At 40.0% G+C, this 121,896-nt stretch overlaps 1 protein-coding gene across 1 annotated transcript; it reads left to right on the top strand.

The window, feature by feature from the left end:
• Positions 1-5,512: 5,512 nt before the first annotated feature.
• Positions 5,513-111,231, top strand: LOC126236422 (adenosine deaminase-like). The gene is made up of 9 exons (XM_049945725.1): positions 5,513-5,666; positions 48,484-48,545; positions 57,912-58,037; positions 82,704-82,840; positions 93,570-93,773; positions 94,030-94,142; positions 98,649-98,818; positions 107,489-107,615; positions 109,954-111,231. The coding sequence occupies exons 1-9, from the start codon at positions 5,622-5,624 to the stop codon at positions 110,044-110,046; spliced, it is 1,077 nt and encodes a 358-aa protein (XP_049801682.1). The 5' UTR covers positions 5,513-5,621; the 3' UTR covers positions 110,047-111,231.
• The last annotated feature ends 10,665 nt before the right edge of the window (positions 111,232-121,896 follow it).

Below are 121,896 nucleotides of genomic sequence, written 5' to 3'. Positions count from 1 at the left end.
TAGAAACTCACGCAAGCGCTATCCGCCAGCAAGACTGAAACACCAGCTGTATGGTAACAGTGACGTTACCTGCAGGGCTGGTTTGAGAACATTTTCCCCCACAAGCGACGTATCACTTGGTCTCCACTTGGCAAAGATCAAAAGTTACGAAAAACTGTTTCAGTCTGATTTCCTGTAGTAGAACATCAAGTGTAGAAATGATGATGGAAAAATCAGTGTCTCTGCTGCAGCCGGATTCTCAAGCAGTAATCCGTATGAGTGGATTAATCTAAGGAAAGAGTACATGTAGCGGAATAGAGCTTTAGCAGCACAGAAAACAGCCCAGACCCGCAACAGGGGTGCAACCAAGTACTATAGCTCGCGCAGCACAGGGTGGCCGATGCGCAGTGGCCAAAGCGTCCGAAGTGCTGCGCGAGTTCATTCGTTTGTTCGGAAGGGGAGGCCGATTAGTGTTTTCCACCTTTCGCCCGTCAGCTACGACAGAATCGAGGCGCACGCCCTAGTCTTTCTCAAATGATATTACAGAAACTATTCGGTGAAAAATTTTTATTTTTCCTTTACTTATAGCTGTATATATCAGGTTCACGATGATGTGCGCATCATTTCGTTGATGGTCGTAGTTTTTGTCATATTTGTGTGGAAGTAAGAAGCTGCACGAAATTCGGAAAAGCTTGTAACGAAAAATAGAGGTCGCTATGATTTGCATTTGGTGCATATTACATAATACGTTGTTGCATATAAAATTCAGCTAACATATTGAATTTTTCTTTAGGCTTGGGTAGAGGTATCTATCTGTCACCAGTCTCGAGAAAATTGATCTGACATAGCACACTCATTTGCGATCGTGCCGGGTCAGCAGTGAAATATCCACAACATTCCTCATATTTCATAACTGGTTTGTGATATCGAAAGCCGGCCGCGGTGGTCTCGCGGTTCTAGGCGCGCAGTCCGGAACCGTGCGACTGCTACGGTCGCAGGTTCGAATCCTGCCTCGGGCATGAATGTGTGTGATGTCCTTAGGTTAGTTAGGTTTAAGTAGTTCTAAGTTCTAGGGGACTGATAACCACAGCAGTTGAGTCCCATAGTGCTCAGAGCCATTTTTTTTGTGATATCGAAAAGAGATTTTGCCAAATGATAGCACGCAAGGAGGAGAGTATTTTGCCATATCACTATTAGGTAAAACTTCATTGTCTAAAATGTTATTCCGCTAACTACAAACTTTTTGATGGAACAATGTAATTTTTAAGGGCCATCGATAGCTGATGAAACGAGAAGTGTTATGGGCTTTGCAACATAAGTGAAGACATTAGACTTTTTTTTGTACCGAAAACGTGCTTTTTTTATAAACTGCTGATGTTACTTTTCCTCAGTTCCTCATTCACTAAACTTAATGGCCTGCCGATGTGGCCGAGCGGTTCTAGGCGACCCTTACGGTCGCGGGTTCGAATCCTGCTGCGGGCTTGGATGTGTGTGATGTCCTTAGGTTAGTTAGGTTTAAGTAGTGTGTAAGCTTAGGGACTGATGACGTTAGCAGTGAAGTCCCATAAGATTTCACACACATTTGAACATTTTTTTCCGAGCAACCCCCTAGCATTGCCGCGCTCCCCAAGCTACCCTAGCCGACAGCGCATCTAGCGGCCACGGCATTTTGGACGCACTATATCCGTCGGACATTGTCCCTGCAACTCAGCAGATGCCGTCATTTCCGTACTGTCCCGTTTGACCAACTGATGCAAAACAACAGCAGGACACTGATCTTCCGCTCCCGCTCCAGAAGTTTCCCTAGGACACAAAAACACGGTGGTTGGTGGTGGTTAGTGTTTAACGTCCCGTCGACAACAAGTCATTAGAGACGGAGCTCATGCTCGGGTTAGGGAAGGAAATCGGCCATGCCCTTTCAAAGGAACCATCCCGGCATTTGCCTGAAGCGATTTAGGGAAATCACGGAAAACCTAAATCAGGATGGCTGGAGACGGGATTGAACCGTCGTCCTCCCGAATGCGAGTCCAGTGTGCTAACCACTGCGCCACATCGCTCGGTCACAAAAACACGACTCTTCCGCAAACTCAGCGCTAAAGTTTGGCCCTTCTGTGACGTACAGCTCGTGCCAGTCGTCTCCTTACTTATTACGACATCTCCGGGCCACGAAGCAACGACCGAAGCCTCTGCCGCCTAAGCCTGGCGCTGCCGGCACCTGGCGCCACCTCCAGGCTCCAGGCCGAGCCGCGACTTCCGGCCAAACGAGCAACGGCCGCCGCCCGCTGCCGCTCACTAGCCGGCAGTCCCGTATTCGTCGCCCGGATAGTCCTTCTGGGCTCGCCTGCCCAGCTGTGGCTAATACCTGGCTCGTCGCCCCCTGTGATCTACTGTCTGCCTGCTGCGTTCATGTATGATCGTTAATGAAGAGTTCTGACAAACGACTGACTGACTACATCGTCGGCACCTCCAACAAGGAACCGCTCGTCCGTACCTTCCGTCAACAACAGGTGGTTACAATACTGTTAAAGAACTGGAGCAGCGAATTACACAGTGTTGTCAAGATTTACCTGATGGTCTTGACAGGGGAGGGGGGCTCGGAGGTGGTAAAATAATTTGTAACTCGCTGCAGAGATAAGTGCAGTATAGCATCCAAATGTGAAGATGACTCGTGGAACACTTTCACTAACAGGTAAGAGTGTACAGTAAATTATAGCATGGTCACATGCTGAAGCGATATTGTACTTCTTGTTAAGGCAGGCCCCAGGTGGTATTTGAGCCCAGTTACATGGGGACTTGAACGAGTTGTTAATATTTCAAATACATTTGTTCTAACGGGAGAATATTTCTCAGTGAAGTCTGTGTCGTTTCGTAACCACACATACACAATTCTACATCTACATTATTACTCTGCAGTTCACAGTTTCGTGTCTGAGAGAGGGTTCATAGAACCACCTTCAAGTTTCTAGAACGAAATTTTCACTCTACAGCGGAGTGTGGGCTGATATGAATCTTCCTGGCCAATTAAAACTGTGTGCCAGACCGAGACTCGAACTCGGGACCTTTGCCTTTCGCGAGCAACTGCTCTACCACCTGAACTACCCAAGCACGACTCACGCCCCGTCCTGACAGCTTTAATTCCTACTTTCCAAAGTTGTGAGGACGGGGCGTGAGTCGTGCTTGGGTAGTTCAGGTGGTAGGGCAGTTGCCCGCGAAAGGCAAAGGTCCCGAGTTCGAGTCTCGGTCTGGCACACAGTTTTAATCTGCCAGGAAGATTCATATCAGCGCACACTCCGCTGTAGAGTGAAAATTTCATTCTAGAAACATCCCCCAGGCTGTGGCTAAGCCATGTCTCCGCAATATCTTTTCTTCCTGGAGTGCTAGTTCTGCAAGGTTCGCAGGAGAGCTTCTGTGAAGTTTGGAAGGTAGGAGACGAGGTACATCTACATCTACATCTACATTTATACTCCGCAAGCCACCCAACGGTGTGTGGCGGAGGGCACTTTACGTACCACTGTCATTACCTCCCTTTCCTGTTCCAGTCGCGTATGGTTCGCGGGAAGAACGACTGTCTGAAAGCCTCCGTACGCGCTCTAATCTCTCTAATTTAACATTCGTGATCTCCTCGGCAGGTATAAGTAGGGGGAAGCAATATATTCGATACCTCATCCAGAAACGCACCCTCTCGAAACCTGACGAGCAAGCTACACCGCGATGCAGAGCGCCTCTCTTGCAGAGTCTGCCACTTGAGTTTATTAAACATCTCCGTAACGCTATCACGGTTACCAAATAACCCTGGTACTGGCGGAATTAAAGCTGTGAGGACGGGGCGTGAGTCGTGCTTGGGTAGCTCAGGTGGTAGAGCACTTGCCCGCGAAAGGCAAAGGTCCCAAGTTCAAGTCTCGGTCCGGTACACAGTTTTAATCTGCCAGGAAGTTTCACCTTCAAGTTGTTTCTCTACCGCTCCATTCTCGAACGTCGCAAGGGAAAAAGGAGAACTTAATTATTTCTGTAAACGTTCTGATTTCTCTTATTTTATCATGACGATCGTTTCTCCCTACCTAAGTGGGTGCCAACAGAATATTTTCGCAATCCAGGAGAAGTTGGTGATTGAAGTTGCACGAGAAGATGCTACCGCAACGAAAAACCCCCTTTTTTTAATGACTGTCACCCTATTTCAAGTATTATGTCCGTGGCACTCTCTCCCCTATTTCGCGATAATGCAAAACGAGCTGCCCTTCTTTGAACTTGTTCGATATCCTCCGTCAGTTCCATCTGATGAGGATCCCACACTGCACAGCAATACTCCTGAAGTCGAGACAGACAAGCGTAGTTCACAGAAAGCAGTCTCTTTAGTAGAGTTCTTCCACTTTATAAATATTCTGCCAATAAATCGCAGTTTTTGTTTTTCTTTACTCAGAACGTAATCTATGTCACCATTCCAGTTTAATTTATTCGTAATTCTAATACCTAAGTAGTTAGCTGAATTTACAGCCTTTAGATTTGCGTGTTTTATCGTGTAACCGCAGTTTAGCGCATTTCTTTTATTTCTACTGCGGATGACTTCACACTTTTCGATATTTGGAGTCAGCTGTCACTTCTCACACCATACCGACATATTGTCTAAAACGTTTTGCAGTTGGTTTTGATCATGTGATGACTTTACAAGACGGCTAATTACAGCAGCATCTACAAACAGTTTGAGAGGGCTGCTTAGACTGTTTCCTACGTCGTTAATGAAGATCGGGAACAGCAGGGGGTGTACAACAATTCCTTGGGGAACGGCAGATATTGCTTCTGTTTCACTCGATGACTTTCCGTCAGTTACTACGAACTTGACCTTTCTGATAGGAACTCACGAAACCTGTCACACAACTGAGGCGATACCCATAGACACGCAATTTTGTTAGAAGACGCTAATAAACGGCACATTTGCGGTTCTATGTTTGCTGGAAATTTTTTGATTCTTTTATCGTATGTAGTTCCACCGGTGTCAATCTTCGCTACTAGTTACGATACCCCTGTAGACCAGTGTTGCAGGACGAAAGTAATTTATGTGGCCCTCGACGCTCAGCCATATTTTACAATAATACGCATCTAGCAACCAACATCTGAATCAAGGAAGGACAACTAACGTTAAGAGATTCTTAAGGGTGTAATGTTCCTAATCAGTCATAAACAAAAACACTCACAGAGACAGTAACAATCTATGACGTGCTTAATTTTAACCGTATTCTATCCGTACACTTCCCACTCTTCGGTTGGTTATGAAAATTCAGACATAAGCCCATCGTGTAAATTATAGGGAACCCTAGAATAAAATCGGTACACATGCGGCTCTACCTTCTGTCCTAGTCTCGGTACTGGCTCTTGAAGAAGAAGCTTGGCCACCACTGCTGTACGGGCTCACGCGTCCTTCTGTCGCCCCTCTCAGTTTGGCGCCCCAAGCGGCATTTGTGTAGCATGCGCCCATAAAACGGCCCTGGTTACCTGCCAGCAATTGGTGGCAGCATTATCTAGAGGAGCGGTGACGTTTAAAAGCGCGCTACGAGAGCGGCCGGCCCACGATACAATCTGCTCACAGTCGGCGTCTGCATATCAGCGCTTTCGCACCTCCTCCATCGTGCACGTTTTCGCTTACGGAAATGAATCCATCTCAGAATGCTCTCAAAAACCTGCCCAAAACCAGGGTAAGTGGCTTTCTCAAATTCTTGGTGTAGTACCGTACTTAATTTCCTTCGAACCTTTAATTCGCAAAGTCTATCTACATTGTCATTTCTAAACAATCCGGATAAAAAGTATTGTTGTTTATAACACAAAACACTATTTCATTTATCCACAAGCTGTGACGGACTCAATCGGACAGTAAATGTGACAACTAATATTTTTCTAAAGATGAAGACACAGTCTACTGAAAAAAAAGGAACAAAATTAAATAAACATTATAGGTACCTGACACAATTAACTTCGAATAAGGAGACTGTTCGTCGTTCAACATAGCAAATTAAATGTACTAAGAGTGATTGCCAGATGGTCTAGCGTATTTAAGCAGTTAAGCAATCGAATCTGTTCTCTTTTGTGGGAATCTTGTGCCTTGTATCTAGTATGTAAGGTGTACTGAGCTGTCTCAGAGCCTGAAGCTTTTTTTCTCTAACAACGACATCAAATTATATAAAATGCAATAGTCAGCAAACAGGTTGCACACAATTAAAAAAACACATTAACCAGGTTTCGACAGTTCTAAGACTGTCTTCATCAGAGTGGTAAAAGTTACATGAAATCACGTAACAACTTTAAAATTTCAGCAACAGTGCCCTCGTCAAATGACATGTTTGTGTTCCATGAGTCAACAATAAACTTGTTATGTGATTTCACGTAACTTTTACCATTCTGATGAACATAGTCTTAGAACTATTGAAACCTGGTTAACGCGTTTAAAACAAATTGTGTGCAGCCGTTTGGCTGACTATTACATTTTATATAATTGTATACACGGTTGCTGAGCTCACAGCCACAAAATGTTTAAAATATGACGACATCAAACATATTTTTCGGAAAGCGTAAATCGATGAATCAACTATGTAGTTACTGCCGGCCACAAATAGTGCCGAGAGGTTCTGACCTATAATGAAACCGAACAGAAGACTGGAGATCATGTCTATACTACAGTCACGTGTATGTTCTTCACGCTGTAAATAATGCCATGGAAAATTTGCCACTCTATCAGCAACGGATATCTTCCGCAACAGTCGAGAGGCTAGTCAGCACGTGTGTGATAATCCCTTACAAGTTACAGATATTCCTACCACTCCAGCAGAACAACTGAAGGGTGTCCGCAAACATCAGAGGTCGCCCTTCGCAGATAAATGTTTGATGAGTATACTACTATCGGTGTTCGCAATTTAAGTTTCCTTGGTACTGATGTAATCAAAAATAATTTCAAAGCGTAGCCACAAAACAAGTGGGCCTGTGGAACATTATTTGGAGTAACTGAAACAGCTGTGAGGAAACCAGCTCAATTATTTTTTCGAATATGTGATACCGATTAAACAAAAACATTGCAGTCACATGATATGGTTACTACAGAAGTTGTTTCAAAATACGGAAAAACGGCGCTAGATAAGTTAGTGTTCGGAGCTTCTTGTTATCTGTCAGAAAAAAGGAGGGTAGGTGGAAAACTACATGTTACGAGAGTTGAGATAAAGGAAGGCTATTGATTTGATGGTCGGTAGTCTTATACGGACAGAGAGAGAAATCTTAGGAAAACACTGAATGTAGGCCTACCGACGTTAATTGAACACTAATTTCAGTATTGGAATGTGTCGTTACTGTCTGTTCGCAGTCGATATAATGAAACATGAATATGTAACGCGAAATAAGACATTAATACACTACTGGCCATTAAAATTGCTACACCACGAAGATGACGTGCTACAGACGCGAAATTTAACCGACAGGAAGAAGATGCTGTGATATGCAAATGATTAGCTTTTCAGAGCATTCACACAAAGTTGGCGCCGGGGGCGACGCCTACAACGTGCTGACGTGAGGAAAGTTTCCAACCGATTTCTCAGACACAAACAGCAGTTGACCGGCGTTGCTTGGTGAAACGTTGTTGTGATGCCTCGTGTGAGGAGGAGAAATGCGTACCATCACGTTTCCAACTTTGAAAAAGGTCGGATTGTAGCCTATTGCGATTGCGATTTATCGTATCGCGACATTGCTGCTCGCGTTGGTCGAGATCCAATGACTGTTAGAAGAATATGGAATCGGTGGGTTCAGGAATGCCGTGCTGGATCCCAACGGCCTCGCATCACTAGCAGTCGAGATGAGAGGCATCTTATCCACATAGCTGTAACGGATCTTGCAGCCACGTCTCAACCCCTGAGTCAACAGATGGGGATGTTTGCAAGACAACAACCATATGCACGAACAGTTCGAGAACGTTTTCAGCAGCATGGACTATCAGCTCGGAGACCATGGCTGCGGTTACCCTTGACGCTGCATCACAGACAGGAGCGCCTGCGATGGTGTACTCAGCGACGAACCTGGGTGCAGGGATGGCAAAACGTCATTTTTTCGGATGAATCCAGTTTCTGTTTACAGCATCATGATGGTCGCATCCGTGTTTGGCGACATCGCGGTGAACGCACATTGGAAGCGTGTATTCGTCATCGCCATACTAGCGTATCACCCGACGTGATGGTATGGGGTGCCATTGGTTACACGTCTCGGCCACCTCTTGTTCGCATTGACGGCACTTTGAACAGTGGACGTTACATTTCAGATGTGTTACGACCCGTGGCTCTACACTTCATTCGATCCCTGCGAAACCCTACAGTTCAGCAGGATAATGTACGACCGCATGTTGCAGGTCCTGTACGGGCCTTTCTGGATTCAGAAAATGTTCGACTGCTGCCCTGACCAGCACATTCTCCAGATCTCTCACCAATTCAAAACGCCTGGTCAATGGTGGCCGAGCAACTGGCTCGTCACAATACGCCAGTCACTACTCTTGATGAACTGTGGTATCGTGTTGAAGTTGCATGGTCTGCTGTACCTGTACACGCCATCCAAGCTCTGTTTGACCCAATGCCCAGGCGTATCAAGACCGTTATTACGGCCAGAGGTGGTTGTTCTGGGTACTGATTTCTCAGGATCTATGCACCCAAATTGCGTGAAAATGTAATCACATGTAAGTTCTAGTATAATATATTTGTCCAATGAATACCCATTTATCATCTGCATTTCTTCTTTTGTAGCAATTTTAATGGCCAGTAGTGTAGTAATATGAGTAACCATATTAACAAGTGACTGAAACTTCAGAAAGGTATATGGCGAAGATGCAAAAGCCAGCTCAACGAAAAAAGAACACAGAAGTACACGTTTCAGTGAGACGATGAGCAGAGCCAAAAGCGAACAGACTTTTGCCGGTCTCTATCTAACATTTTACACCTAAATCTGCATACATACCCTCTAAAATGACCGTAAGCTAGGTGGCAGGGGCTATATGTGAGAAACAGATCTTTCAGATCAAAAATGGAGCAAGGGAAGACTGCCTCGTACACAGCCGTACGAACACACAGTTGGAATTTTGTGGGTAATCTATGGTAGTATTTTTATGTCTATATGTGGCTTTCACGTGAATCAAACAAATCTTCGTTCATCTGGACTGCTCTTCTTTATACACACTAGATGTTCACGGATTCATGGCCATTCGAGCACCATTCCAATATTCACTAGTGTTCAAAAGTTCGAATTACTTGGAAAAGTGAAAGCTGGCAACAGAGGAGGTTAGTAGTCATTGTGAATGTCCATAAGATTTCCTTGCAGCCTTCGTCGGAGTAGTTGGTTCCAAACTTTGAATAGATACATGATTCAAAGATAATGAAAAGCAATTCTTTGCACCCATAATTTCTCATTAGTATTTTCACTTTTGTTGTGAGCAAATTGAAGTTTTTAGCTTAACAATTCAAAAAGTAAAAACGTGTTCTGGGCCCTGTACTTGCACAAGAGAATCCTCCAACACTTCGCCGGCCGCGGTGGTCTCGCGGTTCTAGGCGCGCAGTCCGGAACCGTGCGACTGCTACGGTCGCAGGTTCGAATTCTGCCTCGGGCATGGATGTGTGTGATATCCTTAGGTTAGTTAGGTTTAAGTAGTTCTAAGTTCTAGGGGACTAATGACCACAGCAGTTGAGTCCCATAGTGCTCAGAGCCATTTTAGCCTCCAACACTTCGAAGCTTGTCAGAGACAGACGGCAGTCTGTTGGATGTGCCACCAAGGCTTTGGCGATGGTTGTAAGACACAGTAGATGTCCGTAGGCCAGTAAACGTCGAGAAAAAGTTAAGTATCTCACAACATCTGGCCTTAACTGCAAGACGACCCCAACGATGACTGCAAGCTTATCTACAATTGTCCCGGAGGACACAGCTTCTCGACGAACTCTACGAATACATCAGAGGCTCAGAGTGGTTGGTCCGTACGCCAGATATCCGGCGGTGTGCGTTCATTGACATTTTTACTGCGGAGTCGGCAACAATGAGACTGGATCAGGGCGAATGAACGATTGCGCGCTCTACCGCCTTAGTCCGCTTCTGCTTGCAGGTTGTCTAGTATTTCATATTTGTTTAGAGGGAAGGCTGTAGCTGGCACAATGGCAAGAACATGCTAAAAACGTGCAGTGCACTCATGAAGGAAATCTCACACACAAGATGTCAGTGCGAGCAGTTGTACAACGTGGTTCCAGCATTTAGAGTCTTTCTCAAGAAGCCATGACAACTGAGGTAGAGCAATTCAGGGATGTACTATTTGGATCTCAACAGGTTGGTGTAGCCAATATGGAAGTGTGGTGTAACAGAGAAGCTCGAAGAACTTAAATGTGAATCATTGGAAGAAATACGACATAGTACTTGTGCAACACTGCTGGGAAAATTTAGAGCACCTTAATGCGATGGAATTCTGCGATCATTCTGCCGTCACCGTCTTATTTCTCGCATAGGGGTCATGAGAATAAGACAAGAGAGATTTAGATCCGTACAGGACACCTAGACGGTCAATCATTTGTTCATTTTTCCATTGCCCATTACGCGAATGGCGTAGGACAGAAAAAGAAAACTGCTAATATTGATGCAAAGTACACTCTCACCATATACTTTACTGTGGTTGCGGAGTATGCATGCGGATAAGGAAGGAAAAAGAGCCGGCCGGTGTGGCCGTGCGGTTCTAGGCGCTTCAGTCTGGGACCGCGTGACCGCTACGGTCGCAGGTTCGAATCCTGCCTCGGGCATGGATGTGTGTGATGTCCTTAGGTTAGTTAGGTTTAAGTAGTTCTAAGTTCTAGGCGATTGATGATCACAGATGTTAAGTCCCATAGTGCTCAGAGCCATTTGAACCATTTGAAGGAAAAAGGAAGATTGGGTTTAACGTCCCATCGACATCGAGGTCATTAGAGATGGAGCACAAGCTCGGATTGTGTCAAGGATGGGGGAGGAACTCGGCTGTGCCCTTTTCAAGGAAACCATCCCGGCATTTACCTGGAGTGATTTAGGAAAATCACGGAAAACCTAAATCCGGATGGCCGGACGCGGGTCTGTACCGTCGTCCTCCCGAATGCAAGTCCAGTGTGCTAACCGCTGTACACACACATGCAGATGTACATATAGACGTGGGGAGGCATCATGCTGGATGGGTGTACAGACCCTCAAATATTCAGAGATGGGCAGAGATACAGATATGAGAAACACTGCCTGATCAAATGTATTCGAACAACTATTAGTCAACATTAATATGGGGCGCACCCATCCTTTGCCTTCATGTTTGTTTGAACCCAGTTAGTTGTCTGAATGTCTGTGGGGGAATGGAAGCTCATTCTTCCTCAAGAGCCGAAACTAGAAATGACAGTGCTCTCAGACGCTGTGTTCTGGGCTGAAGTAGATGGTCTAAGTCGTTACGAGGGTGTTACACTGGATTCAAGTCGGGACTCTGGGCACACAAGTTCCATTTCAGGAGTGTTGTTGTTCATAAACCATTGCCTCACAGATGATGCTTTATGACAGGGTGCATTGTCATGCTGATTCAAACAATCATCACCTCTGAACTGTTACTTTGCTGTATACAGTACACATTGCTGATAGTGTTTTCATATCCTTCTGAACGTTGCACTTTCTTACTTGCAAAAAGGTAGCCACACTGTAACCATGAAAAACTCCCTCATACCGTAACACCACTTACTCTCCGCTTCACTGTTGGTACTACACATGATGGCTGGTAAAGTTCTCCAGGCATTCGCCAAACGCAAACCCTTCTGTTTGATTGCCACAGGAGGTAGCCTGATTAATTACACCAAATCAGTCGTTTCCAGTCATCCACTGTCCAATGGCGACGCTTTTTATACCACCTCAAATGTTACCTACCATTGGCTACCCAAATGCGTGGCCTGTGGAGAGCTGATCGATCATTGTACCCCATTCCTTTTAATTCCCTACTCGCAGTCATAGTGCTAGCTAGACTGCTGATAGCACTTCGGACCTCACGAGTGATTCATCCTGCCGATCTCATGCGATTTTTGACAACCACTGTTCGCAATGATGGACAATCTCTGTCCGTCAGTACATCAGGTCTTCCTGGTCTTGATTTAGTTGTGGCCCTTCCTTCAAGTTTCAGCCCCACAATCGTCAAGAGTCGACTTGGACAGCTTTAGAAGGGTTGAAGTCAGGTGACATCCAATGACTTGTCCACGTTCAAAGTCACTTAGTTACTGCTTTTCCCTCACAACGCAATACTTCCCGCCGCATTTATACCGGCGTGCCTCTCGTGACATTTAGTAGTCAGTTCCTTTCATGAACGAGAATGTTCGTCCTCAACTAACTTCCGCAGTGGAATCCTTCTCAGAATGCCGTGGAGGTTTCCGGAGGTCAATCCTATGCAGCACATCATGGGGATATTCGGAATACGAATTTCAGCCAATCGGTTTTGTTGCATCCTATAGATTAGGAGGTCAATTGGAGTTGTACTCTCTACCGCAAACTCACTTTCAAATGTCGTGCTAAGGAAGATTAATATTGTAGAATGACACTGATACACTTCTGTTTCAGCCCGCATCTCGTGGTCGTGCGGTAGCGTTCTCGCTTCCCACGCCCGGGTTCCCGGGTTCGATTCCCGGCGGGGTCAGGGATTTTCTCTGCCTCGTGATGGCTGGGTGTTGTGTGCTGTCCTTAGGTTAGTTAGGTTTAAGTAGTTCTAAGTTCTAGGGGACTTATGACCACAGCAGTTGAGTCCCATAGTGCTCAGAGTCATTTGAACCATTTTGAACTTCTGTTTCAACTGGGATTGCCTGGAGACACGCTTTTTGAATTACGAATGCCATCTTTGTTAAGACGAATGTCAGGTGAGTCAGAAAATGTGAAAACATTACCGATGATAAATATGATGAGTGAAAACTATTAATGCTGGTGTGGGCTACATCAGTGATATCGTGAGATTTAAATAGTTGCAGTGTAATAGAAGAGAAAGTGGTCAAATAAAAGTAGCCGACTAATCGATAGCTTAACTGACAGCTATCAGGTGAATTAATTGGTTTTTATTGGAGTTGAAAGAAGGGGAAGAACATAAATTTAAACTACTTCATTTTCTGTGCGCTCTATGCCTTGTCCATCCTCTCCCACTGATGATTTACTCTCTAGGATCTTTCACTGTCTTCATCTTAGTCGCTCCTTTATCCTCACATTTCAGAGCAGAGACCGATGAGGAATCATTCTACCAACAATAAGGGCCGCAAATGGGGAAATCTACTGACATAAGGGACTTTGACAAAGGACAGACTGCTAAGTCTAGACGCCTGGGAACGACCATCTTGGAAAGAGTGAAGCTGGTCAGCTGTTCGCATGCTACTGTCGTGAGTGTCTATGGAAAATGGTTGAAGGATGGTGAAACCATGAGTAGGCAGCAAGGTGTTGGACGTCGACCCACATCACAGAATGTAGAGCTCAGAGGTTTCCCACTTTATAACACAGGATAGGCTGTGAACTGTGGTAGATCTGACAACAGAGTACAATGATGTTGTTGGCACAAGTGTTTTAGGGCACACCATTCAGTCACATTGTTGAACATGTGGGTCCACAATAGATGACACCTATATGTCCTCACGTCGACACAACACGTCGTCAGTTGCGACTGCAGTCGGTATGCGATCATCGAGATTGGGCCGTGGATCAATGGAAACGTGTAGCCTGGTCGGATGGATTACATTTCTTGGTATACCAGGTCGATGGTCGTGTCCAGATACACCATTATCAGTGCAAACGGCTGTTCAAAACACACAACGTACCAGGTACACAGACTAGTGGGTGCAGTACTATACTGTAGGGGAACATACGCCTAGTATTCCATGGAACTTGTGGCATTAATCTAAGGCCCCATGACAGCTGTTGCGCACCACCTGTGTCCATTCATGTTTGATGTCTTCCCCTATGCTAATGACATCTTTTAATAAGATAACTGTCCATGTCACAAGGCGAGAATCGTGCTACAGTGGCTTCAGGAGAGTAATAGCGAACTCGCGTTGATGGTCTGTTCGCCAAATTCGCCTGATCTGAACCCGATGGAACACATCAGGGACATCACAGGACGGGAGCTTCTCGCCCACAAAGCACTGGCCCGCATTTTACAGAAATTGCGCGACCTGTGTGTAGACATCTGGAGTTGCATAGCTTCGGATACCTGCCAAGGACTTGTAGATGCCACGCAGAACCACTGCTGTATTGCGTTCCTAACGTGGTCTGACATGCTCTTATTTAGGTGATCATAGGGTTTTGGCTGAAGAATGTACATCATGCCCATTATTTTGATTTTCATTGGGTATGTTTCCAAGAATGACCCTTTTTCATGTTGACTTGCATGATAATAGGATGGGCTGAAAAATAACGCCTCCGAATTTTTATGTGAGAACTTTTAAAGATTTTTAAAATAAAACAAACGTCATTAACATTCTACATTTTTATTCTTCATGTCTCTATATTAGCAGCCCTCTGCCGCTAGAGGGCTCCGAATCATAGGATGTAACATGGCGGTGTGTTATGTAACTATGTTGGTGCGTGAGAAACAGCTTGCTGTAATCAATTTTTAAATTTGGAAAGTTCGTCCTCACATGGGGCAACCTCTCTTTCAGCACGACAATGCCAGACCACACACGAGTGCTGGGCCATCTGCAGCAATCCGGCGCCTTGGTTTCACTGTCATCGATTATTTTCCATACAGTCCCGACTTGCCGCCATCCGATTTTCATGTGTTTCCACAACTTAAAGAACACCTTGAAGGACCTCACTTTTATAGTGATGACGTGGTGCAAGCAGAGGTGAAGTTGTCGCTTCGTCAACACAGTCAAACATTCTACAGTGAAACAATCAACAAACTGGTCTCTTGTTGGGAGAAATATATTCGTCGAAAGGGTTACTATGCTGAGAAATGAATATGTAGACATGAAGAACGAAGATGCAGAATGTTAGTAACATTTATTTCACTTAAAAACCTTTAAGAGTTTCTACATAAAAAAAATCTTAGGCTTTGCTTTTCAGCACGCCCTCGTAGTTGATAAAGAAAAAAACTTTCTTTCAGGTCCTACGAACGAGACTTAAACGTGTTTCTGCTTCTTTTTCTCGTGCCTTTGTTTGGTATCGGAGCAGGGTCGCCATGGGTATCAACGGATTTTCCCTTTTAGTTTCCGGAGTGGCCGGATGCCCTTCCTGGTGCCACAGACTTAATTATATTTCAAAGAATGTGTCTCAGAATTTTAAAATTTTGAACACGGCTGGAGCACGAACTGTAGAATGAAATCTTCTTGAAGAAATAATAAATAGCCAATCAGTTGCATACTGTAAGATTTATTTAAACTCATTGACCATAGTTCCAACGGTTATAAAAACGACTTCTTCAGAAGGAAGTAGTGACAACTTAAACAGGTTAACAGTGAAAACATATTAAGATTAAAACTGCTTGACATGATGTGGATTGTGAGCAAAGTTGCCATGCGAATATTTGTCTGCAAAGAGACAGATTTGACTTCCTACAGTTATCTATATATGAGTAATGAAAAACAAATAACTACTTATTTAACATCCGTTTATTTTTGTGGTCATTATCTACAGTACGTCAGTGATATTATCTAACGGTAGATTGCAAAGGTGTTTGTCAGTAATCTGTGTGTTAATAACAGTACACACTTAAACGGGTGTTATCTCCGTGCAATCATTCTTCGCTTATCATGTCTGTGATTTGACAAAACAGCTTACATACATGTCGACAGACGAATGTTGCGGGTAATGATAGCCATGTGCGAGGCCGTTGATAAGCTGCACATGGCTTGTGGGTATTTCCAGCTGGATAGCGCGTCAAGAAGCTCGGTAACGAATCCCCGAGTTCATGTTTGGCGAACCTGGGACTCCAGAGCTGGAGACTGGTCTACAATGCGTATCCTTCATTGCCCTAGCTTCTTGGTGCAACTGCAGACCGTCTTGTGTTTCAGATAGTGGCGACCGTGGCTTAATCATCCTAGTCGCGACGACAGTACATATACTTACACGAGAGTAAGCACCCGCTCTTCTACAGCGGTATCACGATTCCTCGAGCACACAATTTTGTGTTTTATTTGATCACTAATTCCCTAATTGATCAATTGAGCTTCTAGAAATAGGAGTGATCCACTGAATGTCTCTGACATTCATTCTGAAAAAGGAACACAAACAAGCTGTCCCAAAATGTCTGTTACGGAAATGGTTAAACCCAGTAGGACTACACTGACGGAAAAAGATTTGCAACACCAAGAAGGGGTTATGCGACGTAAACGAAAGTTGGTAGGCGTGTTCCTACACCTGAAAGATGAGGTCCATTCATTTCCCGCTAGCCGCATAAGAGTGGTGCTGGTAGCGCCACTATAAGGATGCAAATCAGGTTTCTGTGCAGTAAAGGTTGTGAGCGTTAGATACCTTTGAGATTCCACGTTGTGAGCGGATGGTGGTCGAAAATGCCTTTACACCTATAAAGACGCCATTATCGATACGTCATTGAGTTTGAACGAGATTGTGTAATAGGGCTACGAGAAGCTGGATGTTCCTTCTGCGGTACTGCAGAAAGACTTGGCTAGAATGACAACCTGATTACAAACGACTTGCAGGTCCTGGATGTGCGTGAAGAAAACTACTCACTGTACCTACGACTTGAGTCACTTACACAGAAGCACAACACGGCCCGCACTACAATCGATACATTAAAATACCAACACACATGCCGATCTATGGGACCCACAGCCACCTTGTTGGCTGCACCAGACCCACGCCCACAGCCAATCTGGGCGGATAAGTTGACGCAAGTGCGTACTTTGTGCTTTGCCTCACCTGCTTCCCCAGCCGATGCCAGTGTCTCCCCAACTGTGTATCCATGAACAATATAGAATGGGATGCTCCATAGGATCATCAATACACTGGGACCCACAAAGCACGTAGACTAGATCCTCAAATACTCAACACTGTAAAAGCCAGTCAAATGATGTCATGTGGTGTACTTCAGCAATCTGACAGTCCGTGGGCCTCACAAATAAAAGTGGTCCCGAAGAAAGATGGATCAGTCTGTGTGTGCAGTAATTACCATACATTGAATGCTCGAATTGTACATGATTTCTAACCAGTGCCAAACATTCAAGACTTTACCCGCAAACTAGCAGGGTACTGTGTTTTCTGTCAGTGACTGCAAGAAAGCTTACTACCAGATTCCAATGCATCCGGATAATATTCAAAAAACTGCCACCGTCACGCCTTTTGGTTTGTTCGAGTTCTTTGTCATACCATACAGACTCAAAAATGCGGCCCAGACATGGCCTAGTTTCATTGACAGTGTACTTTTTAATGTCCCCAATTGCTAGACGATACATTAGTGTTATCCAAAGACGATACATTAGTGTTAGCCAAAGACGCTGAAGAGCGTGACAGACACCTCAGACAAGTTCTTGGTGCCTTAGACAGAGTGTGGTTCGAAATCAACAGGGACAAAATACGGCTTCGCCAAAAACAAGTCGCATTTCAGGGATACACTGTCGCTGTTTCAGGACGACCAGTTGGCGCTCGTTCGAAATCTTCCACGACCACAAACATTCCATAACCTACAGCGGTATCTCAGCATCTTGAATTTTTATTGGACAGTCAGGCTCCCCTCACTGATGCATTAAAAGAACCAAAAACCCACGGACATTGCCAGCTCACGTGGATCGAAGACGTACAAGTGGCTTTCCCACGTTCAGTCGACAGTTTGGTTTCAGGCAGTGGCTTTAGCCCACCTTGTGCCAGTTGCGCCTCTTACAACCACTACCGACGCCAGCAAGATAGAAGTATGGGTGGTACTCCAACAAATCACAGACAAGCAAGTGCAACTGCTGTGGTTTTTCTCCAAAAAGCTCTCAAAATCCCAAACGCAATATTTTGCATTTGACCAAGAACTTGTAGCAATCTACAAAGCTGTCCACTATTTCAATGAAGATATCGATGGGCGAGCAGTTGTGATTTATACAGACCATAAGCTGGTCACAGACACAATTTAACATCTGTTGACACGAGTTATTCCTAGACAATTGAGATACTTGGACTATATTTCTCAGTTTACTATGGATGTCTGCTATTTAGGAGGAGTTGATAACATTGTGGTGCACTGCCTTTAATGGGTCAGTACCATATAACTTCAACTGGACTATCTCCAAATGTCAAAAAATGGTTCAAATGGCTCTGAGCACTATGGAACTTAACAGCTATGGTCATCAGTCCCCTAGAACTTAGAAATACTTAAACCTAACTAACCTAAGGACAACACACAACACCCAGTCATAACGAGGCAGAGAAAATCCCTGACCCCGCCGGGAATCGAACCCGGGACCCCGTGCTCGGGAAGCGAGAACGCTACCGCGAGACCACGAGCTGCGGACATCTCCAAATGTCCCGCGGACAGATGTCAGATCTATTGATTATGGCGCTCACTTCTGACGCAGCGACCAGTCTGGAGATTGAACAATGTCAATTATCAGAGATAGAAGCAGTTCTACTCTGTGATACTTCACTTGGAAAACGACAGCCACTGGTCCAAGTGCCTTTTGTGAAGCCATTTTTCAGTCGTCGCACAATCTCTCCCATCCAGGAATACAGACCACAATGAAGCTTGTCCCTGACTGCCAAATGTTAAGAAATACTGCAAAGTGTGGACACTCGCGTGCACTGCCTGTCAACAAAGCAGAGTCAGCCATCACTTGCAACCACCACTAGGTTACTTCACAATTCTGTGTGGACAATTTTGTCACATTAATGTGGACACTGTCAGCCCTTTACCAGAATTGTTGGACAAAAATATATGCTCTCGATGACTGATCATCTCACACAATGGGTTGAGGTGACACTGACAACTGACATGATGGTGGAAGCCACAGCTATAGCGTTTGTGCATACATAGGTTGCCTCGTTCAGCTGCTCACTCATGTTTATAACGGACCAAGGACAACAGTTTTGAGGCCCCATTGTTTGAAGCATTATGCATCATGTGTGGCATCAACCACTGGCGTATGACAGCATACCACCTGCAGAGTAAAGGTCTTGTCGGGAGGTGGCACAGAAGAACGAAAGCAGTGCTGATGTGTCGTGGCTGTGAATGAGCAGAGGCGCTCCCTTTGGTCTTGCTAGGAGTGCACACTGCCAAGAGAGAGGATCTACAGGCATCACTTGCTGAATTGCTCTATGGAGAGACATTGCAACTACTGGCACACCTTTACATACCACCCACAGATGATGACCCACAACAAAATGGCTCTGAGCACTATGCGACTTAACTTCTGAGATCATCAGTCGCCTAGAACTTAGAACTAATTAAACCTAACAAACCTAAGGACATCACACACATCCATGCCCGAGGCAGGATTCGAACCTGCAACCGTAGCGGTCGCTCGGTTCCAGACTGTAGCGCCTAGAACCGCACGGCCACTCCATCCGGTGACCCACAACCATTACAGGAAATACTACAAGTGGTATGGAGAACAATTCAGTACACCGCTATCCCATCGAATTGGCCCCACATAGCACTGTCTACCTTCATACACAAGACACTGGCCACAATGCGGTTCATTATGCTGTCTCACGACACAGTCCAACCTGCATTCACACATCCCTACAAGGGCCTATGCCGAGTTATCAGCCACAGTGACAACACCTTCCGAATTGAGGTCAACGGCAAACTGACAATGGTGGCCATCAGATGTTTCACATGGGCGTGGACCCTGGAAGGTCTCTCCACCGACTGCACACAAATTTCGTCGTTGCTGCCCAACTCAATGGAATGTTAACGACTGGCATCACTCAGGCAGTGGCTGACAACAGTGGATAACGAATCACCACCTTCCATCTCAGTGATCAGCTGACCGCGAAGCCTCCCACAACACCTCAGGTATTACGAACTCACATAAGCGATGGCAGTCATTCATCACAGTGACAGCACCTCCACCTGTGCTCTGCACTCCAGGGGGCTCTGCGAGGACTCTGTGCCTTCATATAAACCGGTTAGTACAGAATGCACTTCAGTTGGGATTTTCCCCTATCGTATCACCTATACCATGTGAATGCACCACAAATCCAATCACTTGGGTTAGGAGTCTCTTGATTACCAATAAGGAAGTAATTAATGGATAACATATTTATTTCTGTATGTCTGTTATTACAAATGTTCATTCGTTCTACAGTGTATTTACCTTTCTTACAGTTCTTTTGATATGAGCCGTCTGATGTGAAACTTGCGTTCTTGTTGGCTGAACATTGTTGTATAACGTGTTGTAGTTTCACGTTTGCTGTGTTTCTTCTGTGTCGTTTCTTTGCCGATCACTGCGGACTACTGGTAACAGGATACAATATTACTGTTAAACGACAGTAGAAAATATTAAGAGAGTTAAATACGGAATCATTTTATTTAGTGATTGCGAAATTTGCCAACAGGGTAACGAGAAACACAGAAGAAGGTGGTAAACTTATTTGTTTTATTTATATACGCTACCAGCTAAGAAAACCAAATAGGTTATATGTTTAACGTACATAAAATGTAGGTACCAGTTACTGATGTTCAACATGATAATAAAATCTTATTGTTTTAATTCATTTACTTCCGAATACAGTAAAGATTTACTTGCCACTGAGACACTAAGAGTGGGACAGATCTTTTGACACCAATCCTGCAGTGGTGCAGGTTTTGGTGCCAGATTTCACACCGTGCGAGCATCCACCCTGGTGGACATTCGTTTGTGAAAATGTGACGAAAATAATTTCCTGTGAGGCACTAAACCATTAGAAAACATGACTTTATCCAGTAGCTCCATAATGTAGTTGCTAAGGCTCTAGGCTTGAAACTAAAGTTTGAAAGACACCACTGGGCTACAGCTAAACGTAAACAGTGCCTTAGATCTGAATCGAATGAACACGTTTGATATGCTCATCGTCCCTCTACAACTCAGATGTATTTAATAATTTTCACACATTGGAAACGGAAAGAGGTGGTCCTGACGAGTGAGTCACGGGTGTGGTTCTTGTCAAGGGCGCTCATACCTTTGGGCAAGTGGACGGGGGAGGGAGGGTGCTCCCCTCCCCTCAGCCCCTCTAGCTCTCGGTGAAAGGAACCAGTACAGTGCAAAGTGTTTTTCTTTCAGGGAATCGATTTATGGTCGATATTACGCAAGTTTTTTTTTAACAGGATCGTAACAGGAACATTTTTATGGCTACTTACATTTGTCTTCCAAAATATCAAAAATACTCCATACCACAGGTGCTGTCCAGCCACAAACTATTGTATGGGCGCCCGTTGTTCTCGTTGAAGTTATTAGTCGATAATGTGGATCGAGGGGATCATCTCTAAATACTAATGTAAAAGAACAGTAACTTAGACAGTCGTTTATTATAAAATATTTCGCAGGAGCAACATTACATTATAAACAGACCTAATAGTTAACGCTCTCACATCCTAGATATGAGTAGAAATCGTAAAATGAAAATTGTGTAGTTAAAAAGTTGCCAGAAACTGAAAAGTTAAGTCCACAAGGAGGAGAATAAAATGGTCCCGTAACTAAATCACTAGAACATTCAAATAAATTAAGAACACAGTTTCGTGACAGATATGACGATTGTGTCGTTCGGGTGATACACCCAGGAAGGTACACCCAGGAACCCAAATAACAGAATCATAGTTGAGCCATCGGCAGCCAGAGCATGATTTGAAACGAGATCCCTTCCATGCCTTAACTGAAAACGAGACTATTCCTGTCTCATTACTAACCTCCAGCCTCACTTTGCTATCAGAACTTACCAAATTGAGGCGAAAAGACAAACTGCGACTTCAGGAAAAGCATCTGTGCTGCACACGCTGCCCATGGCCTGCCCAGAGCATGACTTCATCTCCTCGGCCACTGTCCACCTAAAGAAAATTGCTGTAGCTCAGCCTTGACCAACAGTACTGCTTTGCTTCGCATCCAGACTGAGAATCCGTTCATCTTCGCTCCCCAGCCGAAAGTAAAGCTAAAACGATGCTGCTGTGAGTCCACAGCAGAGAGACCGCCAAATATTACATATTTTCCAATCATACAGAATGTTAGGAATACTGCCAATGAGAGGCAACATAGAAAACATTGTCCTCTCTTGTCCACATAGTTTGTTCTTATTTGGGCGAATCGCAAATTTTTTCAGTTTCAACAATTTTACAACATTTAGGTCAAGACCTCCTGGAAACTGTTTTACAATATGCTGGCTAAACCCTAACAGTTACATCAAAATGATATAATACTAAAATGTAGCTCTCATAAATCCATACATATTTTAAAAATGGACATATGTATATACATGGTCCAGCCATATATATTTGTTTGCCTATGTTTCACGTCAATGTGCAGTAACCTCTCACAGACTGTAGGTGGGAGCATTAGCAATGGAGGGTATATAAAGAGTATCGGGGGACGCAGAAACAGTGAATCAATGTCGTAATGTCAATAAGAAGCAATTTATCTGACATCTACAAGGATATGATCATTGTTTTTCGGGCTAAAGATGGAAGAATTTCCAAAATGGCTAGGTCTGTAAACTGTTTGCGTGCTGCCGTGGTTGAAGTATACCACGGATACCAAAATGGCACTATTCAAAATTGGCGCTGAGGCAACTGTGGAGCACAACGTGCCATAGATGACAGGGGTGAATGACGGCTGCAGAGATGTGTATGGGCGAATAGATGTGCAGCTGTAGAGCAGCTGACCATTCAGGCGAATCAAGGGACTACCAACAAAGACTGTTCAGCGAATGTTGCTGCATATGGCCTTCCGCAGCAGGTTCCTGCTTCAAGCATTCATGATGACTGTTGTTCATTGGCAACGTAGGTTGGACTTTACACAGCAATACTGGAACAGGACATCCACTGAGTGGCGGCAGGTGGCCTTTTCAGATAATCATGTGAAAAGTCTGAAAGAAGAGTCTAGGCAGGTGATGGTAGTGTTGTGGTCTGGGGAATGTTTTCGTGGCCTTCCCTGGATGATCTCATCATTATGGAAGGCACAGTGGATCAACATAACTACGCATCTGTTCTTTGGGACCATGTCCACCCCTACAAGCAGTTTGTTTATTCTTGGCAGGATGTAATCTACCACCAGGACAATGCAACATTTCATACATCTCACAGTATAGATGCATGTTCTATGTATATGCTAGGTGCATACCCAGTATTGCCTGGGTGTGTATCTATTTCAATTTTCTATTAGCCTATATCCTTCCTCCCCCTCTCTCCATCCATTTCCTCCACCCCTTCTCTCTGTCCACTTCTTCCACCCCACCCACTCTTTGTCCATCTTCTCCTGTCGCTCTCTCTGTCCATTTGCTCATCCATCTCTGCTCGTACTGAGTTTACCATATTCCCCTGGCTTACGAATTCCCCAAATTTAAACCCATTTCAGAATCTGTGGGACCACCTCGATCAGGCTGTTCAAGCCATGGATGCTCAGCTCAGAAACCTAGCACAGCTACTAGCTGTGTCCTGGAGTCGGCAAGGCTCCACATCCCTGTCGGTATCTCCAAGAACCGTACTGACTCTTTTCCTGCATGCCTCACAGTGTTACGTGCTGCAAAAGGTGGTTATTCCAGCTTTTGTCAGATGGTCATATTAATGTGACTGAGCATGTAATGTATGTTCCACATCTCCTCCTGTACCACTGGACGATTTGAACCCAAACTTGGTACACATATCGCTCGCTGTCTGGGAAGAATCGCTGTGGAAAAAAATTGCTGTGGTAGTGAGAACCATCTATTTATCAAAGAGGTTGGGGTGAAGAAGCAGTGTAACCCATGGCGTGCAAATACCTACAATTGATTCATCCAGTATCTGAGAATAATAGCACTTAGTGACTTGCAACAAACTTTACACATAATTTCAAACCTTATGAAACTTTTTTTCGCTCCCACAAAATGATAAAAAAAAGTTTATTGCTTAATACATTTTCGCTGTCCATGCAGATAAACTGCCACATGAAGAATGCCATTTTAATTTAATACTTCCTTACTACTAACTTTATTCATGATACATTGTACAGACGATATTCAGATACAACACTGAACCTACCAGCAACATTATATCATTATACAACTCATAGTTCAGGAGATATGACGTCGAATACTGTGATGCATGAAAAACTGTCGCATCATGCATGACGTTTTGATTTATTACTTCTTTACTATTAATTTTATTCGCAATATATGTCATAGACAGTATGCTCATAAGCCATTAAATGTACCTAGAAAAATATATTACTATGCGACACACAGTTGAGGACATACATTGAAATAGATGAAAAACTTCTGCATCATGCATGAAGTTTTAATTTATTACTTCTTCACTACTAACTCTATTCACAACACATTTCGCATATAGTAGCCACATATACCACTGGATGTACCTGCAAAACTATATCACAATACGCCATGTAGCTCAGGAGATACGTCATAAACAATGAGCTGGATGAAAGTGAAACTGCAAGGTGAAATTCACTAGAGATACAGGTGTAACGTGTGAACAAGTACATGTGAAATATATATTTGATATGAGCGTTCATGGACAAATCCACAGGCGAAAAGCTCATCCTATACCCTTGGAATGATTTGACCAAATTTGGTACACGTTTTAGTTACAATCTGGAAAACCATACTGTGGGAGTATAACAACATGTCTCTTATTGGGGTGAGGTGATGACGTGGAGAGAGAAGGGGGAGGAGCTTATGACAGACAGAGAGGGGAAGAGGGAGATGGACACAGATAGGCAGGCAGAAGTGGGGAGGGGGAAATGAACAGAGAGGGAGGGAAGGGGCAATAACAGAAGATGGGGAGAGGAAGAGCTGGACAGTGAAAGGAAAGAGGAGGAAATGGAAAGAGGCAGGGGAGAAAGAGGTGGGTAGAGAGAAGGGTGCAGAGGATGGAGAGAATACAGGGAGGAGGAAATGGGCAGAGAAAGGGAGAGGAGTAAACAGACAGAAAGAGAAGAGAAGAGGAAATGGACAAAGAGAGGGGAGAGGAGGAGATGGACAGAGAAAGGAAAGAGGAGGAGATGAACTGAGAGAAGAAGGAGGAGGAGATGAACAGTGAGAGGGTGAGGAGATGGACAGGGGGAGGGAGGAAGAGGAGATGGACAGGGGGAGGGAGGAGGAGGAGATGGACAAAGAGAGCAGAGAGGAGATATTGGAATTAGAGGCAGGGTGGAGGATATTGACACAGGGGGAAGGAACATATGGACAAAGGAGAGATGGATGAGCCAGATGTTAAATGTCTGTGAATTCCTAAGGGACCAAACTGCTGACATCATCGGTACCTAAACTTACACACTACTTAAACTAACTTAAGGTAACTTATGCTAAGAACAACACACACACACCCATGCCCGAGGGAGGACTTGAACCTCCGGCGGGAGGGTGCCACACAACCTGTGACGTGGCTCCTCTAACCATGCAGCCACTCAGAGATGGATGAGCAAATGGACAGAGAGAGGGACAGGAGAAGATGGGAAAAGAGTGGGTGGGGTGGAAGAGGTGGACAGAGAGAAGGGGTGGAGGAAATGGATGGAGAGAGGGGGAGGAAGGATATGGACTAATAGAAAATTGAATGCTGGGTATGCACCTATTTTGTACATAGAACACCGTGTGTGCACTTGTTTGTCTTACACGGTTCATCCATAATTGCCATTTAGTATATTGTACTCACTGCACACAGCAACATCAGATGATGAAAATGGTGATTGTGGGTAAACTGTAAAATACAAACAGATGTTATCTCAGTGTTTTATGTACAGTACATGTTTTTGGGTACATGTTGACACAGACATCACTCTACTAGAACATTTCAAAGAGTGAGTTACTTTTATTTTCACAGGTAAAAGAAAGTAAATAAACAAATCAATTTTTGAAATGTTTCCTTTCTGATTTTTTAAAAATGACTGGCATTTGTTCTCATAACTTCAAGTGCTTTCTTCTCTTGTTGAGAACTTTTTTTTAGTGACTGGGCATATCTGCTTTCTTTGAAAGGACATTGTTCAATGAATCTAATTTTTGGTTAGTTTTCCTGCAGTAGATTGTCATTTTGGAATGAATGAGTGCAGGTGTCTACACGTATGTCACTGCGTCCAAGTTTGAGTCTGGCGTTTGCCTTCTTCTGCTGTCAGCGCAGTCAAATTGTGCTGTAATGTTACTGCTTGTGAATGGTGGGACTACAGCAGTATCTATGCAATTAATGATATTTTCAAGGCTCTACTAATTACTTTTTGGAAATTTTTCAGTAAAAATGGGCCACCAGGGTGACAGCTGTAGGCCACTGTGTAGGTGGTTTTGGAAACTACTTTTCACCTATTCAGTCCTCCCCTGTGAGAATTTATTTGCTCTTACACCTGGCACAGCCAGCTAGCACTGGATTCGGTATGAAATAGATGAAAATTATAGTACCAGTGTGTAACATTATCTGAATAAATAGTAGAGTTCTATTTTATTTTGTAATTTATTTTCCCTTCTATGCAGACTGAAGTAGCCAACATGATAAGGCCTAGCGATATGGGCTCACAGTATGCATCTATTATTGTTCAAAATGCTGTTGTCGAATCTAAAGAAACTGAAGCAGAAAATATGGAAGTTGCATCTCCTTGTACAGATGATGACAATAAAATATTTATTAGGCTCTGCAAATCTTTCTGATGTTGTTGTTGTTGTGGTCTTAAGTCCTGAGACTGGTTTGATGCAGCTCTCCATGCTACTCTATCCTGTGCAAGCTTCTTCATCTCCCGGTACCTACTGCAACCTACATCCTTCTGAATCTGCTTAGTGTATTCATCTCTTTGTCTCCCTCTATGATTTTTACTCTCCACGCTGCCCTCCAATACTAAATTGGTGATCCCTTGATGTCTCAGAATATGTCCTACCAACCGATCCCTACTTCTAGTCAAGTTGTGCCACAAACTTCTCTTCTCCCCCATTCTATTCAATACCTCCTCATTAGTTATGTGATCTACCCATCTAATCATTCTTCTGTAGCACCACATTTCGAAAGCTTCTATTCTCTTCTCGTCCAAACTATTTATCGTCCATGTTTCACTTCCATACATGGCTACTCTCCATACAAATACTTTCAGAAACGACTTCCTGACACTTAAATCTATACTCGATGTTAACAAATTTCTCTTCTTTAGAAACGCTTTCCTTGCCATTGCCAGTCTACATTTTATATCCTCTGTACTTTGACCATCATCAGTTATTTTGCTAACCCAAATAGCAAAACTCCTTTACTACTTTAAGTGTCTCATTTCCTAATCTAATTCCCTCAGCATCACCAAACTTAATTTGACTACATTCTGTTATCCATGTTTTGCTTTTGTTGATGTTCATCTTATATCCTCCATTCAAGACACTATCCATTCTGTTCAATTGCTCTTCCAAGTCCCTTGCTGTCTCTGACAGAATTACAATGTCATCGGCAAACCTCAAAGTTTTTATTTCTTCTCCATGGATTTTAATACGTACTCCGAATTTTTCTTTTGTTTCCTTTACTGCTTGCTCAATATACAAATTGAATAATACCGGGGAGAGGCTACAACCCTGTCTCACTCCCTTCCCAACCACTGCTTCCCTTTGATGTCCCTCGACTCATATAACTGCCATCTGGTTTCTGTACAAATTGTAAATAGCCTTTCGCTCCCTGTATTTTACCCCTGCCACCTTCAGAATTTGAAAGAGAGTATTCCAGTCAACATTGTCAAAAGCTTTCTCTAAGTCTACAAATGCTAGAAATGTAAGTTTGCCTTTCCTTAATCTAGTATCTAAAATAAGTTGTAGGGTCAGTATTGCCTCACGTGTTCCATTATTGCTACGGAATCCAAACTGATCTTCCCTGAGGTCGGCTTCTACTAGTTTTTCCATTCGTCTGTAAAGAATTCGCGTTAGTATTTTGCAGCCGTGACTTATTAAACTGATACTTCGGTAATTTTCACATCTGTCAACACCTGCTTTCTTTGGGATTGGAATTATTATATTCTTCTTGAAGTCTGAGGGTATTTCACCTGTCTCATACATCTCACTCACCAGATGGTAGAGTTTTGTCAGGACTGGCTCTCCCAAGGCTGTCAATAGTTGTAATAGAATGTTGTCTACTCCTGGGGCCTTGTTTTGACTTAGATCTTTCAGTGCTCTGTCAAACTCTTCACGCAGTACCGTATCTCCCATTTCATCTTCATCCACATCCTCTTCCGTTTCCATAATATTGTCCTCAAGTACATCACCCTTGTATAGACCCTCTACATACTCCATCCAGTTTTCTGCTTTCCCTTTTTTGCTTAGAAGTGGGTTTCCATCTGAGCTCTTGATATTCATACAAGTGGTTCTCTTTTCTCCAAAGGTCTCTTTAATTTTCCTGTAGGCAGTATCTATCTTACCCCTAGTGAGATAAGCCTCCACACATTTGTCCTCTAGCCATCCCTGCTTAGCCATTTTGCACTTCCTGTCGATCTCATTTTTGAGAAGTTTGTATTCCTTTTTGCCTGCTTCATTTACTGCATTTTTATATTTTCTCCTTTCACCAATTAAATTCAATATTTCTTCTGTTACCCAAGGATTTCTACTAGTCCTCATCTTTATACCTACTTGATCCTCTGCTGCCTTCACTACTTCATCCCTCAAAGCTACCCATTCTTCTTCTACTGTATTTCTTTCCCCCATTCCTGTCAATTGTTCCCTTATGCTCTCCCTGAAACTCTGTACAACCTCTGGTTTAGTCAGTTTATCCAGGTCCCATCTTCTTAAATTCCCACTTTTTTGCAGTTTCTTCAGTTTTAATCTACAGTTCATAACCAATAGATTGTGTGGTCAGAGTAGACATCTGCCCCTGGAAATGTCTTACAATTTAAAACCTGGTTCCTAAATCTCTGTCTTACCATTATATAATCTATCTGATACCTTTTAGTATCTCCAGGCTTCTTCCATGTATACAACCTTCTTTTATGATTCTTGAACCAAGTGTTAGCTATGATTAAGTTGTGCTCTGTGCAAAATTCTACCAGGCAGCTTCCTCTTTCATTTCTTACCCCCAATACATATTCACCTACTACATCTTTCTGATGTAGCTGCAGTTTCTACAAGTGATACTGTAGTTGAACGGACAGCAAGTCCTCCAATTCAGCTGCCCTGTCTTCCAACCAAAGAGAAGTCAAAAGCATGGCAATCCCTCTCATTCCTGAGAAGTCTTCTTCAAACCAAAATAGAGATGGAAGGTATAGGGTGATTCTAAAAGGACTTTACAACTTCACTTACATAAAGAATTGCATTGAGAATGCTTATACAGATAGTAGATTGTGTCATCTTGTCACAAAGAGATGAGAGAGAACCTAATCATTTAAATGGCTCCTGTCTTTCAGTGAAAAGTCAAAGGATATGGAGAACATGCAGAGGAATGAAATCTGTTAATGGAAGGAGATGAACTTTAAAACAGCTAATCAAGAATTTTACACAACAATGTGATTATTTTTATTTGTTAATTTCTGCAAAAAATTTTTATTTATTATTCAGCACTTTGTTATTTTTGGATTTATTATAAATTACAGTTACTTAATATAGTTTTTTGTTATGGTACAAGTTATATACATGTTCCTCAAGTTTTTCTTCTGAGTTTATTCATCAAACTATTTCTTTGGATGTGTGTATTATCATTGGACTTTGTGGCATTGTTTATTAAAGTCATTCTTCCAATTTAAACATATATTGCCTACAGGATTTCTAATTTACACACACATTTTCCACACACTGCTTTGTAACACATTCCACAGAGGTCACTGGTCAAGTTGGTGTATTTCCTCATCTTTATTAGTGTTTAAGCTATAGTTTCAGCTTCTGTATACTGTGTTCCATGATGCTTTCAGCATTGAACTTTTTCTCTCTCCAGTTTCCTTTCTACAGTTCATCTGCTAACTGCAGAATGAACATCTTACTTTTTGTGCGATACTTTGTTACTGTGTATGTTGTAGGTTACCCATGCTTCCAGAGAAGTTCTCCAAAATTTCAGGCAGAAGAACTAAGTTATCATCAGGTAGCTATGGCAGATTTTTCATGGAAACAGAGGAATCTGAGAAGTTCCTGAATTCTTCATAAATGAAGGCCCAAGTGTTTGACCAATGACCATCCTCTCATGTACTTTTTGTGCAAATAATGTTTTCAGGGACAGAGTCTGACAGTTTTATTTAGTAAGTTCTGACCATTTGAAACACACATTCTTTTCAAAAGTGAAAGCTTCAACTCACTGCAAAGAATTTGAAAATCAGTGAGAAAAGAGTAAGTGGCTCATTAGCAGGTGAAAGTGGTCAGTCCTGAAAGTGGTAAGTCTTCCTTGCTATTTCAGAATATTCAGTTCTTTTACATAACAGTAACAATGATTTGGAAACTTCCCATATTATTCCGACTCTACCTGAACTTGATTTAACCTGCTCAGGTAACTGAGGAGTGTTCTGGATTAGATCAGCAACTGCATTCTCATATAACACCACTGGCTTATTCACAATGTGACCTTCATCTTCACTAGTGTCTGGCACAAAATCACCATCATTATAAGAGCAATCAATATCACATACACCATCTTCATCAGAAATTTTCAGAAATTTTATGCTGGCAATATATCATTGAGGAGTTACTACCTAGAATGACACTCTCAGTTTAAGCCAGTGTCTATAAAGTAGACATGCCTCTCAGGGAACTGGTGACTGTTTCAAGGGCTCACCATGTTGCGGGGCAAACATTCAGAGTCACATTGTAGCGCTCATAGGGATATGACAGAGTGATGGTCCTTGGTCATGCTAATATGACTGGACTAGGCAGACAGTCCATAGCTCTCTGCCAAGCAGGAGCTCTGCTCAACTGTTCCCAGTGGACATGTAGGTACTCAGAGATATTGCTAGTGTGTTCTCTGTGGGTGTTGACTGGACCTGTCTTCATTTTTTCCCTGACAGTTCAAGCCATCCAATCTGTCTGTTGATTATATTGTCTGTAGAAGGGAGCAGTAAGGTGCAGGATATCATGTTGTTCACGAGACACTGTCACAGAGGCCGATGTGAACTGGGGACTGTTGTTTGCTACTACTTCTCTTGGCACACCTCCCATTGTAAAGATTCAAATAAGATTACCTCGCATATGGGAATTATAAAAATGAGTTCAGTGTTGATTGCCATACTGAACTTAGAAAGGGGTCCCAAAATCAAAGCAAAAAGTAAATAAATAAATAAAACACCTTATTGCAGAGGGTACACTGAACAATTATCCGGTCAGACTCATTTCTGTGCCAAATAGTGGCACACCATCTTGCGTAGTTAAGCAACACCTCAAGTAAAATTAGCTTTCTTCTTGGATCAAGCAGGTAGGTGGTCAGGCCAGCCTAACTGCACTCATTTCAAGACTTGTAGAAGCGTGGCATCCTTCTTTAACTCTGCCACAACTGAGGCATGACACTGCCATAACTTAGGCATGGCAGTGTGTCAGCCTTAAAATGTTTGGCTTCTTGGTGGTCAGATTCAGGGTCTTGACCAGCTGGAAGCCTAGACAGTGCATATGCATTGATATGATGGCTAGGAGGCTTGTACAGAGTGTACACAGAGTTATATGATAATATGAACAGATACCACCATAGTTATATGATAATAAGAACAGATCCCACCATTGTAAGTGTTGAGTTGTCTTACCTGGCAAAGAAGATTGTGGGCTGAACAACGCCAACAGAAATTTATGGTTTGTCACAAGCTGAAACTTCACACTTTAGAAATATGTATTAAATTTGTGTGCAGCAAGAACAATTGTGATTACTCATTCTTTATTTGTGCATAACTCTGCTGAGCTTTTAGAGTCCTGGACATGTATGTAGTAGGGTGCTCACAGCTATCATTTTTACTGTGTGACGAAACTGCCCCTATGCATGTTGAGGTGTACTATATCACCAATAAACTTACCATAATAGTTTACTTTTGTCATGAATAATAGTAGCTCCTTCAAACTGTGAAGAAGACACATGCTGTCAATGGCTTTTATAGACTGTTAGTTAGGAAGAATACCCTTTTTACTGAAGAAACCCTTTTTGCTGATTATAAAACCTAAATACTCCATTGCACGTTGGAAAACATGACATTTCTTTAGACCGAATTTCAGGCCTGCATTCTGCAATGTAATGAACAACATGCAAAGATTCTGTAGATGTTTGTGTGTATTAAGCCCCAAGACAATTGTGAAGATGACTGCAACACACAGAAATAATGTGGATCAGCTGTTCTAGGTAGCAATGAAAGTCATATGAGTCACTAGATGTGTTTAAAATTAAAACATGTATGCAATGGAAGTTATAAATATGCTTTGGACACTTCAGCTTTGTTGAAGCATTTGCACCCTTTTAGACTTGAAAATAAAGTGAACAGAAATGTGTCTACAACAACTTGAGACATTACTATTTGAAATCTTCACAGAATCTAAGGAAGTCATTTTCTGTCTGAACAACTACTAACAGAGAATTTAGGAACTAGATGAGACAGACATAATATCATTTTGTTCCTGAAGGCGGTCAGGTTCAACCTCAACTCTGTCACATAGGATATGAGATTTGGTCAGGCTTGGGCAAAATGGAAACTGCAGTTGATTTGACATGAACCACAGTCTGTACATCTTTTACGCAACCTAACCACATAGGAAAAAATGTCTGAGAATTTTGTACATAATTAATAAACTGTTTGGAATGGAGTCTCAGTGGGCACTATGTGGATTTTAACATTAACTGAGAATCCAAAATGACTGAAATCACCTAGGCCCAAAATATTGTCTGTGTCCAGTAGACTGCAGGCAAAAAGAAAGTCACCTACAGGAAACTTCAATCAGCAATCTCCCTCATATTTGTAATTCAGGTCCACTGCATCTCATAACTTTATTGGCAAATAATTGTAATGAAGGTGACCCAAGAGCTATGTAAGTATTACTTAGTGGTGCAAAAGCTCACATGTCAATTTTTAATGCTACCGTTTTGTCCAAGATTTGTAAATTATTAACTATTTTGTGGATTGCCCTTTTCAGGGTTTATTAACATCTGAATTTTATTCACTGAATCATTATTGTGTGGCTTGTTTGCTTTTGTGAAAAGCGCAAGTATTACAAAAACTACAAATGTGATCACGTTTCTCGTAACAGAAACTGATTTTAAACTGTTAGGTTTATTCAAACGAAACTTGGTTAGTACATCTACCTTTGCCTTACACATAAAGTGGCATCATGTAGCTGCAGGTATTGTGGTGCGATCTATTGGTAGAGAGACTGACGCGTGTGCACAGTTTGATGTTGCATAGCACCAGTGCAGTTTCACGCCAAAGAGAAGGTGGTCACACAAGTTATCAACCACTACTGAACATGCAGGTGAGTAAGCAGGAACAGTGAGGAGTGATTTTATTTTTGGCAGCAGAAGGAGTTGGAGGCCATGAAATGTATCAACGGATGAAGGCTGTGTACAGTGAGTACAGTCTGAGTCGTTCATATGTTGTGGAATGGCGCAAACAATTCCTTGAGGGACGCAAATCACTGGAAGACGATGCTCATCCTGGACAGGCTCATCATGTCATCACACCAGAAATGGTTGCAGAAGTGAATGCTTTAGTCTTGGACAACTGCAGAACCACAGTGGTCGATATCCGTCGGTTACTGGGTATTAGTGTGGGCACTGCCCACACCATAATGCAACAACATTTGAAGTTTTGAAAAAAACTGTACACAGTGAGTTCCCCACCAACTGACCACTGAACAGTGCAATATTCGTATTGCGCTGTCTTTGAGACATCTGCAATGTTATCGTGAGGAAGACTATCTGTCACAGGTGACGAAACATGGTGTCACCATTTTGAACCTGAAAGCAAGTGTCAGAGCAAGCAGTGCAAACATGTGACTTCACAACCTCCAAAGAAATCAAAGGCCGTGCATACCAGTTCTGGTAAGGTCATGATGTCCTTCTTTTTTGACCGCAAGGGCCCACTGCTTATCTAGTTCCTGGACTGGGCAACCACCATCAATGCCCGGTTTTATGAAGCCACTTTACAGAACCTTAGATGAGTCATCAAGTCGTAATGCCAAGGCATGTTGTTCAAAGGCGTTATCCTTCTGCATAATAATGCCTGCCCACACACAGCCAATGCGGTGAAGACAACACAGCAGCAGTTTCGGTGGGATATGCTGGAACATCCACCATACAGTCCTGACCTTTCACCATGTGACTTTCATGTGTTTGGACCTCTAAAACAAGCTATTTGCAGACATAGATTTGCAATGGATGACAAAGTGTGTGATTGGGTCCAGGCCTGGATCTGACAGCGGCCTACTAGCTTCTTCAAGGATGGAACTGACAGGCCAGTGTCGCAATGGGATAAATGTGCCCACAGTTTTGGTGACTATTTTTGAGTATGTGTACTGTGTATAACTGCATTTCTGAGTTAATAAAATTGTTACCATTACTTTACACTAGTGACTGGCTTTCATCTGAATGCCCCTTATACTTAGGAAACTGATGATGCAAGCATCATATAAAACACTCATGACAGATTGGTGGCAAAACTCAGTGAGCCATGATGCAAATAGCAAGAGGAATATTCTACATACTAAAATGCAGTAAGGAACTTGTTTTTCTACCCAACCAGTCAAAAAAATTTGAAGATTAGATTGATAAAAAATAGAGAAAAGTGAATGATTTTGACGTTCTACATAGTTTTCACTCACTTCAGAACAAAATGTTTATAGAACCATGAGAAACTGTCAGGAAAGTCCTTCTCGTGGATGTTGTTCAATTCACACATCACATTGGCTAGAATGTCTATTATGTTGTCAAAGAGTTGGCCCTTGATGTAAATTTATGTACTTTGTCATTTGTGGTATGTTCATATTCATAACACCAAGTCATCCATAATGACTTTTCCAGAAGAGACTTTTCTTCATTTTGCATTTTAGTCAAGTTGCATCAGGTGCTACACGTCATTGTTTATGTTCAGGAGTTAGGATGTACATAACAAACTTTGCACACACTTTGCTCTCCTTTAAAACATTCTGTAGACTGTCTTGAACACTTGATTGAGAGATGTTGCTTCATCACAATCTGTGACACAACAACACTGACACACTATGGCCACATGTCCACTGCTTAACACTGCCTGCTCACAACTGGTTGGTCAAATGCATATCTGTTGTTTATAGTTGTTTGTTCAAGCTGCCACTGTAGCTACTGCACTGATGTTGAATGTATACCAGAAATGAAATCAGTCTCAGAAACTTTTGGATGGATAATGTATGTTGTTCCACAATTGAATACTTCATTGGGAACTGTAATTTATGACTGATGTTCCAAATGTAGCCTGCTTCCTCACTGGCTTATCTGGTTGTTTGTCTGTTGTAGTTGCGCTCAATGTGGAAACTTCGGAGTATGTTTGCCAATGCTTTTCAATCTGTTGTGAGAATCTGAGACTGCATAATTCTGAGAAATTTTCCCATGGTTGAATCTGAAAACTGCATCTGAGTATGCATTTCTTTGTCATATGCATAAAGAATAACCTAGTCCCTGATTAGGGATCAGCATACAATTGTTTGTGTTGTTTATTTGCACACACAAAGTGCAATGATGACTCTGTAATTTTAGATCTAATAGCTAGGTGTAGTGTGATTCATATTTCAATTTCTGACTGTGGTGGAATTCTGATCTGGAAAATATTGTTTGCATTCTGCCACTATAATATTCAGAAAGCTCTTCAGTGATCCTGGAGGTTGTCAGCTTACCAGTATCATCCAAGATGTGTAGTTTTCTAAGAAGACATGCTGTGTTCTGAAGCAATGAAGACATAAAGAATGATTTTTGAAGCTCAGGATTGTTTACCCTGAAAATGGCGAAATAATTTTGTAATCAACACATATACATTCCCCAGTCACCAGTGCCATCTGAAATGACAAAAATGGTGGAACTGCATATGTTCCTGAGAATATAGCTGACAGTATTGATAGCTTCTACTGTTGCTTGGCCATCAGCTGCTGATATCATTATTCTTGAGCTGCAGGCTGTTGATGCCAGAATTTTTCTATACACCTGTATATTTCTGTTGGACTGCCAATAATTTCACAGTTGCCCTGTCCATGAGGTTCTCTCATTGGATTGCATAACTCATTAACACTGTAAAGATGTGGTGCATGTCACTTTTGTTGTACAGAAGACAGAACAGCTCACACAAAGGACAAGTCCAATTCACAGAATGACATCCAATATAATCATACATAAACAGAAAACAAGAATCCAGACAACACAATAACCTGCCACAAGTACATGGAGTAGGCAAGAATCATCACTGCTGATGTGGCTCGAGCATAGAATTGTAACATCCTGTGAACAAACACGAGTCTGCCTATGTTTCATTGTGTGGGTACACTAATGCCACACAATGATCACTGGTGGGTGCCACATCCCCCTATTTGGAGCCACAAGGTGCATCATCTGCCTGGAGCACTGATTTTGGTGTAAGCCAATGGAGCAGAGTACGGCTGGGGGTATTATCTGACAAAACATTGTCATCTCTGCTGCTAGTGCTGTCACTGACAGATACATAATCTATTACATTTTTTTTGATTTTGTGTGGTCAATAATCACTGCTGACTCATTTTTTTTCATTATTCGCTGCAGTTTCAGCACATTGTTGGAACATTTATCACAAAAAATATTCTGTATAATAGGATTCAGTGTAAAAGTGAAGGACAGGTCAGACTGATTACTTCCTTTGTTCAAAAGAAGTTTCTACTGAAACACTAATTTTGTAAATTTTAAGTAGGTGGATCACAGATATTTGCAGACATCAAATAGTACAAGTGAGATATTTGGCCTGAGATGAGCATTAGCCCCAGTGGATCAGCAACATGTTTATTCAGTAGACTTAGAGCACGTATGTTGGCTAAAAACAGAGAACAGCTTCCTAAATACAATATGGGGTATTATAAAGTGAGTATACAGACATGGACATAGGATGTCCTCATTTAAAGTACTGTTTGAAAGAAAATTATGCCTAACACCTTGGGCAAAGATCTAAAGCAATAAACTCCGACAGTGAAAGCCTTCATCTGGATGGTCAGAAACTTAAAATAGAGACTAATTGCAAATTCCCTTCATTTACTGTTTTAGAGGTGTTGATATAGTTAGTTTCAGATTTGTATACTGACGACATCAACTCTCCACAAATTTCTTGCAGCCCTCTTCTTTCTTCTACATATGACTTCCTTTTCTGCCTCCCAGAATCCATCATAGTCCTTGACTCTCTTCTCTCATCTTGCTTCCAACCATATTTTCCTACCTTCATCCTTTTATCTTTCCTCTGTTTCTTCACTCTTGACCTTCACCCCTGTTCCATTAAATCTCCACCCATTCTTTCTCCGTGGTTTAGTTTTCCTGTAGCCACATTCGTATTCTCTTAAACTATTTGTACTCTCTGTCCCTCTCATATCTCTCTGCCCTCAGATTTCATTACCTTTCCCACTCTTGCCAGATATTTCCTTTCCCAATTTATGCACTTATCCTTGCTGATGTCTCTGTCTAGTACATTCTCTCTTTTCTCCACTCCTTTTGTCCTTCCTCCTTATGTTTTCATTCTCATCATGTCCTTCTCTTCATCTGTCATCACAAGACTTCTTCATTTGTTCCCACACTTAAAACCGCACAGTATACTTTTCTGAAATTTTGCTAAGGAACACCAAAATAAGTGTTTCCCAATTTTGGCACCATATGGCTCCTGTCAACATATTAGAGTTGCAGAATATCCATTTACTGTAAAAAATTTAAGTAAAAAAAAAAGAGGTAAATGAGATGACACGGAGTGTGAGAGACAGGGAGTAGAAGGTGCTGCTGGATTTATTGGACAAATTTCAATTCATCATTTATTAATATCAACCAAACCAGAACTTTTCACATCATTGTAAGAGTGATATCACCCTGGCTGACCTCAATGGTTTGATCTTGAAATACATTTGAACTCATCTGACTGTAACACAACAAATCTTTGTGCTTGCAATTCGTAGCAAAATAGATGGCTGTAATGTGTGATGCACATTATAAAAATTTACAATAACTGCAATTTCGCAACCAGTGGTGCCTTTTCCTCGTGAACTGTCAAAGACATTTATGAGAAATCAGCAAATTCTTTGAAATTAATGCTCATGTAAACTGTACACCAAAAGAACGTACATGGCATGCACCTCAATAAAGTTAACACACATAGAAATCTTTACATTACACTGGGTCAGCTGTAACACTAAACAATGCAGAATAAAATGGTAACATCCTGAGATCAACAACATAAAACAAACCATCTGATAAACAACCTCAGCACTACTAGTGCATTAAATGTTTACAGGTAGTGGAGTAGTCAGGAGCATCTCAATGAAACATGACAGTCTTCCAGACCACTTGAAACACATGGTTACAGACATAGATAACTAAATGATAACCCAAACTTAACACTAATTTTAAAAGGGAGAAAATGAGAATGAAGCTTGACATTACATAACAGGCCCCCTCACTTATACGAGGGATCAAAGAAATGACATACACAGTTTATCAGGGACAGTAGCTCATACACAGCAGGCAACACTTACACAACTCAATGAACAACATGAACATGTTGTAACAGACAGGAAAAAAAGACTGCTGTATGAACCATAATGACCAGCAGAACAATGTTGGTCACACACATATGATCAACCACTTGCAGCCTCAACTGAGCACCATGCTAATATTCCCAGGTGCAATGCTTCATATACAGCAATGAGAAAATAGAAAGGCAAGCTGATAGCTTACAGTCAGAGCCAGTGACTCCACAGCATCTGTCCAAGTTTCATATTCAGTACACAGCCCTGAGGTAATGATTGGCCAACAGCCTGCACTCAATGCTTGTTATTCCCCAATGGCCATGTGGACACCGTCCTATGTGCTGCACAACACCAAGAATTGGCTGACATACTAACAGCCTGCACTCAATGTGCACAACTCAGGGCTGCCCTTTTAGCTCAGTGGCCATGGCCACATCTTGACTACACATGCTGGGTGCTACACAAGGCACTCCAGTGCACCATGTGTTCTCTTCCTTGATCATAAGCAGTCTAATATCTGAGAGCCCACACCAGGCTAGTAGTGGACTCATGGCAAGCCTCTCTGATATTGTTTGCCAGAGACCTGATGGTGCAGGTCAGTAAAGTTCTGTGTTCTGACTCCAGGTGGGCTAATTGGGCCTGACTGAACACCAGTCTGCCATTTGGTATGGAGGGGAATGTGATCAGCACACTACTCTCCTAGTTGTTGTTGGGTTTTTAGATCTTAGAACTGTCACTCAATTGGCTTCATGAGGCTGAGTGTGCCCCAAAACAGTCCTTCCACTGAGGAAAAAATCGCTGGAAGTACTGGGAATCGAACCTGGGTCTTCTGCATGGCAGGCAGCCACACTGACCACTCAGTTACAGAGGCATATAAAAATTTAAGTAATTATTTAAATTAAAAATGAAAGCAATTAATTAACCTCTATAAACTAGAATTTAATTTTAACATTTGTATATTTTTTAATTATATTGTGAATTTTGTAAGTGAACATTCCAGAAATGTGATTATATACTGATATCAGTAGTAAGAAATAAGTATTATAAAATCAGTACAGAACAAAAAGACTTGCCAACACAGAAGTAAACAGACTGGTCAAACTGTATGACACAAAAACAGCTTTAGTTACTCATTTATGCTGAGGCACAAAGATTCTTTTTCTATGGGGGCATGTAGTTACCAGTGGCATTTGATATACATCCAAAGAACATTCATTATTTGTTATAAACTATGGATTGAGAATGCAGGCTTTTTCAGTGAATGAATATATAAAGAATGACTATTGTGAGTAATGAACTGAGGAACTCACATAATGACTTCAGATTACAGGAAATGCTTAGCTACTCCTGCATTTATGCCTTGCTGCACATACTTTGCCAGAGTAGATTTGAAAACCAATTACTTCAACTGGCTCCTATGGAAGGATAATAAATTGTAGACCTCTAGAGTCCAAAATCAAGTTAGCACAATTGGAAGACATTACATAAGGTCAACTAAAGTATACTAGGTTTAATACTGTTATAACCTTTAATCACCAATAATTGCGTGTATATTCAAACACACTCACTTAGAAACAACAGCTGGTTACATGATAACAACTTAGTATCTCTCATTCGACTGCCGTGCCGTGACATGCGGCCAGCGCCATTCGTAGCTAGGTGGCGCTCCCGCGCTCAGCCGAGTTGCGGAGTGCCTCTATCGCCGTTTGTGCGTACTGTCATGGCGGCACTGTTACATGTCGTGGCACTGTCACAACACTTTTCCCCCCTTGAAAAAAAAACACTCACTTCCTTGGAGACATGGACAGTACGGAGACATCCATGGCCTCTTGTGAGGCCCCGAGAAGATCCCGCAGAGAGACGCGAGAGTATGGTCAAAAATGTCCAGGATGGAAGCCCGCGCGTGGAACGTGCCTCCTGGACGAGATGATGGGTGAAAATTCCGGAGCAGCATCCATAGGTTTCGTTGACCTGGGGGTGTGCTCCAGCGAGATGGGTCCCGGGGAAGGCGGCGTTGCGACTGGGGCCGGTTCCAGCGTACTCGGAAGCGGTAGCGACGTCGGCTGCATCAACACATACGGTAGGTCGGCAGCAGCGACAGGACTGGCTTCTTGGGCTGGTGGAGGTGAAGGAAGGGGCGGTGGCATCATCGTGGCCACCACTCGGGAGCGCATCTGGTTGTAATGGTGAACAACCATGCCGTCGTCTGTACATATTTCACAAAGCCGGCGGCCGGGAAGAGCCTTGACCACCCCTGGAATCCATTTAGGGCGAGAGCCATACCCTCGTGCCCACACGTTGGCACCCACCGAGTATTTTCCCGCACTAGGGGACACAGCACAAGGCCTGACAGGGTGAAGCAGGTGCAGTGAAATGCGTGGTTGGTGGCCATGCAAGAGTTCAGCAGGGCTGTGATCACCCAGAGGCGTGAAACGATAAGAACTCAGAGAAATTGCAGCAGAGTGTCATCTGTGGAAAAATCACTAAAGAATTTTTTCATCTGGCTTTTGAAAGTGCGGAGAAGGCGCTTGACCTCCCCATTCAATTGCGGATGGAAGGGCGGTGCTGTAACATGATGAATCCCTTGTCCAGTACAAAAAGCATGGAAGGCCTGTGAAGAGAACTGAGGGCCATTGTCCGTGATGATCGTGGATGGAAGACCTTCGAACGCAAAGATTTTGGACAAAGCCAGTGTCGTCACCGCAGTGGTGGGCGACGGACATTGAACAACAAACGGAAACTTCGAGAAGGCGTCAATCAACAGTAGCCAATAAGTACCGAGGAAGGGCCGGCAAAGTCAGCGTGCACCCGTTCCCATGGCAGCGCCGGATCAGGCCACGGAGAGGGCATTGTACGAGGTGCAGCCAGTTGTTGAGCACACTGACCACACGCAGCAACCATGTGGGCGATGTCCGAATCAATACCGGGCCAATAAACGTGCCTGCGGGCCAGGGACTTAGTCCAAGAAATCCCCCAATGGCCTTCATGCAACAGTTTGAGAACATCTTTGCGAAGAGAGGCTGGCACCACGACCCATGGAGATGCGCCATCCGTGCCCAGAAGAACAACACCATCACGAACAGACAGACGAAGGTGCAAGGCATGGTAGTTGTGAAGGGGATCTGATGCCCGGCCCTTGGTCCTGTCTGGCCAACCCCGTTGAACAAAACCGATCACCTGAGGCAGGACCGGGTCACGCGCAGTAGCCGACGCGACCTGCGAACTTGTAAGTGGAAAACCCTCGACCGCACGATGTTCTTCCTCATCAATGTGGAAACAGAGTAGTGCATCACGATCGAAAACTGGGTCGGGGCCCATCGACAATCGCGACAATGCGTCAGCGTTGGCGTGCTGGGCCGTGGGGCGATAGTGAATCTCATACAGAAAATGAGACAAGTATAAGGCCCAATGTTGCAGCTGCCTTATCCGGAAGCGACGCTGATGGGCTGAACAGAGAAACCAGCGGCTTGTGGTCGGTGATGAGGTGAAACTTAGAACCATATAAAAAAAACGCTGAACATTTTTAGAGCATAAATGATAGCAAGCGCCTCCTTTTCGATTTGAGAGTAACGCCGTTGCGCATCGTTGAGGGTCTTGGAAGCATAGGCGATGGGTCGTTCCGACCCATCCTCATACCGATGGGTGAGAACAGCCCCTAGGCCATACTGTGATGCGTCAGTCGCCAGAACCAAGTGCTGACCCGGACGGAATGTGGCAAGACAAGGCGCCGACTGCAAATGACCCTTCAGGCAGACAAAAGCCTGCTCACACTTGTCGGACCAACAGAAAGGGACGTGTTTGTGTAACAGCTGATGCAGAGGATGAGCTACCGCCACCACGGATGGAATGAATTTGTGATAATAAGCAATCTTGCCTAGAAACGCCTGAAGTTCTTTGAGCGTAGACTGCCGGGATAGAGCGGTAATTGCCGCAACATGCTGACGTAGAGGACGTATACCCTCACGGGACAAGTGGAAACCAAGATACACAATGGAGGGTCGGAATAACTGTGACTTGTCCAGATTGCACTTCAACCCAGCCGAATGCAAAACCCGAAACAGTGAACGCAAATTGCGAAGGTGCTCCTCAGTGGAGGCCCCCGTGACAACAATGTCATCCAGATAGTTGATGCAGCCGGGAACGGAAGCCGTGAGCTGTTCCAAAAACTGCTGAAAAATGGCCGGTGCGCTAGCGACGCCAAATGGTAACCGCTGGTACTGATACAACCCACAAGGAGTGTTGATGACAAGAAATTCCTTGGAAGAAGCATCCAACGGCAACTGATGGTACGCCTCCGATAAGTCAAGTTTGGAAAAGAACTGGCCCCCAGCGAGCTTGGTAAATAACTCCTCAGGATGGGGAAGAGGATAAGTGTCAATGAGGCTCTGAGCGTTGACGGTGGCTTTAAAATCACCACACAATCGCAGACTCCCGTTTGGTTTAGAAACCACCACGATTGGCGATGCCCATTCGCTGGAGGTAACAGGAAGGAGAATCCCTGAAGCTGTTAACCTGTCTATCTCAGCCTTGACAGGTGCACGCAACGCCACCGGAATAGGGCATGCCCAGAAAAATTTAGGGCGAGCTGTAGGTTTAAGAGTAATATGGGCTTCAAAATCCTTGGCACGACCCAGACCAGCAGAGAACACGGACGAAAATTCAGAACACAATCCATCCAGCTGTTGATATGGAATATCCTCAGATATGAGGTGCACATCATCATCAATGGAGAACCCGAACAACTGGAAAGCATCATAACCGAACAGGTTTTCAGTGCCCGCATGATCCACCACATAAAATGTGAGGGGCCTAACAACAGACTTGTAGGCAGTGGAAGCATCAAACTGGGCAACAATAGGAATTTCCTGTTTATTATAAGTTCTCAGATTTCGCGTAACTGGAGACAAGGGAAGGGAGCCCAACTACAAATACGTGCGAGAATTAATGAGAGTTACTGCAGGCCAGTGTCCATTTGCATGCGAATGTCTTTATCCAGAACGCGAACAGTAACAAACAACTTATTTGTTTGAGAAAGCACACAGTTAACATCCATGTCCGATGCCTCGTCCTCGTCGACAGGAACTTTAGGTGACTGACACACAGAAGCAACACAGAAGCAATGTGGCCTTTTTTCCTACATGAATTACACGTGGCCCAATGTTTTGGACATGCGGCCCTGTCATGCTGTACGAAACAACGTGGACAAGAAGGAAGAGCGGAACGAACCTGCTTCTGTGGTTGCTGTTTTTGCTGCAAGCGTTGCGGCCCAACGCGATGTTATTTCCGCGAGTGAACCGCCGCCACATCTTTGTTCTCCTGTGAAACAGGCAAATTGTCCGTGTCGAAAGTTGACTGTTCAGCGCCTACATCACACCACGCGTCTATTTGCGCGCCAGCAGTGTGAGACACTTCAAAGGATTGAGCGATGCTTAGAACTTCCGACAACGACGGGTTTGGCAGTTTTAGGGCACGTTGCCGAACTTCTTTATCAGGAGCAAGCCGTAGAATAGCATCCCTAACCATTGAATCAGCATAAGACTCATGATGAGTGTCCGTGACAAACTGACATTTCCTACTCAGACCGTGTAGTTCCGCTGCCCAAGCCCGGTAAGATTGATGGGGCTGTTTACGACACCGGTAGAACGCCACGTGGGCGGCAACAATGTGGGTGTTTTTGCGGTAATAGGTAGACAATAAGTCACACATTTCTTGGAAGGACAGGGAGGCAGGTTCCTGCAGAGGGGCTAACTGAGATAGCAGCTGATAGATCCGTCGGGAAATCCAAGATAGAAATAATGACTTACACATAGGAGCGTCGACAATGCTGAAAGCCAAGAAGTGTTGCCACAAATGCTTCTCATAATCCTCCCAGTCTTCAGCAGCCACGTTGTAAGGAGGGAATGGAGGCGGAGAAGAGGAAGACAGACGATGAGTAAGCGACGTCGACAACGCCTGAATAGCAGCCGTCAGCTGTGTTTGTTGTGCCTGAATAGCAGCCATCAGCTGTGTTTGTTGTTCAATGAGCGCTTGCATCAGCTGTTCCATGTCTGCCCCGTCACGAACACACAAATCCACATCGCAGTGAAAATATCCCGACCTCGTCACCAAAAAGTGTTATAACCTTTAATCACCAATAATTGCGTGGATATTCAAACACACTCACTTAGAAACAATAGCTGGTTACATGATAACAACTCAGTATCTCTCATTCGACTGCCATGCCGTGACATGCGGCCGGCGCCGTTCGTAGGTAGGTGGCGCTCCCGCGCTCAGCCGAGTTGCGGAGCGCCTCTATCGCCGTTTGCGCGTACTGTCGTGGCGGCACTGTTAAATGTTGTGGCACTGTCACAACAAATACCACATTTGTACCATTCATTGTTGTTTCCCTTACACTGCTCAGTTGCTTGTTTATGTATTGCTTCATAGTTAGCATGTATGTAATTTTGTATTTTTGTTAACCCATTGTCCCATCACTCTCTACACAACAGTTTTCCCTTCCTGTAACCACTCTTAATACACACCTAGATGTTATGCCATGCCTCCCTTCTGCATTCCTAGCCAGTAAAGCTGCTGACTCCCTCCATGCTACTAGCTATCCACATTCTACCCCTCTTCCTGCCTACTTTCTGTCTCTCTCTCTATGCAACCCAACCCCATTCCACACCAGTCCACTTGCCTTGCTGAAATTCCAGCATTGTGTATCCATTTGGCACAACTGCATCTCTATCTACACTCTGCAAACCACTGTACAGAGAGTAAATCCCACTGCACAACTTATCAGGATTCATGCCTGTTCCATTCATGTATGGAGTGCAGTAAGAATGATTGTTTGAATACCTCTCTACATGCAGTAATTGTTCTAATCTTATCCTCATGATCCCTATGTGAATGATATGCAGGGGATTTTAGTATGTTCCTAGAGTCATCATTTAAAGCCAGTTCTTGAAACTTTGTTAATAGACTTTCTTAGGATAGTTTATGGCTAGCTTCAAGAGTCTTTCAGTTCAGTTCATTCAGTATTTCTGTGACACTCTCCCATGAATTAAACAGACCTATGACCATTTGTGCTGCCCTTCTCTATATACATTCAATATCCCCTATTAGTACTATCTGGTATGGGTCCCACACACTTGAACAATATTCTAGGATGAGTCACACTGTAAGAGGATAGATGTGTGTGTGTGTGTGTGTGTGTGTGTGTGTGTGTGTGTGTGTGTGTGTGTGTGTGTGTACTCTACCTTGGCAAAGGATTTATTTTGAAAGTTTGCAAGATTTCTTTTTCTTCTGTGTATGTCTGTCAACAATTCAGCATTTCTGCTTTTCAGTGAGTCGTCTCCTTTACTCTTAAATTATTTACATTCTACCAAAACATTCCTTACTATATTTATAATTAGCATATATGTAACTTTAACTTTAAAGATTTCAGTGAACACTATCAGCCACCTGTATTCTGGAAAAATGAAAAATCAGTACAATATGAAAATTTATGTTAACTGTAATCCTTCTTCTTGACTGTGTAAGTCCTTTTGCCACACAGACAACAGAATTGGTCTACAAACATAAAAAGCTTAAAGTTTATATGTGTTTCTGTGCTGCAATCACTACAAGACAGAACTACGGTGTGGCAGAAATGAGTCTCTGGAGGACAAACAGACTATGATGTACATAAGGAAATAAAATTATTACATCAGTAGGTTAGTTTCATGTCCCATTCATCATTTGCTACTAATTTGTACCCACATCCTTTTACACATCACAATAATAAAAATTCTTTTATGTAATAGAGGGAGTTGTCAAGGAGAAACTTTTTCAATTTATTTTCAAATTTTACTTTTCTGACTGTCAGACATTTTGTATCACTGGGTAAGTGATCAAAATGTTTTGATGCAGCATTGTGATTTGCTTTTTGTGGTAACAGCAATATCAATGTGGTATAATGAATCTCATTTTTTTCTTCTGGTAATGTAATTATGTTCATCATTATTCCTTCTGAACTGTAGTGGATTATTTACAACAAACTTCATGAGGGAATAAATGTACTATGAAGTAGTCATCAAAATTCCCAATTCCTTAAATAGAAGTTTTACGTCCATTTATCACTCCTGCTACATGAAATTTAAACTTTTGTGTTCATATGAGTATTTCATCGACTTTCTAACATGTATGGTATATGGAACAATAGATAAATTCACAACACTACATGCAAATGCTTTTACACAGTGCTGTAACTTGGACACACAACATAACCAAGAATGTTAGTACAACTTTATTAGACTGTGGCATGTATGTCAGTCACCATAACATACACTGAACACAGTAAGATAAGGCAAATGTGTGCAAGCAGTAATAACATGATAACCGAGTATGAGCATAATGTGGCAGGGTTTAGGTAGGCACTTGCCCATGGAGGGCTCTATTGGAAGTTCTCATTATTGCTCTTCCGTGGTGCACTCTCGCAGATGACAACATGTGATAATGCACATGGCTTTCAAATGTGTGTGTGCATTACTTCACACAACATGATACAGCTTTATATTATTGGGTGGGTTACAACATTCCATAATACTTGAAAATAACCATGTGCAAAACCGCAATTGCAATTTATAATGTTTTGACAGACTAAACTGGAATGATTTCATTTAAAAATCCTTAAACAGATCTATACAAGACAATTGTGGATGAACACCACATATTATTCTTACAAAATATTTTTGACCAATGAAGACTTGTTTCTTACAGATTATTTATCCCAGGACATTAGTCCATAGGACATTACTAAATGAAAATAAGCAAAATATGCCAGGTTACTGATTTTTTCTTCCCAACATTTGTTATGACTACAACTGCAAATGTGGCTGAAATAAGTTGTTGTAGGAGCTCCAAAATGCCTTTTTTCCAGCTTAAATTCTAATCAGTATTGCCACATACAAATTTTGAAGTTTCCACACTATTTATTATGTACTCACCATGTGATAACACTCTGCTGAATAATGATTTGACCTAGCCATTTACTCTATCCATTTAATTAAAGTGTCATCCTCCTATCCTATTCTTTTGATTCATGTATCTTTCTAATTCATACATGTACAAAAGTTACTTTCTTGGTACATTTATTTATTTGTGAGAAAGACATACAGACCTGCAGGAACACATCATTCTTCACACTTCAAATGAAATTCATAACTCTTAATGTAATTATTACAATAATCAGTTCGGTTTTAGTAAATTAATCTTGTTATACTCTCTCATCTCAACTCTCTCTCTCTTCCTCACATGATTTCTTGCTACTAACAATGCCCTCTCTGCACTAACCCACTTTAAACACCTGTTTTAATCAGATTAATAAGATGTACTTGATACAATTATTTCATCAGTTCACATTATCACAACTAGTGCTTCAACTTGCACCAATTTTAAACTATAATAATGACCAAGGCATAAAACTTGAAGAGGTGTTCAATAGAAGCTTCTTTTACGGAGTATTACCATCAGAAAGCTGGATATCAATTTGACAGCCATTAAGCCTTCAGTATTTTAATGAGTGAGACTGAAAACAATAAAGAATTTTAGAAAGCATGAAACTGGAAATCCATTCTCTTCAGTTTAAAAAATGGCTCCCAGAATGAACAGAAATGTGGAAAGTTGAAAACCTGAGTATTTTAAGTTTTACAGATGAGATTTCTATGAATAATTAAAGCGAAGTATTAATATCATGTCTGATGCAATTAATTCCAAAAATTATAATTCTAATATCAGATTTTCAATTACATGAAGCTTCTCTTTGCACAGGTTGAGCTTCATGTCCACTTGGATGGAAGTGTAAGGCACGAGACACTATGGGAACTTGCAAAGTAAGTTTGTAATCAACTTGTGCACTTATTTAACTTCTAATGTTTCTGTTAGTGTGAACCTATGAATAGATGTACCCTATGAATTGCCTATGAATCAGTTCTAAATGATAGAACAACAGCCTCTAATTTTTGCAGTACACTTCTGACAGTGAATGACTGTGCTATTTAAGAAAAAAATTTTCAATGTCAGAAGCATGCATAATTAATGTATTATTTCTTACATATAAAATGGCTCTTCTTCACCAACATTAGTCTTCACTGAAGTTAATCGAGGAAAATATTTCAACAGAAATTAGCACCTGAAATGTTAATGTGGCAGAGTCAAACAATGTATGATATCAATTTCAATAATGTTTGCAGATCTGAAATGTTCTCCATATCCGTAAGTTAAACACTTAATAGAATCATATAAACTAATTTTGCTCCAGTGTAGCTTTTTCCCCAAGGGACCTCATGCAACTTTGGTACCGTACCTTGCTTTGAGTCATTTAGTCTTTAAGTGCTGTAGAGGTATGGTGATCACAGAAGCATACGACATTGCATTTTGTAACAAAATTCCACAATTTACTTATCTTCAAGCATTTATTTCTCATCAGTTTCTGTGTTGATACAGAGCTTAATTTAAAATATTGTGATAGCTTTGATCATCTGCCATAACTGCATCACGGATGTTTCAATGGATGCGAGGGAATGGGTGCTTTATGGAAATGTGTGGAGAACAGGTTGCATAACAATAACATTCAGCTGGTTGATGTTATTTTAAAAACAAATTACATAAAATATGCTTTTGTATACAACTCACCTCATGCACATGCTTAATTAGTAAATAATATTTATTTCACAATTTTTCATTTTTTAAAATATTTTTTGCTGCACCTTGATTTCTTCATAGAAATCAAATTAAAATTAAAGCAAAAGAACATCTCTCATGCCTCTCCTAAAGTTTTGGTACTTCATTAATCCCTAAAAAGCATCAAGTGCTGTGCCTAGGGGGAAAGTAGTGCCACTTGCCCATCCTAATGATTTTTTTAGTCAGAGGCAGACAGAAGGGGAAACACACAAGATAAATGTTCATGATGCGTCCTGTAACTTGAAAATGAACAACATAGAAGCAAACCACTGCACAATGTGACAAGTAACTTTCAAATCCCAAACTCTTTGCAAATTTCTCAGTGCTTCCTCAAAATGTGCAGTCACTGACAGATAAAGTGAGTGAACTTCAAGTTCTTCTAGAGACTAAACTTAAATTTGTTACTGTACCTAGCATAACAGAACATTGGGTTGAAGAAGAAAAACTAAAAATGTTGAGTCGGCAAAATTTTGTGTTAGGTAGCTATTTCTGTAGACCTATACTGACCCATGGAGCAAGCCGTATGTACATAAAAATGGTATAAAATCTGCACCTATTCATTTAACAAAAGATATACCTAAACAAAGAGTCTTAGGGACATCCAGAATTGAATTAGTAGCTGAAAATGTAACTACCCTGCTTTCACATCTTAACAAAAAAGCAAAAAATCTCTTTATGTGTGGGGTTTTAATATCAACTTCCTGAAAGAAAGAAAACAAAAACTGATCTTTTGAACCTTCATTTAACTTTTAATTTAAAGCCTAAAATAGAAGCAGCAACATTGATAACAGCAACATTGGTGTCAAATATTTGCAAATATGCCATGTAAATAAAATACAAAATCTTTCAATACCAGCTCTTAGGATCACGCGCACGCAAATAACTTCTGTAGAACTAAAAAATCATTGTCAATTTTCAAAACAGTTTGTATCAGCTGTCACTAGGAGCTAAAATGAACAAAATATACATTCCTTTCTGTATTTACTAACCAGACAGAAGTAATAGCAGAATATGTTACCGAAACCATCAAACTTTTCATTTGTGCATGCAATGTTGTCAACTTCTTCCCATTTTTCATGGGAAGAAGTTTACAACATTGCAGGCATAAATGAAAAGTTTGATATTTTCAGCAACATCTTCTGCTATTACTTTGAACTATGTCCCCCTCCCCCCCCCCCCAAAAAAAAAAAAAAATAAATAAATAAATAAATAAAAGAGAGAAAATAATGCAGAAAAATAAGAAAAGTAATTGGCTCACACCAGGCATACTGATAACACTTTTAAAAAAGAGATTTTTATACAAAGCATCAAAACAAACAGAAAAACCACCAGATTTTAATGTTTGTTGTAGGAGATATAAGCATCTCCTAAAGTCATTAAAATGTCTAAAAAACTGACAAATGAGAATCCTATAAAAAGTGCCCGAAACAAAATGAAGGCTATATGAGACATAGTAAGAAAAGAAATGGGAAAACATTGTGAAGAACACCACAATTTTGACTTACTGGAAAACTCAACCAAAATATCAGACCCAAAAAAGTTGCAAATAAATTTAACTCTTACTTTACAGAAGTAGCAGAAAATATTATCAAAATTCATCCACCAAATGCTTGGAAACAACATGTTCCAGTTTAAATAAGTGTCTCTTTTTATATCCAGTGGATGAGAAAGAAGTATCAAATGTCATTAGGGAACTGAAATAAAAATTCTCATCTGGAATTGATAACACCCTTGATGGCTATAATAGCAAAACCTTTTGCAGATGTTTGTAATTCTTCACTGGCTACTGGAATTTTTTCTGAAAAGTTGAAAATAGCAAATGTCCTATTTAAAAAGTGCCTCTGTTTAAAAAGTGTCAAATAATAGCGGTAAGAAATTACAGACTAATCTCTCTACTATCCAGCTTTTCTAAAATATTAGAAAAAATATTTCATGATAGGTTGGTTCATTTTATAGAAAAAAATAATCTCGGCTCAAAATCGCAGCACAGTTTCTGTAAATGTAACTGATGGCAGTTCTGTGAATTGCCATCTTTGATTTTGTAAATGAAGCCCTGACCTTAGTAGACCATAAACAATGCTTATCTGCTATATCTTCAGACCTCACCAACGCTTTGGATGTCATAGAACATAAACTACTACTCTCAAAATTGGAACATGTAGGTGTCAGTGGACTGAGATATAAATGGGTACAATTATACCTGAACAACAGACTACAAATAGTGGAATTTAAATATCAAGAAGGAAAGAATATACGTATTTATCAGTCAGGGAAACAGAAAGTTAAATTTGGTGTGCCCCTAGGTTCCATTCTAGATCCAATATTGTTCGTACTGTTCATAAATGACTTAGAGCCAGCAACCCCTTCCCAGACAAGTATAAAAGTTGCAGATGACGCCAGTATCTGATAAAAGAGAAGGCTTTAGAAGCACTGTAGAATGGAATCAAAGTATGTGTGTTGTACATAACTGATTGGTTCTCCAGAAACAGTCTTATCATAAATGCAGAAAAAACAGCAACTATGCATTTACATACAACACAAAGAATACACCGCTCAAGCCCTATCATAATGTTATCTGGCAAACAATTAGAAACTATAAGCAGCACTAAATTTCTTGGAATATGGATCCAAAAAAATCTAAAGTGGGACAAATATGTAAGCTTCATCAATAAGAAATTAAGTAGCACTTGCTATTGCATGAAATTTGTTACTGGGCATGACACAACAATAAGAAAAATATATTACACACAAGTGGAACCACTGTTGAGATACAGCATAATTTTTCAGGCAACTCACCTGCCAGAAGAAGTTGCTTTATTGTTCAAAACAGAATTGTAAGGACCACAGGAAATGTACCTATTAGAAGTGCATGCAGGCCTTTATTTAAGAACCTACAAATTCTTCCACTACCTTGCTTATACATTTTGGAAGTTACATGTTTCATTAAGAAAATAATGGACACTGAAGACCAACTAGTGCAGGAAAATGAAACAGTTCATAAGTACAATATGCAACAGAAAATGGAATATTATAGCGAATCTGCAAAAACAAAACTTCGACAAAATGGGCATCTACTTGTAGGGAAAAAACTTTACAACAGGTTACCACACCACATTAAGACACAAGAAAATTTAAGGAATTTTAAAATGGATCTAAAATGTATCTTTTAAATAATTATATGGCTATAGTGTTGATGAAGATATACAATCTTAAATTATATAGAAGCCAGCAAAGCTAGGTGCTTCTGAAATCTGGAAAAGTTCTTGTAGAATACTTCAGTCAGTAATATAACCAGTGTTAGAGTCAACTATATAAACTGTAAATGTTTTCTAATCTTTAAATTTGTGTCTTTTGAACAAATGCAAAATCTGTACCTATTGTCAAGAAGATGCCATAAAACTGTAACTATTACTCTGCTTTTTAATTAATACTATGTCACGGATTGTGCGGCCCCTCCTGCCGGAGGTTTGAGTCCTTCCTCAGGCATGGGTGTATGTGTTGTTCTTAGCATAAGGTAGTTTAAGCAGTGTGTAAGTCTAGGGACCAATGACCTCAGCAGTTTGGTCCCTTAGGAATTCACATACATTTGAACATTTTTACTATTAAGATTAATTGTTGTTAATTCATAAGTGTCATGATTTAAGGCAAATTTGTTTCCTTATAAAAACTGTATGCTATGATCAACACAATGACATAAAAATGCTCTTGCTTACTAACTATAAAACTCACATAAGTTCTTGAGAGGCACATGAAGACAGTAATTCTGAATGTATAGATTTGCTTACAGTTTAATGTATACAAACTAATTTATATTGTAGTAGATATACAATGCATAATCATCATATTAGTTCATGTTGTCTCATCTCATCATCTCACAAAATTTAACTTGTTCTATATCAGTTTGTAAGTATTAACAAAAATGATGAAAGTGACCAATAAAACAATCGTATTCTTGACTTTAAATCATCTCAAGAGTCACTGAAGAGCCTTATAACAACCATTATATTTCTTAGTGACGCAATAATACCTTATCATAAAGAAATCAAACACGGCTCTTATAAAAAAAGTGGGGTTGGAGAATACACTTATGCCTACATGAATAACAATATATTTATATACCAATCAAAAGCATATTTTGCTTGTTTACTTTTTTTGTATTGTTTTTATCTTTTATCAGTGATGAAATGTAGACAAAAACGTTCATACTGCACAACTTTCTAGAGTAACACAGGAGAAGTCAATGAAGTATTTATGTGAAATAATGGGTCAGTTTTTGTATGAACTGTGAAATACACAAAAACCGTCACAGAAAAATGGCCAATAATGACACAGAGATTAACTTTTGTCTACAAAGTAGAGGATTATTGGGGTTTAATGCCTCACAAGTTTTGAGGCCACCTCCATCAACCACAGAACCAGCCAAGGTGGCTTTTGTGTCTCAGGTACAGGTAGCCATACCATAGGTGCAACTACAACAAAGGGGTATGTGGGGAGAGGTCAGACTATCCTATAGTTCTTGAAAAGTGGCAGTAGCCTTTTCAATACTTACAGGAGCAACAGTATGGATGACTGATTGATCTAACCTTGTAATATTAGTCAGCACATCTTTGATATGTCAGCACTGTGGATGGCTGGAAGCAAGGTGAAACTACAGCTATTATTTTTCCTGAGGGAATGCATCTGCACTGCATGGATTAATCAGGATAAAATATTCTGAAGGCAAAACAATCTCCCATTTGTATATCCAGGCAACAACTACTTAAGGGGATGTTGACATCAGGAAAAACAATACTGAATTTGGAGTATGGAATGTTTGAGATCTCTTACTCAGTTAGAAAGGTTACAGGATTTAAAAAGAGAAATGGACAGGTTGAAGCTAGATCTAGTGGGAATTAGTGAAGTGCAATCGCAGGACAAACAGGACTTCTGGTCAGGTGAGTTACACTTGTAAATACAGAGGTCAAAACCGCACCAACACTTTAGTGCACCTTCTCTTTGTGTTAGTTGCTACTTGATGATTTACAAAGATACATTATTATTTTCCATTTCTTCAATGTGATCACAATTTTGTCACAGCAAAAAGGAAAATCAGATGAGAAGACACGATGACTTGATTCAATCTTCAACGAAAATACAATTCAATACTATCTGCTGAAAATACTAGGATTTCAGCAACAGGTGGTCTAAGTTCTATAAAAACTCCACAAAGTTTCTGGAAAAGTTCTCATTTTCAATTTCCAGGCACAGACAGTTATATAATATATTTTCTTACCTTAAGGTTATTGAAACATATCTGAGTTCATTGATGGTGTGGTGAAAACTAAATGCTTTCCTACTGCAAAAGAACAATGCAGGAATGCCCCACATTCCCACAGAAATGTCATACAATGGAAAAATTCTAATGCACGCCAAAAGATCCAGAATGTACACAAGATACTTACACAGACATAAATTTCACAGATAATTTTTTCAAGACGTGTAAAAAGCATGGATGTTTCCTGTACATGCTTAATTATGAATGTTCTGTGAAAATATAACTATTTTTCATGTTTTAACAAGAAGTTTAATTAGTTTGAAGAAGGGAACAAATCTTCAGTTACTAATATTGTGATGCCTCCTTCAGGACAATCCCGTTCATATTTCCAAGGTACTGAGAAAGGAGATTTACATAAAGAATTTCATATAACTATTTGGTGAAGGCAAAATTAAAAATTAGAACAGCAGCAAGGTTTTTGTATTTCTTCACAACAGGAGGTTTTGGATTCATTCTTTTCTTCAAACTACCAATTCAGTTACATTTACAACTGAATCAGTACTTTACCCTTTCAAGCCCAGTAGTTCCATAGCAATACAGTCAGACAAACAAAACTATTTAATTGTTAATGTTATGCTGTTAGAATTCACAAAATTGTGAGGTGAAATTTACACAAATGTCAGTTTTACAATTTGAAAGTAAATGACTAAGCTGGTACTGCAGTATTCCAGTCAATGAAAACCAGAAGAGTTTGAATATGGGAAATAATTCATGTAGTGACACTTTTTTTTCTTTGTTACTAGAAATTGTGAATGGTGGGGGCTGTGAAGCGCTTTAAGGTCACTTTTGTAAGTTTCTTAAAAAAGCACTTTCTTTGTTAATCCAGTGTTCTGAAGAATTGATCTTTCTTCAGTTTCTTTTCTTTTCATGGCTGAGAAAAGCTGCACACATTAGTGAGATATGCAAATCCATACATGCACATTGTCTATAGCACACTTTTTGCAGCTTGTGAAATTTTTTACTCAGCATGTGACATGGGATGTTGTCGCAGAAGCCTGTCACAGAATCTTCATGTCTTCATTCTGTTTACTAGTGTTACCAGAGAGACTTTTTTTCTGAGTCACTGATCACTCACTCCTTAAAGGGATCTGGCTCTCTGAATCAGTTCAGGAGTGTACCACCCACCTCTAGCTCCTTCACATGTAAATTTCACAATGACATAAACAACAATCAAGTTAAACACCTTTAGAAGGGTTGAAATATCCGTGGTGGATTTGTTGCTCAGGTGACATCTAATGACTTGTCCACATCAAAGTCACTGGGCTCTCCTGATGGACCCATTCTGCTGCTACTGTGTCTCCATTTACTTCACAGTACTCCCCATCTCCCTGTCTCTCATGACATTTAGTGGTCAATTTTGCATCACGTAGGGCTGCACTGCTACTTTTGATTGGATAGTGCAAATCTTGTTCTGTGACTGTGAATGGATTTGTGTGTGCTGTAATTAAGAAGATTATTTTTGATATGTGTAAATAATTAGTAAATGTCCTCTCACTGATCAATCAACAGCAAAGAGAAAATCTGTGTCATAAAACTACTGAACATATTTAATTTTGCAAATTTGTTATGTGAATCAATACGTATTAGTTTTTGTAATTATTTTATGTCCTGGACTCAAAAAATAAAATAAATAGCAAAGAGAATTTCTCCCCAATGACTAACAGTGGTATGAAAGTCATTTATGCATATCAGGAACAGAATTGGCTCCAACATACAACCATGAAGAACTTCTTTGTTAGTGTATTTTGGTTCTGATAAGTGTTCCACTAAAAGTTTATCCTTTGAGAGTGTGTTTTCTCTGTTCTTTGTATATTATTTACTAGGTGTGATGGAAACCAGTCATTAGATGCACTTTTTATTCCTAATAATTCTAGCTAATTTAGTTGAATTTTGTGGTCAATCGTTTCAAAAGCCTCATATTCTCAAGAGCATCATGAAACACTTTCATAAATTCTGCTGCAGCTGATTCTGTATTTCTAGCACTTCGGAATCCGGATTGATGTGCATTTAGAAGGCTGTATTTTTTCTAGGAATTCATTAACCTGTCTTTCATAATTTATTCTATTATTTTTGAAAATGATATCAGCAGCAAAATGGCCTGTAGTTTTCTGTCTTTTGGTTTAGCTTACCTCAGCAAAGATATGTTGGAGCTCCATTTAGGCCTACTGACTTTTTTTTTTTTAGTTTTTGGACAGTTTTACTGATTTTGTGCTTTGTAATAACATAATTATGCTTCATGTATAATTATTAACATGTATCATATCTGATTTTGTAAATTTTAGTTACAGTTTTGCAGAAATACTTGAAAAATACTCATTCAAAAGGTTCGTTAGATGGTGTGGATAATTTATTGCCATTTCTTATCCATTTTTATTACCTTTCTGTTTGTCTCACTCACCTCATTTCCTGTTTTATAACATCCCAGACTGCTTTGATTTTACTCTCTGCATTATATATTATTTTTTCGTTATGTGACTTTTTGCTGCAATCAGCACTCTCCTGTATATCTTTTTGTTTCTGTGGTAAAAATTTAATAACTCTAACTCACTTGGATCTTTTTCATTGAAATGACCTACTTTAGTATCTGACCGCTCTTTCTAATACATTCTATTATCCATACAATTGCCTCACTCTTCTTTTAACAATGTTCTATTACAGCATTTCTCCTCTTCTCATTTATTCATTCTTGTAATGAAAAGTCTGTAGCTCCCAGAGTAAAGCTTTATTAGACTTTTTTGCTTTTCTTACTAATCACAATGTTTATTTACTAGTATCTTGGCATTTATTGTTGTTACCATTGAAAACTCATTTTGTACCCCTGTAGTACATACATTCACTGTTTCTTGTGCTACCTAAAATATATGTTATTTCCACCTCATTCTCTCCATTGACATGCTATTCTGGCATACGGGTGATGAACGAGAGCTCTTAATAGAATGAACAGTGAGTATGAGACTAAATAAACATTTATTTTCAAGCTTCTTCTATAAATAAACAAATCCTTAGACCAATGCAGAAATAAAGCACAAGGTGATCCATGCTCATTCAAATTTTCTGACTTTTTAAAATGTCCTTTGCCCACTGTCAATGAAGGAACAGCACAAAAAATTGTTTTATTGTATGCTTGTCACTGAATTTGTTAGTTTTTTATTGTAAATCTTTGCAATAGATATTTCAACTTTTTTGTTATTTGGTGTTACAGGAAGAAAAATATGAAACTACCAGGAAATGGAACCTTTGAAGAGCTACAGGATGCTCTAGTGATAAAAAATCCAGTTGATCTCACACATTTTTTGCAGCCTTTTCTTATATTTACTCAATACATTGCGTAAGTAATTGTAGACAAATATTCTATCCATGAATGGATTTTCTATTGTTGTATACTACATTCATTTAAAAAAAAAAAGTTTTAAAGAAACGTCTAACACATGTATCTATTAGAATGTATATGTCTTCAGCAAAGTGCACACATCTGTGATATTTCCTAGTGTAGTTAAAACTGTGTGCAAGACTGAGGTTCAGACCTAGAACTGCACACTGAAAGGCAACATTCTGGGTTCAGGTTCCAGTCCAGCCATAAGCATCAACAGGAAAGGGGGAGGGCACTTGCTTTTTATTCATTAAAGAATTCTCTCGAATTTCTGTCAATCATTGCAACTCCACTGAATTCCACATCTAACTTTACCACCCAAGATGAAAAGTACTGTAACTTTAGCATTCACTATGTAACTTGGACTTTCTTTGTTCAGATTCTGTTCATGTAAAATTATGCCAGTTCTTAGTGTTACTGTGATTTCAGTGCTGAGCTACAATTAAGATGGATGTGAACAGTTTCAGAAAAATGCCAAAATAATGTCTGATCTTTTTTTGTCATTTCCTCATTCAGCCCTTCTCATCATTCAGCCCTAACCGAGCTGCAGAGAGGAGCTGGTCTTTCATCCTAGCGCGAGAGGCGATGTCATGTCATAATATGACGCCCTGATTCCTTGGGGCCCACGAGCCACTTCTGTGCCAGCTGTAGTTTAAGACTCATCTGTGGAAAAGAGAACCCCATAATCCCTTGTTGATTCTGCATTCAGTTTCACATGAGATGCTATTGTAGTGCACTTGGAAAACACACCCATGCTATATTGTAGGTGTTAACACCCATACATAATCTCAAACTCAGCAGCTGAAATATTAATCTAGTCATATACTAGCTCTGGGCTATATTTTTCCTAATCAATCCCAAAAAGAAATAGCTTTCAAAAAATATTTTCTCCTGCTTCAGGTATGCTGGTTGTGATGAAGCAAGCTTGAATCTCTTTACTTCATCTCTTGTTTTGCCATCTGCCTTCTTAAATTCATTTTATTTTCATTTTTGCATAATTACCATTAACATACATGAGTATAATTTGCATTTCCATAAAAGAGAAAGGTTGGCCCTCAGTCTTAAAGAATATACCACCAGGTATTATTTTGTGCTTAGTTTTGTGTATGTCATTAATTTCCTAATTTATTTGACTATTCCTAGTTAATATCTTTTGTTGTAGGGTGAAATCAATAATTGTTTCGTTACTTAAATTCTATTTTTGGCTTATAAACAAATATAAATTCTGTACTAATTATAAAAATTTGGAAGAAGAACTACGAGGATTCTTTAAATATTTATTTGGCTCTATTCGAAAATGTGATAGCAAATCCAGCCCTTAATTAATTCCAAAATAATTACCAGGTTTGCCAAAAGTATTGATTGCACAACTATACCTGTTAACTTCATTATTTAAACAAATAATTCAGCCTGTCCTTTGTGGGAGAAGAAAATGTTAAAAAAAAAGGAAGTTATCGAAATATTCAGTTAACTGAATGAGTTATGTTTTAATTGTAATTTCTGTAACTTAAGCAATGTGTAGTTCCAGTGTCTATTATCGTGAGGATATATGAAGACCCAATTTTTGGTCCCGAGACTGTCAGTCCACATCCGATTTTCAGATGAGAAACCTGTATTGATTAGATCAACAACAATGTATCAACTTCACCATGAAATAAGTGTAACACAAATAGGCTGAGTGTTAAAACAATGACAGTGCCTGTTCAATAGTGTCACATGTACCATATTATTCTGCAAGAACTGTGTGGTTAGGTTTTAATTGCCCATACTGTTCAATGGTAAATTATTGTAGCAGTATGCTGACATTTGCCTGCAAACTATTAATGAGGTTTATCAAAAGTTAACCAGTAGTAAACTGGCCATATAACTGTGTAATATTGTGGGGTTGTGAATAGTGAAAGTAAAGAGCTATGAAAAGCAAATGTGCAACTGTCAGCTACATCATTTACAGCAGTCAGTGTTGAACTACCCCCCATTTTTCAGCCAGTATAACAATGCAGCACGTCGACACTGAGGACTATCAACGAAGAAATAAGGCAGGCGAATGCCACATATTCCACATGAAAAATACAAATCATGAAATAAATGTATTAAATTTTTAAACATGAACAGACGTGAAGATTTCAAAAACAAACAAAGTGTTACAGATGACATCAAAGTTGAATAAGCCTTTTCAGAAGTTTATTCCATGTTTCTCCACTTAAAGACCTATTAATGTGGCACTGTTGTTGATATCTCACAGGATTTTATCAATCATTCTGACTTTTAATTTTCAGTTTCAGGTTAATAGTGTGACCCTAATCTATGAAGTTATAGATGTAAGTGGACTGTGCATAGAAGCAAAATTTGAAGCTGTAGCCATAATGTTGCCAAACCAGGAAATTATAATAGCTTCAGTATACTGTCCCCCCCCCCCCCCCCCCTCCCATTCCCCCTGTTTGTGGAGCTTCTGGAGAAACTGATAATTTTGCTCACAAAAGTTACAAACACTAATATTTCTTGATATCAATATAGCCATTAGGTTTAAGAATAGAAAGATTGATAGCTTGCTAAATACATTGAGATCCCTTAACTTCAGTTGCATAAATGACAAATCCACAAGACAGGAAGCATGTCTAGATAACATAATTTCTAATTTTCGTATAAACAAAACAGAATTAAACACAATCAAGCTAGGCATTTCAGATCATGAGAGACTACAGCTAAGATAAACTCTTAACAGTAACACAACTGAATCTTCCACAGACTGTAGTAAAATTATAAGACCAATTAACGAATCGAAGCTAAACAAGTTGACAAGTAAACTGGATTTAATAAAATGGGATAAAATAACAACTACTGCAGGTGCAGTTCAAAATGTATCATCGGAAGCCTTTCAGTTGTGTCAGGAACAAACTGAAACATTCTCATTCCTGTGTCTGATGAATCACATCACTGCTACCATTACATTAAACAAATATTAAATTCTTTATTACTACTAGATTTGTTGCTACTTCACTTGGACTTCCATATATATATTTTTAATCTCATTCAGCCAATAGATGGCACTCTCTTTTCTTATTTGTAGTTCCAGTGGACAATAGATCCATTAATATAGTCAGGACGTCTCTAGATGTCATGCTGAAGGCTTCACAGCATCATAGCAGAAATCTTCACTGAACTTCTCATATTGCAGCAAAAGATTTGACCATTCATAACCTGTGTACCCAAATACTTGCACCATGATCCACAACTGCTGTTAATATAGAGTTATGGTACAGTCTAATTAGATTCAGGGGCAGATGAAACTACCTTTTTCCCATATTAATAATTTTATTAATGATACAATTCCCTTTCCTTGCTATAATTTCTTTGTGGATGTTGAATGCTAGTGTTTGTCAAGGTGCACTCCTGTTGATAGTATGCTTTCAGATTCTCTCCTGGATTATTTTAATTGATAGATCCCTAAAAAGTTTTCTTTTCAGTAACACCTGTGAGCACCACTCATGCATGTTTCCATTGAGTTTGCTGCACTTGTTTTCTAGCAGATCTTGACTGTTGGTGTGCACTAAAAGTAACAAATCATCAGCATATGTAACAATTCTTGACTGCTTTGTAATCTAGAGAGAAGTAGTTCTAAGTTAACGTCCCAAAATTCAGGACTGCAGACAGAGGCCTGAGGGTGTCTTTTTTAATACATTTGGTAACTGTTGATGTGGGACTCGGTAATGCCACATATCAATCTTTGGAATAATCCAGAAGCCAGCAGTATAACATTCTTGGGCAACCCATTTCCCTTAGTGTTTTAAAGAATGAAGGATAATCTATTAATTAGTGCTTTTTGGTCTTACCAAGTACATTTATTAGGATTTATTACGCAAATAGGCTGGTATGATTTGGGAAGTATGGGCTCTTTATCTACTCTCTGTTCTGTAATGAACACTTCTGCTATTTTCCGCCAATTTTGAAAGTGCTCCTAGATAATGCATTCATTAATTAACCTGCTTATTTAAGGAACTCCGTTGGGACCTAATGATTGTATTACCTCATCTGGTATACCATTGGGATCAGATGCTCCTTTCATTTTCATATCACAAAGGATGTCAGTGAGCTCTATATCAGTACATGGGAATATGGCAACTATATCATCATAAGGCACTTCGAGCTCCTCTCTGTTTTTTTGTGACATTCAGTGTCCTCTTTTTCATCACCATCTCGAAGAAGAACTTGAAGGAGAACTTCAGCAGACTCCCTCTAGTTTTTGTGTCATAAAGCAGTAAGCAGTCTTATTTTTTCAGTTATAGTTTTATAGGGCATGCCACAGGGATCTACCAGCAGGTTTTCCAGCTAGCTTATCTGACAGACCGTATCTCAGATTATACCTCTCTTGTAGTTGCATCAGTCTAAATTCTTCTTTGATATATTCTTCATGCCTTCCGTACTTGTCTTCTAAGCTCAGTAAGTTCTGAGCTCTGAGGGGTCAGTTGTGCTGTACTGACATGTTTCTCCATTGGCACAACCTCTTTCATTAGTTTCTGAACAGTGTTCGATAATTCAATTTTTTTTTTTCATTTTTTTGTCAACATTACCTCCTGGTTCTATCAGGGGTGGGGAAATGTACTTTGCACAAAGAAATTCTAGTTTATTTTTCCAAAATTTCTTACCACTTTTAATGAAAGATTTCTGTGTTGCTCCTTATACCTCCCTAGTGAGGCAATATTTTATCAAATTATGATTGCTAGTTGTCTGTCCTGAGGTGACTTCCCACTGTTGACTGTAGCTACAAGCTGATACAGTTGTGAGTGTATTGTCTATATTGGATCTTGCTCTTGCTCTGTTTTGGTAGGCAGAAGGGTTACCAGGAAGATTATCCACATACAACTGTTGTTCTAGAATCGCTTCTTACAATTCAGGACCTCTGTCATCTGGTGTTTCACTATGCTACAAGACAGATTTAGCATTTCATTTGCATCTATACCAATTACAAGCTTACATAAAGAATCTGACAAATGTGTTTTAACTTTTTGATGCCTATTGATATGAGGTCTGCTCAAAAAATTCCAAAACTTTGTCCACAAAATTTTTCTAGTCTTACCTTTTACTTATTCTACATACTCTCCTCCACAATTTATACACCACACCCAATGCTATTTCCATTTCCAGAAGCAGTCTTGGTACACCTGTTGCTGGATTGTGCAAAGTGCCATTGGTGAATTTTCTTTTGTCTCATCTATCATTGCAGATCTGCACCCTTTCAATGGGGTTTTCAACTTTGGAAATAAAGAAAGTTAGCAGGGTCCAGCTCTGGAGAGTATGGAGAATGAGGCAGTACAGTGATTTCATTTTCGTGCATTAATCACACACCAATAAGGATGAATGTGTGGGTTATTTTATGCAAGAGTCACAAATTGTCTCACCACATTTCTGGCCGTTTCCTTCTCACATTTTCTCACAGGCATCACAACACGTCCCAATAGTACCATCAATTAACAGTTTGTCCCTTTGCACAAATTCATCATGAACTAATCCTTCAAAGTCAAAGAAACTATCAGCAAGGCTTTGACATTTGGTCTGACCTGATAAGTTGTTTTGGTCTTGGAGAACCTTTCCTGACCAATTGTGAAGATTGAACATTGGTCTCAACATCATAACCACATCTCATCACTAGTTACAATACTCTTATGGCACATCTTGTTCTCATTTGCACAATCCAAAAGCTTTTCACAGATTGTGAGGTGAACGTCTTTCTGGCCTTGACTCCTGAGTCGTGGTATGGACCTGGTGGTAACAAACATTCGAAGACGCTGTGTACGGATTTCATGGCATCATCCAGCTGAAATGTTACAACTGAAATGTTAGATCTCCTTCAGGAGTCCATCCAACAAATCTACCAATCAATGCCAAGCTGAATAAATGCTTGCATAAGACCAGAAGTGGACCAACACATTATTGATTTGTTCAAATTGTGAAGCTTATTTTTTTCTTTTTTAGGAGTATAGTACCAATTCTTTCACAAAGTGAGCTAGATAATTTTGATATTCCAATCTTTGACAATGTTCAGTTTATATCTTAACAAGATGGCCACAGGGTATATACAAATAAACAATTTAGCTGTTATTGATATTATCAATATCTGTAAAAAGTTCATAATGTTCACTGTCTGAAGCAGTTCAGTAAGAGAATTCAAACACCAGCTAACTTTGTATCCAAAGTGCCTCCCACAGCATGGAACATAGAAAGGTGGAATATCACCAGTTGCTAAATAAACATTATTTTTCTTTGTTGATAACTTTTCTATACATAACAAATGCACCCTGATTACATAAAACTGCTTCATTCTCATTCACATTGTATTTTATTAAGTCTTATTATTTAATGTATAATTTACCAGTCTGCTAGTGGCACCACTATAATTAACTGTTGAAAAATATTTCATTTAGAGAAATATTTGTGATTGGCGACTCCATAGTGTCCTGTGCACTACGACCAGATATGTGATCGCCGTAAGCTTATTGACACCAGTGCTTACTAATTTAAGTTATATATTACAGCACTGAAGATGGTCACTAAGTGACCGAAAATCGATTTTGCCATAATAAACAAAAATATACGACCAGTGCTGTCTATCCTTCCAAAAAATATTTGTGATTTAATGCCATGTAAACCATGAGCACTTCAACATTTGACAATGCTAATAATTATTTGTTTTAGTATTTACGTACATCATTTAAAAGCCCTCTTTCCTACTTTTCAAAAGACCATGTTATCATTTTTGAAAACTGTGTGATTTAAAAGTTATTCATATTCAAAATTATTGTATTTTAGAATGGTTGGATCTTAAAAATGTAATCCTTTCCCAAACCCAGTGTTACAGTTTTATAACTCTTCCTAAAAATATATAATTTTCCAAGACTGATATGTTGGTTTGTAATACGCTTAAATTAAAAAAATTAATTTTCCAGAAAATTATTGGCAGGTTTTGGAAATTCCACAATAATTAAATCCTCCTCCACCTCATAAAATATTACACATTATTTTTGCCATATTCAGGGCATAAGCTTATGTCCAAACAAATTAGTTCTTAGTCTAATGTGTCTAGATTAATAGCTAAGAGTATTATTCACTGGATAGTAGAAGCATTGAATTGTCAACAGACACAAAAAAGAATGAAAACCACACACACACACACACACACACACACACACACACAGCTGTGCAGCTATATTATTATGCTAGCTGAACATATAATGCTGGGGCTGCAGTTTGACATGTAGACTAGAGTGAAGTGGTGTGTTGGGTGGGGAAGGTAAAGGGAGAAAGAGGTGGGAAGCCAGGAGAGAGGTTAGCCTCTGAGAGAGGCAGCAGGTGTGTAGGACAGAAATGCAGGAGGGCAAGGCAGCAGGTACACGGGATAGGAATACAAAACAGTGGATCTGGAGACTATGAGTTCATGCAATGCATGATGAGTGTTCTATTTGGATTGGTAGATAACGACAGGAGTGAGGAAGGAAAACAGTTGGTGGAGGGTGTGGATTCAATGGGTAGGTATGTATTGAAGCCAGGAAGATTGCCGAGCCAAGGATGTGTTAAAAGGATAAAGCCCATCTGCACAGTTCAGAAAAGCTGATGCTGTGGGAAAGGATTCAGGTGGCCCAGGTAACAAAGCAGCCATTGAACTCAAGTATGTTGTGCTCAGTAATGTGTTATGCCAACTTCCACTCTGCTCTTGGTCACAATTTGGCTATGCTCATTCATTCTGTTGGATAGCTGGTTGGTGCTCATGCCAACATAAAACACTATGCAGATTTTGCTACAGAGCTGATATATGATGGCTGTTTTCACACATGGCTCTGCCTGTGATAGGATAGGAAAAGCTAGCAACAGTACTACAGTAGGATGTGCTGAGTGAGTAAATATAGAAAGTCTTGCATCTGGGTTCTCCACAGAGATATGATGCCCATGGCAAGAGTCTAGGAGTGGAAATGGTATAAGGATGGATCAGGATGCTGTGTAGGTTGGATGGGCAGTGGACTACTCCTTTAAGTGGAGTTGGAATAATTGTAGATAGGATGTTTCTAATTTTTGAGGCATTATGATAGATAATCAAAGCCCTGGTGAAGAATATGGTTCAGTTGCTCCAGTTCGGATCAATTTTGGATGGTGAGAGGGCTGCTCCTTCGCAGAGATCCTTGGGAGTGGTCGGATGATTAGGTGTGTGTGAAGATATGGCATAGGAAATTTGTTTGCATACTAGGTATGGGGCCAGTACCTGTTTGTTACGACCTTTGTGAGAACTCGGGCATACTGGGCAAGGGAATTCTAATCACTGCAGATATGGTGTCCACAGGTGGCCAGGTTAAACTGGAGTGATTTTTTGGTGTGTAAGGTGTGACAGGTGTCAAAATGCAGGTATTGTTGATGGTTAGTGGACTTGATATGGACAGAGGTATGGATGAAGTCTTCAAAGAAGTGAAGTTCAATATCTGAGGAGGTGATGTGTTAGGTTGGGAAGGGCCAGGTGAAGTGGATGGGAGAGAAGGTCTTGAGGCTATGGAGGAATGATGATATGGTGCCTTGGTCCTGGGTCGAGATCATGAAGAGATCATCAATTACCCTGAATCAGACAAGGGATTGGGGGTTTTGGGAGGCCAGGAACGTTTCTTCTAGCTGGCCCATGAAGAGGTTGGCATAGGAAGGGACCATCCAGGTGCCCAAGGCCATGCTGTGTGTTTGTTTATACATTTATCCACCATGAGAGGTGGCACAATGGTTAGCACAGAGTACACACACTCAGAAGAACAATGGGTATAAACTGCATCCGGTCATCAAGATTTAGGTTTTCCATGATTTCCCTGAATCATTCCAAGCAAATGCCAGAATGATTCCTTCGAAAGGCCTTGGCCAATTTATGTTTTGTTTATGGATTTTGGAAAGAATGTAGAAGGTGGGTTTTCAAGGAGTCATTAGGCTGAGGAGGGAAACAAATTCAGGGAAATATTTGGTGATGGGCCTAAGGATTTCACATTATTTTGTTCTGGAATTGGATCACTATGGCAAAGCTTGTAAGTGGAGGAGTCACACAGGTGGTGGGAGCCCTCCATCAGATAATCACTGTGCATCATGACAGTTGTGGAGTCTTTGTTTGTGGGGAGGATTATTAAATCAGGGCCTCTCTTGAGGTTGTGAATGGCTGTTCGTTCTTTTGTTGACATATTTATGTTCTTCGGAATGGACATGGGGAAGGATGGTGAGGCTAAGTTGGAGGTAAGAAATTCCTGGAAGATGACTGAGGGATGTTAAATGAGGGTGAGTGGATATTGGTGGGGGATTGGGGAGGAGGTGGGGGGGGGGGGGGGAAGCAAGGAGTGTCATAGTTGGATGGTGGTGTGAACTGGGAGAAGCAAAGTTCAATGTTGGGATTAGATTGGCATTGTTTTGAGGGATTGGAAGCAAGAAGTGTTTTCACTGTAGGGATCAGGAGCAGGAGAGTAGGTCTTTGATGAGTCCAGCTTGGTTGAACTTGAGGTGTAGGGCTGAAGATGAGGTATTAGGGTAGAATAAAACATCTGTAGGATTGAGTTTTTTGGTGGATAGGTAGGCAACAGTGCTTTGGGTTTCTTTATGTTCTGGGTTTCATGGAATGTCGGGAGGGAACTTTGGAGGATTTGACAAAAGGAGAAGATCAACAAAGCAGGGCGTGGGTGCTATGAGCAGTTGACAATGGCGTTCACTAAGAGTAGGAATGGTGTTAGTGGTTAGTGGTATTCTGTACTGAAAGATGTCAATAAATCTGATAATTGTTGGATGCCTGAAGTGCTTTCCATTTGAGAAATATGGTGTGGGTAGTTGGAACTTTACAGTAACAGTACCTTGTAGAGAAAGCAGAGATAGTTCTAGAATGTCTCTGCCATGGAGATTTGTTTCTGAAGCATTAGGTATTAAAGGGGTAGGGACTGTCGGCATCTGAACTTGGAAGGTCAATGTGAAGGAGGGGTGGGATCCACAGAAGGGAATTTTTACAGTAAAGTCATTGGGGGGGGGGGAGGAGGGAGGGGGGGAGGTCCCATACCTCAAGCAGATCTCAAGAAACATGATGTAAGGCTGTCTTTTAGCTAAGAATAGGGGTACTTTTCTGAACTAAGGCAGACAGATGGAGCAGGGGCCATTTGGAACGGGATGTGAAGTGAGTGGAGGGGAAACACATGAAATAGCCACAGGAAATGGACAAACTGAAGTGTTATATGGTGTGGGTTTTGGGGATGAAAACCTCAGAAGAAATTGTGCTGAGATGTGTGCAATATTACTGTGAGACCAGGATATTCTGTCATGCATTAGTTACCATTGTGTGCAGAAAAAAAGAGGACAGACCTAAAATTGTGATGGGAACAATGTGTGGGGAGGGGTAAGTTGATTTGAAGATGAAATGTAGTAATTTGTTGCTTAGTGCAACCCTTGACCAATTCACCCACCCATCCTATTCTGTTCCTGTCACAGGCTTATCCTATCTCATCATAGGTTGGACCATCTGTGAGAGCAACCATGTCATATATCACCTCTACTGAAAACTCTGCACAGCATTTTATGTGGGCATGCCTATCCAACAGAATGAACGGACACTGCCAATCTGTGGCCAAGAGGAGTGTAGACCACTCTTCCGTCCCACTTTGTGTAGGTAGAACACAGTTTATGATCACTTGCACTGGTGGTAACACAGAGGCCAGCAGAATGAAGGAGGATGTTCCAGAGGTAAATGAGAGACCACAAAGAGAACGAGTAAGCAAAACAAGTTCAAAGCATAGTAGAGTCATCTTAAGTGTAAACACTAATCCAAGGACCAATCCAAATCACAAATGTAAATCAGGCGAGGTCAAAACTCTACTATTCACTAACATGTAATTAAAGGCTTCAGTAACTAATGAAAAACTGGCTACTAATAGCTGGGCTCAGGTATTTAGTGGTAAACACTAGTCTGAGGGTGACACCATCTCATGTGCTTCCCACGGCAGCTGCACCTTGAGCCCAAGTATCTCTGATATTTTCTCCCTCTCAGTACTTGGGCTAAACAGTGACTCTGAAACACCATTAGATATTAAACCTCTCCCTCCTTTAATTGACACTTAAGCTGAAAATGACCCAGCCTGTGCCAACTTCACTGAGGAAGGGGAGAGAGAGATGCAGCAATTCCCACCAAAGGCTCCTGCAGTAGGTCCCCATCATGATTGGCTACTGTGGGAGGTGGTACCATCTGTGTGAGTCCTGCCTGATTGACAAAACCTGGGGCACAGCTTGGGCCAGCCAACAGGATAGCAGGCACCAGATGTGGTTGAGATGGGACCAACCAGTTGGTCTCCACTGGCACCACAGTCACATAATACTAAACCTCCATCAATGATGAGGGAAGGAGACCACTGGTGGTAGATGTGGGAGCCAGAAGTAGCAAAGTTGGAGGAAGTTGTTTGATCATCAGGTAACACTGTTGGTCATTGTCCACTTCCTGTCAATGCCTAACAATAGGGCAGAGATTTTAGTGGTAAGAAGTGGACTGGTGGGCTGGCTTGTCCCTGGAGTGGTTGCAGATGGCACACCAAGTTGGCAGTGGAGGGGAAAGGTGGAGGCAGTACATCACGTTGCAGATGGAGCTAAGTCTGTTGCTTGACCAGCTACTCCTGCTGGCTTCAGCCTCAAACTTCTGCTTCCTCTGCTGCTGATGATGAATACACCATGGTCCACCTGAGGTCCAGCCTAAAGTATGTGACCATACATGGGAGGCCATGTTGTAATATGGCTGTGTGTGTGGGCAGTGCAACTTCTGAATCAGGTTTGTGCCTGTGTAAAATTTCGGTTGGGCTATATCTATTCATGGGGGATGGACTAGTAGGTGGCGAGCAAGCTGTTGAATGCTTCCCTAGAGTTGTCTGTCATCAGTAGTTTGTGCATCTGCTTCTTGAATGTTCTGATAATCTGCTCAGCTTCCAAATTGGATGTGTGATGGAAAGGGCAGTGTCAGATGCTCATTGCCTCAACATAAATCCTGAGACGCAGATGCCACAAACTGAAGGCCATTGTTGGGAAATGAGGTGGAGGTTGGCCCTCTATTGCAAATATGATGTACAGGGCATGGGTAGTAGCTGCCGTAGTATTTTTAGCCATCCATGCTACATGTGGAAAGTTAGAGAGGACATTGACTACTAGCAATCACATTGCTACACAGAATGGTGCAGTGAAATGCACTCTTTGCCATGGGTGGTCATGGTGGACCAAGGGTTGAAACGCTGTGCTCTAGTTAACTGGTTGTGAGTGCAGGCATGGCAGTTCCAGGTGATGCATTCAATGGTTGCAACACCCCAGACTAATACACATAACATTGTAGTATTGCCTTCATTCTGCATATTCCCCAATGTGCTGTGTGGAGGAGCGTCAGTACATTGGACCGGAGCATAGGAGCAACTACCACCCACCATTCAGCATCATCCACAGCCAACAAAATGACCCCCTCAGTGATGTTAGGCCAGTGCTGTAAGGAAAAATAGGTGCGCTACTCTGGGTCAATGACCTTAGGCAAGTGCTCTAGCCAACCCTGTGGTAAAGTAGCCAACGTCGTGCAGAGAAGCAGATTGTGGGCAATTTCTGCTGCTACTTTGCATGCCATAATTGGAAATTCATCAACAGCATCTTGCTGATTTGTGTCTAAGGCAAAATACAGAGCCTCATGCCTATCAAATTTGGCATATGGGCCACACAGCAGGCAGGGAAGTGTGTCAGCATTGGAGTTCTTTGTGATATATCAATAATACATCTCATAGCAGTAGTGGCATAGTTACAATGCCAACTGTTGCAGTAAGAGCACTGTTTTATCAGGAATTCTTGAAGAGGGGCCAAACAGAAAAACATGGGGCTTGTGATCAGTTATCAGGTAAAACTTAGCACCACAGACACACATGGGTCTATAGTGCATAACTAATGCTCCCTTCTCAATTTGTGAATAATTCCTCTGCGGTGCAGTTAATGTTTCAGATGTACATGGAATGGGCTGCTTTGTGCCATAGTGTATTTGGAGGACAGTACGGCACAAATGTCAAAATCTGATGCATCAGTGGCAAGTGTTAAACACATCCTACGATGGAATGAAGCTAAAGGAGGGGCCAACATAAGGCACTTTTTAAGCTGCATGAAAGCCTTCTAACTCACCTCTAACCACACAAATTATCACCATTTTTATGCAACAGATTGAGCAGATGGGAAATGTGGGCCACATTGGGAACAACTTGGCATAATAATTTATTTTTCCGAAGAACAACTATAGTTCTTTGAGGTCCTTAGCAGCTGGTAAGTCAGCGTTTATATCCGTATTATCCTGTGTGAGTGTGGGCCCATATCTACTTAATGTATATCCCAAGCACTTGACACATTGCTCAAACAAACTACATTTGTCAAAGTGACAATGCAGACCATGGGCATGGTGCCACTCAAATAACATCTGTAGATGGCACAGGTGCTGCTCCCTGTGGCCCCATAACTAACATGTCATCTAAATAATTAACACAATCAGGGATACCTTGGATGAGTTGCCCAAGATATCTCTGGAATATTGTGGAAGCACTTGCAACTACAAATGGCAACCATTTTAATAATACATGACGAATGGTATACTAACCACTAAAAACTGTTTCATCTGATCATCTATAGGCAATTGAAAGTAGGTATCAGCAAGATCTACATTTGAAAAATAATAGTTCCCAGCCAATTTAACCAATAATTCCTCTGGCCCAGGAAGTGGATACAAATTGACATTTGCTTGATCATTAATGGTACACCCAAACTCACCACAAATGCGAAACGATCCTTTAGGTTTCTTAACGACAACCTTGGGCATAGCTCAGAGGTTATATGATGCTGGGGATATAACACTCACACTACACAATGAATCTAGCTCTGTTTCAACTGGCTCATGCATGGTAAGAGGCACTAGATGAGCTCTACAGAACTTAGGCACTGCCAATTGCCTTAAGCGTATGTAGACCTGGAACCCTATTGTACAACCTTCATGTAGGGTCAAACAGCTGCTTAAATTATGCATATGAATATCAAATTCCATTATGGGATCACAGCTGAAATTAGAAGAGACTCATCCTGAATTTGAAAACCAAGAAGTGCATAACTTGACTACAAGCAAGGTTAGTTGCTGAACTTCATTTTTATACTTAACTTCAGTGTGTGTCTTCATTTATCAGAGACACAACCATGTCTGTGTAGACCTAGAAATTGGTCATCATCCTGTTAACATCCACTTGCAAAATAAGACACTGCAACATGCCTGCTGCTACCAGGGAACCACCAAGATAGTGTGTAGCACGCTGACAGCTAATGTGGTTGGTACACGCCAGATGAGGTGGACAATGGCAAAGTGCCCCATTTCATGGGATGTAAAACAGATGAAATCACAGAAAAGGTACTGATACAGTTGATACTGTGGGCTGAAGTCTGGACATGATCTGATGTCATGAACAGGAAAGAAATGTTGCATGAACCCACACCCAGTTTGGGTCACACTAGCAGCAAACAAAGTGCTTCTGTCTCTGCATATCTGTCAATGATGAGAGTGGGAGATTGCTAACTACTGCACTAACTACAGAAACCTATGTTTCTGGACTACTGAACAAATGGGTGCTCAGTAAATCAGATGATGACATTGATTGTAAGCCATCACTGATCATAGATCGCAATAGTGACTAATACTACTATGTCAACAGCAGAGGAATTGTGAAACATAGCTTGCACCAATGTAGTTACTTCATGAGCTTTGGAAATTTTTAACTCCTCACCTGAGGTGGGATCATATGCCTCTAAAGCCTTTGCACTGATTTCTCGATAAGGAGCACGACAGATAATAACATCATCGACCTAGGAGTCCACAGATGATGCATCACACTGTTTACAGGAAAAATCACACTTGCATGTCAAACAATGTAAGCCAGAAGGCGATACTGTGTAACATTGCTTACATTGCTTAACAGTTGATTAACCATGAGCTTAGCTGCAATGACAGAAGTTTGGTAACTGTAATAGTCATTCAGCAAACCACAAACAGCAGAGAAAGTCAGACTACTAGGATCTGAGGATAGGCATAATTTTTCACCACTTTGTACAGTTTCCAACTAGAAGACAGTAAGAGTGCACACTGACATTCAGAAGAAAGCAATGTAAATAGACTTCTCAACACTGTCTGCCTTGCTGACTGCTGTTGCTGGTGCAGTACCCACTGTTTCGCTGCAGTTGTTGCTCCTGCTGTTGTTGTAACTGCTGTTGTTGTTGCAACTGCTGTTGCCACAATTTTAGAAACTTAGAACAAATGCCTCATCAGAATAATGGCACGGTGAGAAAGCGCTTGTCACCGCTCTTCTATCCTCTTCTGCATGAGTAGAACACAGTTTATGGTGACATGTGCCAGTGGTAATGTAGAGGCTGGTGGAGTGATACAGTTGATTCTGGAGGTAAATGACAGACGATATCACAGAGTGAATGAATAAGTAAAACAAGTCCAGACCACAGCAGAGGTGGTTTTGTGATGTCTGCACCTAAGAGATTTGTTTCTGTAGTGTTTAAGGAATAGGGACTGGCAGTATCTGAAAATCTAAAGGTCAAGGAGGGGTGGTAGCCAAAGAATGGAATTTTTAGGGTAAAGTCATTGGGGGCATCCCAAGGCTTTAAGCAGAACTTAAGGAACAGTATGTGGGACTGTGTTTTAGCTAGGGATAGGGATACTTTTTTGAACTACTGCAGATAGAGGCAGCATGGTCCATTTGGGATGGGATATCACTAGTGGGTGGAGAGGAAGCACATGAAATAGCCACAGGAAATGGACAAATGGTTGTTCAGGGAAGAAAGGAGAACAGACCTAAAATTATGATGGGAGCAATATGTGAAGAGGGGTGGATTCATTTAGAAATAAAATGTAGTAACTTGTTGCTTGGATAATATTTAACTGAGGATGGGATGACTTGGAGATGAAATGTAGTAATTTTTTGCTCGGTGCAACACTTGACCAATTAACTAACCCAGCACATTCTATTCTATTCCTCTCATAGGATTATCCCATCAGAGGCTGGGTCTACTGTGGTAGCAGCCATGCTGTAAATCAGCTCTGCTGAAAAATCTGCACAGCATTTGATCTGGGCATGATAGTCACCAAGATGTCCAACAGAATGAATGAAACTGCCAATCTGTGGCCAAGAGCAGCATATACCACTCTTCCATCCTACTTCACACAGGTACAATACTGTTTATGATAACTTGCACTGGTGGTAACACAGAACCAGTAGAATGAAAAGAGTTGTTCCAGAGGTAAATGACAGATATCACAAAGTGAATGAATGATCAAAACAAGTCCAGAGCATAGCAAAGTTGCCTTAAGCAGATACAACAATTCAGAGAGCAATCCAAATCACAAACATAAATAATCCAAGATTAAAAATCTACTATTCAGTAGTTTGTAACTAAAGGCTTCAGTGACTAGTGAGAGACTGGCTACCAATAGTCAGACTGTGGTATTTAGCAGTAAAGCCATCTGACATGCTTGCCGCAATGCGTGTGCCTCGCACAGGCACGAGCTGTGGCTGTCGCCTGGAGCCTGAACATCTCTGATGTGTTCTCCCTATCAATACTCAGGATAAGTGGAAAATAAGAACCATAATCAAATACTAAAACCACCCAGTGGCATAACTTGCTGCTGAACGCAACATGCTTGAGTTCAATGGCTGCTTCTCAAGCCATGCCATATGGATCCTTCCCACTAGCACCATCTTTTCTGAACTATGCAGATTGGACTTATCTTTGCAGCACACCCTTCACTCCTGTAAACCTGCTGCCTGCAGTCTCTGTTAACCCACTGTACCCACACCCTCTGCCCAACAGTCCAGCCTTCCTTTGTCACGTCACCCATTCCTAACCCATGCCTCTATGTCACTGTCATTGTGTGCCACACAAACTCACAACCTCTGGTGCCTGTGTGTTGTATTGCTGTCCCGTGTACCTGCTGTGTCTCCCTTATGCATTCCTATCCCACACACCTGTTGTCTCCCTCTGAGCTACCAGCTACCTCTCTCCAGCTCCTCCTGTGAAATAACTCCTTCCCCTGTACACACCCTCCACTCCTTAAAAGGTTCATCTGAAAGCTAGCCAAGTTTTCATTCTTTTTGATGCATCCATTGATGACTCCATGCTTTTACTACTGAGTGTGTTGTCTCCTTTACTCCTGAACTGTTTACATTCCATAAGAACTTTCCTTAAATTGTTTATATCACCTAGTGGCCCCTTTCCACTACTGTTTTGTCCCACTGAGTGACACGGTGCAGTGGTTAGCACACTGGATTCTTATTTGGGAGGACAATGGTTCAAATCCACATCTGGCCATCTTGATTTAGATTTTCCATAATTTCTCTAAATCGTTTCATGCAAATGCCAGGATGGTTCCTTTTAAAGGGCATAGCTGACTTCCTTCCCCATCCTTCCCTGATCTGACGGGATTGATGACCTTGCTGTTTGGCTCCAAAACTAACCAACCAACCAACTGTATTGTCCATATTCTTAAGTTTTTCATCTGCAGTTGAAATTTTGGGATATGCTTTGGATGGGTCAGCTTCAAGAGAAGTAAAGCACATTTGTTTCCAGTGACTTATTTGTCAATTGTTGAAATGGAAAGAGTAGATTGCTTAAACCATCACCAACTCAGTTATAATACCTCAAAATGAAAGAATTTTATGGTGACATGATCTAAACAAAATAAATACCTAGCATGATTATTGTATGAAGCTTTATAAATAAAGCTATTCTCCAGAATGAGTTGAGACGTTACTTACATTACTGTGCAATATGTACCAACACAATAAAAACAAACTTCTACTGATAGCAATTATTTGTCCATTACAAGCCTAGCAATTCTCTTCTTGGCACAGTATCATTTATTCTTATTCCCCAGACACACTCCAATCTATTGAAGAAATGTGTGCAGCAGACAAAACATTTTAGAACATACAAGGTGCTCTCTCTTTTTGTCAAAAGTGTAGCAAGATATCTTTATTCAGTTGAATACCAGGATAGGTGCGAAACCTGGGGGGAGGGGGGGGGGAGGGGGAACCTGATAAAGGAACTGAAGATGTAGATGGTAGCATATATATTTAATTCTATTTTCATTCCAAAACTGTCGAGGGATGTGGGTGGCTGGATATGAATAATGATAAACTATAGTGTGTCCAACCTGTCAATCTGCTGTGGCAAATATCCTTTCAGCCACGCTGATGGAAAAATATCATTCTAAAGTATTTAAGACCAAGTAACTGCCCGATGATTCATTAGTATTTCTACCAGTGCAAAGACCCACCCATTTAAGATGTTAGTGTACCCTACCTTAATTGTAATGTTTAAATTTCTTCTCATTCTTTGGTTGAAAGTTGTAGGAGGAAGGAGATGATCTTAATGTTTTCAATAGGCCCAAAACATCTGGTTATAATGTTTTATATAAGTGGTTAGCTTGGTATATGTGTGTGTGTGTGTGTGTGTGTGTGTGTGTGTAATGCACACCAGGGTGTTATAAGAGCGTGAATGCTTCATTTACAGGACATTCAATTAGATATCAAATCTGTTAATGTTGTGCAGCAATTGAACGTTCCCTCATCATAAGCAAGAGCATTCAGGGATGTGAAAAGAGTCAAGTAGAGTAACTCTTGCTGCACTGTATTAACTGGAAGTTTCACTTCTTAGTTACATATTTGATCAGAAGAATAGAAATGAAAACTGAGGATTTATTAGGTGATCAGTTTAGACCTTGGGTATGATAAAGACACTAAAGAGTTAGTTCTGACATTGTACTTCATAATGGAAGCAAGACTTCAGAAAAATCATGACACTTTCTTATGATTTGTTGACCTAGAAAACATGTTCAATAAAGTAAAATTGTGCTAGTTATTTGCAGTGGCGTAGCATGGTTGTAAAGGTTGGGGAGACTCTGCAGTTATTATATGGAGACAAAATGGTACAATAAACAATAATTTAAACAAATGAAACAAAATGCATTAAATGAAACAACAACATCAACTACTACTACTACTACCACCACTACCACCGCCACTAATAATAATAATAATAATAATAACTAACTTGTTCAAGAAACGATGACAAATTTATAGAACTCCAGCAGCAAGAGAAGAAGCACTTATATTTTCTTGTACACAAGTGCAATGCGCCTGTCATTTCTTTCCACGAATAAGTCTCTAACTCAGTCTATAAAGATCTGATCACTGGATAGCTCTCCAAGTAGTGTCTTTTCTATTGCTAACGTGCTCAAACACAACAGTTGGATGTTGGACACTGAATTCCTTAAATAATTCTTCACTCTTTAAGAGTACTCATGCTTCATTCACTGCTTGCTGTAGTTACGGGTAGGGTCAAACGCCCAGTTGTTTCTTCATAAACAGAGTCTAAACCATTGTTGACAATGTACTTTAAGAGGATTCTTGGAGATAATTGTTTTTTCTCATCAGCGTATATGTTACACAGCTCATTTTCAAGTTGTTCTTGTTTGAAAAAAGGGTACTGCTCTAATAAGTGAAGCAGTTTCAACTTTGGGAATTGTTTTTGATAGTTCGGGGAACACTTTTAGTTCAAAAGTTCAACAAACTGAATCTGGGGAAAGTCTTGAAACCTTCTTTCCATCTGAACAATTTGCAAATCCAGTATCTTGTAAGTTAGTGCCCTGAGAGATGTCTTTTGACTGTCACAGAATGATAAGTTGCCATTCAAACACAAGCTGCATTTAATGCATTCATCAACAAATGTTTCCATTCTTAACTGTCGTAAGTTTCTCAAAACAGGTCTTATTTCGTCGTGGCAGAATGTTATACTGACAGATTTTGACTGAAGAACATTAAAGAGATGATCAACATAAACAAAGCACCCTCGGTAGAAGCAAAGCAAGTAGACAAATGTAGGATCATCCATCCATCGTTTCAATCCCACAGCACAATTCAAAGATTCTGGGTCCCACTGAGAGTCTGTATCATCATATATAATTAAAAACACTATATAGCCCCGAGAAATTACTAGATGTTGTTGAAACTGCCCTGGAATGAGTGTTGCTTGCATGTGGCAGTTTAAATCCTTTCACAGTTTGCAATACAGTTCATTTTGATGATTTGCTGAAAAACGAATGGAATACAGTAAGATCACTTACAAACATGCGTACTTGTCGTATGATTTTGAAGGCATGTAACAGTACCAAATTCAGTCGGTGTGCGTAACAATGAATAAACAGCGCATAGGGACAGAACTGCTTCACCAATTGTTGTAGTCCTCTTTCTCTGCCAGTCATTACTGAAGTGCCATCATATGTTTGAATAACCACTTTTCCTTCCACATTCCATTCTTTCAATACTGCATGAATAATACTTGACAAACCTTCAGCAGTTTTACCTCCAGAAACATCGTAAAATCCAACAAATCTTTCCTCAATTTTGTCTGCAATACAGTACCTGAATATTATACTGATTTGACTCTTGCATGACACGTCTAATGTTTCATCATCCTGAATCGAAATGAAACTGCAGTTCTGAATTTCAGATTTTATTTTCTCATTAACTGCCAGAGTTATGATTTCTATTACATCATTCTGTATATCTGGAGAAGTTCCTTTAAAGGTTGAAGATGAAGACAGATGCTCTCGGATTAACTGCTCTCCTTGGGCTAGTAAATCCAACAATTCCAGATAGTTACCTCTGTTCCTGGAGGATTCGTCTTCTCGATGGCCGCGAAAGGCTAGTTCTTGTTTACAAAGTAATACAATTGCCTGAATACGACGAGCCAATACTCTCCTGCTGGATGCAACTTGTTTGTTGTATTTTATTGCTATTAGACGAGCGGCTTCAGAAAGGGCGTTCTCATTCTACTTTTACCCAATAACTGAAATGATTCTTTGTTCTGCAGGTGACGTTTTGATATCTGTTGCTTTTTTGCTTTCCTATCAAAGTTCTTTATTGTACAAATGCCCTCATTGCATCATTCCTTTTCACCACCAAACAGAAGACATATATAACAATATAATCTGTTATTAACTGCATTCGCAGTCTGCCAAGCGTACTTTTCATACCAGGCTGTCCGAAAAGTGCGTTTTTGTTTGGCTTCACTTTAAACTACACTGAGTATAGGAGTAGGTCGTTTGTCCTTCAATTCGCACTTTTTTTCGTACGTTAATGTAGAAAAAGACGTTTTTTTAAAAATTCTATAAGGTGTTCAGTTGCTGGCTCACTCCTGTTGGTGACACAATGAAAATATGCGCTAAAATCACACAAGAACGACTGTGAACACAAATCGCGCGACTGTTCATTTCCATGTCAAAAGCCAGCATAGAGGCGGCAGAGACTAGTCTCGATACCTGCTAGCAAGTGCAGCGCACCGGCCTTCGTGGAAGGGGAAGTGGAGGGGAGACGAGAGTGCCTCTAACACAGCCAGGTAAGGGAAGGGAGGCAGAGACTGAGAGCAGTCGAGTCTCAAGCAGGCAGATACACCAATACTCAGGGTGCGGCGTGGGCTACAAAACTGATGTCTTCGCACGTTTAGAGCTCTTAGTAGAAAGTTGTTTATATTTTTGTTATGAATTACTATTGCATCTTTTTTAAGCACGAATACAGGGGAGACTAAGTCTCAAAGTCTCCCCTCACACTACGCCACTGGTTATTTGAGGTCCTCAGAAAAATAGGTATAAACTATAGGGAAAGATTATAAATTCACAATATACACAAGAAACAAGAGGGCACTTAAAGAACAGAAGAAAGAGAAAGAAGTTCTCAGATTAAAAAGGACGTAAGGCAAAGAAGCAGTCTTTTTCCTCTACTGGCCAGCCTGTATATTGAATAAGTAATGAAGGAAATAAAAGAAAGATTCAGATGTGTGATTATAATTCTAGTGAAATGATTTACTGATACTGCTGCCATTCTCTTTGACAGTGATAAGGAATTAAAGGAACTGTTGAATGAAATTGAGCACAGAATGAACGTGGATTCACAACAAACGAAAGAATGATGAAAGTTTTGAGGAACAAAAGATGAGTGATTAGCAAAAACAGTAACATTAAAATTGAGGAACATGTAGTAACTGATGTGAAGGAATTCTCTTACAGTGTAAGCAATATTAATCTTATGAACAAAGTAATGACATAATAAGCAGACTAACATGAGCAAAAGAAAGAGAGAGAAATAAAATATATGAAGTATGGTGTTGCAGAAGAATGCTGAAAATGAAGTGTATTGATAAGATGAGGAATGAGAAAGTTCTTCATAGAATTGGGACGAAAGGAAATAGAGGGAAACATTGACTTTAAGAAGGGACAAGTTGATACAATACGTGTTAGGGCATCGACAAATAATTTCAGTGATACGAGAGAGAACCATGGACTGCATACATTGCACATGAATAAGGAGACTGCAATATATATAATGAACAACTGAGGACATTAGGTGTAAGTCTGAGATTAAATGATTAACACAGGAGATAAAATCAAGATGGGCTGCATCAAACCAGTCAGAAGACAGGTGACAAAACTTACTGCAATTAATTGAGTGAAAAATTAAAGTGAAATTTTGGTAAACAAATTAGAAAGTAAACTCAAATAAAATTTTACCATATCAAATCTGGTTCCTCTTAATTGAAGCAAATTTTGAACTATCAGAATAAGAGGCTGAGTGACAGGTGAAAATATAAGAAAACAGTAACATGCAGGATAAATGTTACACAGAGTCTAAATGTACCAAGTTAAATAATACCATTATATTAACAGTATGCCTTAGAATATATTAATCATTACATAAAATATCCCAATATCAACTCTTAATGGATTGAATAGGTTCTATAGCTACAGAATGTGAACATATCAAACACTGCTAGTGGATGATGATGACGTTAATGATAATGATAACAGTGGTAGTAGTAATAATAATAATATTGAGAAACATGTAATGGAATATATAAATTCTAAATGATTAATGGAAAATCTCATATAAAGATGTGAAACAAATACTAACAAAGAGATAGAGGGGCTGGCCAGTACTTACCTCAGCTCAGTACAGCCAATAGATACACAAAACAGAACAGAAAATTTATATTCCTAGCTTTCGGAACTTTGTTCCTTCATCAGGGAGGAGAGAGGGGAAAAAAGGGAAGAAGGGAAAGTGGATTCAGATACTCACAACCGAGGTTATGAAGCAACAAGGGAAGGTAAAGAGGAGGGGTAACAAGGATGGAGGCACGGTTGTCAGAGGGAAGCCGAAGAATATCTTTGGCTTCTTTCCCTGTTGCTTCATAACCTGGGTTGTGAGTAACTGAATCCGCTTTCCCTTCTTCCCTTTTTTCCCCTCTCTCCTCTCTGATGAAGGAACAAAGTTCTGAAAGCTAGGAATGTAAATGTTCTGTTCTGTTTTGTGTATCTATCGGCTGTACTGAGCTGAGGTAAGTACTGGCCAGCCCCTCTATCTCTTTGTTAGTATTTGTTTCACAACTATATAAATTCTAAAATAGAGCAGATATTGCGAACTCTAAAGATAAAGATATGAACAGTTAGACAAAAACACCAAATAGAATAGATCTGTCATGTTTTAAAACATAAGATAGTGAAAGGATAAGTATGTAGAATTTTAAACCTAATGATCTACTGTTAGTGTGTTCTATTAACTGCATTGAACCTCCTCTTTAGAGTGAGTTGCTTCTCTGCTTTCATTCAAAACAACTATACCGAAGTATAGATTCCTAAAAAGAAAGATGATGAGACTTACCAAACAAAAGCGCTGGCAGGTCGATAGACACACAAACAAACACAAATATACACACAAAATTCAAGCTTTCGCAACAAACTGTTGCCTCATCAGGAAAGAGGGGAAGGAGAGGGAAAGACGAAAGGATGTGGGTTTTAAGGGAGAGGGTAAGGAGTCATTCCAATCCCGGGAGCGGAAAGACTTACCTTAGGGGGAAAAAAGGACAGGTATACACTCGCACACATACCCATATCCATCCACACATACAGATGGATATGGGTGTGTGTGCGAGTGTATACCTGTCCTTTTTTCCCCCTAAGGTAAGTCTTTCCGCTCCCGGGATTGGAATGACTCCTTACCCTCTCCCTTAAAACCCACATCCTTTCGTCTTTCCCTCTCCTTCCCCTCTTTCCTGATGAGGCAACAGTTTGTTGCGAAAGCTTGAATTTTGTGTGTATATTTGTGTTTGTTTGTGTGTCTATCGACCTGCCAGCGCTTTTGTTTGGTAAGTCTCATCATCTTTCTTTTTAGATATATTTTTCCACGTGGAATGTTTCCCTCTGAAGTATAGATTCCATAATTCAAAATACCCTGTCATGGTGGAAACATTGCAGCGTGTGCATTATAATTTCAGAAGAAGTTCCTTTGACAAGAACTGTAGTAAGTATGGTAATTTTGTATCATAGATTCTGAAGGAGGTTGTTAAAACAGGGGAACCAATGGATATTGAATAACTTGTGTTAGATACGATTTAAAACATCATTTTGTAAATTGGGGCCTTACCCTATAATATATTCTAAAACATTTTTATGTTATATTAAATAACTTCTCATTCCATGAATAATGTTCACAGTGGTGACCTTGATGCAATTGAGAGAATTGCTTATGAGTTCTGTGAAGATGAAGCCAAGAACGGAGTAGCTTATGTTGAAGCTCGATACTGTCCACATTTTTGGCTGGGCACAACAGACTTCCATGGGAAATTAAAAGGTGACTGCTTAACTGTCAGCACATAGTATCGTGCATATACCTGAATAATTATGGTATTTCATTCTATTAGTTTATACATATGTTGTTAAAAAAACTGTTATATGGCCCTAAGTGCTAATGCTATTGCTGATTTTTACATGAAAAATGCTTTTTGAATTACTTCTTGGTCATCACTTGAATCCTACCAAGTGCATCTCTCTAGATGTATTGTTTTGAAGAAATTATCATTTACTCAACCACTTCCCCCATTTCCAGTACCCGGCACTTTCTCATTACATACTTTGAGAGACATGCAGTTATCCATTTTAAATAAGAAGTTTCAAGTGCTAAAAAGAAATCACTGAATTTAATCAAAGAATGGTAAGGTTCTAAAATATTGTACTATTTTCCAACATTCAATAAAAGTGATGCAATTTGCATACATATCTTTGTGAATGATTTTATTTAGATAATTCTTTCTTTTCATTCCTACAGTTTTCTAAGTTGTGTTCCACATGTTTTCCTTTAACTGTCAGTTTGCAGCCATCTTTGCATGTTTCTTGCAGTCAGACACTGATTTTCACTTTCAGTGGGTGTATTTCTCTTCTACTGCTTGCCACTTTATTTCATTACTTACATCACATAAAGTTGTTTGATTGACATGTTTGAAATAAGGTAGTCAAACAGGTGCTCCAATAGTTTTTGAAACACATCTGTAATATTCAGAATCTCTTAATGGAAATATTTGTCTTTATAAGCAACATCAATTTTTCCTTTTTTATGTTCTTTTCCTCATACTTATGGTTCCCATGTATGCCTTAGGTTTCGTTTCAGACTTGTTATTCAAGTTTCAGTATTAGCTGTTTTTTTTTTAAATTTGAGTATTGACCATTAGTGTAATATTACTTTCTACACATTTCCTGTAATTAAAACGTGTATTATTTCTCTTTTTGTGTCAATTTCCTACATACGTATTGATGGAGGCATTTTGAAAGTTGCTGAAAACTATGAATTCTACAGTATTTTTAAAATTTTTTTCCTGTCTTCTCTGCTCTAACTGTTGTTGTTTCTGAAGATGTTAGGTGGAAAGATCAGAGTCTTCAAGTCAAAACTCAGAGGTGCTCTTTTTTGTGGACGATAGTTGCCACAGAGCACTCCCCCCCCCCCTCCCCCCCATTCCCCCTTTCCCACACCCTCAACAGTTGTGTGTAGCACAGGGGAGGAGCTGAACAAAAGATGCTGTCCATGACGAAATCTTGAAGCCATGTAGGTGGACAAGGATAATGTCACATGCAGGAACAGGAAGGTTTCTCAAGTAGGAAAATTTGTCAACTGGAGTGACGTCCCTGAGCTGCAGGCAGAGAGGGACAAGAATAGAGAGAATGCCATTGCTCAAGAGTTTGGCAGCTATAGGTACTGCTCAACATCTGGAGGGAGCCTGAGGGAATTCATAGCTGTATGTGAGTTGTCAAGGTGTTGTGTTGAGTTAGCAGAGAGATGATGAAAATGAAGACAGTGCCATTTTGAATCTTGATGGAGAGCTCATCAGTGTTAATGTTTGTGATGTTAACAGCAAACACTGCATCAAGTGGGGGTGAAGGAGTAGAGAGGGAGGTGTCACAGGGAGGGGTGAAATCATAGCACAGTTCACAAGCTGTGTCTCATAGGGGAGGCTCGATGTCGTTGGAGGGAGAGATGTTGTTGGCCATGGTAGGTGAATCTGTAGAAACAGTCAGATGTTGGTCATAAGCTGACAACCAGGTTCACATTACCCTATTCACTGAGACTGTTGGTGTCTGCCGTTTAGTAGTGTGTCTAATGTGTTCTGTCCATCATTGAAGACCTTGTGAGGGCCAAAGTATGGAGCCTGGAGAGATTGCCAGATGGAGTCATCACGAAGCATAACATAAGCACAGAGGGAAGAGTTCTTTGTAAATGAAGACTCATGGTAATGAATGTGGTTTCAGTAGAGGAGTGCAGAAGTGCAAAATATATTTGCAAACTTTATCAACTAGAGCAGGGAACTTGTCATTGTTTGGGAGGTAAGAGTGTTTGATGAACTCAGCAGGAAGGATAAGCAGCTCACCATACAGGATACCGACAATCAATACTTGTAGGTCCTCTCTGTATGTGGCGCATATATCCAGGAGGATTCATGGTAGTGCCTCCAACCGGGATCTGCCGTGACAATTGAGTGCTGCCTTGAGGGTGGGACGCCAATGCTCCAAGAGGCCACTGCTCTGTGGGTGGTAGGCAGTGGTATGAAACATGTCAACATTGCACAGCACACATAGTTTGGTGAACAGAGAGGATTCAAATTGGTGGCTCTGATCAGAGGTTATTGATGAGGAGCAACCAAAGCAAGAATTCCAAGAGTTTATGAAGACATTGGTAACCAAATCAACCATAATATCAGATAGAGGCATGGCTTCGACACACCTCATGACTCAGTTGTTGGTTGAGAGTGTATATTAAAAGGCCTCAGAGTGAGGGGGTGGGCTGACAATGTCAATATCTAAATGATGTAGGCGTCCTTTGGGGGTACTGAATTGCCCTAGAGGGGGCTGTGTATGTTGTTCAACCTTACTTCTCTGGCAAGGGATACAGACATGCATCCAATCACAAAAATTGTTCTTAATTCCCAGCCAGATGAATTGCTCAGCAACAGTTTCATAGTGGAATTGATGCCGGGTTGAACGAGATTGTGCAGGGATGCTAATACCACTCGCTGGTGAGGGGGAGGTACAACTGGTCGGAGGGTAGCCGTCTACGTGTTGCACATGATGGGAATGTATAAGCCCAGTAGTGGGTGTGGCTCAAGAGTCAGTGCACATTTTGTGTCCTTCAGTATGTCTACAGGCTCCGTTTCATCAGCTTGCAGGTAGGCCAACTTGTCCTTGTCAATGGGAGACATGATAATGTTCACCCAGGACAGGTTGTCAGTGACAACTTTGTCAGAACCATGTATATAGCACATGTCAATGGAATACTTCCTGCCTGATTAGGTGCTTGGGCCACAGGCATCAGGAAGGAAGGTCCTTGTCAGGATTGTGGATGGCATTTACGAGCGGCTGTTAATAGGTAAAGGCAGTAACTTCACAGCCTCTGATATCATTGTGGAAGTGTCTTACCATCTCATAGACTATGAGGAGTTCACAGTTGAATGTTGACCACTTGAAGTGGGCAGATGAAAGTTCTCTGGAGATAAATCTGAGAGGCTCAGTGATATTGCCAATGTGCTGTTGCAAAACAGTGCCTACTGATGTACCACTCATGTCAACAGTGGCCAAGATGTAGGTGTCAGGTACTGGGTGTGCCAGTGTGATGGCATGGGTAACAATAGACTTGAGAGCCTCAAATGCTTGCATCATGTCATCTGTCCAAGAAACTTCCTCTTGCTGGAGGTGTTTCTTTCCAGTCAGAGCATAGGTAAGTGGTGTCTGGATGGAAGCACTGTAAGTTTATAATGCCCAGGTATCTTTGCAGTTCCCAATAGTCTGTGGGTAGTAGAAGTTTATGAATAGATTCAACCTGGTTGAATGTCAGTCAGATGCTCTCAGCTGACACAGTATAGCCTAGGAAAGTTACACTGTCATGAGTTAGTTGTGACTTCTTGTGGTTGATTTTGACACCATTGTAATGGAATGTGGCCTGGACTTGAACCAGATGCTGTTTTGTGTTCCTCAATGGTGGAGGAAAAGATCAGGATGTCATCCAGATAGGCATACATGATGTGGGGGTTGAAACATAAAGTATCAATAAATTGCTGCCAAGTCTAGGCTGCATTTTTGAAGCCATAAAGGGTAATTAGTACAGTCTTGGGGATGTTGTCCTCGGACATGCAAATTCGTTGGGAAGCTTTGCAGCAATTGATTACACTGAACACTTGTGCTCAATTGAGCAGTTGGATGAAGTCCTGAATATGTGGGATAGGATAACTGTCTATAATAGTGCTAGAGTTCAGAGCCCTGTAGTCCCCACACAGATGAAACAAACTATCTTTGTTCTGGGTAAGATACATAGGCAAGGCTAACTGCTATCTGGTGAACATATAATACTGGCATCAAGTAGCTCACTGACAGCTGTTTTAGCATGGCACAGTTTTCTGGGATTAAGGTGGTGAGCATCGTGTTCTATGGATGGTTCCTTCATTGTATTGATTTTATAGCAAGAACCATCAGCAACCACAGCTGTGAGTGCACTATTCACACCCACAAGAGAAGTGTCACTGTCAGATTCTGAAGGGTGGGTGCACCAGCAGGAAGCACTGGGGAGCAAAGTGTCACTGACCTTACAGTCCTGTGGAGGAGGTGGCACTAGAGAGAGCACTGTGTCATTGGAGCACAATGAGTGTGCCTCAGTGAGCTGACAGAGTGTCTCATGAGACTGTGCCAGTTGCACAGATGCTGCATCAATCTGTTGGGGAAGTACAGCATTGTGAGCTTATGGAGCATCAGAACTGGTGCGTTAAGTATAAGCTTGACCAATGATGGGGTGAATTGAGCTGTTAAAGTGAAGCACTCAGAGAGAGAGCTAAGGAGGGGTTTATCTGTGGTGAATAAAGGAGAAGAGCTGAATGAGCCTGGGAGATGGAGGCATACTGCAGCAATGAGGCAGACTGGATATTTGGTGATAAACCAAAATGTTTAATAAAATCTCTACCAAGCACAGGTTAATCAATGTCTGCAACATGGAAAGTCTGGGTAAAATTTAGATCAGGAGTGAGATGCAGCTGAAGATCTGCTGCGCTGAGGACATTGATACTTGCGTTGTTAAGAGCACACAGAGTTAGCTTGGCTGGAAATGTGTGAGTGGGAGCTAACACAATAGGTATGATGCTAGCCTCTGCACCCATATCAATCAGAAATCTTAAACCCAATGTGTGGTCCATTACATAGAGACGATCACTTGGACTGGCAGTGTCATTCACTGACTGTTGTTTCATAAGGCACAATGTGGGAGTGATGAGAATCAGGGTGTCTAAACTTATTGCAAGCAGAATTTGGGAATGCACAGGGAGGTTGGAAGTTCTGTGTTGCTTTTCCAAATGTAGTTTGGAACCAGCAGAAGGGGTACACAGATTGGGGGTATTCTGTGCTGCTTGTGTGTCCTCTGTTTGGTGTCAGCAGTGTGCTCAGATGAGACTTGGGTGGTAATTGGAAAGGGTTTTGGGCTCAGCAAAGGCAGTGCATGGAGATTGCCATCAGGTGGCTATGTGTCTTCCAGAAGTACTGAATGTGTTCTCACACAGCTTCTGCCAGCTAGGTGAGTTGGAGGGGAGGTTGTGGGGGGTCATCAGTAGTTCCAACCTTTTCCTTTGCATGACCACAGGGGTTAGTGAGAGGATGCTGTAGGCCTGGTCCATGAAGTGGAGCTTAGTCTCCAATGAATCTGAAGCATGAGAAAGTAGTTGTAGCTGCAGCTTGTATGGAAGCTTAACCCTTATGCAGTCGCGTAGCTTTTCGTGATGTTAATAGTCATGTGGGGTGTTGCTAACACCCCAAATAAAAGTGGCTATAATGACATTGTTGGGCAGCATATATCTGATATGAATATGTTTACTTCACAAAAGGCTATTTAGAATGTTATCTCCCAGTACATTATCATTTTGTTTAATAATACTTTAGTGTTAAATTGGGTTATTTAAAACATATGCAATAATTCCCATTTTCTTACAATATTTTGTTTAATTATTTATTTCTAATATTCTTCATACTGTATTACAGGTATAAGGCATTATACATATAATTAAACATTTGTTCAGTCAACTCATACAAACATTTTATGAAATCAGTCACTATCACTGGCTACAAGGGGTGTGTTATTGTTACACTTGTCACACACATTTCTCATGTGCTTTACACACATAACTTTCAAACATCGAGCACAGTGCGATTTAACTTTTATATCTTTACTGGGCTTAAGTATTCTTTGTTCAGAAGGTGGTGCACTGTTGATGTCTTCAACTCCCATCATTTCTGCAGCTTTCTTTCTAACTTGTTTAGGCAGGGAGTGAGTGGCTGCTCTCTTGCACACTATGGGATTTACTAATGACCTTCCGATGTCAAGTAAAAACATTCTTTGGGAAATCCTCTCATTGTTGTTATTTGCATATATGATGAAGGTGTTAATACAAGCAATGTCAATCATTTGGAAAAATAGGGCAAATGGCCAGTGTCTAGTTTTTCTTGAGGTTGAATAAGTAGTGCACATTTCATCTATTGTGGCTGCACCTGTTTTGGTCTTATTGTGCATTGTTATAATTTCTAGTTTCTTTTCCTCCACAGTATTAGAGTCAATGGCACCGTCATGATACAAAGATGAAAGGATAATAAAGTTTTTGCCCTTCTTTGGCACATATTAAACTATGGTGATATTCTTTCTTAATCCAAAAATGCTGTTTCTAAGTTCATGACCTCTCGTGCAAACAAAGTCTGGAGGGAGCTCCCTCTTATCCCTCTTATTCTTTCTAAGAGTTCCTACTACTGTAAGTTTCTTTTTCAGGAGCTCTTCAGCCAGTGATATGGAACAAAACCAGTTGTCTTGTGTCACACTCCATCCTGTACCTTCAATAGGCCATACAAGTCTATTTTCTATCTCCTTAGGCGAGTTTGACAGTGCAAAGGGACCCTCTGGCTGTTTCTCAACATAGATTTCCATCCCCAAAGTATATCATGTTCTTGTATCACATAAGGTGATAATTTTCAAACCATATTTTGCAGGCTTGCTTAGTATATACTGTCTGAAACTGCATTTTCCTCTAAATGCAACCAGTTGTTCATCCACTGTCATATATTCAGACACAGTGTAGTTACTGACACAGTTTGACATGAATAATTCAAATACTTCTCTGAATGCAGCTAGGCGATCAAGTTCTCTACGCTGTGGTCTGTCTTGAATATCATCAAATTTCATTGTTGCATGAAATATTGCAATTCAAAAACCATTTGTGTCCCATAAGTCTTCCAGGTTTTGGTGTCCTGCCCTGTAATGCCCAGCCAATATCAACAGACCCAGAAGAGATTTGATTTCTTCCTCATTTGCTGGTTTGGCATCATGGTCTCTTGTAAAATTTGTTGCAATGTGTTGTATGTTAATATTTGAGCATGATGTAATTGTTCTAATTATTATGTCATTTATAAATATCAAAAAACAGTCCACAGCAGTTTTCACAGATTTTGTGATAGCTTTCACACCAGGGAGATGAATAATGAGGTCTACACTTCTAGTTCTTACGTTATGACTAGGACAACTCCCAATAAAAAATTCATGCTTGCTTTCATTATACACTGCACTTACTTGTGCTTCCAGTTCCAGGTTGTCTTCATCCTCCGTTTCTGTGTCACTGTGATGAGAGAGAACTTCACAACTGTCAGTTTCCTACTCTTTCTCTTCTCCTCCTTCAAAAGTTTCGTCTAAGACCTCTTCCAGAAGCTTCCACACTCTTTCTTGTTCTATTTCGTAATGATAAATAGCTGTTTTAACTGCAGAGAATGACAAAATACAGGCAGCTGCTACGGAACACAACTGTGCGCTTTCTCACAGCACTGCAACATGAAGAGTTGTGTGGGGTGCCAGCAACACCCCAAGGCACATTGTTGTGTGTTTTCTTGGAACTTGCGCTTCCATTGTAGATTCTATTGTTACTCAAAGCTTTCGTATTATGTCCTAGAAAGATACCAAACAACATGACATTATACTCCTGTCTATTATGCAATAATCCATTGATAAGGATGACTGGTGTGTTCTGAATACTCCGCGCGACCACTTAATGGTTAATAAGCCACAAAGTTCATAACATTATGTCAGGCATGTATTCCACATCAACTAATGAAAGTAAGTGGTGCCCAAGTTGAGCTCTTATCATTTATAATCTGATGATTAACTTTAATTGAAGGGTGTGAAAAATGCTCAATTATGATGCAAGCCAAAGCAATGAACTAAAATTTGTACCAGCACTGGGGTTTAAACCTGGGTCTCTTGCTTATTAGGCAGATGTGCTAACTGCTGTGCCAAGTTAGCACTGTGGCTACCACAACTGCATGGATTACCTAAGTATGTCTCCCTCCCTGATACAAATTCCAATTCACAGCTCAGGCCATTGCTTTTCCCCTTCTAAACTTGCATCAGTATTGCAGAGGCTCTCCAATACTGGAATAGCACCTTAGCGATGAGCAAAATGGGGTTAATCCTGCTTTGGCCTACATCATTATTGTAGATAAATGTAAGACTCACTATGTCGCAGGAACTTCATCTGTATAGGATGAATAAATGTTTGATTGTCAAATTTTTGGCCAAAAAGTCATCCCCAATGTCATGGAGGTTGAAGAGGTTGTCAGCCAAGGTAAACCAAGTCTGGGGGTTGTCTTTCAGCAGGGGAGGGCAGTTTAGGAAACCTGCCAGTCAAAAAATGCTGTGTAGGTGAAAGACCCAGAGGCTTTGAAAGTGAAGAGGCACTGTGAGTGGCAAAATCTTGATTCAGTGATGGATGTTGTCCCAGGAAAACATTGGCTGAAGTCGTCATGGCGGGGGGGGGGGGGGGGGGGGGGTAAGATGGCGACCACACTCAGTACATAACCCTGTAAGCATGCGAGCATGGTTGACTGATGTGGCAGCAATGACCTTGGTTGTTGAATGCAGCAGCAGTGTGCAGTGGGCTGTGAGATTTTGTGACATGGAATAAGATGCGAAGTACACAGAACTGGAGAACATACAATACCTTGATGGGCTTGACGAGTGTGGTAGTTAATAGTTTGCTGGCCACTGAGTGTCAATGTCAATGTACGAAGGACATTAGCCCCACATTGCGCAGTAATATCAGGTCCAAAAATTCATTGGTCTGTGGATCTTGTGAAGTGCTGAGATCGATGTGTCCTTGCATAAATACCACAGACAATGCACTTGGTTTGTGCCATTGTGAACTCCAATAGGTTAAAGAGCTCCCTTGTGTTGCATGAGGAATGAATTGTCCCTGTTCCATTATAACACAGTTTGTGGTGGGTGGGACACCTTAGATTCAAAATACAAAGGCAAAATGTGATAGAGAACACAGAATCTGGTGCATTGTATGATGAATGACTCACAGTACGTAATGTGCACACACCACACAGTAGACAGTCACCGGAAACATGTGAGAAATGAAAATTGGTCTGAGGTCACCAATGTGGTAGGTTCTGTCCCTTTGTTGTATGATGCAGAAATAAAAATCTCCAACATGAGATAAGTTGTGGAACAATTTATTCACTAGCTGCATGAACACACGATGAACAAATCTGAGAAAAACCCAAGCAATATGAATTAAGCAAAGAATATAGAGATTAGAGTCTCCATGTAAAGACCCAGAGGTGCTGTTTTTGTGTTTTATAGTCACCACGTAAGAATCAGTACCATACAGCTTACGTATATTTTATTTGGGTTTGCCATCACTGCACAGTAACAGTATTATTTTTTTTCTCTTTCATTTTGACTAGATAGTAATTCTTCTTTGGACTTTTGTAGTCCTCTTATGTGATCCTGCTCCCTATTATGCACCAGGAAGTGTGAATCCTTTGAGATACTGTATTTTTAATCACAAACTAAATCAAATTCCTGATTGCTTTTGTCAGCCTGCTTGTAGTTAAGGTCTCAATTAATTAATATTTTGAAATTAAAAAAAATAGCAGTATACCAAATTGTGTGGATGGGCTTCTGAATGGTTACAACACATTGAATAAAGCAGAAGCCTCTTTGAAACAATTGCTGAAATGAAGTTATAATAGTTACTTAGTGCATACAGTTTGTCATGTGTACCTGTGTTATTCAGTAAGAGATGATCTGTCCTTTCAATAATTGCACTGGAAGGTAGATTTTTTTCTTTTATAGTAGCATTTGCAACTGTCAGAGTGCAGCAGTGCCCAGTGCTGAGTTGCACAGGAAATTGTGATATGAGTAAAATAGTGAGAACTCTATAATTAAAGACTTGTTCTCTGATTAGAGTAGTACTCATCAGTAACCACTTGTTCCTTTAACATGTGAAAATTAAGGTGTGAGTATGGGTAGTACAAAGTCGAAACACGACATTATGGGTCATTGCATCATTCCTTTTCTCTCATAAAGCCTTTCCATTTTCTCCATCCACTGTTATGATATGTCTGCCTTGCCCGCAATTTCTCCATTATGTTCTAATGTTCAGTCTTCATTTCCAATTTTTAATTTCTTATAGCAATGTAGATGTGCTATAATTCTTCTCATCAGTGATTTACTACGTCACAAAATAACAAAAAGTGCTATCACACACAAGTTCATTTTTAGTTTCCTCTTTTCCTCCAATCCAGAAACTGTTGCTGCTTATTTCCAGTGACCCCAATACTTTTCAATATACCTTGACCACACTTATTTGACAATGGTATCTTCCACTACAGAACATCCATGGGCTTCTGTGGATACAGTTCAAAAATGTATAATATTGATACTCTTTCCTTCTCATCCTGTCCAGTAAGTCTCCTCTAACCCGCGGTTCAGGGCAACTTTTCTGAACTCTAACCCTTTTCCAAAACTTCACCAGTACTTTTCCATCATCCCTCTTCCTTCCCCTTCAGTTCTTCTGCCAGAAGGAAGAGCCACTGGCTCTGAAACCTTGCAAACTGTATACCTTTTATAGGTGTGTTCTCCTGCCACCACCTGATGAGTAGATTTTTTGTCTATCAGTTACATTATATTTTCAAAAGTAATTAATTGTCATTATTTTTACTCATGATATATTACATTGCAGAACTGGGAGAGGTTGTGAGTGCTGTAAATCGTGGTTTTCAGCGTGGTGAGAATGACTTTGGTGTCAAAGCAAATACTATTCTCTCTGCACTCAATGGTACTGGCACGATAAAGGATATCGTGGAGCTATGCAAGAAGTTTAAAGGAGATGGTGTTGTTGGATTGGACATAGCAATGAATGCAAATGACAAATCAGAAACTTATGGTGAGCTTTTTTCACTTTCATTACTGAAAAATTTACGAAGAAAAAGAAGGTATAGAAACATAATGTCTAGATTTCTTGATAGACTCTAAAGTTACTGAGACCTATTGTTAAAATAAAATTGAGAATAAAATCCAGTATAAAATAATTTCAAAACTAAAAACATAGACTTTAAAAGAGAAAAGATGTTGCTCAATGTAGATTGTGTTGGACACATATATTAGCATGAAATAAATGGTGAAAATACCTTTTCAATCAGTTGAAGTACCATTAAACCAAGAAGAGATTGGTGCTTATGAAGAGGCCAGGAAATCTGGAATTCACAGAACATTGCATGCTGGTGAAGCTGGTGGGGCTGAAATGGTACAAAGGGTATGTTACAGAATATGCTTTAATATATTTTTCTTATCACAACATTTTTCTTGGACCAATTTGAATGTACAAGATTAGAGAACTGTTGCTTGTGGCATTAGAAGAATCAATTGTCATCTTCATTAAAAAATCCTCAGAATGACAACTGTAGGGACAAAAAGATCATAATAAACCTAAATCATGACTCATGCATTAGGCACGCAAATTCTCTGTGTAGTATTCTTGAACTGTTCTTATAGATACATAAGTTAATCAGGCTGAGTTTACTTACACCAAAGTTCAGTCAGTGTAATTGTGTATGGGGCAGTCAAATGAAACTGGGATAGAGTATATTATTAACACAGCAAAGACATACTCCCTTTGTCAGAAAAGTTCCATGACAGGTTTTTTGTTATTTCTGAGTTCGCAATATTATAAGGAAAAAATGTTGTTTATATATTACCTGTTATGTGCGTGTCCTTGAAATGAGCTTGGCCATGTTTCTGTGCAAACTCATGAGATGACAGGGCTGTGCTTGGCAATACAGTGCTTGGGTTCTTTGTGCAATAGTTGTTGTGACACAGTGAATGCTGATTGTAAGCAAAGAGTGAACATTAAGTTCTGTGTTAAGCTTGGAAAAACCACTAGTGAAATGTGGACAATTATCAATCAAGTTTAAGCTGGTGAGGCACTTTCAAGAAGTCATGTTTATGAGTGGCACAAAAGTTTTCATGAAGGCAGGAATTTAGTGCAAGATGATACCAGAGCTGGTCGCTTGTCTACAGCACAAACAGATGAAGATGAGGAGCGTGTAAGGCCGTTATTACAAGAAAACCATCATGTAACCATGCAAGCGATATCAGAAGAATTTAACCTGAATCATGATGTGTATCATAAGATTTTACGCAAAGATATAGGGAAATGGAAACTTAATGCAAAACTCTGCCCTCACACACCAACAGACCAATGAAGGAAAGATGAAGAATTTCTGATGAACTACTGGATAGAGCCAGACATGATACCACATTTCTGTCAAAGATTATTGCTGGGAATGAAAGTTGATACCACCAGAATGACCTTCACATGAAGCGTCAAAGTGCTGAATGGTGGAATCCTGACTTCGAAAAAAGTCAAACAACAACTTTCAAGAACAAAGACAATGTTGATTGCATTCTCTGACAGTAAAGTATTAGCTCATCCTGAGTACACTTTCCTCCGGTTCAAACAGTGAACAAAACTCTTGAAAGAAACCAAATTCCTGAAACATTTATGATAAGCAGTTCCATGTTGCTGCCCTAATTTGTGGCATTCTCAGGACTGGTTCTTACTGCATGACAATGCGAGACCCCATACTACCTTATCTGTTACAAAGTATCTGGCCAGACATTCTGTTATTGCCATCCTATATCCACTATATTCACCTAACATCTCGCCTTGTGATTTTTCCTTGGTTCCATGCATGAAAAGCTGCTGAAGGGAAAGTTTCATCAAGATATTGCAGACATGCAACAGGCTGTAAAAAATGAGCTTACAAGCATCGCAGTTGAAAATTTCCCTGCATTCTTCCAAGACCTCCAGAAACTGTGTACAGATAGCCAAGGGGACTACTTCAATAGGAGCTAGGATCATTACTTGGTAAGCGCCATTTTCTACTTAGGAAAAAAGGTGTCGTGGAACTTTTCTGACAAAGGTAGTATGTAACACAGGTAGGTATGCATACAGAAGTGTCCTCTCTTGGGAATCACAAAGGAACAATGTGAACATTCACAGCTGTGATATTTATCTGTTAGACATGCTAAACATGAGGCCAGTGAATCATGTGTGCATCTGACCTCACTATGCAGAGTGCGAAAGACAAACAGTGAGGTGTAGTGCAGTTTTTGACTGTGAAAGGAGTGTCAGGCTGTGAAAGCCATGCTCAGATGCCTGTCATGTGTGTTGAACACAGTACATCATGTGTTCATGTATTTCTGTGGAACAAATGTTTTCCAGAAAGCATTGAAAGACAGAGGTTGGCCAGGACAGGCACATTGCGGCATTACTCCTTCTGTCATTCCTACGATAGATGCTGCTATCAGAAATGACTAATGGTCGACAGTGGAAGACATTTGGCTCATGTTGGGCACCAGTCACAGTATTGCTCACCCCTCTCATGACAGAGCACCTGAAGTTCCAGAAAGTCTGTGCACAGTGGGTTTCCCACAACCTGATGGAGCAGCAGAAGTTGAACAGAATCTCAACTTCATTGCAGCACCTGGAGTGGTATCATGATAAAGAATATCATTTTCCATCCTATGTCATGGGAGATGAGACATGATGTCATCATTTTGAGACAGAGAGCAAGTGTCATATCCAATAATGTAAGCACATGGTTTCACCCCCAAACCAAAAAATCCAAAGCCATGCACACCAGCTCTGGGAAAGTCATGATGACTTATTTCTTCGACTGCAAGAGCCTGATGATCATTGGCTTTCTGGCACACAGTATCACAATTAATGTGACAAATGGACACTTTTAAAAAATTGAAGCTCACAGTCAAGTCCAAATGCTCAAGAATTTTGATGGACGGCATCATTCTGTTTCCAAGGTTGTTTTGACTATACTGCAGAAGTATTTACACATCCTCCATACAGTCCCAATCTCTCCCCAAGTGATTTTCATATTTTTGGAGCCTTGAAGAAAGATTTTTTGATGGACAGCATCATTCTGTTTCCAAGGTTGTTTTGACTATACTGCAGAAGTATTTACACATCCTCCATACAGCCCAATCCCTCCCCAAGTGATTTTCATATTTTTGGAGCCCTGAAGAAAGATATTCATGGCTATCAATTTGCTTTGGATGAAGAAGTGCACACCCCAATACAGTCATGGTTCCATGGGCAAGCACAAACATTTTTCCATGAAAGCATTGCCCGCCTTGTCTCACAACAGGAGCAGAAATAGTGGTTTGAATTACACAAACAATATCTTGTTTGTCGCATAGTTATGTGAAATCTGCAATCTTTTACAGTTATTTTTGTAGCATGTGTCAGAATCTCATGACTCTAAACAAAGATGTTTGTACAGTCATTCCAGATACCTTGTGCTCTGACAAATATTATTCAGTGCCAACCACATAAGTGGAATAATTTATGTCAGTTTTGCCCACAAAAGCAGTCTTTAATTATATCCATTTAATGTGGAGAAAAACTTCAGTTATAAGCAGGCAATTTGATGTTATTTTAGAATGTGACTGCATAGTTCTTCTTATGGAAAACAGCCTTCTGGCATTTGAGTTTATCAGTGAGTCTCTCACTGTCAGAGATAATGTGAGCCTGTGAACCAGTGTTCTGAATTCTTCAATTCTCTGTTTCACTGTACAATCAGTGTGCAGGTACAAATGTTTCTTCTCCAAACATAGAGGAATAAAGTGGTCACCTGTTCTCAAGGGTTGCTCCCTCTCTGGCTTTACACACAAAAATGTAGAAAAAGATAGATTGCAATATAAAGGAGACACATTAAGTTGCAGACAGGCACAATCAAAAGGCACTTACACAAAGCTTTCAGCCTCAGACTTCATCAGAAAAAGAATGGTCTGTGTTTCTCTATTTTCCTTATTCTCTTTTGCTGGTGAAGGCTGTGGCTGAAAGCTTTGTGTAAGTGTCTTTTAATTGTGCCTGTCTACAACTTAACATGGCTTCTTTACTGTAAGTAGCAATCTATCTTTTCCAACATTCCTACTACATATTTAGTGTGCTACAGTTGAAAGGTATTTTGCATTGCCTCTCTATGGTATTCTACCTCATTGTTAAAAACATCCATTTTATTTTTCACATGGTAAATTATTCTCTTGTTCACTGAAGTGACATTCCATTATCTTTGATTACCTTATGTTCTTATTCTGATCACTACTGCCCACGTGCTACTAATTCACTCACTGGTCAGTGTATACTTATTATAAGTCTGTGAGCAGTTTGCTGTTTTTCTTCTGTGTTCACAGGGTATAAAGCTGCTGTAGTCACCCAACATTTTTCACGTGAGGTATATTATCCAAAGACTTGTTCACTACAAGCTTATTTAAAAATATTAGTAAAGATATGCACTTCAAAAAGTCACTGTGTTTCACCTAAATGTGTACTATCTGACCATGATACTATCTCACTTGCCCTCTCATGGCCAATATTTGAAACATGCAGTGACTTTACATTATACAGCTACAAAGGTTACTAAGGAAAATGCATCACACTGTAAATGATTTCAAGACAGTTTTGCACATATTATCAAGTAGTTCAGAATTTATGGTTAAATATCACAATAAAAATTTACAATAAGCCGCCCAAAGTACCATCATTCCCAGGTGCAATAATATTGTGGTCAACTAATAATACAACAAATATAAACAAAGAAAATGAGAAACATCTTAGTAAGAAAATTCATACCAATTCAGATAGATGTCTGAATTCCACATAAATAAATAAGTGACAGTGAGTATACCATACTTAATGGATAACTCTAGGTTGTTTCATGTGGAATGATTTGTGTTCTAGGCCCTGGATGTATACCACACAGAGCGTGTGGGGCACGGTTATCGTGTGGTTGAAAATGAAGCTATTTACAGCAGTTGTAAAGAAAAAAGAGTACATTTTGAGACCTGTCCTTGGTCAAGTTATCTTACTGGAACAGTCCCATTAGGTGTAAGGAAGCACCCAATTGTCAGGTAATATTGTTAACACTGTAACATATTAGTTTCAACTAAATTTCATAAACAGCATCAAATGTAGAAAGTTTAACATATAGCACATTTCTCAATCTGTTATGTAACTTATTAATAATCAGTTAAATGAAATTGCCATATTTTATTCCAGTCACAAGGTCTGGCTTATGAATTTTAATTCTGCCAGTGAACTGGCTTAAGATAATTTGGATAACAGTTAAAATCTGTCAAAATAATATTACAGATGGCTGTAGTATCATGTACACAAGATATAAAAGGGCAGTGTATTGATAGAGTTGTCATTTGTGCTTTTGTCATGTGAAAATGTTTCTGAAGAGATTATGGCTGCACAATGGGAATTAACAGACTTTGAATGCAGAATGGTAGTTGCAGCTACTTGCATAAGGCATTCCATTTTTGAAATCATTAGGGAATTCAATATTCTGAGATCCACAGCGTCAAGAGTGTAGCAATACCACATTTCAGGCATTACCTCTGACCATGCACAATGCAGTGGTTAACAGCCTTCATTCACGACTGAGAGTAGGGGTATTTGAGTAGAGTTGTCAATGGTAATGGACAAGCAACACTGCATGAAATAACCACAGAAGTCAATGTGGGATGTACAGTGAATGTATCCCTTAAGACAGCGTGGTGAAATTTGGCACTAATGGGCTATGGCAGCAGATGACAGATGTGAGTGCCTTTGCCAACAGTACAACATTGCCTGCAGCACCTCTCCTGGGCTCATGTCCATCTCAGTTGGCCATAGATGACTTGAAACCATGGCCTGGTCAGATGAATCCTGATTTTGTTGGTAAGAGCTGAGGGTAGTATTCGAGTGTGGCACAGACCCCACAAAGCCATGGTGCACTGTGCAAGCTGGTGATGCTCCATAGCGGTGTGGGCTGTTTTTACGTGGAATGGACTGGATTCTCTGAATGTTTAGTTACTTGGAGACCATTTGCCACCATTCGCAGCTGTCACGTTTCCAAACAATGATGGAATTTTTGTGGATGATAATGCAACATGTCACTGGGCCACAGTTGTTCACAATTGGTTTCAATGTTATGGACAGTTCGAGTGAATGATTTGGCAACCTGGATTTCTCAACATGAACCCCACTGAATATTTATAGGACATAATCAGGAGATCAGTTTGTGCATAAAATCCTTCACTAGCAATACTTTAACAATTATGGATGGCTATAGGGGCAGCATGGCTCAGCATTTCTGCAGGACACTTCTAGCGACTTGTTGAGTCCATGTCACATCAAGTTGCTTCACTACACTAAGCAAAAGGAGGTCCAACACAGTATTAGGAGATGTCACATGACTTTCACAGCAGTGAAAAAGGCAGCTGGGGGAGGGGTGGGGGGACAATGTCAGCTACAAAAGTATCCCCCTCCATCTTTCTGCATGCTTTCTTGACTGCAGCTTTTTCACCCTACTCTTTAATCAGAAAAAAATTGTAATCTTTTCTGAAAGTGGTATTGTTGCTTCAGAAAATGTCATCCCTTGCAATTAAACAATATTTTTCTCAAAGTGGAAGCCATAGTTTTGTGTATCTATTTAATATTTTTGTAAGAAATTTTTGAATATTGTAATAAAGTACACTATTGTTAAGAGTATCACAATTTTTAATGCAGTTTTAACTATGATTAGATGAAACATTCAAGAATTCACTAACTCTACATGTTAGTTTTAATCCTGGTACAAAATATGAAACTTGGGTACCATTCCCAGAATGAGATTTTCACTCTGCAGCAGAGTGTGCGCTGATATGAAACTTCCTGGCAGATTAAAACTGTGTGCCATTTCCTCCTGGAAGGAAGATTAAAATTTTTTATCCTGCCATCAACAGAGTCATTAGAGATTTTTTTCTCTTGCTAACATAACTGTGGTGGAGGTTACTCCCCATGTGCTGCTCTTTGCTGCATGAAACTCAATCTGCAAGTGAAGCTTCCTTCCTCTACTTCTCATACTTAAGACTGGCAAACTTAACAGGAAGGCCTTATATACATGATGGCTCTTCTGCAGCGAGTCATAAATTGTGGGAGGGAAAGAAAAAGTTGAGAGGGAACATTGTTTACAAGTTGGGAACATGAAATACAACAGTAAATACAAATATGTTGATATTTTTGTTATTCTACTCAGAAGTACTATTGAGTGTACCTGTAAACACAGTATGAATATAAGAGCAATCCTTCTGAAAATCACCCTAGAACAGGTGTGGCAGTGAAATGGGTGATTCCGAGAACTCCACCATTGACAAAAATTAATTCGCAAAGATATAAAAGAAATAGAACATGAATTTACAATGCTTGTAATTTAAAATTCCCATCACTCGAAAATGACATCACATAGGTTGCTGCCCTTTTGTTTCTCACATAGTTCAAGTCTTTTATGGAAGTTAAAGATCAAATTTTGCAAGATTGGCACTGGAATTCGATTAACTTCCTCCAGAATTTGAGCCTTCAGTTCCTGGATGGTGTGTGGTGGGTCATACCATAAGATCTGAGATTTAAAATGACCACAAAGGAAGGTCAGGGATATGGGAGGCCAGGAAATATCCCCATTCTTGGAAATGAGATGGCCAGGATATTTATTAATGGGATCCCGCAAGATATGGCATGTTGCCCCGTCTTGTTGGAAGGATGTGTTTGCAGTTAAATGATGATTAGCAAACTGCCACACTAACAAATGGTTCAACATGTGAACATAAAATTCTATATTTTTTGCATCAACAGCATTGCTCCTTCCTTTTTTTATATTAAGAAAAAGAGGAAGAAGAAGGCCCTATAATTTCACACAATGATCCACTGCACCACACTACCACTTTTTGATTGTGAAATGGCATTTTATGAAGCATTTCAGGATTTTCATATGACCAGTATCTAAAGTTTGGCTTGTTAACAAAACCTGACACATTAAATATTGCTTTATCACTCCTGATTAGATAGTTGCACAGCCCTAGGTTATCATTCATGAGCTCCAACAATTCCCCACAAAAGCATTGTTTCTTTGGTATGTCATCCACATTCAGTTTGTGCACTATCTGAATTTTGTATCATTGGTACTGCAGTTCCTTGTGCAATATTCACTATACACTGTGATCTAATATGATAAGTTGCAGTGCATGCTTGTGTGCAGAACTGTACATGGGCAGGGAAGGGGGAAGAGGGTTGTTGGATTCTGTGCTTACAATGTGATGAGATTGATTGGTCAGGACTTGTAAGTGGGCATCCAAGGCTACCGTTAAATGACAGAATGGGAAATTAGGTAGAAAAAAGAGAATGCATTTCAGTGTACGGTATACAAAGGGCACACCTAGGGTTGGAAGTCACCATGTGTAGGCCAGTCCAGGAGGACTAACAACTAAATAAGTGGATAAGGGAAGGGAAGGTGGTTGATGTTAATTGATGTTGGTGGCCAGTCATGAAAGGTAGAGGCGGAGGCTCTGCCTCCCAAGAAAGACATCTGTTCTGGTCAAGGTCTGGATCACAAAAGAGAGAGCAACTGTGTTCTGCACTGCAGAATCCTTCAGGATTCACATACGTGACCTGTATCCCACACACATTGGCTAAAACTGATGGTGTGAATTCAAAAAAAAAATCAAATGGCTCTGAGCACTATGGGACTCAACTGCTGAGGTCATTAGTCCCCTAGAACTTAGAACTAGTTAAACCTAACTAACCTAAGGACATCACAAACATCCATGCCCGAGGCAGGATTCGAACCTGCGACCGTAGCGGTCTTGCGGTTCCAGACTGCAGCGCCTTTAACCGCACGGCCACTTCGGCTGGCCGGGTGTGAATTCACTAGCAGTTTCAGCAGAGAGATAAATGTGTCTCTTGTCAACAGCTGTAACTAGACAGAACTGCATTGTTTCTGAAAGGCAGGCAACTTGTGACACATAGTCACAGCTGAAGCTGCTCTGGGAGAAAACTTGTTAAGATTTTTCTGAGCTTTTGAAATAAATTTTTTAAACCAATTCCCTAAAATATTCTTTGACTGGCTGCCACCCTGGCTGTAGCGATCTTCCACTCTTCCAATATTCTTCTTGTGTGCAGACACATTTTGCACTTCCACACTTCTCTTCCACATCATGTCACCTGTTTTCTCAAAGTTCTGTACCCTCAGTTTGGTAGCATGTGCTGATGGGCCTGGGTCATGATGTGCGAGATTATAATGAGCACAAAATACATGCTGTGCTGTCGCCTAGGTGTTGTGGTTTTTGTAAAATGCCTTCCAAGCAACAGTGCATTGTTTACTGGTCCATGATGTCAGTGAGATCAGAGTCAATGACAAAGGTTTGTTGTCCAGATGGTACTGTTCCCATTTTTTGATACCTAATACAACATATTATCTCTGTACTTGCCAAATAACCTGTTTCACTACTGTGTCTGTCACATTTTCAGCATAGCATATGAACTTAGCTCTTTCTTTCTTGGTGACAGTGGATTCCTTAAGAAAATTCTGCACATCCTCAATGAAACACATTATGAATATGTAATTTTTGAATGTAACCTCACCTTCCTCCTCACTTTTCTCTGTTTGGTTGTACTGCCAGTGATAAGGGAAATCACCACGCCCCACAACTCATTTTTTCTATGTAGTCAAGTTCAGATTGATTGTATGGCACTTGATTAACTCTAAATTATCACTTTTGTACAGGAACCTGAGACTGAAATATTGTTTCTTCTAACCATAGAGGGATTTCTTCTTTCCTTGTATTAAAATTAGATGTTGTCTCCTTTTATAAATACTAACTAAATCGATGCATGATGAAGATGACTTATCCTTCTCTAAACTATGTAATAAGTCAACAACTTGTCTGTCTCTATGTGTGTAAACAATGCCTCTATTTTTGATAACTGACAGAGTTAACAGAAAGAAATATTAACTTTGCACTTTAATGAAGCTATATTCTGATAATCCTGCACAGTAACAGGTCTGTTTCCTTTATCAACTCGCACTTTCATATTGCCCATGTTCCTCAAATCCTATTTCCCTGCCCTCAGTATTTGAGAGGGGGGAGAGGGGGGCTAAGATTGGTAAGCAATTTCTTCAGCACAACTTTGCAGCAACTACTGTGGATCTGTTTGTAGACTCACATACAAACTGTGTGGAGGAAAACTTCCCAGGAACACTTATGCGACACTGCCATAAACAAGAGCAAATGTTGTGTGTCACTATCAGGAAGCAGGAATAGCACCTCTTTGTGATGGTCTATGCCATAAACTTGAACATAGTTAAAACAAGCTTATTCTTTAATTTTTTTTTTTTGCAAATTTTTAATGTGAAAAATAAGGCGAATCACAAGGACTGCAGAGTCTTGTCATATGGCTAATCAAGGATATTATATAAGGGAAAGATTGCTGCTCACCACATAGAGAAAAGCGATGAATAGCAGATGGGCACATCTAAAGATGAAGTCCTTTGTCTGTAGTCCCACTGTGATGAGTAGCAATCTCAGCTGGGGGTATGTAGTGGAGGTACAATAAGAGGCAAGGGGTGAGAATGAGGAAAAATATCAGGGCAGGGCAGGGGAAGATGCTGTAGTGCTGCCTGTGGGAGCTTGCAGGGACATGGTGAGGATAGTATTATGCATGTGAGCTAGGAAGATAGAAGGTGTGTGTGAGGCTAGAGTGGAATGAGGGGAGAGATAGTGGCAAGTGGAGGAGAGGGACTAGTGAAGGTTGAGGTCAGAAAGGTTATGGAAATGCAGGATATGTGGCAGATAAAGCTCCCACCTGCACAATTCAGAAAGCCGGTGCTGGTGGGAAGAATCCAGATAGCACAGGCAATTAAGCAGTTATTGAAGTCAGGCATATATGAAGTCTGTTCAAAAAATTCCAGATCATTCATAATTACGTGCCGATGGTGTGTTGGAGAGAAATGCAGTTGGCATCCTGGCACACACCTGTGTTTAATGTGTAACTGCCAGGAGTTTCATTGTTGTATGTTTGTTAGTTCTTTTTCAGTGCTGTATTGAGTAGAACGTTGCGTTGCAAAGTTTGTGAATTTCAAGAGGGCAGAGTTAGAGCAGCAATGTATCTGCATTAAATTTTCTGTGAAACTCAAGAAAACTATTACAGAGACACACTAAATGATGCAGGAAGCCTACAGTGATGAGTGCTTAAGCCATACTCAGTGTTACAAATTGTTCACACTGTTTAAAAATGGCCAGACAGAAGTTGAAGATGATCCTCTTTCAGGGCGCCCTTCAATGTCTACTGAAGATGCTCATCTCAGGAACAGCACCAAAATTGTGCATGCCAATTGAAGACTGTTGTCCGAGAGATTTCAGAAGAATGTAACATTTCAGTTGGATCACATCATGAAATCCTGCACAGCATTTTGGAATGCATCATGTTGCCACCAAGTTCATCCAATGGCTCATGAGTCAAGACCAGAAAGATCTTTGCCTCATAATCTGTGAAGAGCTTTTGGATCACACAAATGAGAATGAGATGTTCCTTAAAAGAATCACAGCTGGTGATGAGATGTGGGTCTACAGTTATGATGTTGAGACCAAGATTCAGTCTTCACAGTGTGTCGGGAAAGATTCTCCGAGACCAAAAAAAGCTTGTCAGGTCAGGTCAAATGTCAATAGCATGCTGATTATTGTCTTAGACTTTGAAGGTTTAGTTCATCATGAATTTCTGCCACAGGGGAAAAACTGTTAATCAATGCTACTACTGGTACATGTTGTGAACCCTGCGAGAAAATGTGAGAAGGAAACAACCTGAAATTGGTGAGACAATTCATAGCTCTTGCATCACAGTAATGCACCCACACATTCATCACTGTTGATGTATGACTATTGCACAAGAAACGAAATCACTGTGCTGTCTCATCCTCTGTGCTCTCCAGACCTGGCCCCTGCAGCCTTTTTTTTTATTTCCAAAGTTGAAAACCCCATTGAAAGGAAAAAGATTTGCAACGATAGACAAGATAAAAGAAAATTTGCAGATGGTGCTTTGAGTGATCCAGCAAGAGACATATCAAGACTGCTTCCGGAAGTGGAAATGATGTTGGGAGTGGTGTATCAATTATGCAGAGAATGTTTCGAAGGAGATCAAGCACAATAAGGAAAGGCAAGTCTAGAAATTTTTTTTGAACAGACTTTATAGTGTTGCATAGCCTGCTGAGCAACCGGGTGATCTAACTGTCTATTGACCACAGTTTGGTGGTGGCCATTAATGCGGACACACACTTTGTTAGTGATCATGCCCACATAAAATGCCACACAGTTGTTGCAGCTAAGTTTTCAAACTACGTGACTGTTTTCACAAGAGAGCCTGCCATTCATGGGGTGGGAAATGCCTGTTAGAGGACTGGAATAGGTTGTAGAGTGGGAGGATATATGAGACAGCCTGAATTTTCCAATTGTTTGAGTTTTAGAGGATCAATATGCCACAGCCTTTTACTAATCCATGCAGAGTTGTGGATGTACATTATGGTTAGCCTTCAATTAACTTGTCTGAAAATGAATTTTCGTCTTACAAAGTGATATTAATTGTTTCCTAACACAATGGCAAGAAATGCATTGGAAAATAAAAACATCTACATCACATAGTTTGATACCAGGTTGGTTGCTATAAGTTGGAGACCAGAAGCAACAGGCAATAAACTGAGTACCCTTAAATAAATTTCAAAATCTGATTAGGGATATGTGCGCCAATAATGTCTTTCTGAGAAGAGGAGGCAAGTTTGAAAGATAAGAAACTGCCTATGTACATTTTTAAATAAAAATATTTCATTTCTACATCTACATCTACACCCACACCATAAGGAGCATGACAGAGGGTACGTCCCATTGTACCAGTTATTAGGGTTTATTCCTGTTCCATTCATGTATGGAGCAGGGGAAGAATGATTGTCTGAAAGCCTCTGTGTGTGCAGTAATTGTGGAAAGAATGATTGTCTGAAAGCCTCTGTGTGTGCAGTAATTATTCTAAACTTATCCTCACAATCCCTATGTAAGCAATATGTATTGGGTTGTAGTATATCCCTAGAATAATCATTTAAAGCTGGTTCTTAAAACATTGTTAATCAACTTTCTCAGGGTAGTTTAATCTGTCTTCAAAACTCTGCAAGTTCAGTTCCTTCAGTATCTCTCTGACACTCTCCCATGGATCAAACAAACCTGTGCCCATTTGTGCAGCCCTTCTTTGTATACATTCAGCATCCCCTGTTAGCCCTGTCTGGTATGGGTCTCACACACTTGAGCAATTTCACACAACTGCTGTTATGATTTCATGAAGCAACTTCGGAGATCAGTCTTTTTTTGATAAATGGTCTAGCCTTTTTTTGAAAAGACAATAAAGCATTCTTTGATTCCACTGTTTACATCAACTCTTTCTGACATGCCAGATAGATAGAAGATAGTTTTGACAAATTCACAGAGGCAGAAGATAGTTTTGATAAATTCACAAAGCAGTCTATTTCTTCATAACTGGCACTTTCACATGTTTTCTAAAAACTACTATAAACATTATGTTCACTTTTATTCCATGTTATACAAATAATTTATATCATAAACCTAAACTGGCTACTAATAAGTAATATATGTTTCAGTTTCAAATGGATTATATAGTGCAGGATTGTGAGTTAATGTATATATGATGGCCAAAATTTTTAGTAGCGTATTATTTATTATTTCCAGATTTGCTGAAGATGGTGTTAATTTCTCTCTCAACTCTGATGATCCCACACTAACCGGAAGAACGCTAAGAGATGACTATGCTCTTGCAGCTAGTTGGGGCCTTACTGAGGCCCACGCTATTCGTGCAGTAAGTTAAGCCAGTGATATTATTAGAATTATTATTTTATTTTGGCAGTTGTCTTTCTTGTTTATGGACATTATGTGGTATAAAAGCTTATTATCATCTTAACAACTTCACTGATGTTCAAGACAAAGATACAAACAAAGGTACTTGCACTGGGAAGCCATAAAGGGAAACAAATTTCATTGTTTGTTTTCAGAATAAGGGACACTGTCTTTTCAGCTAATAAAACAAAAGCAGTGTCTAAAGGATAGATTTCCCATTTTGAAAATGAAGTAGTGAGCAGCAGATAATAGCACAAACTAAGAGATGCTTACTTAACCTTTTGAGAGATTGTACAAATTCAAAGTGAGAAGTAACATGTTTGTAACTGATGCCACTGTACAACTTGGTTTCTAGACTGAGCAGCATGGGTAGGGAGGAAATGAGTGAGGAAAGGTGGGAGGGATGGAGAAAGAGTGGATCAGAGAGTGGAACATTAATGAAGGTTGCAGGGTAGGCCAAGCAAAAGTGCAAAAAGCAAGAGGAATAGCTCCCTTACAGAAGTCACATAAGAGGTGACAATGTTGATGTTGCTTGGGAGGAGAACAATGTGAATGGGAATCATCTGTATCTACATCTACAGGAATACTCTGCAAATCACACTTAAGTGCCTGGCATAGTGTTCATCAAACCATCTTCACAATAATTTTCTATTATTCCACTCTCAAATAGCATACATAAAAAAATAAACACCTATATCTTTTTGAGTGAGATATGATTTCTATTATTTTATTATGATGATAAACATGTAAGAAATTAGTTTCAGCAAATAAGATAAATAGTAAAAAACACAAGTTGAACAATGAATGGGAAAATTAGATATGTTCAGACTCAATTATAGGGAGGAATGGAAAACAGAACTTATAATGGATGCATAGAGCCATGTAACTCAGAAGGGGAGATAATGAGCATACAGTGTTAAAAGACAATTCACACTTTCAAATTTCAGAAGTGCTGGTACTGAGAGGAGGGTTGTACAGGATGAATCAGAAACAGCTGTTGAAAGAAATCGTGTTGTTTTGAGTGACCTGCTCTAACTTCTATCAGCTTTTCTCTTACCCTTGGTAAAAATAAGAAAGAAAAATAATGACTATATGGATTCCCTATTTCTTGCCATCTCCTCCTCCCACACTTTCCTGAATTTTGTGAGCAAATGCCTATGCCTCCTTACTTCTTGCTTTATTTAATCATCAAACAGTACCTTTCCCACTCTTCTTATTCTTCTCAGCCTATATAAGCACACATTCCACAGTTTTGTTTGGGTATTTTAACCACTTTGTCTTAAAGGTTAATTGTTGTCTGTCCTCTCTCACTATTTATATTCATCAAGTAGTTTTCATTATGGTAATAACATACATAATAAAATTTTGAAAAGAGTACTGGTAAAAAACATAGACAAAAGAACACACATACTGAAGCAGCAAGTTTATGACAAGTTATCTGTAGGCTGGACAACAATACTTGCAATTTAAAATGGAGTGCTGCTTCAGTTCAGCCATTCCAATGTGTTGCATACTCAGTGCACAGCCTCAGCCAACCAGTACCCCTTTTTCTATTCCAGGCTTCGCAGGCATATACCAGGGACAGACTTATCAGAATTTTTGTAAGCAAATGAACTTAAGAACATACTGTTAGCTGCTTCTCTACAGAAGGGAGCTATACTCACCCTTAAAATACTGATGCTACTGCTAGCTCCCTTACAGTGATTTATCTTCTCTTGCAGCATTTTCAGCCGACCTAGTAACGATTAGCTACTTCCATTGTCTGGAACACTGTTATTCCTTTGTACAATACTACATGTCACTGCCAGATGTCTAAGTCAACTACCATTAGTGCAACACTGAGTTGTATAATCATTGCCATTCTATTTAGTGTGACATAAAGAACTAACAAAGAAAGGCTAGATGTGGAGTCTACTGAATGTACTGTAGTGGTTGCTCAACACTTCTGTAAAATGATGCACTGACATTTCACTGGCCATTTCTTCCAATAACTAATAATCCATCCTTACTCTCACATTTTGTGTCTTTTCATTCATTTTGCTGGAAGTTCCTGTTTCTGTTCCTTCCTCCTCTAGATTATTTTTTTAAAAAATTGTACCAGTTCCTTACTGTTTCTAACTATATGTGTTTGTTAGTCTGATACACCATTTATTCTTGTGTCAACTTTTAATGAGACACTCTTCTTCAATAACACTTAATATTCTTACAGAAAAAGTTACACTATTTAAAAATATTCATACATATGTGCATCAGTCTGTTGACATATGAACACACAGCAGTGAAATGTCTGTCTGTTTCAGAATTTAAATGCAGCCCATGCATGCTTTCTGCCAGATAATGAGAAAGCCCAGCTAATTAAGAAGATCTACAAAGAACTAAACATAAGTGACTAAATTATATTTAAAATGTTGTTGGTAACTTCTGATATATTAACTTTAATAATTAATTATGTAAAGTGGAATTACCACACTGGATTGGAATCACATTGCTTGACATTGATACAATGACTTGCTTCCCCTTTCTTCTTTTCTTTTCCAGTGCTTCACTTCTCAAAAAAATAACAGATTGTTCCAGAAGAGGAAAAATTAAAATAAAATAATTAAGTGAGTAAAGACAGTTTCATAAAATAACAGTTTTGAGCAACTGTAGGATAGGAACATATGTTAAGAATGTCAGCTACATGGTGCTTGGTTGTTTTTGTGAATAATACCGCCTAGATCCTAGATTGTTTAATGTGTTTTGATTTATTATTACATTTTAACTACTGCACCATTTCAGACTAGGTTTTATTGCAACTGACTCTAAAAAAAAATGGAAATGATTGTATGGCATTGTTGGCCGGGAGGCCCCATTCGGGGGAGTTCGGCCGCTGTATTGCAAGTCCTTTTTAGGTGATGCCACATCAGCGACTTGCGAGTCAATGACAATGAAAATGATGATGAAGGACACACAACACCCAGTCCCCAGCCAGGAATCGAACCCAAGCCCCCTGCGTGGTAGGTCGTAACGCTACTACTACGCTACAGAGGCAGACTGCAACTGACTCTAACTTTGTTTTATATGTTATGGATCTGATCACGGCTGTAGCTAAAACACATTATAATAAATGGAAGTACATTAAATGAACTAGATGATATTATTCACTAAATCATTTGTGGAACTTATTGCCTTTAGTAACAAGTGAGTGGCTGTCTTTACTCATTCAATTGTTCATATCTTGTTTAGGATTTTCCCTTACCATATTGAAAGGAAAATGTTACTCATTTCTCATAAAATGCCAGTAGTCACTTATAAATGCACATGTACAACATATCATAGATGTTACATATAAGGAATAAATTGTAAGTGCAGAGAACTCATACTAATACTGGGAAAAAATAAAAACTTGAGATTTCATGATGCCTTACAATGGTGCCTGAATTTTGTAGAGCATCAGTAAGAATGGTGAATTAGTTTTCCCAAAAAAGGAAATAGCAGGAAAGAATTAGTCTTCAAATCTGAACTAATTCTGTTACATAAATATCAAATTTTATGTTCTCAAAGCACTAGCAGTACACAAATAAAAACTGTAAAATAAACCTCTATTGTTTCTTTCAAGTTCTGCTGTCTCCTGATACTAACCAATCAAAAGTTTCATAAAAATGATTGACCTAGCGTTTAGAGTCAAAGAATGTTTGGACATGTCTGTGAAGGTGCACAGAATTTTTCAACTTCTCCATGTGGAACATTTTACAAATGGCAACAGGGAAATTTTACGATGTATATATTCATATGCAACACTTTCAAGAAATTTGTGTTTGAATTCCAAGTGTCAGTGACACAACTAGCAAATTTCTGAAACATTTCGTTTCAGTTTCTTAAGGCTTAAAACTACCCTTATAACAAGAGTGTGTGTCAAAACTTCCTGGCAGGTTAAAACTGTGTGCCAGACTGAGACTCAAACTTGGGACCTTTGCCTTTGCAGGAGAGCTTCTGTGATGTCGGGAATGTAGGAGATGAGGTACCGGTTGAACTGAAGCTGTGAGGATGGGTTGTGAGTCGTGCTCGGGTAGCTGTCAGTAGGACACTTGCCCGTAAAAGGCAAAGGTCCTGAGTTCGAGTCTCAGTCCGGCACAAAGTTTTAATTTGCCAGGAAGTTTCATATCAGTGCACACTCTGCTGCAGAGTGTAAATTTCATTCTGGAAGAGTTTGTGTTAAATGAAGGAGATGCTGACTGGAATGAGGCACAGTCTTTTGTCTTCAGAACTCAGTAGCATTCTACAGAAATGTAGACAACATAAGGTAAGAAATCAAGCATTTTCTTTCCATTGCTTCATCAAAGGAAGATGACAAATGACACCCAGGTATACCCTATTTAAATAAATAGTGTTATGTCTCGTGTATCTGTTCTCATTGCCACATATTTGTGTGGGGCTCTGCAAGCTGATAAACTCCAGCAGTCACGCAAACAGAGGTAATCACTGCATGCCTGCAATCCAAGGGGTCATGGAAGATGCTGATCCCTCTGAGGAATTTTCATAGAGTCACCTACAAAAGAAAAATTTATTTACACAATCAACAAAACATTCATTATCTGCAAAGTCAGTTAATGCTAGCCATGTGTTCTGTAAGATCACGTGTTAATGTGATTTGCATGCTGGAAAGGTGACGCTTATTGACTCAAGGTGACATATTCATTTAGCCTTCAAATGATACAAATTACAAAATGGATTAGGAATCTTATAAAGAGATATGTTGATACAAAATGACATTCTTCTATGTGGATGTGTTATCATGTTACTGAGCAAAACTGGCAAATTTGAATTATCCGTATGTAGAACATTATTTAAGGTATATCACAAGGCATCCAGAGAGAGCCCGAGCTTATGCTTTTGGTTGACACAGCTATAGCTAACAGGTCTTGATACTGCTGCATTATCAGCTTCAACATCCTATAGTTACAGCAATAGTAGAGAAATTGAAGAACCCCAATATCACAAATCCAAATAAGTAAAAACTGTGGAGCTGTAAGCAGAAATTCCCAACACAGGCACGCTAAATCATTTGAGTGTGTGTAGTTGATGTTACTGTATTCATTATGGCTAAACAGCTTTAGAATCATGTTCTCAAAATGGAAAATATGGTGAGGAAATTTCATTACACACCTTGTGAAGTTTTACAGCATTTGACACACATGGAAAGCTACTCGATTGTCCTGAAAGTGCTCTGTCAAGATGCTTCATGTTATAATGGGCTCTCTTGCTATTGCTGTACCATTTTCCTGCCAACTTCAGTTAAGGATTCTGAGATCACTCTTCCTTGGGCAGAAGTCCTGTTTCTACAATTTAACATGACACACTTCTATCCTTCTACCTTGAAGTTATTTATATTTGTGAATGTTAGCTCAAAATGCAAAACAATATTCCCGCTCAGTCTTCAAAGGAAGCTTATACTTCTTTTGCTCCAAGTTGTCATTATTCCATGTCATACTACCTCTCTCTCTCTCTCTCTCTTTTTGTATTTCTGGACTTAAACTGTTTTGCTCAAAGAAGAGTAAAATATAAGTAACATGGAAGTGTCTATTTTGTAGCAGGTCAGGGTTTAGTGAAAGTATACACTGAGCATCAGTGACAGAGGGGAGCAAAGGTCATTGTTTTGAAGTGACACTTTGTGGGCGGTGGGGTGGGCTCTTTCCTTGGCTCACTGGGTAAGGTGTGAATGAAACACTGAGGGTTCCACTAACAGTTACTTATTGAGACATAAGACCCTTTAAACAAACACAGTGATACACTGTGTTTTAACTTGGTTAATTTCTCATGCCTGTGGAGTGGCAGAGTTGAAGCGTGCAGATTCCAGTGACAGCTTATGCGATGATGGCTCGTGTTGCTGTGTCACGCCAATGGTGTATACGTCCCTCAGTAATGTGCCTGTGACTCTCTGTGGTGGCGGCACAGCCCTCTACTTGTGAGTTCACTTGTAGCGTTATTAATAAGTACCTATGGTGTGGCGCGGAGTGCTCCATCCCAGAATCAAACCGTGACCCTCAGGTTCGGTGCCTTCTGCTGGAGTTCATCAACCCCTAGGTTCACAGGTGACCCATTTGGTGAGGCCACAGTTCCTTCGTCCTCACCAGCCGCCTGGGTAAATGCCACGCGAACTTCATCCTGTTAACATCTGGAATGGTATCTTCTGCATTGACCTTTGGCACAGTACCAATCTCTTCTTCTGTTGAACAGCGTAGTGGTTAAATCGTTGTAGCGAAATATGACATCCACTGAATAACCATCGGCCCATCTGTCCAGGTGACGTTTCTTTGTGTCTTCTTTCTCCCCTCGAAGGACCTCCTCAAAGGACCATCTCATGCCCATTTGTCAGAGGTATTTATTCAGCATTTTTGCCAATGTCACAAAGTTTCTACAGAGATGACTGACTCTTTGGTCATTGATCTATGCTTTTCATGTTGAGCAGAAATGTGACTAATGTGGACACACATGCCAGCTTTCCATTGTTTTACCACTATGCTGGCATGGTTGGGCATTGGCCTGTTGTCCTCTTCTGCGTCGCCAGATATGTCACAAATGTAAGTTCAGTATGCTGACAATTTCTGGAGGATTGTCCACTGATGTGCAAACCGTGCTGGCCATTGCTCTCCTTGGAAGCATTGCCCAGCTGCTTGGTCGTTGATCTGTCGAAATGCTGTCTGCTGCTGTGCAAACTCTGCTGGTCATCGGCCTTCTCACATTGGGCAAAAATGTCACCAGTGTCACACATGTGCTGGCTTTCCTTGTTTGACTGCTGCTGCTTCCAAATATTGTGGCTTAACATGTCAAAGTCTCTAAGATGTTTACTTAACCTATAATAAGTCTTTACATATTTTTCTGCTTTGAACAACCGTAAATAACACATAATTATTATACACCTTACAATTTCAAGGAATTTAGTGAGGATCAAGCAAAATTACTTTATATTTTCCTACAAACTGATAAATTATTGTTACTCTGTGTGGCCATGATTTCGTAGTTCCATTAGAGCTAGGTTCTGTATGATATCAAGTCTGAAACTCTCTCTCTCTCTCTCTCTCTCTTTTCACAAGCTGCAACATGGTCGCAAATTGAACAGTGACCTGAATATAAAATAAATTTCCTTTACTTCACAGCTATGGTCACAAATTTTTTGTCATCAGACTATCGGTTTTGGTCTATAATGACAATCTTCAGATCTGGAGTAAAATATGGGAAAAACACAAATACACTAGCAGATTGTCTACAGCTTAAAACAATAAAATATACCCAATGAAAAGTATTACTGACATACATGTGCATTTGTGCACTTTTAATATGAAGAGGCATACCTGTTTTATAAAAACATGTCCTAAAATATTGGAGCCATAGTGGCATTGTCAAATGCTAAACACAAAATCAGATCAGCACCATCAAATGTATATAAATAATAGTATATAGAAGAATCATCTTGTCAGCAGCACTACTGTTCAAAACAAACTGCCATGCAGTAGCCACAAACTGTTTGTTTTGCAGGTTCACCAGATGTCACTACTGTAGGCATGCACATATTCTTCAATGATTGATTGTATGATGTAAAATAAAAGGGGATACAATCAGTAAAGTCTGTAACCAACTTATAAGGCCTACGAGAAATAAAGAAGCCCAATGAATGAAAACAGACTGCCTCATGCAGTCGGTGCCCTCTGTTAGTGCAGACTGCATTAGCTTAGGGTTTTTCTGTAAATGTCATGCACACTTACAGCAGGCTAAAGAAATGTATAGCAAACAGCAGACAAACACACACTCACATATAATGTGGAACCAGTAAATAAAGAACTAAAACCATTCCTATGACATTCAGTGGCAAAATGTCCCTGCAAATAGAAAAATGTTTTAGGAAGTCTGATCTTAGTTGTGGCTTTCAGGTTAACAACAACCTAAAACTAAAAGAATTAATGACAAATTTAATGGAGTATACAGGATTGATTGCAGTAACTTTGACAATATTATATTGTGTACCTTACATATTTACTTCGTTTTCGTACATTGTGCGAATAACTCTAATGTTTTCTTGTTCCTTCTCTGTTCATATAATATACTTCATTAACTAGATAATCTTGCTCAAGCTCTAGTACAGGGTTTTATCATTCTTTTCTTGGGATGGTATGACACAGGGTATGTGGAGTCCTCTGGCTGTCATGTACCTCTAACCACTTCTCATCTATGTGGCATTCTGGCGTTAGCGCTAACAGAGGGAACTGATTATGTGAGGCAGTCTGTTTTCGTTCATTGGGCTTCTTTAGCTATTTCTTTGTAATTTTTATATTATTCTGTGTACTTGGAAAGCTGTTTAGTATTTATGCCATTATCTACAAAATTGCAACTTCAGTGTATGTCTATTACTGTCTTTTAACTTTTTCCTTTTTAACAATCTAACTTTTGTCGTGTTTTATTTCATTGTCTTTTTATTACTATAATGCCTCTTATGCATTATAAGCTAGTTACAGACTTTACTGGTTGTATCCCCTTTTATTTTACATCATACAATTGATCATTGAAGAATATGTGTATGCCTACAGTAGTGACATCTGGTGAACTTGCAACACAAACAGTTTGTGGCTATGGTATGGCAATTTGCTTTGAACAATAGTGCAGCTGACAAGATGACTCTTGTATATACTATTACTTATACATATTTGATGATGTTGGTGCTGATTTTGTGTTTAGAATTTGACAATGCCACTATGGCTCAAGTATATTAGGACATGTTTTTATAAAACAGGTATGCCTTTTCATATTTAAAGTGTACAAATGCACATGTATGTCAGTAATACTTTTCATTATGGTATGTTTCATTGTTTTAAGCTGTAGACAATCTGCTAGTGTACTTGCATTTTTCCCATATTTTGCTGCAGATCTGAACATGGTCATTATTGACCAAAACCAATAGTCTGATGACAAAAAATTTGTGACAATAGATGTGAAGTAAAGGAAATTTACACTATATCTCTCTCCTTAATAGTTAATCAAGTACACACAGGTGGAATACTGTGTTTGCTGTCATCCAAAGAGCTGAATTCTTTTTGAATTATTTACATTCCGAGAAGGGGAAAAATTCAACATTCTCACTACAGATCTTTTTTTGGTATGGTCATCCCACTTTGCTCAGTGTGTACATACAACTTGCTTCTCTCCAGATAATGAACAATGGGCACAGTGTTGCACTTCACTAGACTTTGCTTTTCAGCGCAGCATGGCAACTTTGATGTTTGAGAATGAGTCAGGCTGGTGTAAAAGTGCCTTTTTGGTTTGTCATGCTTATCACTTTTTTCATTGTATAAAAATTTCACTAACTACAGAAGCATGTTTAACTGGATGAAACATATGTCACTATACCTTTCATATATTTTAAGTTTCAGCAACAATTGTGTTATTTAACACAAAAATTGCAATCAATTACATGAGGATTTGTTAATATTGTGGCTATATTCAGAAATTTTTTAACTTAATAATAACTTTTTCACATTTATATGATGCAATTTGTAAAATATATTAAATTAGTCTTCAAATTATTAGCTCACTACTTGTATAAAACTGACAGAGTGACAGGAAAAAAAGGATGATGAGAAACAAAACAGCATCTTAAAAACCATGATGAAAGAATAAATTACAGGTTCTGTTTCAAGCAAAGAATGGGAAAAATAGGTGTGAACTGGGGAAATTTTTCAGCTGAAAGTCTAAACCAAGTGAATTTTTGTAGCTTCGTCCTTTGTGAGTCGATCAGGTACATCATCTACCCAGCACCCCCTGCAAGGGGGAGACAGTCAAAATCAGGATGAAAGAAACATAAAAAATGCATTATCAAACAAAAATATAGCTAAAATAAAGCTAAAATGCATGTGCATGGTCTTCCCTACTATTGTCATCTTCAACAAAAAATTTGTAGGAATATTGATCATAAAACCAACATTTCAGTCACTTACAACAGTGGCAAAAACATTAGTTTTTTAACCACATGACAACACAACACTCTGTTGAAGACCACTAGCAACTGCAACCAAAACCCTGATTTTATAAACAGCTTGGCAACCTGCTCTTTCAGAAATTTTTCACTGAAGATAACTTGATTGTCATCACCCACTATAAAAATGTATTAAATGATATACCTTGTAGAGATCACAGAATGAGCACATACCAACCAAAGATATGTTGACTTGTCCAGATACTGCTGCAACTGAAAACTGATATAGGAAGACACAAACTGATGCTTTTGAATGGTAGATAGGGTAGAAAGGGTGCTTAAGTATTGGAAGTAAAATTAGAATCATCTTAAGTTGCTGGAACAATTGAAGAATTAAGAATTCTCTTCAGGAAGGTAGGGAAAGATGTAGTAAACCTGGGTAAAGTCTACATCTACACCTACACATACACCTATACTTGGCAAACCACCGTGAGTTATGTGGCGGAGGGTATGTCCCATTGAACCAGTTATTAGGATTTCTTCTTGTTCTGTTCACATGTGATGTGTGGGAAACATGATTGTTCGAATGTGCATGCAGTGATTATTGTAATCTTATTCTCATGATCCCTATGTGAGTGATACGTAGGGGATTATAGTATATTCCTAGAGTCACCATTTAAAGCCAGTACTTGAAACTTTTTTAATAGTATTTCTCAGGATAATTTATGTCTGTCTTCAAGAGTCTCCCAGGTCAGTTTCTTCAATATCTCTGTGACACTCTCCCATGGATTAAACAAACCTGTGACCATTCATGCTGCCCTTCTCTCTATATGCTCAATATCCCCTTTTAGTCCTGTTTGGTATGGGTCCCACACACTTGAGCAATATTCTAGGAAGGGTCAAATGAGTGACCTGAAAGCAATCTCTTTTGTAGACTGATTACACTTCCCTGGTATTCTACCAATAAATCAAAGTCTACAACCTGCTTGACCCACAACTTAACTTATGTGATCATTCCATTTTATACCCCTACATAGTGTTGCACCCAGGTATTTGTGTGAGCTGGCCAATTCCGAAAGTGACTTATTGATATTATATGATAGTACATTTTTTTGTTTTGTGAAGTACACAATTTTTCATTTCTGAAGAGTAAGTTGCCAATCTTTGCACCACTTTTAAATGCTATCAAGATCTGACTGAATATTTATGCAGCTTCTTTCAGATAGTACTTCATTATAGATGTCTGCCATAATCTGCAAGAAGGGGAAGAGAAAATGACATGAAACTTCCCTGGGGTACACCTGAAGTGCCTTCTATGTCTGATGATGTCTCTCCATCCAAGATAACAAGCTGTTTCTTCCCTACCAAAAAGTTCTCCATCCAGTCACAATTTTCACTTGATACCCCACATAATTGATCTTTTGACAATAAGTGTAGATGTAGTACTGAGTAAAATGCTTTTTGTAAGTCAAGAAATTTTGCTTTACCTGGTTGCTTTGATCCAAAGTTTTAAGTACGTCATTTGAGAAAAGTGCGAGTTGGGTTTCACATAACCGATGTTTTCGGAATCCATACTGGTTGGTGTTGAGGAGGTCATTCTGTTGAAGATACCTCAATATGTTTGAGCTCAGAATATGTTCTAAGATTGTACAACAAATTGACGTCAAGGCTATCAGATGGTAGTTCTGTGGATCACTTCTACTACCTTTCTTGTAGACAGATGTGGCCTGTGCTAAGCACAGTCACATGTTGTTTAAATTTAACTTACAGAATATCTGAAGTAATTATGAAACGTGTGTATGAAGTTAAGTAAGTCATACAAATCAACACAGTATACCTTTACACAAGAAAATGTGAAAAGCAACATTTAAATTAGGAAAAGAGAAAAATCTCTGGTGTAATTTTCATACAATATAGTTGATGGGAAATATTGATATATTTGTAGTAAAGCTTCGTAAAATAAATTTTATAATTTTGATTACTTGTAATTCACCACCAGATAACTTTAACCAGTCCCATATACTACAAAAAAATCTGTAGTCACCCTAACAGTGATTTCCTCAGTAGAAGTAGATTTAGTTACACAAATAAGTAGCAGTAGTAGTAGTGGTGGTTGTTGTTGTGGTCTTCAGTCTGAAGACTCGTTTGACACACCTCTTCGAAGACTGGTTTTTTCAATTCAATTCAATTCAATTCAATTTTTATTATCACATAACATGCCTTATACAATCAAAGATTGTGACATAGGTGACTTGTCAGTTTTACACTATATATAACAATACTAAAAATAGACAATAAACTAATAATATACATGGTGTAACATCTTCAAAGAGGTATTTTAATTACAATTATAATGCATTGTTACCATTCATGAAATCTTCTACACTATAGTAACATTTATCTTTCAGATATTTTTCCAGGTCTCTTTTGGTACCTTTTACATTTGGGTCATCCATATCTTTCCATATTTTATTTACAAATTTCATGCCCATATAGTATGGGGTTTTTTCATATGATTTTAAACGGTGGGTAGGTAACATGTAGCTCGTTCTATGTCTAGTATCATATTGATGCAAGAAGAAGCTGCCCTCAAAAAGTTGTGGGTTTCTTTTCGTGTAAGTGAGAGTTTCATAGATGTATATGCTTGGAATGCTCATTAGATCCAGTTTTACAAATAAAGGTTTGCAGTGTTGCTTTGGTTTTGCTCCCACCATTGCTCGGAGGATTCTTTTTTGTAGTCTAAAAGCTCTAAGTAAATTTGTTTTTTCAGACCCCCAGAAAATTATACTATACCTAATGACTGAAACAAAATATGCATTATATACAGTTTTTCTTACAGCTAAATCAGTAATACTATACAAGATATTCATAATATATACAAGGCTATTCAGTTGACCCAGTATGTTGTCCACATGGCGACTCCATAACAGGTTTTTATTGACTAACACGCCAAGGAATTTGACACAGTCTGCAGTCTCTAATTTTTTGTCCATATACCTTATTTCACTTATAGACTGTGCAGATTGTTTTGTGGTAAAATGAACAATTTCTGTTTTTGTAAAATTTAATGTCAAGTTATTGTTTTTGACCCATGCCTCCACTTCCCCAAGTGTTTGTTCAATATGACGAATTAGGTCTACCTCATTTTTACAACAGACTACAGCTGTTGAGTCATCTGCATAGAGGATAGTATCAGACTGGACCTGACATGGCATATCATTAATAAAATATAGAAAAAGCAGTGGCCCTAATATTGAACCTTGTGGAAACCTAATTGAGTGTTTTTCCAGCCAGAGAGAAATTTCTTGCCGTTGATGTTAATAAGTACTCTTTGTTTTCTGTTTGCCAAGTATGATGACATCCAGCTAAGAGATTTGCCTTGAAAACCATAGCGTGCCAATTTTTGGAGAAGCAGGTCATGATTTACTGTGTCGAAGGCTTTGGACAGGTCACAAAAGATGCCTGACACACACTTTCTATCATCAAGACATCTGCTGACTTTTGTGACTAATTCATTTATTGCATGGATTGTGCTGCGGCCTTTTCTGAAACCATATTGATTGCTTAAGATAATGCTGTTAGATGAATTGTGATTTTCAATCTGATCACATGCAGCTCTTTCAAATATTTTTGAGAAAATTGGTAACAGTGAGATTGGCCTATAGTTGCCCAATTCATCTTGTTTGCCTTTTTTATGTATGGGCCGAACTTCTGCATATTTTAATCGATCTGGGAAACATCCCTCATCAAATGATTGGTTGATTATGAAAGAGAGTGGATATGCAATACTGTGACGGACTATTTTTATTATTTCAGTGGGGACCTCATCCCACCCCGCAGATTTTGAATTTTTTAGGGACATTATGATTTTGATGACATCTGAGATGGAAACATGAGAAAACTTAAAACATGTGCAATTGCTATCTGTCATATTGGGCTTTGTATTTGGTGGTGAACAGTCACCAAATTTGTTACAGTTTATGAAAAAGTCATTGAATGATTCACAAATGGCACTGGGTTCTGTAACAGCTCTACCATTTATCACTATTTTAGAAGGGCATTTTCTCTCTGCCTCACTGCCGACTTCACTTCTTATAACAGACCAAACAGCTTTTTATTTGTTTTTTGCATTTGAAATGAAGTCGTTATTTGCAGTACGTTTTGCTAGTTTAACTATTTTGTCAAATGTTTTTTTGTATATGCTTACATACTTAAGAAATTGAGGGCTTCGATTTACTTTTGCCTCCATATGCAGTTTCCTCTTAGTAGCACTAGACACTCTAATTCCTTTTGTTACCCA

This window comes from Schistocerca nitens, chromosome 2 (assembly GCF_023898315.1).
Source record: "Schistocerca nitens isolate TAMUIC-IGC-003100 chromosome 2, iqSchNite1.1, whole genome shotgun sequence".
In the NCBI taxonomy this organism is placed as follows: Eukaryota; Metazoa; Arthropoda; class Insecta; order Orthoptera; family Acrididae; genus Schistocerca; species Schistocerca nitens.
The sequence above is the reverse complement of the archived record's forward strand: the minus strand, read 5'-3'. Positions and strand labels throughout refer to the sequence as shown.

Excerpts from the sequence above, each read along its gene's own strand:
- LOC126236422 (XM_049945725.1), top strand. The coding sequence starts at position 5,622 with ATGAATCCATCTCAGAATGCTCTCAAAAACCTGCCCAAAACCAGG. Across the intron at positions 58,038-82,703 it reads ATATTTACTCAATACATTGC|TGGTGACCTTGATGCAATTG; the intron begins GTAAGTAATTGT and ends TAATGTTCACAG. Across the intron at positions 107,616-109,953 it reads AGGCCCACGCTATTCGTGCA|AATTTAAATGCAGCCCATGC; the intron begins GTAAGTTAAGCC and ends TGTCTGTTTCAG.